Source organism: Ricinus communis, chromosome 2 (assembly GCF_019578655.1).
Source record: "Ricinus communis isolate WT05 ecotype wild-type chromosome 2, ASM1957865v1, whole genome shotgun sequence".
Lineage (NCBI taxonomy): Eukaryota > Viridiplantae > Streptophyta > Magnoliopsida > Malpighiales > Euphorbiaceae > Ricinus > Ricinus communis.
Window position 1 is genome coordinate 3,930,488 of NC_063257.1, and position 114,351 is coordinate 4,044,838.

General features: G+C 34.5%; 21 protein-coding genes, 2 non-coding genes and 1 pseudogene across 37 annotated transcripts; 11 read left to right on the forward strand and 13 right to left on the reverse strand.

Annotated features, from left to right (window-relative positions):
• Nucleotides 1-2,742: 2,742 nt before the first annotated feature.
• LOC8265304 (calcium-transporting ATPase 1) lies at nt 2,743-8,686 on the reverse strand. The gene is made up of 8 exons (XM_048371007.1): nt 8,445-8,686; nt 8,040-8,278; nt 6,990-7,044; nt 4,948-6,896; nt 4,496-4,654; nt 4,120-4,291; nt 3,710-4,008; nt 2,743-3,348 (listed from the first exon to the last, which is right to left on the reverse strand). Exons 2-8 carry the CDS (start codon nt 8,214-8,216, stop codon nt 3,100-3,102), a joined length of 3,060 nt encoding a protein of 1,019 aa, XP_048226964.1. The 5' UTR covers nt 8,217-8,278; nt 8,445-8,686; the 3' UTR covers nt 2,743-3,099.
• Nucleotides 8,687-18,710: 10,024 nt separating this feature from the next.
• On the forward strand, nt 18,711-20,196 carry LOC8265303 (probable strigolactone esterase DAD2). The gene is made up of 2 exons (XM_002510055.4): nt 18,711-19,237; nt 19,530-20,196. The coding sequence occupies exons 1-2, from the start codon at nt 18,867-18,869 to the stop codon at nt 19,957-19,959; spliced, it is 801 nt and encodes a 266-aa protein (XP_002510101.1). The 5' UTR covers nt 18,711-18,866; the 3' UTR covers nt 19,960-20,196.
• Nucleotides 20,197-27,901: 7,705 nt separating this feature from the next.
• Nucleotides 27,902-30,116, reverse strand: LOC8265301 (U-box domain-containing protein 4). Its single transcript, XM_002510053.4, has 2 exons — nt 28,822-30,116; nt 27,902-28,186 (listed from the first exon to the last, which is right to left on the reverse strand). Exons 1-2 carry the CDS (start codon nt 29,800-29,802, stop codon nt 28,109-28,111), a joined length of 1,059 nt encoding a protein of 352 aa, XP_002510099.1. The 5' UTR covers nt 29,803-30,116; the 3' UTR covers nt 27,902-28,108.
• Nucleotides 30,117-34,475: 4,359 nt separating this feature from the next.
• On the forward strand, nt 34,476-37,329 carry LOC8265300 (mitochondrial outer membrane protein porin 2). The gene is made up of 6 exons (XM_002510052.4): nt 34,476-34,671; nt 34,763-34,827; nt 35,865-35,975; nt 36,066-36,152; nt 36,245-36,453; nt 36,786-37,329. The coding sequence occupies exons 1-6, from the start codon at nt 34,623-34,625 to the stop codon at nt 37,090-37,092; spliced, it is 828 nt and encodes a 275-aa protein (XP_002510098.1). The 5' UTR covers nt 34,476-34,622; the 3' UTR covers nt 37,093-37,329.
• A 3,307-nt stretch (nt 37,330-40,636) lies between these two features.
• Nucleotides 40,637-43,207, reverse strand: LOC8265299 (F-box/kelch-repeat protein At5g43190). The gene has a single exon (XM_015720352.3). It carries the CDS (start codon nt 41,988-41,990, stop codon nt 40,809-40,811), a length of 1,182 nt encoding a protein of 393 aa, XP_015575838.1. The 5' UTR covers nt 41,991-43,207; the 3' UTR covers nt 40,637-40,808.
• On the reverse strand, nt 41,123-50,120 carry LOC8265297 (WD repeat-containing protein ATCSA-1). 4 transcript variants are annotated; one of them, XM_015720348.3, is made up of 10 exons: nt 49,737-50,119; nt 49,357-49,617; nt 49,108-49,267; nt 48,845-49,023; nt 48,179-48,419; nt 47,425-47,579; nt 47,232-47,321; nt 46,650-46,715; nt 46,444-46,513; nt 41,123-41,257 (listed from the first exon to the last, which is right to left on the reverse strand). In XM_015720348.3, the coding sequence occupies exons 1-9, from the start codon at nt 49,980-49,982 to the stop codon at nt 46,472-46,474; spliced, it is 1,440 nt and encodes a 479-aa protein (XP_015575834.1). In that variant the 5' UTR covers nt 49,983-50,119; the 3' UTR covers nt 41,123-41,257; nt 46,444-46,471. The 4 variants fall into 4 exon arrangements, with proteins under 4 accessions (XP_015575834.1, XP_048226876.1, XP_002510095.1 ...); XM_048370919.1 differs by lacking the exon at nt 41,123-41,257 and adding an exon at nt 45,800-46,259; XM_002510049.4 differs by lacking the exon at nt 41,123-41,257 and having other exon boundaries at nt 46,299-46,513.
• On the forward strand, nt 43,775-45,441 carry LOC8265298 (increased DNA methylation 1). The gene has a single exon (XM_015717438.3). The coding sequence runs from the start codon at nt 43,854-43,856 to the stop codon at nt 45,375-45,377; it is 1,524 nt and encodes a 507-aa protein (XP_015572924.2). The 5' UTR covers nt 43,775-43,853; the 3' UTR covers nt 45,378-45,441.
• Nucleotides 50,121-53,333: 3,213 nt separating the features above from the next.
• LOC8265296 (protein NPGR1) lies at nt 53,334-57,514 on the forward strand. Its single transcript, XM_015721877.3, has 6 exons — nt 53,334-53,550; nt 54,013-54,265; nt 54,347-54,605; nt 54,931-56,162; nt 56,632-56,779; nt 56,949-57,514. The coding sequence occupies exons 2-6, from the start codon at nt 54,071-54,073 to the stop codon at nt 57,251-57,253; spliced, it is 2,139 nt and encodes a 712-aa protein (XP_015577363.3). The 5' UTR covers nt 53,334-53,550; nt 54,013-54,070; the 3' UTR covers nt 57,254-57,514.
• Nucleotides 57,515-57,854: 340 nt separating this feature from the next.
• On the reverse strand, nt 57,855-61,189 carry LOC8265295 (probable metal-nicotianamine transporter YSL7). Its single transcript, XM_002510047.4, has 6 exons — nt 60,145-61,189; nt 59,903-60,066; nt 59,715-59,812; nt 59,497-59,634; nt 59,222-59,411; nt 57,855-59,135 (listed from the first exon to the last, which is right to left on the reverse strand). The coding sequence occupies exons 1-6, from the start codon at nt 60,569-60,571 to the stop codon at nt 58,023-58,025; spliced, it is 2,130 nt and encodes a 709-aa protein (XP_002510093.1). The 5' UTR covers nt 60,572-61,189; the 3' UTR covers nt 57,855-58,022.
• A 113-nt stretch (nt 61,190-61,302) lies between these two features.
• Nucleotides 61,303-63,421, reverse strand: LOC8265294. Of its 4 annotated transcripts, none has more exons than XR_007214904.1 (4): nt 63,281-63,421; nt 62,391-62,496; nt 62,025-62,098; nt 61,303-61,564 (listed from the first exon to the last, which is right to left on the reverse strand). XR_007214904.1 is itself a non-coding variant. In XM_048371424.1 (4 exons), the coding sequence occupies exons 1-3, from the start codon at nt 63,394-63,396 to the stop codon at nt 62,084-62,086; spliced, it is 237 nt and encodes a 78-aa protein (XP_048227381.1). In that variant the 5' UTR covers nt 63,397-63,421; the 3' UTR covers nt 61,303-61,529; nt 62,047-62,083. The 4 variants fall into 4 exon arrangements, 2 of the variants coding, with proteins under 2 accessions (XP_048227381.1, XP_002510092.1); XM_048371424.1 differs by having other exon boundaries at nt 61,303-61,529; nt 62,047-62,098; XM_002510046.4 differs by having other exon boundaries at nt 62,047-62,098.
• A 211-nt stretch (nt 63,422-63,632) lies between these two features.
• Nucleotides 63,633-66,578, forward strand: LOC8265293 (A-kinase anchor protein 17A). Of its 2 annotated transcripts, XM_015720816.3 has the most exons (4): nt 63,633-64,267; nt 64,956-65,109; nt 65,438-65,635; nt 66,263-66,578. In XM_015720816.3, the coding sequence occupies exons 1-4, from the start codon at nt 63,633-63,635 to the stop codon at nt 66,266-66,268; spliced, it is 993 nt and encodes a 330-aa protein (XP_015576302.1). In that variant the 3' UTR covers nt 66,269-66,578. The 2 variants fall into 2 exon arrangements, with proteins under 2 accessions (XP_015576302.1, XP_048227380.1); XM_048371423.1 differs by lacking the exon at nt 66,263-66,578 and having other exon boundaries at nt 65,360-65,565.
• A 1,487-nt stretch (nt 66,579-68,065) lies between these two features.
• On the reverse strand, nt 68,066-69,170 carry LOC8265292. The gene has a single exon (XM_002510044.4). The coding sequence runs from the start codon at nt 68,994-68,996 to the stop codon at nt 68,256-68,258; it is 741 nt and encodes a 246-aa protein (XP_002510090.1). The 5' UTR covers nt 68,997-69,170; the 3' UTR covers nt 68,066-68,255.
• A 3,500-nt stretch (nt 69,171-72,670) lies between these two features.
• On the reverse strand, nt 72,671-76,736 carry LOC8270004 (GPN-loop GTPase QQT1). Of its 2 annotated transcripts, none has more exons than XM_015716845.3 (11): nt 76,420-76,736; nt 76,282-76,326; nt 76,096-76,175; nt 75,918-75,992; nt 75,479-75,582; nt 75,189-75,345; nt 74,970-75,057; nt 73,625-73,697; nt 73,410-73,540; nt 73,065-73,143; nt 72,671-72,957 (listed from the first exon to the last, which is right to left on the reverse strand). In XM_015716845.3, exons 1-10 carry the CDS (start codon nt 76,509-76,511, stop codon nt 73,080-73,082), a joined length of 909 nt encoding a protein of 302 aa, XP_015572331.1. In that variant the 5' UTR covers nt 76,512-76,736; the 3' UTR covers nt 72,671-72,957; nt 73,065-73,079. The 2 variants fall into 2 exon arrangements, with proteins under 2 accessions (XP_015572331.1, XP_002510089.2); XM_002510043.4 differs by having other exon boundaries at nt 72,671-72,971; nt 76,420-76,734.
• Nucleotides 76,689-76,760, reverse strand: TRNAP-UGG. Its single transcript has one exon. It is a non-coding gene; the product is annotated as a tRNA-Pro (tRNA).
• A 2,335-nt stretch (nt 76,761-79,095) lies between these two features.
• On the forward strand, nt 79,096-81,190 carry LOC8265290 (LIM domain-containing protein WLIM1). Its single transcript, XM_002510042.4, has 5 exons — nt 79,096-79,500; nt 80,103-80,199; nt 80,290-80,333; nt 80,422-80,511; nt 80,651-81,190. The coding sequence occupies exons 1-5, from the start codon at nt 79,366-79,368 to the stop codon at nt 80,876-80,878; spliced, it is 594 nt and encodes a 197-aa protein (XP_002510088.1). The 5' UTR covers nt 79,096-79,365; the 3' UTR covers nt 80,879-81,190.
• Nucleotides 81,191-81,808: 618 nt separating this feature from the next.
• On the reverse strand, nt 81,809-84,461 carry LOC8265289 (F-box protein At3g12350). Of its 2 annotated transcripts, none has more exons than XM_002510041.4 (2): nt 83,235-84,445; nt 81,809-82,405 (listed from the first exon to the last, which is right to left on the reverse strand). In XM_002510041.4, the coding sequence occupies exons 1-2, from the start codon at nt 84,054-84,056 to the stop codon at nt 81,950-81,952; spliced, it is 1,278 nt and encodes a 425-aa protein (XP_002510087.1). In that variant the 5' UTR covers nt 84,057-84,445; the 3' UTR covers nt 81,809-81,949. The 2 variants fall into 2 exon arrangements, with proteins under 2 accessions (XP_002510087.1, XP_048226977.1); XM_048371020.1 differs by having other exon boundaries at nt 82,263-82,493; nt 83,235-84,461.
• A 557-nt stretch (nt 84,462-85,018) lies between these two features.
• On the reverse strand, nt 85,019-88,126 carry LOC8265288 (exocyst complex component EXO70I). Its single transcript, XM_002510040.3, has 2 exons — nt 87,206-88,126; nt 85,019-86,547 (listed from the first exon to the last, which is right to left on the reverse strand). Exons 1-2 carry the CDS (start codon nt 87,989-87,991, stop codon nt 85,189-85,191), a joined length of 2,145 nt encoding a protein of 714 aa, XP_002510086.2. The 5' UTR covers nt 87,992-88,126; the 3' UTR covers nt 85,019-85,188.
• Nucleotides 88,127-88,272: 146 nt separating this feature from the next.
• Nucleotides 88,273-90,721, forward strand: LOC125369201 (annotated as a pseudogene).
• LOC8265286 lies at nt 90,578-91,921 on the reverse strand. Its single transcript, XM_002510038.4, has one exon. It carries the CDS (start codon nt 91,806-91,808, stop codon nt 90,717-90,719), a length of 1,092 nt encoding a protein of 363 aa, XP_002510084.1. The 5' UTR covers nt 91,809-91,921; the 3' UTR covers nt 90,578-90,716.
• A 3,761-nt stretch (nt 91,922-95,682) lies between these two features.
• Nucleotides 95,683-98,754, forward strand: LOC107261161 (cilia- and flagella-associated protein 251). 3 transcript variants are annotated; one of them, XM_048370857.1, is made up of 2 exons: nt 95,683-96,880; nt 98,044-98,438. In XM_048370857.1, exon 1 carries the CDS (start codon nt 95,823-95,825, stop codon nt 96,855-96,857), a length of 1,035 nt encoding a protein of 344 aa, XP_048226814.1. In that variant the 5' UTR covers nt 95,683-95,822; the 3' UTR covers nt 96,858-96,880; nt 98,044-98,438. The 3 variants fall into 3 exon arrangements, with proteins under 3 accessions (XP_048226814.1, XP_048226815.1, XP_048226813.1); XM_048370858.1 differs by lacking the exon at nt 98,044-98,438 and adding an exon at nt 96,986-97,310; XM_048370856.1 differs by lacking the exon at nt 98,044-98,438 and adding an exon at nt 98,554-98,754 and having other exon boundaries at nt 95,684-96,880.
• Nucleotides 98,755-98,898: 144 nt separating this feature from the next.
• On the forward strand, nt 98,899-102,917 carry LOC8265283 (putative nucleobase-ascorbate transporter 10). 3 transcript variants are annotated; one of them, XR_007214765.1, is made up of 14 exons: nt 98,899-99,647; nt 99,889-99,986; nt 100,091-100,267; nt 100,365-100,465; nt 100,539-100,614; nt 100,727-100,786; nt 100,877-101,061; nt 101,178-101,274; nt 101,456-101,548; nt 101,635-101,693; nt 101,893-102,000; nt 102,075-102,152; nt 102,241-102,404; nt 102,562-102,669. XR_007214765.1 is itself a non-coding variant. In XM_048370854.1 (14 exons), the coding sequence occupies exons 1-14, from the start codon at nt 99,476-99,478 to the stop codon at nt 102,778-102,780; spliced, it is 1,671 nt and encodes a 556-aa protein (XP_048226811.1). In that variant the 5' UTR covers nt 98,899-99,475; the 3' UTR covers nt 102,781-102,917. The 3 variants fall into 3 exon arrangements, 2 of the variants coding, with proteins under 2 accessions (XP_048226811.1, XP_002510081.2); XM_048370854.1 differs by having other exon boundaries at nt 101,893-101,984; nt 102,562-102,917; XM_002510035.4 differs by having other exon boundaries at nt 101,456-101,542; nt 101,893-101,984; nt 102,562-102,917.
• Nucleotides 102,918-103,128: 211 nt separating this feature from the next.
• On the forward strand, nt 103,129-105,597 carry LOC8270005 (heptahelical transmembrane protein ADIPOR3). Of its 2 annotated transcripts, none has more exons than XM_002510034.4 (4): nt 103,129-103,400; nt 103,933-104,206; nt 104,310-104,634; nt 104,750-105,597. In XM_002510034.4, the coding sequence occupies exons 2-4, from the start codon at nt 103,935-103,937 to the stop codon at nt 105,401-105,403; spliced, it is 1,251 nt and encodes a 416-aa protein (XP_002510080.2). In that variant the 5' UTR covers nt 103,129-103,400; nt 103,933-103,934; the 3' UTR covers nt 105,404-105,597. The 2 variants fall into 2 exon arrangements, with proteins under 2 accessions (XP_002510080.2, XP_048226812.1); XM_048370855.1 differs by having other exon boundaries at nt 103,975-104,206.
• On the reverse strand, nt 105,560-105,633 carry TRNAT-AGU. The gene has a single exon. It is a non-coding gene; the product is annotated as a tRNA-Thr (tRNA).
• A 5,923-nt stretch (nt 105,634-111,556) lies between these two features.
• LOC8265281 (protein SOB FIVE-LIKE 5) lies at nt 111,557-112,946 on the forward strand. Its single transcript, XM_002510033.4, has 4 exons — nt 111,557-112,187; nt 112,310-112,390; nt 112,487-112,553; nt 112,671-112,946. The coding sequence occupies exons 1-4, from the start codon at nt 111,834-111,836 to the stop codon at nt 112,697-112,699; spliced, it is 531 nt and encodes a 176-aa protein (XP_002510079.1). The 5' UTR covers nt 111,557-111,833; the 3' UTR covers nt 112,700-112,946.
• Nucleotides 112,947-114,351: the final 1,405 nt, after the last annotated feature.

A 114,351-nucleotide genomic window follows, 5' to 3' on the forward strand; every position in this document is an offset into this window, starting at 1 on the left:
ACTCTACAGATTCAACAAGCTGGTACAATAATCAAAACAAATTTCTGAAGATGCTGATATAGACTTCCTTTCTTTTTTTTCTTGTATAAAAGACAAAACAGAGCTATTCCTTCACCAAATACAACACTAAAAATAAAAACCCAGTACCTCTCTCCTTGCATGATCGTGGACTGAAAATCTGAAACCGAAGATATGATGAGATTAGGTTGACGTAGTGAACACTGAAGATTTTAGTTGTTTTACAAAGGTCCAAGAGGAGAAAATAAAAGAACATATGATATTATTAGCCGTGCAGTCAAAACTGGGAGGCAAAAGAAGTACTTGGTACTTTTTGTCTGGCAATGAGTAGCCTAATCGTCTGCCAACTTTGCTAGGGCTCTCAGCTCTTGTATCCACACCTAAACTTAGCTAAACCCCTATCTTGGTTTGTTTTGCTTCGCCTATAGGCCTCGGTTACTTATTCATAATCTGGTCTTTGCAAGGGCGTAGAATTGTCCTTGATTTGTATCCAGTGATCGAAGATAAAAACAGTGCCCAGGTAACAGTTCGTCAGTGTTTCATCAAATCGAAAGTCCCAAATGCCTACTCCTTTTAGAACACTGAAACTCCTGTTCGAGTGCCTAAACATTTTTATAATTGTTATATTCAGCCCTAATTGATCTTTTTTCTCCTCATTTTTCATAAACAACCACCATTTTATAACTCCACTAATTCAATGTAGCAATTACATGCAAACATGATCCAAAAAATTTGCAGTGAGCGAATAACGCAACATAAAGGACCATAAACAGTATAATGTTATTAGAATCGAATACGTAAATATATAAATATACTATATTTTTGTATAGGCAAAAAGAGATTTTCAAGATCTAAAGTTGATTAGGTAAAAAGGAAAAATTCATAAAAGTTTATACTGTTGATTGACTAGTTTAAGGCTTATATCTATGCCCATATAGCTTTCGCAATTTTCCTTTTGTGGCATATAGACACTACAGTATAGTTTATATAAGATGACATTGACAACTAAGTCGCGAGGGTTAGATGTAAAAAGAAAACTGGTTTGTAGGCTCTGAACTAAAGGGAAGCCATTTTAGAAGCTTTTAAGACTTAATTGTTAAAACAAAAATCTTATAAATTTCAGCTGTAAAAATTGCAAGACTTTTAGGACTCCCAGAATTATTATCACTGACGTTTCCTGACTAGCAATACCATCAACTACGTAACATAATGTACTAATTTACCTAGGTCTAGGAGTTCTCCAATATCCGCTTGATGCAATTTTTCCTAATTAGATATTTGCCAAGGAAGTTATTATACACTCGGCGCAAATAACTTATCCTTCCTCAAGGCTTGCTAGTTTCCTGGCGATGAGGTTGAGGTATTGATGGCTTTGAATGAGGCCCTTATTATGAAAAGAAACCATTTCATTTTTGTTTTTACCTCAATCTAAAACCAGGTAACAAAGAGGACCAGTTAGTGAAAAGAAAATATAAATGCGAAAACACTAAGATTAAGCTAAAATTCTCAAGTATGCTGCTGGGGTTCCTGCTTTGGTACATATTATAAGTTAGTAAACTTTGTCCCTTGTAATTTATTTCAGAATTCAGGATTAAGCATAGGTGTAAGGTAGGGACGAATATTGAAGTCAGGTCAAGTCATTTATCAATATTGGAAAAAACTGAACATCTTTTATGGAATTGCAATTAAGGTGCCAAGCCACCACTGATGGTACTGGCCACCAATCAAAACTGTTAAATGCAATAGTCTAGCAATTCACACTCCACGTCCTCCGCCTGTTTCCACTTGCCACACTATTTGTTTTTTTGGAAAGATCCACACAGCTTACTGATCCGTATACAGTGATACAAAGTTGGTCAAGTGAAGAAGAAATTGAATGAACGTCCATAATTGCTCATAAATGTCCCAATTGGTATCAACATTGAAGGCCATTCCTTACCAAATCTCTGTCTTTTTTCCTTTGTTCCTTTTATTTTTGTGTTACATTTTATTTTATATTCTCACTAAGAATAGCAGGTTTAGGTCCTACCAAGTAACCAACACCTTATCACTTATCACCGTCTTACTACTCGAAAAAAGTTCTTAATCCTATCACCCAATGGCATTGTCTAAATTTTTTTAACTCAGAATTTACCATCCATTGGCCGATTGCATTTTCCAAGCAAGAGATAGTTCCAACTACTGCTGCAAATGAATGACATATAGCTTTACTTTCTATTCCGGATTGTTTCACCAAACTTCTACTTTCAGTTTTATCTTCCTTACGGAAAGTGACTCAACTGTTTTGAATTTCCTGCATGGGAATTATGAAGGATAGCCATATGGAAATTTCAAGCCATTTCGTCCTCCTTTCACGAGGCCATACAAGAATGACATGTTTAACCTTCTGCCCGTCAAAGATTTGTATAGGAAAAGGTTGATACTGAAGCTGAAAAAGAGTCTTATATTAGCCTATTAGGACCTTAATAAAGTCTTGCAGCCTTTTCGAAAGCCTTTCAGTTTTTTGTCATGGCGACGAATCCTTAGGGAAACAGATAAGGCGGTTGGAGCATCCTTGTAAATCTGCTTAGTGCAACTATGTGATCAAACATTTTACCTACCTTCATACATTTTTATGAAATTAATGATACAACCGGATACTTTCGTCAGGTTGATGCAGGAAATTCATTAAAGGGGTGGAGATGGAAGGGCTATCATTAAAAACTAGATGAGGGAACAAGAATATAATTTTAAGATCAATAAAAAGATTCAGTTTATATAATAATATTACAATTTCTCTCCTGTTCCTACAAGCTTACAAGTTAGTGTTGAATTTTTAGACCAAGTTTGTCATGTAGATCAGGTTTTGTACTTTTAAGTAACATCAAAGCTTTGCAGTCAAAACAATCTTGGCCTCAAATTTTGCTAGCCTTTCAAACTTTTAGGCTGTGAAAAAATACTACAGCTCCATTGATGCTACAGCTGTATAATGAGGTGATTCGAAAAATAATAAAGAATGGGCAACAAAAGGGGAAAAAAAAAACTCATTCGTGCATGAAAAGTTGGATGACTAAGGAAGTACCTAGTGCATTTCCTCAGATATCAGTTTGATCCCACTGGTATCATCTTTAAGATAGCAGCAATTGGCATGCCAAGGAATCCTAGCAAAATGGTAACAAACCATTGCTGCCAAGTGAGAGGAGAGGTGTTTGCAAATGTTCCCAGGAACTCGACAATTACAATTTGGAAGAGGGTAGTGCAACTGAGCACAGCCACAAAAACATAGTTTTTCAGTATGCCTCTAAAGACATTGATCTTTTCCATCTCTCTGGAGCTGATCTCATTGAAAACCTGAAGAAGAAAGACAACAGTCAGTAACTGACACAATTTTACAATTCAATAATGAAGTTGATTGATGCATAGTCATTCAGCCGCTGCTTGCATTTTAATCATATATGTGAGTAGAACAGAGCCTACAACTCATAAGTGAATTCTAAAAAACTAATTACTGTCATCCAAAACAAATATTCATTGCATATAAATGCATAAAGGAAATGAGTATGAACACGAGCAACCAAGTATGAACTACTACTATATAAATGCATGGCTCCCAATTGGGAGTTTTCAGGCTCAAGATTTGACAACTTGACAGTAACAATGGCCTTTTGGTCTCAACACACCACAAAAGCATGGCTCAGTTAGATGACATTACCTGGCAGAAAACAAATGAGTTAAAAATAAGAGTATTCAGTATCAAATCAGAATCTGGGCCATCAAGATGAAAAAATGTTTTTCCTCTCGTTTGCAGATACCATATCATCACAAACTGATACATTGACTGGCCCAAAATATTCCTCCACATTATGTTGCTGATGAAGTTTCCTTTCCTACCAACTGGTGATCTTGTCATCAAGTCATCATTAGGAGGCTCTGTTGCCAGTGCTAGTGCTCCTAGAGTATCCATGATCATATTGACCCAGAGAAGTTGAACAGCAGTTAGGGGAGCATTTCCTGCACGAACATCAAACCAAAAGAAGATGAATATAATTGCTAATGCATAAAGTACCTAGAGGAGCCAAATCTTCAAAGATTAAAAATTATGCAAAGACCAGGCTGATTAACCTGTCAAACAAGCTGAAGAAAAGTTGACAATCAGGGCAACAACATTGACTGTGAGTTGAAACTGAACAAACTTTTGAATGTTTATGTAAACTGAACGTCCCCATTTTGCCACAGTCACAATTGTGGAGAAGTTGTCATCTAGAATTATGACGTCAGCACTTTCCTTTGCTACCTGCAAAACAAGGGTACATTTTCAATTCACGTAAGAAAATGGCAAATCATAAAATCTCTTATTAGTATTTGTGATAGCAGAAATAAGTCGCACAGCATAAGAGCTTTTACAAGGTATAAATGTGAAAATTGATTTAAACTTTTGCTGAAGTAAAAGCCATTGCATACATAGAACATACATGGAGACAGATAAGACAGAACAAACCTCAGTTCCAGAGATGCCCATTGCTAGCCCAATGTCTGCTTCATGAAGTGCTGGAGCATCATTTGTACCATCACCAGTCACTGCGACAACTTCCTCAAAAGTTGTTCTTAGATGCTTCACAAGGGTATGTTTATCCATTGGTGAAGATCGGGCCATTACCTGTAAAAAGTTAAAAATTCCAAAATTTGTTTAGGAGAGTCTCACAATTTTCAGATAATATAGAGGTGCATAAAGCCATATCCAGAAAGAAATTTCGGTTATATCCAGAGACTGTAAATGCCAGAGAACATATATATCCACATATACGACTAAGAAGTGGCAGATAAAAAGAAAGGATAGAAGCAAGGAAGATTGCATTGCCATCTCATGCAAATTTAAAGCCAAAACCCTCTGGAGATTAAAAACATATTAGATGATTCCAAAGTAATGTAAGTGAAATCAAATGGATAAACCTGAATTTTTGGAATAAGTTCACGCAACTCCTCCTCACTCTTCTCTCTGAATTCTGGTCCTTCAATTGCTATGCCCTTATCAGTCAAAATTCCACATTCTCTAGCAATTGCCTTAGCAGTGGTTATGTTGTCTCCAGTGACCATCCGAACCACAATTCCAGCTGATCTGCAAATTGCAACAGACTCTCTAACACCAGGGCGCACTGGATCTTTGATACCCACAATACCTATGCAAGTGTACCCCTTAAGAGGGATAGGACTTTCAGCAGAGAACTCACTTCCAATATCTAAGTAAGCAAGGCAAAGAGTTCGAAGAGCTTCACTAGCAAATTGTTCAATTGTATTCTTCAAATGATCGATGGATTCTTCATTAAGGGAAACAACCACGCCATTTTTGTCAATAAATTTGTCACATGCAGCTAAAATTATTTCAGAAGCTCCCTTACAGTGTGCCCGAAAACCTCCTTCAGGAAGCTCTAAAACTACACTCATTCGCTTCTTTGTAGAGTTAAATGGTTCAACCTTCACGATTTTTGATTTCTCCCTTTCTACTTGGAAATTTCCAAGTAACAGCCCCAGTTCTAGAAGAGCAGTTTCAGTGGGTGATCCTAGTATCTCAGTTTTGTTGTCTTTGTTACTAACAACTTCTCCCCCAGTGTTATTAAATATAGATTCAAGTAGGATTCTCTTAGCAGAATCAAGCACTATAGAACCAAAATTATGAGTACTCTCAGAGCTGCCCACTTCGGTGATTTGCCCACAAATGCATGCTTTTACAACAGTCATATGGTTAGTTGTTAGTGTCCCAGTTTTGTCACTGCAGATAGTTGTACTAGACCCCATGGTCTCACAAGCAGCTAGATGGCGAACAAGTGCCTTATCATTCATCATCTTCTTCATGGCAAAAGCAAGACTTAATGTCACAGCTAAGGGAAGCCCCTCAGGAACTGCAACCACTACAATTGTAACAGCAACAGCAAAAAATTCCAACATTTCCATGGCATCATCACCAGACCAGTCCCAGTGGCTTTCTTCATGAAGCTTGCGCCTATATAATCCTTCCACCAGGACAGCAAATGTCACAACTGCAAAAAATAGGCCTATTTTACCAATGACAGTTGCTACTCCATTCAATTTGACCTGCAGTGGTGTCTCATCATCTCCTCCTTCACTGAGAGTAGCCATCAGTTTACCCCATTGCGTTCTCATTCCTACAGTAGTCACAAGCATTTTGCATGATCCATCCTGAACTTTGGTTCCAGAAAGGAGAAAAGGATTTGTAGTGTTCACATGAACAGGTTCACTCTCTCCTGTTAAACTGGATTCATTAATTAACAAAGAAAACCCTGAAATGAAGAGTCCATCAGCTGGGACCTGATCTCCAATGGAAAGATGAACAATGTCCCCAGGAAGTAAATCATATATTGAGAGTTTCTGCCTCAAGCCGTTTCTTGTTACATGAACTGATATCTTTTTCTTCTCCTTGTCCAAATCTTTGAACTGCAGAGATTGCCTATAATCACTGGTAGCAGTGACAAACACAACAAGTAGAATACTTGCAACAATTCCAAGTCCATCATGGGCACCCTTTGGCCACCCTTCCATAATTATGCCAACAACAAGAGAAACAAGGGCACAAATCCCAAGTATCATAAGAGTCATATCTTGAAGGGCTTCCCAAACAAAAACCCAGAAACCCCGCGCTGGGCTTTCAGTGAATTTATTTATTCCATAAATTTCTTTCCTTCTATTTAGTAAATCATCAGAAGTAGAGATACCATCAGCAACTGATGTGGAAAGCTTCCCAGCTAGGCCCTCAACTCCACCATGAATTGCTAGCTTCTTCACTTCATGGCCTTCAACAATCGATGCTAACTCATCAGCACAAATTTTAAAACCAGCAGCCTCAACCTCTTCAGGTACAGTGTAGTCACTGGACAAATTTAGACCTGTACGAATTCAGGGGAAAAGTCAACATGGAAGATAAAACCTACAACACCTAAAAACTTAAAAAGTTCATTGACAGAGCAAGAATATCTCACAATGGATAAACTGAAGAGCAGCTTTTGAAACCAAAACTGCAACTCTAAGCTTCTCCTGTGATGCAAAGATGGAAAACCGAAAAATTGAATGAAAAAGAGAGAAAATACTAAGGTACTATTTCACTTGAGCCTAAATCAGTGCATTCAATTATTTTTGAGGAACTTTGGTAAAGAACATTTTCCAAGGCTATGTAGAAACAGATAATAGGTTTCAATCCAGCATTTAATGAACAAAACCTGAGTTCAAAATTATGAAACAGATAGTTTTCTGGCTGAACAGCCTGTACAACAATTTAATGCAGAGCATTCGACAGGTTAACCCATTTCCAGAGACCAACTAATGTAATGCATAAAGGAATTATACTAGAAACCTGGCTTCTCCTCTTATCTTCATAACTAGATACACAATTAGCAAGCATAAGCTTTCCTGACCAAATTTTTTCTAGTGAAGCCTCATTGTTAAAATTGTACCCTAATAAATGGAAAGATTACAATGCTGATCCAGGAAGTGCAAAAATTACTACCGTACATACACCACAAGCTCATTGTATTCTACCTATATCCCAGCGGATCATAGCTGTATCCAAATATCCAATACATCCGTCCTATATTCAACTCATTTTATAAGTATGAGATCATAAGTAAATAATTAATGCTATGTTGCCACATTCTGCCTTAAGAAAGGCATTATAAGAACTGAGTACTGTTAGTAAGAACTAAACAGTTCCACAGGATAATCTCAATCTTTAAAAAACTCTTCAGTTTTCAGAAACATCTGCATAAGAAAATTATTAATTTTTATAAAGGAGATGGAAATTATAAAAAATAACAAAAAAGAATAAAAATCAAATCAGGAAGCAATCTGCCACTGGTCAACGACCAAAAAAAAACTGTAGGACTTTATTCTATAACTGAGTCCTAAAAAGGAAAAGCATAAATTCAGAAGAAAAAAAAAAGAGCACATGTGATTAATTAATTTTCTCTCCTGATCTTTCTTGGCAACTAAACAAGAGAAAAAACAGAGAGAGAGAGAGAGAGAGAAACTGATACCTGATTTGAGCGACGAATAGCGTCAGCTTCAAATCGTTTAGAGAGATTAGCAGTGAAACGAAATCGTCGTTTAGGATTCTTAACTAACCAACAAAGCTTTCTCCATCTCTGCAAAGCTTCTTCAGATGAGTTTTTAGGCTTTACATCGCCGAAGTTTTCATTCAAATAGTTCTCCATATCAGATATGCTACAACTAATTCTTCTTCTTCTTCTTCTTCTTCTTTAACTTATCTAATCTTCTACAGTTACAAAATAAGGAAAAGAAATTCAAAATGAAGCTAATTAAGGAATCTAAGATATTTTTGAAAGATATAATTCTCAAGCAATGCTTTTGCTGCTTTATTCTTTTAGCACCTAACGTTCTTTTTTCTAACAGAGAAAAAAGTAAAGACGACTAAACTTGACCTTATTGTACTGTAACCATAAACGGCAACTTGCACAGCATGAAAACGGCAGACGACTGAGTCGGATGTGTAGTGTAGATGTAGATCTTAGCTTTCCGTTTCAGAGTAGCAAGTCAAAAATTTTGGTGATCACCGGTTGACTGGCTTGACCGGTAGCATTCCCGCTTGGGCAAGAGTGAAGAGCAGAGAAATGTCGCTGCGTGAAACGGGGTTGTTACAGGGAATCGCATTTACGCGGTTTTAGGCATGTGGGTACCAATACGACAACTCTTTCCAATTGTTTAAAACTAATGGGCCGTTTTGATTGGACCTTTTGTTTTTGTTCTTTATTTTTCGTTTGCATTTGGGGCGTCCAAAGAGAAGAGAATTTTGATACGTTTTATCATAAAAGTGAAAGTAGGGTTAGTTGATATTCAGACATATATCATAAGATCTAATTTTTATCCTTTGCTCGAGGGTTTGGTAGCAGAAATCGGACAATGGTAGTCGCTTTTGTGAGGGTTAAGGAAATGTCCTGACTGATAACAGAGGTCCCATGGGACCAAAAGGCAAAGCAGTCACTTCCACACTGTGAGAAACGTTTGCTATTTTTATCCATTTGATCTGCATATTATTATTGTTTGACGGTTCGAAAAAAAAAAAGAAAAAAGAAGAGACAGTTTTGAGCATCTTAATTAATGATTATTATTACGGATAATTTGTTTCAAGTATGGTTTGTTTTTTATTTTTCTAATTTTTCCTGGTATAAAAGGATAAATAGTAAAATTGGTTACTATAAAACAGTGATAAACAATCAAACAAAAGGTCAACTTATTTTCCAGTCTGATTTGAAATAGAAGTTAGAATCTGAAGAGAATAAGAAAAAACAGCAAAAACTACTTGTGTAATTCTGGAGTCTGGATCAAGCCATACCGGTGTCCATAAAAACAGTGGTTGCAATTTCCAGATGGGGACATATGGTAATGGTATAATAGGCTAAAACTGAAGTGGGGCATTCTCAAAACGGATATGGATCTCATCTTTGTAATTAACTGTTAGCTTAGGAAAAGTAAGGGCCCAAAGTAAGTCTGCATTGAGAGACAAGATCCATGTAAGTTGGAGCTAAGAATAAGCAATCTTGCCATTTTACCATTAAAATTAGAAAAGCTAGTTATTTCAAAAATAAACAAGTGAGTAATTGTTGTAAACTTATGTTATAATAATTAAGTCCTATGATGTATATAAACTCTTTGCTCCAACTTTTTCTCTCCAACACTGCCCTTTTCAAAACTTAGCTCCCATGGCTGTCATTGGTGTCTGATGGCAGCCCCTCCCTTTTCATTTCTTCTTAAAAGCTTTCTTCCTTTTCGTCCTAGTGGTTGTTCTTTCTAGTTTTATGGAGGTTGTGTCCGCAAATAGATTTCATTTGTTCCACCCTTAGTTGGATTCATCATCTTTCGCTCATTCTTTTTAGTTTGGTTGCTAAAGGAGAAGCGTCGTACAATTTGTGCAAAGATCATACTCGACGAGTTGGGGTAACACAATCAAATCTGGATATCGGGTGAACAGAAGACCATAGGAACTAGTACGGTGCTTGGCTTTTCAGTGATGATCCTATATATAATGTTGCTGTCATAAACATTTTCATCTTTTTCTTTAACAGTATTTTTACAACCTAATCAGGTTTTTGTAATGCTGCTCTTGAATGTAATTAGTATGGTTTCGAATTCTAAACTTATTTTGTTCGTTGAAACTCCTAATTAATAAGGGGAGACCAGTATGTTCTTTGGCTGTTTATATGGAATTCAAGAAACATCGACGCCCCTTTTCTCACTAAGTTGGAGACCCAATACTAGAAATTGGTTTGCATTGATACTCAACCGTTGAGTAAAATTATGTTTATGTCCCATAGGAAACAGACTTACAACCACTTTGCATGACAGGCACCGTAAATATGATAACAAGAATATAACGTTTACAACACTCGGATGGGAAGTGAAAAGAAAAAACATGCGATTATGTAAGGGAATAGTCACTCACTTCTGCAAATCTAAAGAAATATGCGGAGTCATGTTAATGCACGAATGCAACAACGACTATCACGAATGGACTCCTTTATCTTCTTATTTCTTTGTTCTTTTCTTTTCACTTTCTTTCTGAAGCTAATTCGTCGGTCCAATTTTATAAGAATATATCAACTGGAATTTGCATCCGGAGGACAGAGGGATATAACTACATCAGAACAAACTTAAATATAATTTCTTTTCTTTTTTTTGGTTGCTCGCCTTAATATATATATTTAGTTGAACACAGAGGCAGCGTTTTAGAGAATATAGCTAGATCCGATCATCAGACGTGTAAGAAATATAATTATTTGTTAAGATTATAATATAATAAAAACATATTAACTAACTTAACCTCATACTAATAATTAGGCCTACTATGTCATTGACACTCTGTTCATACGCATACGGCAATCTATTGCAATCACAGTAGCAATTAATCATCTTTTAATTTTAATTTTTAAAGCGGTAGTAGCTTCCTGATTAATGGTTGAAAACATGCTAGAAAATGACAATAATAGTATTATTATCTTGTATAAGACTTCCAAGCTTTAGGGAAAGCCATGTGTTTCACGATAAAAAAGAAATTAGAAAAAGGTTGTAATCAAAGTCCAACAGCTCAACTAGTTAATATTCCACAACAAAATCAAAGGAATGATTAAACAAATATGTTGAATTGGTAGGGATCCTTGTAAAAAGAAAGTATAGTAAAGGTTATCCACTCTAGCCAGCCATCTTATCCTAACGCATCAAATCATTGGAAAATTGAAGGTAAAATGCAAAGTCACATTCTAGCTAGGGAAGTAACCCTTATTGGAGTGGCATCAACCACGCGTGCCAGAAAAGGGAAATTTTAGACTCTTTCTTTAATTTAATCCATTCTTTTTAGAAAGAAAAATAGGAGACAAGCGCTGCACAAGAAAGAAAGAATGATAAATTACAAGATATAGAGAGATATGATTATGTCGAAACTAATTCACTTTGTAATAATCTCCCAGGTAATGATCATCCAAGAGAATCACTTCAAAACCATATGCATCCTCCCCTTTTCCACTCACTTGGAATCCAATACAACATCCAAACATTCTTACAGCCCCGCATGAGATTGTATTTGTAAAAATGCTTTTCGAACAAATTATTGTTTTTTTCTTTTTCTTTTTTAGATTTTGAAAGCTATACTTTTCAAAACCATATGCAAGTTTGACCAAAGTAATTCATAAGAAAATTAAAAAACTGACCTACTCGATATAAAAATTCTAAATCTGCTTGTTTACCACGCAGCAACAACAACAATCTGCAACAAGCTCTATATATGTTGTCCTGCATAGGATCATGTCTTTGTTTGTTTTGATGTTTTGTTTCTACATGTTTAACTCAACTCTTTCTTGTCGTTCTTTTGATGAGACAAGGATGGAGACAATTGCTACTATTGTTATAATAAAAACATGATGGTGCTTAAAAGGAATGACGATTTCAATTGTTTGGAGGCACTTGCTAATATAAACCTTTCTTTTTAAGTTTTAAATATATTTTTTTTCAAAGAAAAATCTTGCATTACAAGGCTGCTGGCATCCGACTTGAACTCATAAATTTCATTCAGAGTCATTTAACTTAAATTAGTGGATGGTCAATTACTTTTTTCTTTTTTTCAACAGATCAGGAAAATTTCAAGAGACAGGATTATCCCCTTCTAATAAGGGCCGAGATTAAGAGCTGATAAGAGTAACCCTGGTGTTAAGACAAGACCACTTAGGTTAGCAGTCATTTTGTGAAGGCTCTAAGACAGCTTGGGTAGGGGAAACTGCTGATTGATTGTTATCGTATTGGAGTAGTATAGAGAGTGGTGACCCCTATTGGGCTATTTTATTCAGTATTGCTATACTCGAACAAACGGTGGCTCCATACGAATTTCTCAGTATACTTGCAGAAAGGAGATCCTGAAACATATACAACGCTTCTAGCTCTGCCACCAAAACAAGGGGTTCACTTTTTTTAGCCTTGAAATCTCCTAACAAGCAGCAACTACCCCACACAAGATCTCAAATCACTGAAGCTCACGACATCAGCTAAAAAAAAAAAGGAATCGAGACCATTTGCGTCCAAATTATGCATGCCCCAATCCATCTCAAAAGCAAGATTAGCTAGCCAATCGGCACTATTATTAGGCTCACGGTATACCGTGAATAATACAGGTTACTTCTTGCTTCCAACACAAGCAATGCCGAATATCATAAACTCGTAAGTTACGTAAAGGTAGACCTTCTCAAAGAAAATTTATACAAGGGTAGACCGTAAGACATAGAAAAACTAAAAATAGAAAGGAATATAGAGATGCTGCGTTTCCTTTTATACACTGCAATTTCCTTTTTGCTGTTCCAATTGCAATACATCAGCCGTCAGTTTTATGGGTTGTTTTGCCTATTCTTTTTATAGCATAGCCAATTCTTTTTTTTTTTACTAAATGTGCAATTGGTTGATTTTTAAAGCCTTTTAATTTTCATTTTGGTACAATTCAGCCTTTCAACTTTTAATTTTATTATTTTTATTTTCTTTCGCAATAGCCATTTGACATGGGTAGAATATATATTATATTTATGCTTTAATTACTTATTATAAACTTATTTAGTGCTGTTCTTTATTGTACTTTAGTCTTTGTCAGTTTAGTATAAATACTAATAGGATTACTATTGCAAAGTAGCTCTTTAATTGATGTATTTTTCTGTAATGGAAAAGATAGTTTTCTCTCAAAATTACTTTTTCGATTATACCATTTCACATGGCATTAGAGTTCTAGGATTTCAATTAAAATTAAAATAAATGAATAAATAAGCTACGTGAGTGTTTGCTCGTTATCTTTATTGATGTCCAAATTTATTTACTGAAGTCAAAAGAACCTCAAGAATAAAACCTATTCTAGTGCACTTGAATGTATTTTTAAAACTACCCAAGGAAAAAATAGTATCAAAAACACACTTTCAAGGTTACCTAAGAATAAAATGGTAATTAATTATCAATGTCTTGAAAGAAGAATAATAGATGGTTACTTTTGATGGGGCAATTTAAATTAAAAAAAAAAAAAAAAACAGCTTGATAATCAATAGCATAAAAAGGAACCAGAGGAGAGGGGGGGAAATCCGGATGAGATCGTGGTCTCACATCGAGTAGAATCGTTAAAGCCTAGTCATAATGATGTTTAGTTAATTTTGCGTACTTTATAATCATATGTAGAAAGTTAAGCATCCCTCTGTTCGCACTTTCCTGTTGAGCCATCCCATTCTAAGCTAGACAGTATCAGGAATATAGGTAGATGCTAAATTACAAAATAGAGAGAAAAGAAGAATGCGAAAGATAAACAAGATAAACCTAGTGACTCATCAAACCAACTAGAAGACTCCATTGAAACTTTCTTCCACAAGGTCGTACCAAAACCATAAAAATGAACCCATTGCTCTCTCTCTCTTTCTTTCATGTCATTGTTACACAATATGCCTATATAATGGGCACTGGGACCCAAACCCCCTATTTATAACTTATCCCCAAACTTTCCAAGTTTCTATCCTCATATGCTGCATCTCATTCGATAAAAACCTGCAATACTAGCTTGGGGCTACCTACGTGACAAGACAAAGTTGGGTTCTTGCTGGTTTGATGGTTACCCTGTCTGCTAATCATCTTGGTCCACCTTCTACTAAGACTTTTCTGTACCAGGGTTATAGACCAACTCCATAAACGAATATGTCATTCTGTGTATACTGCTTTTTAATAAATATACATGGCACCAGTGTTGGGTTCTGCTATATATACTAATACATAAACGACATTCACCTATTACACAGTGTTTCTCCCTTAAGTTTCTATGGCCAAAACAAATGAAGTGTATGCGAAACAGGGGCATAGGGCCAGATACATAATTGTTAACTGAACGAGTACATATTCTGCACCGTATCCATATCAGTAGTACTCATGTTTGTTTGACTTAATATGGAGATAAGATTATGAAAGCATGTGAAACAGGATGATATGATATGATCTCAGAGGAGTTCTTTAGTGGGTAATCCTATAGGACTTTCACATGGACTGGTGCTTGTTTGTGCCACGACTTGCTCTAATCTACCAATGAAATTTTTATATTATTTTTATTCATCAGTTGTGATGATACTTCCTTTCTCTTTTTCCATCTTAAGTAGTTGTCAGCAATAGTAGAAACCAAAAACCGTATTGGAGAATAAATCATGCACATAATGGTGGTAATGGCATTGCTAATTAATATTAGTAATCGCAAACCAAAAGCTAGCAATTCGCTCTGCTGGCTATGTCTGTAGAGTAGAGTTTTAACCTGGTGAGAAACTATGCAATTGTGGTGATAGATGGAGAGGCTGCTTTATGGCATTGCCAGTCCCTGTCAAAGGAGGAGGGGAAATGTTTTCAAGAGCAATGGGCATCAGTGGAGAAGTCAATTTAATTAGGGAGGAATGAGCTGGATGCGGCAACAAGAAAAAGATGGACCATATATGTATGCAGTATTTTTTCTTTCTTCTTCTTCTTCTTCTTCTTTTAGGGTGAACATAGGGCCAACCCCAATTGAATCAGATTCCTTTTTGTGACCCTACTACTGCATGCCCCCTTGTAATTCAAATCCAGATAGGGATTCTATTTCTATGGAATTTAAATTCACTGTCAGCTTCAGCTTCAGCTTCTAATAAAATATCGCCTACACAATCTCATCAACATCATAAATAGCAACAGATCTAAAAGAAAACGAAACAAGAAGAAGAACAATAATGATAATAATATTAATAAGGAAAGAAGAAAATGTTTATGTGATGATTGTCCCTGTCTCGGTCTGGTGATCCCAGTATTAGGAATGTAATTATGAAGCATCTTGCTTTTGAGATGTCTTTCCATACAATCTTCTCATTCTTTTGGCATCATCATTAATGTCTTGAATACTATGTTATCATCAACACTCAAGAATTCACACAATCCTTCTTCTTTTTTTCCTTATTTAGTGATCAAGCCAACTTTATCATAAAGTCTGCGCTCATTAATAATATAACACTTCGTGTTCATCGCAGCTTAATTTATGGGCTCATGTAGCTCACATGCATGACAACTGAAGCAGGAAACATCCATGTGTGAGCGTGTATAGGCAGAAGACAATACAAGAAAATTGGGGCCAATTATATGGTTTCTTTGCAGAAGATTTATATATGTAGCAGCATGCTCCACACCTGATTAATTAAATTGTCAACCTAAAAGAAACATACCAAATGAAGGAATGGAAATTGGGTTCTCAATGTCATCCACTATTTCATTTGCTGAAAAATAAAATAATTTCGAAAATACGTCTTTTCTTTCCCTAAAGGATAGGGTTCAAGTTTTTGACATGATAATATGCCATCACTATCTAGATGTTACCCTTGTATGCTTTTCACCAATTATATGGGTGTAGCCAACTTTCTTTTCTTTTATATATATATAGAAAGAGAGAACATCATGTTGTTTCTATAATTTTTCGATATGCCACTAACGCTGGCCGGTTCTGGCTTCTTAAAACGGAGCCATTTGTCTTTCATTCCACCAACAAAAACATGGAGGAACTCATAAATTACAATAACGTTTGCCATCTTTCCTCGACAAGTCCCATTTTTTTATGCAAATGAAAGATGCAATCCTATTAATTATTAGTGAAATTGAAATTCTTTTCAGATTTATATGTCTAATTTTATTTTATATTATTAATTTTACAGAAAAATAAAGTAAATTCTCTAGTTTGAGATCTCTAATTCCTGCACAAAACTGCTTACTGATTGGTTCAATATTTATTGAGTTGGATAAATATTAGAATATTTTGATGTAATCTTTTATTAAAAAAATAGCTCTTCAAGAAGGTATAAAATTGCCAAAAAAGAAAGTAGGGATAAAGGAGCATTAAGGATACTTTTCTTCTTTTGGGGGGTTTTGGGAGGGGCGTTAATAAGAAGAAGACATTGGTTTTGACGTAAGGCAGCTTAGAAGACAAAAAGTCAACAAACATGGAAATAGAAAAATAAGGTACTGAGAAAGAGAGAGGGTTACTATATTTACTGAACGGTGTCCTTTCAGTCTATGACTGTCCAATGGTATTATTATCACTGTTCAATACCGAACGTAGCACGTGATAGAGCCAGTGTTGACCTTATACACAATATACAATAACTGAGCAGCTGCGAGAATTTTCTTTTTATTTTATTTTAAAAAGAAACAGTTAACTGTGGATAATTTTAAAAATGGAAATCCATATATGAGAGCCAAACTCAATTAGATAATGTATTCTTACTCTCCTTATTGGTTAAATTCTTTTATTTTCCTGTGGTCAACCAGGGATATATGGACACTGATTTTTAAAGAGTTTGGTCCTTTTTTGTAATTAAATCCTAAAAGTTACGTATTTTACAGTTAATTTAATATTCTTCAAAAATATCTGCTTCTGTTGGTGAATTTTTGCATTTCGTTCTTTAGATTTAAAATGTACTTTTTCTATTGCATCTCAATCTCTATTCTTCTAAATTTTATATTTAATCTTTTTCATTTTGATTTTAACATCAAAATTTAATAAATTAATCAAGAGTGAAATCAAATTAATTATTATTTAGAAAATAACTCTTTAATTCAAATTCAATTGACAAAATAATTATATCCACAAAAATCACATAAGTGATCTGACTTGAATTATTCTAGTGTAATCTAATGATAATAACAGAAGCTATCAAATAACACGTGAAACACAGTAATTCATTTTAAGACTTTTTGTTCCAAGTTTCATTAAATTTGGATTATAATATTGCAAAATACTAAAATAAATAAATAAAATTTAGTTAACCATGTCTATGATATTGTAAATGCGATAATAATTGAGCCGTAATGATATAATTTTATTAATTAAGTTTCAATTGGAGGACAATTTATTTTTTATAAGTTCAAAATATAAATTGTGCATGATGATACTCATAACTAGAGTTATTAATTAGGTAACTATTTTCACGATAGGTCCAAATTATATATAGACATTTATGGTATTTTAGAGCTTTAATAATATGATTTTTATATATAATATGGTGAAAATATGCATTTTTACCTCACTTAAGTTTAATTGTCTATTTTCCTATAATATTAGCCAAAAAGAAAATATAGAGCTAAATACTCAAAAAGAAGTTTAATTGGATATATTCATATTAAGAGCCAAGATTAAGACGCACAGATTGCTATTTGCAAGGCCTGACCAAAAATTACAAAGCCCGATAGACATTTTAGTTATTTTGTATAATTATTAGAATTTATATTAAAAGTTATTTATGGGATAAGGGTTCTTATACTTTTATCTATCATTTAGACTTATATTGGTATACTTATCTCTAAGGAGACTTACTTAGAGAGGAGAACTCTTCTATATATAAATTCCTACAAACTTAGTTTTATGATAGGAGGACAATTCTCTCATTTCTACTCTCACATCTGCGCATCATTATTTTTTTATAATTCTTCCATAAACACTTTAGAAAGTGAGAACCAATCATCTTGCTACTTGAAGAAATTCTGAATGTAGATAGAAGTATATATTAGGCTAATTTTTATAAGTACTTAATTTAGTCTTTTTATTTTTATATAAATCTTGCTATTTATTTACTTAATGAATGATTTCTTTATCTTTGTATCTTTATTAGTTTCAGTTATTATTGTTAGTTAACCATCATATTAATTTAACAATAATAATTATTATGAACATATTTAGTTAAATATATTAGAGATACTAAATTTGCTTCACTCTATATTGGTAGAAGAAACTTTAGTTGCATCATTAGTTTCACTGACTAAAGGAAAAGACACATCATCATTTTATTCATTAGATATAGGCTTAAAGTAAAACAAATAGATTATTAAGTAAACAGCCAGACAAAATACTATTTTTAGCATATAGTGTTAAATCATAAGCATTTGTATTGCATATATATTTATTATTTGATTACTTTATTTATAAATATTATTCTCTCAAATATACTGATTTAAAGTATTTTTATTTATTTATTTTATATTAATAATTAATTTTTATAATAAGTGACATCATAATTTAAAAAAAAATCGATTTCGCAATAAATTTACTGTAACAACAGTTTGTCTAAGTTAGACACTGGCATTCTAGCATATGCTTTCTGGAAACAAATATAAATAGGGTGCGAGGGAACCATAGACTATAAAACTAGCACGCGCACGCGCACGCACACGCACCTACCCACCTAATCTCATTTATACAGACTCCTCTATTTCTTTCTTTCTTTCTTCAAAATACTCATTCGATCAGCCAAAAGGTCTCTGAAATCTCATTCTTCTCTACCTCTTCAAATATGGGCACTACCCTTTTAGAAGCTCTCAACGTCCGTGTTGTCGGTTCCGGCGACAAAATTCTTGTTCTAGCCCATGGATTCGGCACTGACCAATCAGCATGGCAACGCATTCTGCCCTTTTTCACTCAAAATTATAGCATAATCCTTTATGACCTTGTTTGTGCAGGCAGTGTTAATCCCGATTACTTTGATTTTAGAAGGTACACAACTCTCGACGCTTACGTTGATGACTTGCTCAACATTCTTGACGCTCTTCGTGTCGATCGCTGTGCTTATGTTGGTCACTCTGTTTCCGCCATGATTGGTATTTTAGCCTCCATTAGACGCCCTGAACTCTTCTCTAAACTCATCCTCATCGGTGCTTCTCCAAGGTAACACTCAAAACATTTATTTTTTAATTATTCTTAGTAAGCTTTGACTTAGCAGGACTGAAGTCATACCAGGATTGCCTGTGAGGTTTTGAATTTGAGTTTCAGTAGAGGGCTGTGAGATTTTTGAGTTCGAACATCAGTACGGGCCAATTAACAAAAGAGTTTATTACTTAATTAGAATACTTATATGTTAATTTCTTGTTTGACTGAAAATCTTGTGTTAAGAGTCTTGAATGATAAAGATTGCCATTATATAGTTACTGGTTTCTTGAAACCTTTTGTTATATATCAGATTCTTGAATGATAAAGATTACCATGGAGGATTCGAGCGACCTGATATAGAGAATGTTTTCACTGCAATGGAAGCGAATTATGAGGCATGGGTCAACGGTTTTGCACCGCTAGCCGTTGGGGCTGATGTGCCTGCTGCGGTTAGAGAATTTAGCAGGACCCTTTTCAATATGAGGCCAGATATTACTTTATTTGTGTCGAGAACAGTTTTTAATAGTGATCTAAGAGGTATACTAGGCTTAGTCAAGGTACCCTGTTGCATAATTCAGACAGCCAAGGATGTCTCGGTACCAGCATCGGTGGCAGAATATTTGAGAATCCATTTGGGTGGCCGGAACACGGTGGAAATATTAAGGACAGAGGGTCATTTGCCACATTTAAGTGCCCCGGCCTTGTTGGCTCAAGTGCTCCGGCGAGCCCTTTCAAGATAGAAAAAGAAGTTTTGTTCTTTTTCTTTTCTTTTTTTCTTATTGCTTTTTCAGGTGTGTGTTATGCAGTGAATGTTCGGAGCTAAAAAGTTGGGTCCAAGTAATTTAATAAGGGTGGAGATGTTGACACCTGGAAGATAATTTGTGGACATTAGTCCTTAGACTGGGGATTAATATGTGTCATTATATGATATTTTTCAAAAGGATAAGATACCCACGTGATAATCACGTGTCGGCGCATTCTCTTTTGTTCTTTTTCTCCGTCTCTTTCTTTCCTTGTCTATTTTTCTTAACAATGGACTCTATACTAGTACAAGCCTTAACCACAAGGATAAAGACAAATAATCAAAGCTAAATCATTAGCTAAATTTAAATAGAATGAGGCCGAATACCTAAAAAACAAAGGACAATCCTAAACAAAAGAAGTTACATATTGATGAAGAAATAGAGTAAAAATTCTTCTACCAATCCTGTTTTATTACATAATATTATAAATTTTCTATTATAATTATTGACAGGTTCACATTTTATGGGTAATATATTTACATTCATTGACTAATTATGATAAAAGAACCAACTAAGGTCAGTGTAATACAACATTCGTGTGAGGATTGAAGTTAGGTTAAGCATTTCTCTACACATTTGCCATAAAGTTTTCAAGTCATTCAAATTCTTCATGCATTTGGGCACTAAACAATTTTAATGCCTTCAAATCTAGCGCTTCGGTTATCTTTGCAATTAAAGGGACGACCCTTAAACAAGATGTTAAGGCAACCTTTGACACCCTCTATAAGACTATAACCATTATAGAGGCTTGTTTGTTATAGCTCTAGATATTAGATTTTTTGCATGTTCCTTTTTAGAAATTACGAGAGATTTATGTACCACTTTCAGTTTATTTTTAAAATTCTAAAAATAAGATATTGAAAATCAAAATACGCTTTATTAAAGTGTTAAATCGAAATGTCAAAAAAATCCATAATTTGGCACCGACACTTCTTAAGATAAAGAGAGATCCGACTTAAAACTAACTAAGAAAATAGGATCCATTATAACTAACTAAAACAATACCATTCATTATTGTGGTTGCACTTTGATTGAGAGATAAAAAAGAATAATAGAAAAATATTTTAACATTTTTAATTCTCCTGTTTACTGTTTGGTGAAAGGAAAACAAGTCATCCTTTTAATATAATGCAAAATAATATAGATATTCTTACAAATATACATATTTTATCCTCCTACTTTTTTTATTTGGAACAAACTCAAATTCAAAATCCATAAGGCTATGTAAATGATTTTATTTTTCTCTCCTGATTCCGAACACAATGGTAGAGTGAATCACAAATTTTTCATGGATCACATGGATTTATCTCTAAGGGGACCCCTTGTAGATAAGTCTGGATTAAACAAGGATTGGAACAATTGAAACTTCGTATCATATATTATGATGAAATCAGAGTAAGAAAAATATATAAAACTCACTATTTCCTTTTAAGGGTAAAAAGGAAAAAAAATTAAAAAAAAACAAACAAATTGGTTGACATTTATTCTGGAAGAAATGTTTGTTTATGGATGAGAGAATCTTATATAGTCCAGTCTATAAGAAAGATCCAAAATTGAAGTGGCCCACCACTTTATGGGCTTTATAGTCCGTCCATTGTCTATAAAGGAAAGGAGCACTCGATCCTTAATTGCAGAGTGGACGTCTCTTTCCCTTTTGTTTTTCTTTCTTGTTTGTTTAACAGAAAAAAGGAAAGAAATCAAATTTGTGTTGCTATCATACTTAATAATAATAATTGGATATTTGGAGGTGAAGATAACCTGATCCAAATATCAATTACTTGTTGTGACAAAGAAAAAGAAAACAGTAAAAGATTTTGAACTATTTCGATTTGGATGTAGACAATTACCGACGAGTATTTCGGCGCCATTTTTTTCTATTCACCAATTTTATTTTTTCCCTTTGCAATATTGATGAATGTTGCATAAGGCATACGAGTGTAAGTAATCATGAAATGGACTGCAATTTCATCAAAAAATATTGAATCTATTAAAAAAATTGGCAATTTGATCGAACATCATTCTTTCCTTATTTAAGCAGATATCTCAACTATAACTATAAGCAAATATTTAAAAGAAAAACCTTTGAATAAATAAAGATTAATTAGTCATTCATCTGTATATTATTCAAATTATTATCGTTATTTTAATTACGAATGGTATTTTAAAATAAATTATTGATTATAAACATTAATTAATTAGATTAGAGAACTGACTAAATTAATTAAAACTAATAATTGATGTTGGATTGAATTAGAAAAAAAAAAAAAAGAAACTCTGAGGTGATAATAAGACGGGTGCTAAATAATAATTAAATTTTATTAAGGAAAATACATATATGCCCTTTCATTTTTTTGTAATGCGAAGAACTCCCAAGTCAAAATGTACTATTAAGATAAGAGCTAACAGATGGCAGGAGTTTAAATGAGGGAAGTCTGAGGATATTCATGGTTGCCAAAGTCCATGTACTGTAATAACTTATGACTTCTGAGTGCTGGTGAATTGTTTGTTTGTTTGTGCTGCTTGCTCACGGATTTGAACTTCCTCCTGTCATCTACTTGTCCGATGCTAAGACTAAGAGATCCCAGCCCGATACGCGTCTATTAGGCCATTGCCTCAATAATATATTTTATTGTGTTTTTTCTATTATTGCTTACCTTAGGCCCAAACCACCCTAACACCCTTTTTCCTTTGATTTCACTTCATTTCATATGGAAAAGATTTTATTGTAATTTGGTCTGTTAGATAATAATAATAACTGTAGAATTTGTTTTAATCAAAATAATTTCTATATTTATTAATAACTTTAATATTTTATTTAATTAAGAGTATATATATATTATAACACCCGGAATTTTTTATATATGTAATAATGAGTTTTTATTTAGGTTAATTTTAGCTTTATTTTTATTCGGTTTATTTGGAATGATTTAAATACAAATTTTGAATTTTCATGTTAGATAAATAAATGAGTTATTTTCTATACCCAATTAGTTTGAAATTTTAAGAAATTATTCAAGTAGACTATTTGAGAAATGATTATATTTTGGTTATTCAATTTTTTTTTATAAATGCATATTTATATAAGTAAAATTTTATATTGGAAAATTATGATAGAAATTGTAAGGGATGTTTTTATAAAAGAATTTTGAAAAAATTGGTATTATAATTGATTAGTAGTATTAAATTTTAAGTTAGAAATTGATTATTTAATTTAATTGTGTGTAGGATTTAATTGAAAATTTATTTTGGAATAAGGATTGAAAGTATAATGTTATTTTTATGGGGTTTTAATGGAAATTTGTGAGCTTGGTATTTTTGTAAATAAATATGTCGGTCAGGGGTATTTTTGTAATTGTGTATTTTCAATAATTCGGTTTTGGCCCAAATTAATTAGTTAAGGGCTTAATTGAAAGGCTAAAGGAAAGTTTGGGGGTTAAATTGGAATTCTGCAGGATGAAATTGTAAGTAATTAAGAAAATTGAGGGACCAAATTGCAATAAGGAAAAGTTCGGGGGCCTAATGTCGATATTGAAAGGAAAGAAAATCGGGGGAAGAAGAAAGGAGGAGAGAGAGAGAGAGGGGAGAGAGAGAGAGGCGCAGTGGTGGCCGGAAGCTCTAGTGGGGGCGGGCGAAGAGCGGCGAGGGCGGTGGAGCCGAGCAGCGGCAAGGCGCCATTCCGGCCTTTTCCGGCCGATCTTGGTGGCGATCGACTCCCCTTGAAGAGAGCTTCCTTTTGGCGGTAGCGGCGTCGGTTTTGGTGGCCAGAGGAGAGAGTTCCGGCGATGTGGAGGCAGCCGAGGTTTTTGGGCTTTTCCGACGAGATCCGGCAGAGGATGGACGATTGGAGGGCGTATCCCGACTCTTTTCAGCTCAAGCTTCGCGATGGCACTGATTTTGTGGCGATCGGGCTTCGTTTGCAAATCGATGGTCGAGATCGTCCGTAAATCTCTCCGGATGATCCGGTGTCAGATCGGAAAATTGGAAGCGGGGATCGTCTTCAGCGCGTCGTTGTGAGTTCGGATCGTCGATCGGACTCCGGCAGCCGAAGGCGAGTCGACCGAGCGATCGAGCGTCTCGGTAATTTTCTTTGGCCCGTTAATTTTAGAAATTCTTGGTTTAATTGTGTCTATTGGATGGTATTGAGTATTTGATGATATTTGTGAGTCAAAAATAATTGTCTGTCAGTTTGCCTGCCTCGTATTTTGTGCTGTGTGGCGGAGTCGGGAAATAGTGAAGTTTGGGGACCCGACTCCTGTTGTTTAAATTGTTGGATATTTGAAGTGTTCTTGGCAGTCCCTGGACCCGTTTTTACGGGGGTAATGTTCGTGTTGTAGGGGAGGTTCTCACGGGATTTTTGGTAGAATTCTCCGAGTCGAGATTCTTAGACAGTCAGTCTAGGAGTCTAGACCTAGGATTAATGATCGATTGTTTCGGCTTTGATAAATTATTTTCCGTGATTAGATGATCTGTCTGTTCGGCTCGCTCCAACTGAGGCACCGGAGCAGAGCTAGGAGGTCGCCCAATTCTGTGAGTTAAAGTCATTTAATCATTGCACTATTGCTAAGTCTGATTTTAATATGATATTTTAAAAGTTTATGCATAATATGGTTATTAGTATCGCAACATAAATAATTTTACTGGATTAATAATTATTGAAGATAATATAAGTATTATTATAGTAATCTTATAATAATACAAACGTTATTATTTTTCCTCACGAGTTGCCTGATGTTTTACTCTTAATTGTTAATCATTAATTTGATATGGTTGAATGACTTCATTATACAATGATATTTATTAAATAGATGATCGTGTCTTGGGAAACGTGGCTTGTAGAACATGCCGCCTGATGGGTTACATCAGGACCGCGTGCGCACCGGTAATGATCATGGACATGTAATAAGATTTTCATGGGTTTGCCCTAGTCGAGCATTGCTCTCGGGGCGCCGGCTTATTTGGATACTTAAGTGACCAGACTGGAGGTAAGGTCCCTGGTCGAGCATTGCTCTCGGGGCGCCAGTCTTATTGGATTAAGAGAGCCGAATGGCTACTAGATTTCTTATTTGGATACTTAAGTGACCAGACTGGAAGTAAGGTCCTTGGTCGGGCATTGCTCTCGGGGCGCCAGTCTTATTGGATTAAGAGAGCCGAATGGCTACTAGATTTTTGGGTTTAGGGTTCTACCGAGCCACTCGTCCCGTAAAAGTAAAAATATATTTTTATTTATTTATTTATTAATTTATTATGGTATGATTATAATATGGATTGTATTTACGTGCATGGTTGACATTTTGATTCGAATGATTAATATTTTATGTGAAGGAAATAGTAGGGTATAATTATAGTATGGTTTGATATACTGATTTGAATAATCTATGTTTTCTGAGAAGAAGTAATAGTCTCTAGATTATTTGATTTTAACTCACTCTCGGCGGTATCCATTTATATTTTTTCGGATTCGACGTTAGTTCTCCCGCGACTCTTATTCAGTAACCCGACTCCTTCATCATCGGGTGATGTATTTGATTTGGTATGTAAATTGGTAAATCTTAGATCATCCGCAGTAGTAATAGTAGATGTATCAATTGTAAATTTTCTGAGTTTCAGGTCTCGCCTAGTTTTTCCGCATCAAGTATTTATGTAGAATGTAGTACGTTAAGATAAATTGTGGCTTTAATAATATTAATTTGAGATGAGATTTGTTTAAGTCGGTGAGTGTCGGGCTTACTACGGGTTTCGGTGGCCTTACGCCTACCCATTCCCTAGTGCCAGTCACGGGTCCACGGATGGGGTCGTGACATATATATATATATATATATATATATATATATATACACTCGTGATGGTAAGAGTTGATATGCTCATATACATGCTACTCATATATGTTTAAAGACATTAATGTTAATATTATTGGTGCCAGTTCCAAAAACTAATAACATTAGTGGATTAAATTTGATAGTGCATTTAGTTGCTGAGAGAGTATATATCTATTTACATATACACAAACATTTATTATTATTGAACATTTTGCTATACGGACTGTATTTTTTTTTTTATTGTAAAACTTTTAGTTCTGTGGATTGCATTTATTTTGTTTTATAATTGATTAGCTACGTAAATCTAAATTTTTTGAAGAATAATGTATTATTATTTCTTAATAATAGACTTTTCTACATTATCAAAATACAACAGAATAAATCGATTTGGACGATATATGAGTAGCTCGTAGATATTCAAAGATAGGACTTTGTAGGGTTTAAGATGGGAACAAATATCGTTAAACGATTTGAAATTAATGAGTATTTGACCTGCAAAATAACAGCAAATGGAAGGATGCTTGACCTGCAGCCATCCCTGCAAATGTAAACCAGGGAGGTTTCAACAAAACTCTCCAAACCCAAGTTATCAACCGACCACTTTTTATAATGTGTACATATATTGTCATCCACACTACACGGATCCTCATTTTTCATACAAATGTAGCACTTTTTTTTTATAAAAATAATTTAATTGAAATTGAATTTTACTTCTTAGATACTGTTTTTTCATTTTTAATAAATTGAGAAGCCAATGATATGAGATCACTAAGGAGGATAATGTTTTAATAATTTCACTTCACCTTTTTCTATTTTTATCCTGTCAATTGGATTTGGATACAAGGGGGTATTAGAATATGGAGTTATACTATTATTAGTTGAAACTGTCTCGAATGATAAATAATTAAAATAAAAGAATGAGGTCATTACAAGTTCAGGTAAACTTAAACCTAAGGAAGCAGGGTCCAACCCAAGTTATCCATTTCCAGAGAGTAGTTGCTGTACTAGTTGAAATTGACCTGTGACCCTGTATTCGAAACATAAATAAATAAAAGAAGAAGAAGAAGAAGAAGAATAGGTCAAATTTAACTTATGAAAAAGGTTACTAGTGATGCAACAATCCACGCACCGATCGACAGGAAATATGTAGTAGCTATTACTATTACCGCGTAAATAGATCGTGAAAAGGCCATGCAACTCTTCTTCTAAACGGCACTATAGAAGTAACAACGACATCGCTTAAGAAATGGGTAACTTCCAGACCCACTTTTCTCTCTCTCTGAGCATGAAAGTTGAACTGTCAATGTCTGCGAGAGAAAACTTGACACTGACCCAACAGACAATTTTGGAGATTGGCAAAAATAGATTAATTAGGACGTCGGATGACGGAGTTTGGCGCGTAATATTTTGAAATTTACTGAGAAATAGTTCATCAATCAATTTCAAATGCTGACTAGAATATATTTCGCTAGGATCAGTTTGACAAAGAAGTGAGAGGACTTTTGAGGGCCCTAAAAATTTGGAATCACCTCCATCACAAGTCATGGAGCGTAAAAACAGGGAACAACATGCTTTTGTAGAGTGGATGGATTTGAAGAAAAGGAAGGTTTTTTTTTTCTTTTTGCAGAAATATCTGAAAAAGAAACAACAAATAATGCAGAAAATCATGAGGAAGAATGGGACCCATATAAAGGCCGATGAGTGGACTGACTGACCCACTAACTATCAGTAACTGAATGTTGATCACGTGGCAAGCAAATGAACAAATTCTTCAATTAAAATCCCCAAAATCGATGGGTTTTATTTGAATGAAAGTGGGCTGATGACTTTGTCCGCAGCCTCGTTCTTGCACGGTCCTAATGCACGAGTTCCTCGTGAATTTTCCTTTTTTCTTTTATTTTATTTTATTTAAATAAAGCATTTTTCTTTATTCCTTTGGTCCCTAATCCCTTTGTTTAATCATTTCCCACCCTTCCTTCCCAATTATGCTAATCTATATAGTTAAGCTAAATTTTTAGAATGGACAATAAATTAGGTGAAATGAACTAAAAACAGTCTCAAAATTCAGAAAGGCAAACAGAGGCCTCATACCAAACTTAAACCACTTTAAAACTTTTACAAGCTCCGTAACACAGATATTTACAAGTTTTATCTCTTTCTTTTTTTCTTTTAGAAAAGAAAGGGAAAAAAAAAAAAAAAAAAAGAGAAAGCTATCAACAGTTTGTACGTATGATTACACATGGGCATGTGGTAGGGACATGGACACCAATTCATACAGACACGTCTGGTGTTCTGGCAGCGGCGTTCCCGGATCTTGGTTGCCGTAGAAGATCTATCAGTGTTTCCGCCTGTCCGCATAAAACGACACCAAAACATGCCCACTCTTCCATCAGATATAATTCATTAGACAAAGTAAACAAATTAACCAACCATAACAACTCCATTGGCAAAAGTAAAACCAAGAAAAACAAAAAAATCCCCAAGACCCTTCATTGGTTAAGACTTGGTACAATACATCATTTAATAAATTAAAAAAAGAATAAGAACGCTCTTACTCAAAATCCTTCATCTGTTAAGACCTGGTATAACATAATAATTACTATACGATGTGAGAAAACTGAAAAGGACTGCACTTGCCCATTTCAGATGAAAAAGGGAAAGTCCAAGTTAAATGGAACATTTATTTGCTTTCTCACTAAAAAGGAAAGTTAAAGAGTGGCCAATCAATGCATTCTTGCCGCTCTAAAACCACAAAAACATAAATAGAAAAAGGCAAACAAGAAAACATTGATTTCGAGATGAGAAGATGTCTCCTTCCTTAAAAGCAGATATAAATTAAGGAAATTTTCAATATTAAAAAAAAAAAGACCGGAAAAGCACAGTAATTATAAAATATAAGGTAAATTTTTTTCCCCTAGATACCCGTTCCACATCAGCAACTTTTAGACCCTTTTTATGACCGGAAATTAGACGTGGCATTTACCTTTTGTTTGGCGCGATTGGTACCGGACTGTGACAAAGCAATCAAAGGAGGAATCGCACCTTCACGAACCACCATAGCACGACGCATTAAATTATCCTCACAAATCTGCAATAAAATAGCAACAGCAATCTCTTTTTGCCTTTGAGAACCAACCTCGATTATCTCTACCAGAACCGGTATCCCTCCTTCCTCGACTAACGCCGTTCTCGCTTCCGTAACCGAAACCAGAAGACTCAAAACAAACGCTGACTTATCAACCATGTTTGACTCAAAATCAGCCATTAATTCCACTAATGGTTTCATGATCCCAGCTTGGACGGCCCTCATCTTATTTTCTTTCACCGAACATAACGAATATAAAGCTGTTGCTGCATCTTTTTTCCCGCGAAATCCTCCGGTCTCGAGTAAGTTCACTAAAAGCGGAATCGACCCTGATCGTCCGATTGCGACTTTGTTTTCTTCTACTTGTGAGAGACGTAGCAAAGCACATGCTGCGTTTTCTTTAGCAGTTGATGTCCCTGTTTTTAAAGCCCTAACTAATGGCTTAATCGCTCCTGACGAAGCAATCACTTCTTTATTCTCATCACATAAAGATAAATTCAAAATTGCTGTGACACCGTATTCTTGAAGCTGAGAATCCGAACAGGATATTAATGAAATCAAAGGCTTAAGCGCGCCTGCTTTAACAATTTTGAGACGATTCTCTGGTTTATTCTTGGCGAGGAGTCTAATCTCCATGGCCGCTTGTTTTTGCTCGTCGATAGAACATGATTCGAGATCCAATACAAGCTGGCGGATAAAATCGTCAGAATTCTCCGCTGCGCAAGCTATTAATAATCGCCTACTCTCAGACGACGCCGTAGGGAACTCTCCGGATCTGTCGCTGTTGCAATCGCTAAAAGCAGAAGAATCATCGTTAACACTCGTGTTGCCAAAGCTCCTTCCCATGTAAGTGAAACTTGCTCGAGTTTCCATCTCCATTATCACTGCATCTATTTTTCTTTTTTAAGAAAAAAGTATTTCGGATTTGGAATCGGGTAGGAAGATCCGAATTGGGAAAATTCAAGAGGGGAATAATAATAAGCTGAGTTTAGTTAAAGTGGAAGGGAAGAGAGAAGGCAGTGGTTTATGCTTTATAGAGAGGGATATAACGAGGCAGGGAAAGAGAACACCTGGACAAGAGTGCGTGAGTTTATTGGGAGATGGGCTGGCACGTGCAGGTTTTGACCGTACCAAATCCTAGTCGGGTGTGAGCACGTGCGAATGGTCTCTTTAAACGCGTGCGGGGAAGGTTCGCTATTCGATGAAAAGGGTTTTCGATGTTGAGAAGAACCTTTCTTATTTGCTCTTCTTCTTCTTAACTCCGCCCTACGTTGTGATTTGGGGGCTTCTTTTTCCGGTTTATTAAATATTTCTTTTCTTTAGTTAGAGGAATAATGGGTGGGTGTAATTCAGTGTTGTTGTATGGTATATTAGGTTGGTTTGCGTGCTTTATTTTGTGCCACGTCACTATTCTCTGAAGTTCTTTTTTTGCGTGGTGTTGACTGTGATAGTGTGATGCACATGCTTTTCATCAATCATAAGGCATCAAAACAGATCAGACCACGCCACTGATTTATTATTTAAAGTTCGTAACTTAATTGAGTGCGAATTTTCCAAGTCGCTATATATGAATACAAGTTAAGATTACATATACTTATTCCTTCTAACTCTTTTTTATTTTATTTTAAATTATAATCTATCTTTTTATTAGTACAATAGATTGTTGACAAAATTAATTAGTTTAGATATTATTACATACAAATATTATTTTCTGAAATTATAACTAAAAGTCCAATTAAAATATTATTAACAAATTTTCATAAAGATTCATAATGTTAATTAAAAATCTATATTTCTTAATTTGTATGTAATTAAAAAAGTACTATTATTTTAAGACAGATAAAATATATAGTTGAACTATATTTGGTCATTTGATCTATTTCTTTTAACACTTTAGAGCATAAAAAATAAAATAATTAAATATATATTATTTTATTTTTTTAACTAATACAAACTTACATGGAAAGCTAAACAGTTAGTTGTGCATAAAATAAATTATATATATAACACAAAATAATAAAATTTACTTTAAATTATCATTATACTATAAAATAAATAATAAAGAATTAGAAAAATATATTTGCTTAAAAATATTTTCCGTTTGATTCAAAAAAAATAAATTCTTCGGTTAATTTTTTAAAATCTGTATGTTCAACAACGAAAAAAAAAAAAGTTTGAATTAGTTGCCAAAAAAATATCATACTGCAAATAATAATAGAAGCTATTCAAAACTTACTACTTACATACATTTGTCGTAAGAAAGATATGTAAATTGTTTACATAATTATTTTATTCAACCTTTGAGAATTCCGGAAGCTTATAAATTAAAACGATTATACAACATTATTAATTGGTTGACAAATAAAGAGAAAGATATCATCAAACATCTAACAAAAAAAAAAAAAAAAAAGGAAAACCTTTTTATACAGAGAACTCAATAAACGTCAAAAGAATTACATTCATAAATCATATCAACTAAGTTTATTTGCACAAAAAAAGACATTCATGTGTTATTTATAGCATAGGAATAAAAGAAACATGCATATGGAGGGAGATAAAATAAATATAGTCAACTGATAAGACAAATAAATAATAAAACAACTCCAAATAATATGTAGTACAATTCATGTAATTTTAAACGACTTATAGTGCCACAAATAACTAATTAATATCATATATTAAAGCAAAATACTTATACCCGACAAAAAACCAACACAATATCTTAACCCAACTGATAAAGAATTATTATTAATAATAATGACACCATCGATTTGTATCATATTGAAATTCTTAAATGCTCTAAAGACATTATAAAATTAATACCCATTTGTGATGTAATCAAGTTAATCACTTTATATTTTTATTAATATTATATTTTTATGTGACTTATTAAATTTTTGTAAAGTTACCATTAATTAAATTTGACTCATATTAAATAATGAATTATGGTATTAGCTGTTAAATTAAAATAATCCTAACCGTATTAAATAAAATTAGTGCTGGAATTTAATTAATTAATTGGATATGAATCTTTTCTGCCGCGCTTATTGGCCAAGGCAGGCCAGCAGTAAGGGTTAGAAGCCTAGAGGCCCTACACGCCGTAGACCGACATGGAGTGGATCCAGGTTAGTTGGGCGGGCTACATCCCTGTGTTAAACAGTGCGTGTCTTGACAATTATTAGAATATTTTGGTGGCTATCTTTCTTTTCAAAAGAAGATTTATTCTTTTAGTTATTGTTTGTTATTCCAGGATTGATGATTGTCAAACTATAACAATTATTTAACTTTATTTAGAGAGAGAATAGAGTTTTGGAGAAGAAAAAAGAAAGGGCATAATTTCACTAATTGAACCGGTGGCCTAAAGATTGCAAAAGACAACAAAAAGATCCATAAAAGATTACAACAATTATGGCAGAGAATAATACAATTAGGACACATTTGACCCTAGTAAGAGGGGAAGATAAAATCGAAGTTGTCCCTTCATCATCTCTAAAGATTTATCTTGTTCACAACCAAACGATTCAAATCTAGCTTAAATATATTCAAACCACAACTATATATGCAGTTTTTAAATAATAAGCTAAGAAAAGAATAAACGAAATTTCTATTAAAATGATAGTTTGTAAGAAGTTGAAGCATTCTTAAAGTCTACCATAATCTATTAACTCAATACTTTAAATGAGAAAATAGGAAGAGAAAAAATATATAACCACTGGAGAAGAATGTGTCTAATTAAATCACTTATAATTGCACATAAGGAGGAGGAGATGAAGAATAAATCGAGAGGTATAGGGGAGATAATAAAACAGTCCCAATTTACAAGCAAATTGTAAAATAGAAGAGAAAGCATATGGGGGCCCGGCCAACCCAGAGACCAAAACCACCCCCAAGCATCTGGTTCCTTTTTTTCTTTTGTCTTTGTTTCTGTGAAAGTTTTGATGCAGTGTATGATCCTCTTAGGTTAAAAGAAAAAGAGACGAGGTAGAGCTTTTTGATGCGACATTGTAGCATATATATATATATATGGTCATTATGTTCATAGATCAGTAGATTGATGTAAATAAGTTAATTCACAATGTGGGATTTTGGTGTTGAGTATAATTGTGTATAGTTATGGTTACCAAAATCAGGATATCCCGTATCCAAGTGTTTTTTTATCCATGTCGTGAGCAACTTCTTGCTTTAGTAAATGAAGTTTGATTGAGTTTAGACAATGAAAGATTAGTAATTTATCGGTCTCTTTCCATTTCAGAGTAAAATAATTTATAGATATATAGTTAATTAGATGAAATAAATAAACAACAAATTGCGTTAACCAACAAGAGAAAAGTAATATATTTAAACACTTTCTTTTTGGTTGTTTTATGGAAATTTGATGATGTAGACGGTAGCAAAGAAATTGTATTGCGGACCACAATAATTTTATCCCACTGTATTTAAAACAAATGATTGCTGATATGGCTAGGTCAGATCCGGAGGTCATCTTTCATGTGGAAGTTGATATATCAATATACAAACAATTTGAACTTAATGTACCTAAATTTATTAGTAATGGACGTTTGGACTACCTCAATAAACGTCCCACTTCCCACATTTTATTTATTTATTTATTAACTCATTCAATAATAATAATAATCTTCAAGTAGTTTATGAATAATTTCAATCTGGGCATCCATCCTCTTGAAACAATATATCAAAATAACGAAGATTCTCTTGTTCTCCCGACTACGAAGCATGTGGGTTCCTGCATTGCTGACTAGTTCTCAAGCAATTGAAGCTTTAACTTAATGACTTTGGAGTATTAAATGGATTATAAGCTGCTGTTGTTCTTATTATTATTATTATTATTATTATTGGTGATGACGTGGAAACTCCTATCTCATTTGGTTGTTACAGTTATATAAGCTACAAATTCAACTCTGGAAATCATTTTTCAAGTTTATATAGACTTAGGTACTACTGAACAAATAAAAAATTCTGATAAATAAATGAGCTAAATAGAAAATATATTGAATTGGACACGCTTATCTCTTCTATAAATGCTAAATAACATTTTTTATGATAATAAAAATATGAGGTTTTTAACAAATTAGAAAATCTATTTTTTGTTATTATTTACTTTAATTATTTTATTTATTTAGATTATATCACCCTTACTAAAAATAATTAGTATTAAATCAATTTCATATAATTTATAATAAATAATTATTATTCTAAAATTAAAATCATATATCCAAAATATATATAACGTTTATGATTATAGATTTCTCATTTGTAGCATAAAAATATTTACAAAGGTTGTTTTTAATAATCAGTATAATCAAATTAAAGTAAATTAATAATAAAATTTCTAGCTACTTTTATATGCTACTATTATTAATGCATATATATATATATATATATATATATATATATATATACCACTAAAAATAATAATATAAATTATTATTTAAAAATAAATAATATTTTCAAATAGTTATTTAGACAATAATAACTAATAACATTTCACCACCACTCGGTTTACAAGCTATGAGTTGGATTGACCTGCCGAAGCCACCAGGCCCTTAATCTTTAAAGTGGTGAATAGCAGCAAGTCAAGACAGAAAGAGATATTAATAAACCTCTGCTAAAACCCCTAATCCTATTTCTGCGTTCTGCTACGGAGGCTCTCTCTCTCAGCAATCATACACTCGCACACCATGAGCAAAGGACCTGGATTATTCTCTGATTTCGGCAAGAAAGCAGGAGGTACAGCTTAATTTCACTGTCCATAATTATTCTTCTTTATCTGTATATCAAGTAGTCTCTTATATTGAACGCTTCTCTTTCAACTTTCCAGATTTACTAAACAAGGACTACAGTACCGATCATAAGATAGCCGTTTCTTCTTCCTTCGCTTCTGGAGTATGGTTCATTCTCTTTCCCTTTTTTATTCTTTTTTGTTACTGCTGTATATAAACTTTTTTAATAGCTGGAATTGATTTTTAAGAATAAGAACTGAACTCGACTTAAATAGTTAGATTGCTTGCTGTCGGACTTTGTTCTATTTAAGATTATTAACTTTCATGTCATAGACCTAGATCTGTGGATATGTAACTTCATTACATTTGTTGATCTAGCGTAAACCGAGAATTGCGGCAAAAGTAGGTGAGTTTATTTAAGAACTTATTGGGATGCGTTAGTGCTTAGCAACTAAATTACTTATTAGCACCAATTTACTGCTTCGTTTTGAATACTGGAGAAGATAATCCTGGAAATTTTGGTACTGAAGTATGAGTTTTCAGCAAATCGTAGCTTTGCAACGAATAAAATTGTCACGTTCCAAACTGATGAGTTTGAAATAGATGAAATAACATGGTCAGTCAAGATTTAGAACCTAGTACTTAGGACAACAGTGCGTTCCTTGTGCAAGTAAACATAAAGTATGAGAGGAAGATGACAGATAGTAAAAAAAATGCAAGTCGAAGATTAGAGAGGAGATATGTTGACTCTGTAATAGAGTGTAGCAGATTGGTAGAAAAGGGTGGTACTTAACAGAATTGGTGCTTCCAGGGATAAAATGGACAAATTATTCAGCAATTTACCACAATGTTGCAATGAAATTCTAGGAAATTGTTTATTTGGCTTCGATTGTATGATAATGTGAACAAGAGAAAAAGGATGCCCTTGCATTAGCTTTTGCAAAATACTAAACAGTATTTAGTCAAAGTCATTTGTGAATCATGTGTTAATAATAAATTCTCATTGGAGTTTCTTCTTTGGCCTAATAACATTTTTCTTAAGAGTACATTTTCCTTCTCACATTTTATTTATGTGTCTCAAAGGCATTGTTGCTACTTGCTAGGAAATGTGCAGTTGCCCTTAAGCTGCATGATCCTTGAGTATCTGGCCTTGCATTTTATATAAACTGAGGTTACTAAGGTCACATCTTTTCTCTTCAGGGTATCACATCAAGTTTGTACACAAAGGGAGGCCTGTCCTCTGGGGATGTGGCAACACAACTGAAATTCAAGAATGGCTCGCTTGACATCAAAATCAACACAGAATCAAATGTAACAACTCAGATTTTATTTCTTTTCCCAAAATCCAAAGCTGCCTGCCATCTGTTTTCTAACAAAAGTATGCTTATGAATTTTGAGCAGATCCTAGCTACCCTTACAGCAACAGAACTTCCATCATCCACAAAAGTTATAGCTTCTGTTAAACTGCCTGATTACAATTCTGGCAAGGTATGGAATGTCTCATTATTTAAGTTGGACATTTATCTGCTATACAACAAACTGTTAACAGTACTGATGTCTGTCTATTCTTTCTATCACAGTTGGAGGTACAATATTTCCATGAACACGCTGGTATCACTGCAGCTGCCGGATTGAACCATTCTCCTGTTGTTGATGTCTCTGCAACTATTGGCACTCCTACAATTGCCTTTGGTGCAGAGACATCCTATACAACAGCTACTGGCGAATTTCCAAAGTACAATGCTGGTGTGCGCTACTCAACAGCAGATTCTAATGCCTCAGTTATTCTGTAAGTCCCCATAATTTGCAGTCATTAATTTAGATGTGCTTGAAATGAGGAGAAAAGGAAGATAATATAGCTCAAAAGGTGGAATTCATGGTTGGGATGAGTTCTTGTCTTCAGATGTTGGATAAATTAGTAGAGATGGTTTTTTGTGGATGTTTCATATGCCTTTCTTTTACAGTGTTGTTTATAATGTGCGAATGCTTCTGCAGCAAGCAGAATGACATGTATATTTTTAAAGAATGAAATGGAAGCACCGTGAAACTAAATAGCATATGATATGCATGGTTCATGGTTAAAACAAGAAATCACTAATTGTTTTCTTTCATTTCCTTTAGGGCTGATAAAGGAGATTCAATTCAGGTATCGTATTTGCATCACCTGGATCTTTTGAATAAAGGCACTTTTGGGGGGATGATCAGTCGAAAGTTCTCAACAAATGAGAATACATTGACAGTTGCATGTTCCTATGTGGTTGATCCTCAAACAGTACTGAAGGCGAAGCTCAACAACCATGGCAATCTTGGAGCTCTTCTACAGCACGAGATCAACCCTAAGTCCTTACTGACACTTTCTGGTTCTTTCGACACCAAAAACTTGCAAAAGAATCCCAAATTTGGGTTAGCACTCTCTCTGAAGCCTTGATGGATAATACAGTTATACTTGAAAACCGACAGGAAAGATGCAACCAAATTTTTTGTTCTTTTTATAGCTTCTCTTGATGTTCTTATCTCAATAAGATTTAGGTATTTTGATATAAGACATTATTTCTCAAATTACTTTTGGATAGTACTTTCTTATTTTGATTTCTAGAAAATGTGCATTGACAGAATTGCTCTCGTCTTATTTATGAATTCAATCAAATGACTGTCAGATTTGACACATCCTTAGCTTTGTGGATCTCTATTTCATTTGCTCTGCGACTTATGGTTGTCAAGGTTGCTAATCATCTCTGACGTGAAAACAAATATTAATGACATTGACATTGCCAAAGCAAATAGTTAAATGACTTTTTTAAAATAGAAGATGTATATATTGATAAATAAAGCAACAGTTTATACCACAGGTAAAGCCATATGGCTAAGAGGATACAAACTACGGAAGCAAAATTAGGCATTAGCCTGTTTTGGGTATTGCAGGTGCCTGCTGGTTAAGGTTCCTAGGTACAAATACAAACGAAATGAAGATAAATATGGACTTAAAACAGCTTCATTCACCTTCAAATATTACCTGATTAGTGCCACCCATATTTTAATGCCCAAGACATACTTTCTCTTGATGCCAAAAAATCCTTCTCTAACACCAGGGGACCACTGCCAATAAATTCTTTTGTAAAAAGTTTATAGTGAGAGCCAAAAGAAACTTGGTGTGATGCTTCCCCCAGTAGCTTCCCTCAATTAAATATTTGAACTGTCATAAAAAACTTTCGTTGTTATCTTTTATTAATTGTTGTTATAATACAGGTATTAAAATTGTTACGCATACATTTTCTTCTTCTTTTTGTGTCTTACGAAAAATGTAAAAGAAATCACGTGATTTCATAAATTTTCAATTTTAATCGTGTAATATTTTCATTTGTAATAAATAGAAGTAATATATTTTATTTAATATTTTTTTCGTGCTAAATGAAGTTACATGTCTTTTTCTCTTGCTGAAATTTTGTGTATTACCTAAATAAAAACAAAAAGCGTAAATGCAATGATTCTTACTTTTCTTTTCATAGTTGCAATTCATGTTTACTTATTGATTTTTCCTAAGAAAATTATTTTAGCTCTTTTCTTGTTTATCTGTTCTACCACATCTTTGCTATTTAATTCTTTATCTAATCAAATTTTCAATGTTAGTAAATTATATAATGATTCTAAACTTTTAATTGAACTTGAGAAAAGATGAGAATGTAATACAGTATTGAAGGTGAAATGATAAATAAAATATTCGGTGGTTTAAGTTGGTAGTAAGGTGAGATTACATTTTAGAAGGAGATGATATAATTGAATTGTTACATTACAGAAGGAAATTCTAAAGAAAATCAAAATGTGGAGGAATTATTTGTGATTTAGCTGAGAGGCAATGCAGCCAGATGGCTCGTCTCTAAGTTTGCTTCAGAGAGTCTCCCCCTTGTATCGTCAACCAATCCTCCCCCTGAATTCTCTGCTATTGTAAGTTCTGTTCCTTAGAAGTGAATTTCCTTTGTCCCAGAAAAAGAAGAAGAAGAAGAAACATAACGCTGCCGTTAAGAAAGTGGCAGGTGGTACTGTTCCAACTTCCAAGAACGGTATCACACAATTCATGACGAGTCTTGGTGCTCAAATGTCCAACAAGCCCGTATCGTTAGGCATAAAGACAAATTATAAGTGTATTTCCTGGAAGGTTTGAATGTCCAATTTCAACACAATCTCATCACTCATTTCAATTTTAACTCTTTTCTAAATTTATAGATATTTTAATCTATTTATATCTAACTCAAATTAATTATATATTTTATAAAAAAATATACTAAATTAAATTATTTAAACTAAAATAAAATAAATAAATTTTGTGAGAAATTTCCTGCTTTACCAAATGTGAAGATTCTGAATCAGAAGTAAATTTAACTTAATTTGCTTGTGGATAATAATTGAAATAGGACCTTCAATTTGCCGAAGAGAATATATGATAATATGAAAAATCTCCCTTCGAAAATTACATTGATTTTACTTTAGTTGTTGACTTGCTGCAGGACTCTTTTACTAATATTTTATGGTAATTTTACGTGATAGTACTTCTATTTAAGCTGTCGTCGTCAAATGTAAATTCATTAGTCTTTTCTTTTTATTTTATTTATTTTATTTATTTTTTTTAGATTTATATATTTAAGAGATTATTATTTTTTTATACAGTAAAATTTTTTTATAATAATATTTCATATAAGTAATTTTACATAATTTAAAAAAGCTCAATTTTAATTTGAATGAATTATAAATAAAAATAAATTATATTTTATTTTGTTATTTTATTATTTTAATCTTATTTGTATATTGTAATAAGATATTGAGGTACTTTATTCCTAACTATTATTATTTTTTCAGAGAAATTAAATATTAAATAAAATCTAATACTCAAATATTTATTAAATTATAACATTTAAAACTTTAAAACAAAATAATCCCATTAGTTTTCTTTTAATTAATTTTATTTTTTCTAGAAAGACCAACCGCACAAGGTAATTTAAATAAAAAAGTGGATCATCAACTTTTTCTTCTCATAATGCCTTGTAAAGACGTTAACTTAGAGATTAGAAGAGTATGAAATGAATATTGCTTTCTTAAATGCATAAATCAATGCAACTTGCTGTTTGGAAGAAGTCATTGATTGGCCAACACAAGAAGAAAAAGATAAACAATTTCTTATCTAATATAGTCCTTTTCAAAACCAAAGTAGAAATCATTAATAAATTGTCATTAAAAAAAAAATGTTTTGAAGCTTCACCCAGAATACTCTGTTAGTGGTCTACCATTTTGAACGGTTGCACCAGTCCAAAAATAAAGGAGACTAGGACATTGCGTTTGATAATAAAGGAAAAATAAAAGAAATGTATCTTTGAATTTTCTTAATATCTAGATGCCTTCGAGTTTAGATATTTCCATGGCTGGACTGTACCAAAGAAACACCAAGATTATAATCATAATTCTTTTTTTTTTTTAAAAAAAAGAAGAAGAAGAAGGTATTTAAAAGAAGAAACACCATAGACATAACGTCTGAATTAGAAGTAGGGAACACCCAATTCAGTTTTCAAGGATTATTAAATTCTTATGGTATTGCCACATGTGATGTGAGTGCAAGAATGGAACTACCCACTTGTTCTGATATTGCAGAAAACGACCAAAGCATTATCTTTTATATTTTCTAGAATTATAAAGAAGAAAGGAAGCACAATTCCTCATTTGACTTTAAGCAACTTCATGGTGTGCAAGGTTTTAAGAGACACTGATATGTAAACTTTATCTTCTCAAGCTGGCAGTTGGAACTGTAAATCTACCGCTCTGGAGTAAGCTGATGATACAATATTTTATCAAGCAATGAAATTTCATGAGAATTGGTCAAAACTATTGCATTTTAGTTCTTTCTTTATACTACTTGGGTTTTCATGAACTTTGATAGTGTCGATAACAGCAAGTCATAGCAATACCGATCCAAAAAATTCTTAATATTTACGAACAAAAAGTAAATGCAAAGAAGGCATACTTTGATATGTATCTAAGCTGCTAACTTATTAGACATACAAAAGAAAAAGAGGAAGGAAAAAGAAAAAGACAATAAAAACAAGAAAGAAAAACTGAAAGATGCAGAATTAGACCAGAAGACTGGAAAAACAACATTCCTCAAACTAAAGCATACAACTCTGGAACAAGAGAAAACCACCTGAATCCACAGCTCCATTTATCAGGCAATGAAGGGGATTTAGGCAGCCAATGCCATGTCTTTCTTGATACCTTGTAATACAATATTTCTGGCCAGGTATAGCAGCAAATACAGATCATCCCTTGATGCCAAAAGCAATAAACATGCTCATAATTATGATAGCAAACTGACACAAATTTTCTACACATCATTTCCGGTAAACTCTCAACTTCCTTCCATATCCCTCCATCACCCAATTCCCATAATTTCATCGTCTTTGAAATCCCATTTCTTCCAATCCCACCAATTAGATACAATTTCCCTTCACCATCACTCACCAACCTAACAAAAGTAAGCTCTCCTGGCAATTCATTGCTAAATCTCTTCCACTTTCTGCTCTCCAAATCAAGGCACACTACTGAAAATGGCTCTGGAGTAGTAAAATACAATAACCCATTAAAGAAAACACCTTCTTGATGACAATTGTCACTTATAATTGGCTCAAGACCATCAAATGTTTGCCAAGAAAGGACTCTTGAATCATAAACAAAAGCTGAAATTGACGAAAACTTGGAGCAAAATACAAATATTTTGTAACCAGATGGTGTTGAAACAAAAGTGACGGACTCAAAAGAAAAAGGGTAACTTGGGAATTCAATAAGCCTTGAAGATTTAGCCAAGAAATTGCAAACAATAAAAGAACCTGAACTGGGAAGAGAAAAGCAAAATAGGCCATGGGAAGATGAGAGAAGAGTGCAAGATTGTGTAATAGTATTAACAGCAGAACAAGGTAGCAAAAAAGAGAGCGATAAAGTTAAGTTGCGCCAAGTGCCAAGCATAGAATCATAAATAGAGTAACGATGGTGAAACTGAGGATGAGAAAGTAAAAGAAACGAAGAGAAAGGAGAACCAGAAGAATTGTGTTTAGACATAAAAGGAGGAGAAAATATAAGAGAACTAAAGTGCTTACAAGTTGATCTGAGATTCAAGAATGTTTTAAGAGGCAAGAAAGATAGCACAAGATCAAGAATCTCCTCCGGGAGCCGGCTCCAGATCCGAGAATCCATCTCCGGGAAGCTGGCTGGGGAGTGGGGGCTGACAGATTGGTGAGAGCTACTGGTTGTTGCTTTGATATTAATGGTAAGTTTTTGCAAGTGAAACATTGTGTTGTGGATAGTATAGGTAGAAGAAGAGAAATAAATAAATGCAAGTAAGAGGCTTTTATCATTTTTTAGATGCAACTTACATTACATTACATGTGTGTTAACTAAATGAATAGAGCCACCCATATAAGATTGCATTGGCTCTCAGGAATACAAGAGCCCAAAAATCTGCATTGACTAATGAAAGAGTTTATTAGATATTTTACTGTTTCCTTGTTAGCTTCACATGGTCATATGAGTAAGTTAGAATCCTATATACATATATATTATTTATACCGCTCTATTATATTTTTTTGGGACATTTGCACCGACTGTTTTCTCTATGGCAAATCTTAAGAGTGCATACATTATATTGGCAATGGGTATTTAGAAATATATCTTGAAGTGTTCCTCAGAATGATCGAACCAACTAAAGACTGCCAATTGAAATAACCTTCTCGGATAGAACTAACCATTTTATATAAATCATGTTTATTTTGTAATAAAGTAATGAATTAGGACGTAGGAAATCTAAACATTAAATGACGACATATTTTGAATTTCTTTTAGCTGACTACAAGATAAATTTAAATAAAAATTCACATATTTTATTAAAAAAACTTATTGAAATTTCCCAATTTGAATTGTCTACCGCAATTTACTTCATTGCAAATTGATAGGGTTTGAATATTTATGACCATACTGCAAAAAAGGGTAATATTCCTCTCGTGAATCTTATAGTAAAGAGGTTGACAATTTATTGGCCCTGGGAAAATGAACTATTACAATGCATTGCAATTACAATACCAAACTTGATTGTGAAATAGGAAAAAATATAGGCAAAACAATTTTAGCATCTATCATTTACATCGTTTTAAGTTGTTAAACATGGGATCATTCTAGTTGTTTCTCTAATGAACACATGCGTAATATACCAAGAAACAAGATTAAAATATTTTATTTTTATAAAATCTTTTTCTGATCTTATTTTTAGTTTTTGTGAGAATTTATAGACTGTATATGGGGGTGTAATATATAATAATTTCTCACTATTTACAGTACTAAAAGGATATATTTTTAAAACTAGAGATATAAAATTAAGTTAATTTCTCATAATTAAGATTAACAACTAAATATTTTAGGATTCATTGGCTATTACTAACAATTGTAAGTTTTCTTTAGAATTAAACTGATATAAAAAAAATAATAGTATTTTTAATTAAAGATAAAAATTCCCACATCATCTCCAAAAATTAATTTTAAGAAAAATAAAAAAATATCTATATTTTTGTCAAAATACAGTATAAATTTATTTTTCATTTTTAATGTGTGAAAATATCAAAAGTATAATTTTTTAATACAGAATTAATTTTTTTTTTTTTAGTTTTTTTTTTTTAATTTTTTTGATAAAAAGGAATAAAAACAACCAAAAAATAACCACACCATATTTAAAAAAAAAACAGTATTCTAAAAAAGATTACAGAGTAAAAAAAAAAATATTTTTTTATTAATTTTAGGATGTTCCCTTAATTTTAAATTTACTTTTGGTTTGGGGTAAATTTCTTAGTTTAATTATTCTGAGGCTTCAAAGATGTGATGTTATGAACAGGCCCAATCCATTTTATTATTACATCGGTGACATTCAATAAAACTTAACTATCCTAATTTCTGTAGGAGGATTTTTTTTAATTTTTCTTTTTCTTTTCGGGTACAGTCCGAGTCAAACTAGGAAGTAACCGCCGCCTCCATTTATACTACACTCGTTAGGATTCCTCATTGTTATTTTTTCAGCAGCTTCTGCAGTGTTTACCTGGTTACTACTCCAGTCAGATCGTATAGCAGTTCGCAAGAAGACCCGTAAAGTGTCATTGATAAGGTGCAAATATGAGGAAAACTAAGAGAGTAATTTTCCAAAATTATCAAAGGGAAAACGATCACAATGTGAGCCCTGCAAAGCCGAAAAGGGGAAGACCAAAGAAATTAAGAGATGACCTGACAGGCAAGCAACCCACCTTAGTACAAGAACCGAGCAAAAGAGTTGAGAAGATGAGTTCTTCAAATCGCAATCCTAATAATACCATTTTGTCTTGTTTAATTGACAATAATGTAGTGGTAGAGGGAGCAAAAGTGTATTACCGTCCTGTCAAGATTCGTCCTAAATTGACAGAAGGGAGGATAACTCGTTATGGAATTGAATGCGATTGTTGTCAGAAGATTTTTGCCCTCTCAGAATTTGAAGTTCATGCTGGTAGCACAAGACACAGGCCATCTGCAAATATTATATTATATGATGGCAGAACATTGACTGATTGTCAGGAGGAACTGGCAGGTGAGGGTAAAAGGGGGAGAATCACAAGAATTCATAAGACGAAGAACCCTAAGGAGGAACTGCCAAGTGAGGGTAAAAGGGAGAGAATCACAGGAAATCCTGATAGTAAGACTACTAGGAGGAAGAAGGTAGGACACAGCAATAATGTTGATAGCGATAACATATGTTCGTTTTGCTATTATGGAGGTGATTTAGTTTTATGTGATCGATGTCCATCAGCCTTCCATAAAGATTGCCTTGGTCTGAAGGAAGTTCCTGATGGGGAATGGTTCTGCCCATTCTGCTGTTGCAACATTTGCGGCCAAAACAAATTACTAGACAATGATGTTCAGCAAGATGGTTTCATTCTCAGTTGTGACCAATGCCCACGTAAATTTCATGTTGCATGTGCAAGGAGTAGAGGACTAATCAAGTTAGAAAGGAAAAGTACCTGTTATAGTTGGTTTTGCAGTGATAAGTGCGAATATGTATTCTCAGGGCTCCAACATCTTTTGGGAAAATCAGTACCAGTTGGCACAGATAATCTCACTTGGACATTGCTGAAACGAGTGGAGCCTGATTGTTTTGATCTTGAGGTCTTATCAGCTAACAACAGCAAACTGAAGCTTGCTCTTGAAGTGATGCATGAGTGCTTTGAACCAGCTAAAGATGCCTTCACGGGTAAAGATCTTGTTGAAGATGTGATCTTTAGTAGTGGATCTAACCTAAATCGCTTGAACTTCCTAGGATTTTACACAGTTCTTCTAGAAAGGAATAATGAATTAACAACTGCTGCTAATGTGCGCGTCTTTGGAGATAAGGTGGCTGAGGTACCCTTTGTCGCTACCAAGTTTCAATATCGAAGACTGGGAATGTGCAGGGTGTTGATGAATGAGCTTGAGAGACAACTTCTGAACTTGGGTGTGGAGAAGTTAGTTCTGCCTGCTGCCTTCAGCACTCTTGAGACATGGATAAAAGGTTTCGGGTTCTCAGTCATGACAGATAGTGATAAAAAGGCACATTCAGATTATCCTATTTTGTTTTTTCAAGGTACAGTCCTGTGTCAGAAATTCTTAAAGAGATCCCTTCTGCAAGATTAAAGCCTGGGTGATCAAGAGTCATTGGTTATAACCAATCAACCCATCTAGGATGTAGCTGTCTGTAATCTATATTATCTGCTGCCTGAATTTATGTCAAAAGAAGAAAACTGATGATATATATATGCAGTTAAGAAAGCTAGAAATTGGATTTGTTTCTTTGTATTCTAGTCACCATCTAGAGTTGCTCTGAATCTATTCGGTTCTTTTGAAACAGAAAAATGAATGATCTGGTATTTTCTTAATGTTTACCAGTATTTGACACTGTATTTTCTTTTTTCTTTTTTCTTTTTCTTTTTTTTCTTTTTAAGCCTTCCCATATTTAAAATTTGACTATTAAATATACAAAGCTACTGCAGAAGAAAGGAAGTGGTGCCCCCCTTTTGTCAGCAGTTTCCTTTGAGAGATAAGAGAGATGTTAGAGCAGTCTCTCAATCTTTGGACGTTTGGATATCACTCCTACTTGCTACATTAATGAAAAAATGAGGACTGACAGAATTCCCTAGTCCACTTTGTCATATTCAGTCATTTTGGATTTTGCTGGACTTCCTAAATTCAATAATTGAACTAGATTGTGCATCTATATTTAATCCAAATGTAGTTGGTAGAATAGGTGTGGAATCTTATGGGCAATGTCATTTCAAGAAAAACTGTTTATTAGACACTGTAGGTCAGTTTGGAAGGGGATGATTTAGATTTAAGGAAGTTTCATCAATGCTCAACTATGGGACTGATTGAAACAAATCTGGAATAAGATTCTGCTCTGGTTTTATGTGCCCTGATAGGATTACCATTGTTGGATTTCCCATAGTTTGAGGATATCAAAGAGTTCCAGCGAACAGACCAACTGTGCAGTTGAAACTCAGTCACAGACAGGGAAGCAAACTGATAATTTCATGAATAAAATATAAGTTACAGTTGGCGTGAAGAAAAACTTATACATGATACAGGTAAGTATCAGATACTCTTGAAGCTAAAATAGATTAACCGAAATTAAAGAATAATAAACAGTAAGCGGAAAAGGATAGTACATGTTACAGTATGTCAAAAGAAAATATAGCTCAGATACCTGGGACAAACTGATATAGCAGAAGATGTCAATCACTCCAGTTATCCTGATCCTCAGCTGGCCCTGTTTCCTACATGTCCATATCCAAGTTCAATAAGAAAAGCAACCATCTGCAGCTACTAATGCTTAATTTCTATTTGCTCAGCACATACATACAAGTGAAATTTAAAAAAATAAAATGAAAATACATTAACAAAAGAGTCTACCATATCAATCAATCTGGGTGGACACCAGACTAGAATTTGTCTATCATTACCACCTGTGTATATTTCCTGTAACAAGAATCAGTCAGTCAAACAGTTGAGCAATGTAAACTTGGGAAATGGAGCAAACTTCTATCCAATATCCATTAAGATCATTATGCCAGAAATTGAACAGAAAATCCACCTCCCTCCCCCCCTCCCCTCCCGAAAAGGCTTACTTTGGGAACACAGTCCCATTTTTCCATATGGTTCTTTACTTTGTCAACGGCCATAAGGAAACAACTTCAATTTAGCTTTAAACATAAGTATCACTACAACCTTTTTTCTCTTTTTTCCCTATGTAGAAACCCAGAACCTAAAAAAGCCTTTTCTTTCTGCCTTCAAATGAACATTATTCAGATCTCAGGAACTGAATTTGAACTTGACTTCTTATCTGAGAAACATGAATTCTGTAAGGCAAGGGATTTAAAACTCCAATTGCATGATAGTGCCTAATTGACAATGTAATAATATGACATTCACCTTGTCTAATTCATATGAAATTCAGAAAACCTTGAAGAAAAATGTTGAGGAATGAGATTGAACCTGATCTTGTGAACTATACCAGCAGCAGTTCACATACTCATAATGGCCACGAAATGTCATGGAAGTCATACCCGACCAAAGATCAAACGCCTAGCAATCAACAGAAAAGGGTTAAGGTTTCAATAGAACTGTATCCTTGTTCGATTAACCACTAATAATAAATTCAAAAATTAAAGTGCAGAAAAGATCCTACTTTCACAGCTGTCATGCATGGAACAAAAACGAGGGATGAATCTTGGGTTGTGGCCAATTGAATTGCCTTGCTAGTTTGTAGGCGAACTGTTTCAAAGTTCACGAGTGTGTTGCAGCCAGATTCAAGATCCCACAGCCTCATTCTGGAATCTGATCCTGAATCCCAGAAGGGGAGACAGAGAGAGAGAATCAGTCAAGAAAGAAGAAAGAAGTCTTAAATCATTTCCAAAAACAATTGCTTCTCTAGAAATGGAAGAAACAATTGCTTCTCTGGAAATGGAAGAAATAATACTTATTGGCTGGAGCATTCAACAAAGAAGAAAGAAGTCTTAAATAATTTCCAAAAACTTCTGAAATCAGATCCATTGAGAAAAACATTCAGCTAATCTTTGGCACATGCTATGTAAGAGTGTAATAAAAAATAATCTTCACTACAAAGATTTGTATTCTAATATTTTAATTTGACTGCAAGAATTTTCAGGCAGATGCCTTCTGCATTTAAACAAAAATCTAAAAGTAATAACTTGTTTTTAGTGAGAACATTATTTCAACATTGCTCTCTGTATACTACCACCAAGAACATGCTTCTTGATTGGAATAACTTTTATAGCATCAATATATGACCTGCTGAATTGTCAAGCAGAAGCAGCCCAAAGCCACTTTATTTAAAAATGTTAGGCTTCCTTGGGCTCAAATTGGATATTGTCACATCACATGTACAATCTAAGTTTAGAAGCTAATGAAAAGAACTCAACCTGCACTTAGAAGATACATTCCATCTTCAGTTATTTTTAGACCAGTAACAGCACCATAATGAGCAGTGGCACGATCTTGAATAGACAACATTCCTGGATGTAATCTCTGCCTGACAGGTCCCTTGACTGGAGTCCGACCAAGGGGAGACTGCTTTTTTCCATTCCCAGTAGCTGATTTCTTCAGTGGTGCCCGTGATTTTGATGACAAATGTTGACCTGCCAATAAGCTTCTTGATGAAACCTGAATAAATTTCACAGATTAGGAAACGCACAGGAAATTGATATTCAACCCGTGCCTGGGGGGTGGGGATAATCAACAGCTAGAAGTTAAGCAAAAAGGATTAAGTGAACGTTGACAGCCCATAGTTATAATGACCATCAGAACATTATGTTTCAACTTTCAACTGCATGCTTGAAACATTTCTCACCTAAGAATATTACACCGATAGAGAAATTTGTAACTAAGCAATTTGATAAGTATGAAAAAATAGATTTAAGGAATCAAATCAGCTAAACTAAAATTTCAAAGAAAAAGAAAAAGCTGATGCATTACCAAGTCACTATGACATACAAATCTTAGTTCACAGTAACAGCCTCTGCATGAAATGCATTGCAATATGTGAAGTTCTACTTAGAAGAGAGAAAACAAGATCACAAGAAAGAGACCTTATTTGCAACAGAACGTGGGAGGACTGGGGGGCGTCTCCCAAGCTGAGATTGAGACTGATCTAAAACACGAAAACATCCAGCACGTCTAATATCCCAAAAACGTATAGCACCATCACATCCTCCTGTAACCAGAACCCACTCACTTGACGTAGACCATTCCACTGTCATAACACCATCTGCCATAAAGAAAATAACAATGTCCAATATCATTATCGATCTAAAGCAGCAATGGTTGCAGCAGAGATCGGCAACAAGCATACCACGGTGACCAGAGAGCGTGTGTGCAAAAGCACCAGAAGCAATATCACAAAGCCGAACTTGAACATCTTCAGTACCGGCAGCTATAAGCATGTGAGATGTCGCCAAAGGCGACATGGCGGTTCTATAAACCTTTCCGGGCAGTTTAAAATTCACCACTACCTAATCATATTTGTAAGAAAATAAATAAATAAACAAAACAAATATAATTATTATAAAAGGAGCACAAAAATGGAGTTGATAGTACATACTTGAGTGGTGTTAGTATCCCATACTTTAATATAATGATCATAAGAACCTGTAACAAACAGTCCTGTATCCACAGGATACCAGGTAGCAGATGAAACGGCATATTTATGTGCCGTTTCATGCTGCTTGTCAACTATAAATAAGCACTTGTGCTTAGCAATAACGCCTTCATCTTCAAAATCCGTAGCTCGTTGAACATCAAAAACAGCAGCTGATGCGTCTGACGCACCAGATATTAAATATCTTCCCTCTGTCAAATCAACCTGATTTTATCATCAGTCAAGCATTTCCTTTCTAAGTAATATAATGACTAAACACATAGACGAAGAGAGTTTAATTAATCCCTTCCTTTCTTTCTTTTTTTTTAACAATATTTATGTACCTGAAGAGAATTGATGGCTCCTCTGTGAGGAGATACGATTTCTTTGTAGTTAGAGAGTTGGAGATTTGCGATCCGGTTTGATTTAACCCGGTTTGTGAAGGAATTAGGGCGGGTTTTGCCCGATTCTCTGTCTCGTATTTCCCTCCACATTTTAGAGGCATCTTTAGCCTCAAAACAAAACTTGTTTGGTTCTGGTGCACGGATTTTTAGAATTGATTGGAGTAAAATGGATTCAGTTAGGAGCATAAGCTCTACGGATGCTCAAGAAAAGGACAGCGAATGCGATTAAGATAAAAATTCTACTAATTTGCTGCGTTTCTTTCAGCTGCTTCTTGTTTTCTCGCTGCTGTAAACGGTGGGTGAAAACTGGAACAAGTGGTCGAAGTCGGACTATACTATAAAACAACCTCGACCCAGTCCTAGTACATGGACCGGTTAATAGGCTAAGATATGGTTTGGGCCTTTATGTGAAATAATAGTCGGCCCACGCACTTCTGTATGTTTGCAAAGGTTGGAAGGAGAGGAGATGAGAAAACTTGGCTATCTGTTATATTTATTACTAGACAAAATATATATTTATATTTTCTATTTCTATATAAAATATTTAAAATACATATCCTACATTCAATGATTAAATAAAATATACATCATAAAATCCCACTGAATTATAAGGTACAAATAACATATAAAAATTGTGAGAGCAGACTTGCTAAAAACAAAAGTGGTTTCAATTGAGTTTGAGCTTATAAAATAAGATTAGCTATTAATATATTTTGATTCAATTAAAAATTAGGATAGGAATGAAGATTAGTGAAAATGTCATGATCATTAATTCCATATAATAAAAAGCATGAAGGAAGCTTGGATGTAAAATTCAAATATTATACTAGTAGCAGTAGTATTAAAAAGGGTATTAGTTTTGAAAGTAAAATGCATAGTAGAGAGAGGGGTGACATGATAAGTTGGTGAGGAGTGGGACTTGTCTCTAAAGCTGAAATGGGAAAGAGAGAGATTCTCAAAGCTCATCTCCAAATTGTCAGGCTAAGGCAGAAAAAAACATGAAGAAAAGGACAAGAAAAGTATAGCAGAAAAAACAGCACTGCTTCTTCTTCTGATGAGTCTTTTAGAATCTGTAATCTCTGTTGACACATGATGGAGAGCAAGCACGTGATCTGTTTGTTCTTTACTGAACTTTGTTTTTCTGAACAAGGTTCTTTTTTACTGAACTCGTAAACTTCTTTACACACCCTTTCCTCACCTCATAATTCAATCACCTAAAAGTGCTTTTTTTCAAGAAAAATAGAAAGAAAAGAAAATAAGATCCTTGTGTCTTGCAAATCTTAGCAGTTCAATTCTTAAGATCCACCACAACCTTGTCAATTATTTCCTTTTTCTTAATAAATCACACCCATCTTAATTCATTTTCATTTGTTATTTTAACCATTTTAGAATATTTAAATAAATAATAAAAATTAGAATTGTATCATATAGGATATTATTGGAAATGTTTTAATAAAATTCAAATGTAAATAACAAAAACTGCAAAGGGGATAAATTCCGCCAATCACGTTGCATGATGTTTGGATCTTTGGATTGCCCGCCAATTATTCTGGAGGGCTAAGGACGTATGGGTGTTTTTAGTTTGGAATTGGACATAGGGAGCATAAACCAGATTAATAATCCAATTATGTTGGGAATTTTATATGAGTAATGCTAGAAAGTTCCGATTTTTGCTCAGTTAATATATATAAAATATTTAATATTTTAAATTTTGCTTTTGATTAATATTATATAATTATACATAGGTGGACGAATATTGAGACAAATGAAGGGAGTGTGATGTTTAGCAGTTTTAATATTATATTAGCAAACTACCACTTAGTCAATTAATGTGAATGACGCTATGGATGGCTACTATGAACTTGATTAGTTGGAATATCATATCACATTCAAAAGCATATGTAACAAGGGAACCATTTAAGTTTGAAAAAACAAAAGGTGAGAACAGATCCTCATGCAATGCAAAAATGTCAAAACTTAGTGGGAATCTACTTTGAATTAGAAAAGGGCATTAAAATGATGTATTATTTAATTAATTCCTCCATTTATTTTTCACTGTTAGAAACTTTTTCTTTCCAACAGCTGCACTTAAAACACCCATGTAACTTTTTTCCTTCAATTTCTTAGTTTAGGATATGTTATGGTCTCTAATTTCAGTGCTATCTTTCTACTTTTTGTGTCTTAATTTTTCTTTTGAACTACATATTAATTTAATTTCTTTTGTTTTTTTGTTAGCTTGAATAACTTAGATTTAACCCTTTCTAAAGTTGGTTTAAAGTCCTTTGAAGATAAATTTGTTATAAAGATCAATGGTTAAACTTGGGTTCAAAGAATTATGCAGCTCTAGAATTTGTTAGTTGAGCTTTAAACACATTTTTTAGAGCCCTTCAAAGTAATAAATTTGTTGCAATAGGACCACTGCAACAAAAGTTTAAAGTGTTTTTTCCAACCTGCACAAATTACTACTTGTGGATCTACTGAAAAATCAAGTCAAGTTTTAGTTTTCTTTTTCAATTGACTTTTGTGTTTAAAATCTTATTTCTGCTCTCTGCCTCTTTTCTTAGTTTCCGAATGGCACGACCTATCCTTTCATGAATTGTAAATTAATGTGATTATATTCCTTTAAAGCTGTGCTGTGAGCATTTTCAAAATAATGAAAGGTTTTGATTCATGTTAAAAGAAAAAAGAGGCTCATACTCTATTTACCAGACTCAGGAAACTGGTAGAAAATTTCAAATTGTTGAAGAAGATCAGATAACACAGAGAAGAAAAACAACTCCTAGCTGCTGTGAAGTAAGTGTCAAAAATAGCTGTAGTTCTTGCAATCTGCTGACCGTTTTCAGAGAAAATGAAAGAGAACGTCAACTACACACCTGGGGTAATTTAGGGATTTTAGCAACCCAATTAAAAGAATAATTGTTAGAGTTGTTTTGTTATGCATCTAGTTTATAAATAAATTTTGATGTGTTTGAGTAACTATTAAATTGATTATTTTTTAATTTTGACCGTTAGATGAAGTAACTAGTTATTAACTAAATTGGCCATCTGCACTCAAATGTATTACTTTTGTGACTTAATTACACTGATAATCACCGGATTTCCTTAACGCCGCATTAGCTAACACTGAGTCTCTATCTTCTGGGCCCAATATCCATCGATACACAGCCTTTATATAAAATCAAACTTCATTAGTGTACTTGCAAAAGAAATTTCCAGGAAAGATCCCGAAAATATTATGATAATGACCTCGTAATCTCCACTGAGCTCAGATTCAAGACGCTTAACAAGTTCTTCCTGGTAAAGATCTTAATAAGCTTGCCTGATTTGCTTCCTTTGGGCTGCACTTTTAAGAACAAGAACTGTAATCACAGCCTTGGTACCCACTAGACACAACTAAGGTTAATAAGTTAAAAGTTTACCATCAGACTAAGAAATTAAATTTATAAACAAACCAGGCTCACTGTAGAAATAGACTAATTGTTAATTGTTATCCATTTCAAAACAAACCATGTCAAAAACAAACAAATACAAAATCATATTTTGAGATAAAAAAATATGTGCACCTGTACATTATTGACTGTATATTAGTATAGGTCCATTTGGCCCATACCTACACATGGAAATGCAAACTGTTTGGTAGAGTCTGCAATTATAAACCAGAAATTTGAAGAAAAAGAAAAGTAGCTTTCATGGGTTTTAAAATGGATGCTGCAAATGCAAGCCGTTTATTATCAGGGTTCTGGGTTTTTATTTGGTGAGTCCAAAGCTCTGGAATCTTGTTTGTCTCGCTCCTTTCATTTCCTGCAAATCATTAATTTGTTTTTCTTCATTTTATATTACATTTTGTCTCCTTCTTGCTCGTCTCTTTCAATACCTTCTCTATGTCCCTTTGGTTTTTGCTTCATATACTTTTATTTTTATCTTTAATTTTGTTTCTGTCTGAACTTGTTATTTTGTTTATATATGCTTTTAAACTTTGTTTTTTTCTTTTTTTTTTTTTGTTAATATGGGTCTCCGTTGTTCTTGTTGTTCTCTATGGATCTCCATTGTTGCATTCTGATCTAACTACTGCCACAAAATGGCATTTGTACTGTGACACAGAAGCTTTATAGCATTGGTTTAAGGTTCTCGAGTCTCATAATTAGAATTGGGTTGGTTCTGTTTTAACAGTTTGTAAATGAGTTGGTTTTTGACAAGTTTTTACATGTGTACCCAGATGAAATTTTCCATATAGGAATCCAAATAAGAAATCAAGTTTTTGTGCACTGGTGAAGATGTTGTGTGCTTGCTCAGGGGAGCAATTCAAGTTTGAAGAGGCACCCCAATCTCCAGAGTCATTGGCCACAAGGGATTTCTCAGCTAGTGGCCTTTCATCTAGAACCACCGGAGACTGGGAGTCTAGACTTGAGGATATTCAAGTTGATGAAGCTGAATCTACTCTTAAAGAAGCTCTGTCATTGAATTATGAGGTGGGTTTGCTTGATTGGCTCTTCTAATTTTGTATGTTTTAGTAGCTTCTAATCTGATAATTTTGGTTTAATGACTTATAGGAAGCCAGGGCATTGCTAGGGAGGCTTGAATATCAGAGGGGAAATTTTGATGCTGCACTTCAGGTGTTTCAGGGTATTGACATCAGAAGTTTAACTCCTAAAATGATAAGAGCTATTATTGAAAGAACTCGCCAAAGAAAGCCTCGTGCCAGGGGAGATATTGCGGTTTCTAGTGCTATGTCTATGCATTCAGTGAGTCTACTTGTTGAAGCAATCTTACTTAAAGCAAAATCGCTAGATGAACTGGGGCACTACGGAGGTATACATTTTCAACTCCAGTTACTTTGGACATTGATCTGTGTTGTACAGGCAGTATTTGCATTTGCCTTGGTGGAATTAAGAACTTTGAATTGCATTTCTTTTTCTTTTTTTACTTGTTTTCTTTCTGAATAACATGATTGATAACCTAAGCAGCTTAATGTATTCAATTTGTTCTCAATTTCTTAAAATGAAAAAAATTTAATACGTGGTATAATGCATAACTGGCTATAATGGGATTGTGCTTCTTATGTTTAAGAATTTCTTTTCTTTGATATTTAAAAAATTAAAACCCAAAGGATTCTGATGCTCATTCTATTTAACAGAGGCTGCTAAGGAGTGCAGAATTATTTTGGACATCGTTGAATCAGCATTACCTAATGGTATGCCTGAAGGAATTGGTGAGGACTGCAAACTAGAGGAAATGTTTCACAAAGCATTGGAGTTGCTACCCATTCTTTGGATAAAGGCAGGTTTACTTGATGAAGCTATCACTGCATATCGCCGGGCTCTAATCAAGCCATGGAATCTAGGTCCAGAAAGGTTGGCTGGAGTGCAAAAAGACTTGGCTTCTATTTTACTCTATGGTGCTGTTGAATCAAAACTTGCCCCTCAGTTACAAGAATGGGGTCCAGCTACTCCCAGCAGTAGTACAGAGGAAGCAATCCTTTTATTGTTAGTACTCATGAAAAAGGTAGCTTATGGGGAAATCAAGTGGGATGAAGAAATCATGAATCATCTGACTTATGCACTCTCAGTTATTGGGCAGTTTGAGTTATTAGCAGATCATGTGGAGCAAGCCCTTCCTGGTGTCTATAATCGAGCTGATAGGTGGTACTTTCTTGCTCTTTGTTACAGTGCTGCAGGCCAGAACGAAGCAGCTTTGAACTTGTTAAAAAAAGTTTCAGGATTCTCAGAATCAAAGCACAGACCTCATATTCCTTCCTTTTTATTGGGAGCAAAATTATGTTCCCAAGATCCAAAGAATTCTCATGAGGGCATTAAATTTGCTCATAAAGTGATAAACTTGGCTAATCAACAGAATCAACATTTCATGGGTGAAGCCCATAAGTTTCTCGGTGTTTGCTATGGGAATGCAGCAAGAATTTGCTTGTCTGACTCTGAAAGACATTTTCTGCAAAGAGAGTCTTTAAACTCTCTAAACCATGCTGCTCTGAATAGGCAGGAGGACCCAGAAATGATGTATAGCCTTGCACTTGAAAACACATTGCAAAGGAATATAGATGCGGCTTTTGACAATGCAATGACGTATGCTGAAACCATGGGTGGTTTCTCAGTTAAAGGCTGGAAGTTATTAGCCCTTGTTATTTCTGCCCAGCAGCGATTCCGGGATGCCGAAATAGTTGTTGAGTTTGCTTTGGATGAGGCTGAGAGAATGGATCAGTTTGAACTTCTTAGATTGAAGGCTGTGCTTCAAATTGCTCAGGAGCAGCCCAAGAAGGCAATAGAAACATACAGAATATTGCTGTCTTTTATTCAAGCACAGAGAGATGTTCAGGCCAAGAATACTGATCATGCACATATATTTGAGTCTGAGGTGTGTATTTACTAAACGTGTTATCATCTCTCATGTTTATGGATATCTTCAAGTTCAAAAGACGAGTGCAATGTAAGAACTACACATTGCTCAAAACTGGCTATTACGAACATTTTTGGTCCAGTGTCTTAGTTTATTTTTGTGGTATAAGAGTGATACTTTTTCACATTAATGAAATCATTGTGAGTTCTTCAGAAAAAGAGATTTCCAGGTGGACTTCTGTTTTGAACAAGAGCTAACTCACTAACAAGAGCACAGAGCCAGTAAAGCTAGATATCGATGCAATTCTCTATTATTTTATTCACACTAACTTCAGTTCTTCATAAGCTTTCCTTGTAGTTGAGCATATGATCTTCTGACCCATTAAAGCATATTTGCTCTATTGCTTTCTCAGGAAGTTGTCAATATGATCCATTCTATGTAGTTCAACAAGGTATGCTAAATTAGTAAATTTTCTTCTTCATTGCAGGCAGAAGCAGAAAGAAACCTGGAACTGGCAGTGTGGCAAGATTTGGCATCCATTTATACAAAACTTGGTCTGTGGACTGATGCCGAAATTTGCTTGGAGAAAGCCAAGTTGATGGACTTTCATTCTCCCAGAAGTTGGCATACCACAGGTGGGAATGCTGCCTTCATAAATTAGTCCTCAGAGCAAAAGATTTACTACTGTTTATACATGTCTGCAGTCTGCAGTCTGCAGTCTGCTAACTGATTGATGATCCAAAATGCAGTAGCTTAATAAAATAATTTTAAACTTTACGCTCACGTTCATAATGCTTTTTGCAGGAGCATTATTTGATGCTCGATCACTACACAAAGAAGCCCTTGTTGCTTTCTCGGTCTCGCTGTCAATAGAACCAGATTATGTTCCAAGTATCGTCTCAACTGCAAAAGTGTTGATGAAACTTGGAAGTCAGTTATTTCCCATTGCGAGGAGCTTTCTAATGAATGCTTTGCGCATAGAGTCCATGAATCATGAGGCGTGGTTGAATCTTGGTCTAATTTCAAAAATGGAAGGCTCATTACAACAGGCTGCAGACTTTTTCCAAGCTGCATATGAGCTCAAGCTGTCAGCTTCTGTGGAAAGTTAGCATGTTAATGGTTTTCCAACCACTTCAAAGCAAAAAATCGCCCAAATTTGGGATCTTCCTTGAATTATATTTATCATGAAATGGCCATTGGATTCAATCGTTAGCATCAACAGAAAAGAGAGTGCAATGGGTTGACACGTAGTGCTGATTCCACTCAACACCCCTGTAGCAATAGATTCCCATGATTCATTTGTATAGCAAAACCTGCTGTAGTTGTGAATTACTCTATTGATATTCAAATTTTTTAGCATAACAGTTTGATGGATCGGAGTTTTAATTTGTTCAGGCTCAAAATTTATTCCAATCTGAAAATGTATTGTTTCGTTTTCAACTTTGGCATTATTTTTTCCACTTATAAAAGTAACACGGGGAAAAATAAATCAACTACTCTGTTACTGTTACCATAAGTTAAAAGTTGCTTCTAAAGCCACTCTGAGTTGTTGTGCAGTACGTTTTAGTGTTGGCGTGTTATGATCGTGAGATTGACAGTTATAGTTTTCATTACAATAAAATTTTGAAGCCAGATTTGGTTTAAATGATGCAGACCAACTTTCACTTTTTTGTTGTCTTAATATCTTAATCTAAGCAATTACCTTTAGAATTGTGAATTTAGCACATTGATTTCAGGAAATCTCGGAGCTATTAGCTGTACAATATTCATTGAGATGACCTACCATTTGGAACACCAGCAGGAACCAGAAAACAAAAAGAAAAAGTAGTAAAAGGTAATGAAAGGTATTTCACTAGTACACGATCACTTAAAAACTTATTATTGAAGTCCTAGGAACTGATCAATCCTACTATTTGTTCCCCTGTTGAAAAACCTCATACAGATCGGAGCTTTAACCCCTGCAAGAGCCAGGATTGAGCTAGGCAAAACCCAAATGCCATCTCCACAAATTAAACCAGAAGCTACTGCTGGTGCAAAAGCATCTGCCTTGGTCTTATTAATCCTTTCCCAAATGAACAAAATCAAGCTTCCAACACACATATCAATGGCAAAATATGGCCCTAAATAGAAAGGTATGGCCATTGCCATTGGAAGCGGAATGAATCTTCTCCACTTCTTACCCGCTACATCCTTAATTATGTTTATGAGAACAGCTGCAACAAAGAAGCCATAGCAAAGGTACAGGCAGTTCTTTGGTAGAGATGAGAAGCCGTCTACACCAAGAATTGCCATGCCACGGTAAACAACAGCGAAGGGGACCGGATATGTGCTATCAGGTAGACCAAGGTCATCAAATGCCTTGTAGAATAGCCAAAAAACACAAGGAGAAATTACACAACCCATCGCGGTGCCAATTACTTGGCTCACAAACATGGACCTAGGTGAAGCCAGGGTCAAGTAACCAGTCTTGAAATCTTGCATCAGATCAGAAGCTGTAGAGACAATGTTCATCATTACGCCACATGCTGCTAACCCTGCTAAGACTCCACCATGGGAAGCTCCAGCCCATGCTCCAATGGTGAAAATGGCAAGTTTCCCATAGGTTGATGCAAGTGACCAGTCTGTTAGTCCACAACCGTATGCATTGCAGAAAGCCAAGGTTGGCGCAAAAACGTAGATGATTATTACATAATACCATTTAAGCTGAGTAAATATGAATGGGAGAACGATTGTAGAGATGGCTGCAGTGGTGATATAACCAGTAACTGCAAACCATGTCGGAATTTGATCTTTGAGAAAGAGTTGGGTTCTGCGCTGGTCATCAAAAGAAAGGTTGGGTATTTTTAAAGGGGGACTATCTGCAACAGGGAGATCAGTAGTTTTGTTGCCTTTGGACTTGAATTGATAATAAAGGCTTAAGATGGTTTGACTTAGCACCTTGCAGAAGTTGTATAAACCATCACCAAGGATCATGGCAATGGCGATAAATACCTGGAGAATCAGAGGATAAGATACTTAAATTTCAATAAAAGGGAGAAAGTGTTCAAGATATGGAGAATTGGTTATTAGAAACTGACCTTGTAACCCTGAAGCCCATGTAAGCTTTTTGGGCTTAGATCTGCTGGATACCAATCACCCTTTCTAGTATCTATTAGTGGCCACATTAGACCCCAAGAAAGAATTCCTCCAAGTAGAACTGATATGTTTATGATATAAGGGCAAATCATCCCTACTCCCACATAGGTCGCTGAGAAATCAAAGTAAAACCTACAGACATAGATACGGAGGAATCGGCCAAACAAAAACAAAGTTCCTGACTAGGAAAGAAGGAAGGGTAAGTGATATTGCATACATGTTGTCTTTAGCTTTGAGTCCAAATGTAGGGAAGTTGGAAAATCCACAGTAATCTTCTTCGGCTTCGAAGAACCATTGGAAGAAAGCCCACAAGAAGCTGAAGGAGAAGAACTTGCCAAGTTCTCTAACTTGTTTCCTACAAAAGTAGAACAGGTATGAATGTCAAAAATTATTTTATGTTTACTTATTACTAAGTGAAAAGTGTTGATGTCTTACTTAGCCAGCTTCGCTCCTTGAGGAGTGTGGAAGCTATTGATCAAATGAGCAGTCGCCGTACCACTTGGGTAAGTCAACTTGAAGTCTATGATCATGATCTAAAATCCATTACAAAATATATGAGACATATAACCATCCAGGTATGGTGGCATTAAACTCGTTTCAATAAGCAGAGTACACGCAATTACCTTCCGCAGAGGCACCACAGAGAAGAGGCCAAGAAAACTGACAACAAAAAGAAAGCCAATCATCCATCCCAAGTGCGGGTTTTTAATACTTGTTGCTCCATTATCTTCTGATGATTGTTGAGCAGCGCGTTCACTCATTCCAAAGAGGTAACTCCCAAAACCTCCTGAAAATAATCAAATGACAACTTCAGATTCTAATGCAAGTTCATACGGAGAGAGAAGAGAAAGAAGAAAATTAGTACCGCTAAAGGCAATGCCAGAAGAGGCGACAATGCATGTTTGAATAACAGTATTCTCTTGTCTTGTAAAGGGCTGCTTCAAAAGGCCAGGTTTTTCAAGAATCTTAGTCCAAGTTCTTACAAAGAAGAATCCCAAGAGACCAGCAGAGACGTTGAGAGAAGGGATGATTCCTGTTGTGAGGTTGAGCTTCATCACTATAAAACTGAAGAGTATGCTCAAAACAAAGCTCACCCCAAAAGCTCTCCATGTCAGCTGTTCTCTCCATGATGGCACTCCTTGTCTCTCAAAAATCTGCTCTACTGACAACTCTCCTCCCTCTGTTTCTCCTTCTTCTGGCCTCTTGTACCTGGAGCAGTTGTTATTGGATTCTACATGTTCCATATCTAAACTGCACTCTACTTCGTCTTCTCTCCCATTATTATGGCTCATTTTTTTTCTCTTCTTGCTCTCCAAAGAAAAATGTAGTTTGGAATCTTAGGATGTGAATCCTTTCAGGGTGCACGGATTTATATTGGTGCTTGACTGATTCAAGTTATGATCATTTCCAGAGTAATTAAAAAAACTTCAGGAAGTTGCTATCGATCATCACATCAAGGAGGAGGAAGAGTGAGAGAGTATGAACAATATGTCAAAACGACGAACTAATGATCCAAATGCCAACGTAGTTGGCCCGTTAAGTACAGCCGCTAGCGGTTGGAGAGTTCATTTAAAAATTTTATCAGGCAATTTGTCTCCTTCATGTAGTCACTATAACTTCCCTAGTGATTTTTCTGAATTATACTGGGTTTGAACCCATCTTCCCCAGAGGTCACCCTCTGTTTAGAGACAAAACAAAACGATTGGTACGTCTAATACTTTTTGGATTTTTGAGGCCCTGAAAGTGTGAGAAGATGAGGGCCCCGGAAAATGTGAATTTTGTTGCCAAACAGAGAGTGATCTTGGAGAAAAGGTAGGTTCAAACCAAGTATAGTTCAGAAAAATCACTAGCTAGCAAAGTTATAGTGACTATATAAAATCCTTTCATTTCGTATCATGTTTTGCACTGGAAAATGTGATTTTGTTCAATTATCAATTCACCTCGTATGCTTTTATTTTCTAATTGGAATATATATCCTGCGCTGAGCACTAGCATTTCAGTTTCTGATCATGCTCCTGGTATGTTAATTCGTAACATGATATTTATTAAATCATACAAGTGCTAGCAGAAAACAAAAATTTCAGGTACACCGTGAACATATGGTTTGATCATTCTTTCTGTACTCTAAAACGTTACAGCAAATTTTACCAAACCAAAAGAAGTTACAGCAAATCTGTGAAAGATATTTACAGCTCCAAATGGAGCAGCTTTTACAAAAATATGAACAATTGGCCTTCAGAATGACAGAACCTGGTACGCAATGCAGAAAGTTAAGTGGTGGAATCCTGTCATAAATACAGCACAGAAAGTTAAGTGGCTCAAAAGTTAACTGCTATTGTATAACTGAAACTAGTAATTAATCGAAATCTTAGTTTAGGAATTATATGAATGGAGCATTTCATGAAACTGGAAGTTTGAACATAATTTTCCCAAACACAAATTTTTCCTAGACGTGAAACTGATCTCATCAGATGCAAATATCAAATAAGTCAGAAACCACTAGAATCTGATTCCTAATGTATGGGGCATCTTATGACCATTTAATCTCATGCAAATAACAGATCCTGAGAATTTTTAGGTTAAAGTGGCATAATCAGGGCTAATATACGTTTATGAATTATGATGCATGCTGCAGAAAATAGAGCTCTAATTCACGTTTTCTTTAGAATAGAAATAGAGCTCTATTAATCTAAGAGAAAAATGGAACATATCAAGCAATCGTCATAAATAGTTTCAATTCTATACCAATAGATTTTCTCCAACTTACAATAACACATTCTGCTGCACTGATAACAGGCTTAACCTCAACCGACTTGCCACTGCATCAACAACCAAAACTAAGGGTCAAACTTTCAGCTTATTTTCTTTTTTCTCCCATAATCATAAGCAACAGGACAAGAACTGATATAAAGCTTCCATATCAAACTACATGCTGAGTCTGGATTGAATTACTAGGAAAACAGGATGGCATAACAAAGATACCATCACAATCCTCAATCAAGGGATTGAAGCCTAGTTGAAATTTTTCAAGATATAGCAGCTACTGAATAACGTCAATTATGCAAGTAACTGTGTGTAGGGGTGAAGAAAAAAATTAGGAACAGAAGAAACCTTCAGAACTGGTTCGCCTTTATTAGAATTTGCAGATTGTTTTGCCATGCCCTGTAGTTGTGCCCGTGCAGCTCTGCCAGCAGCAGATTTTTCAAATTCCTCTTGCCTGAAAAATACGACACAGAATACTACAGAAACTCATCCAAAGGTATCTAAATTGGTTTAATATAGTTGAATCCTTAGCAAGATCTAGTGTTATAAAAACTTGTTTATGCCAACTAGGATGAACTGCAGCATGCAATGCCCTAAAGTGAACAGGAATGAAGTTATTGAATAGAGTATGGGACTCACATACGCCAAAGTTTAGTACATGTTCTGGTCACAAGAACATGAAACTGAAAGATAGTTGAACTTTTGTAGTTAACAACATTCAGAAAAATTATACATGGGATTCTATACATAACAGATAGATTTATACTACCAGATTTTACTAGATAATTAGAAAAAACTATTTAATTTGGTATCAAAAAAATACTAGGAACATATATAATCCCTTGAATAAACGCCAGAATAATCTTCATTCGGCATTAACAGCACATTTTGATGCAAATAGAAAATTGGATCAAAATCAAAATTGTGTTTCAGAAAAAAAATAGCTAATAAATGATGCCCTTTACGAATACCAGTGGGCAATAGAATCCAATCTTTGAAACTCATATCTATATAATCCCCGTAATAAATTCCATCCAATTCAAAAAGCTGCCATCTATAGATGGACTGCCAAAGAAAATTGAGAAGTAAGAGAGGACATTGTTTTGACTTCAATTGAAGATTAGAGTCAAAACAATAAAATCACAAAGTATCCACCTTTCGTGATTAGATTTTGAAAAAAGAATGTATAAAGTATAAGCTCCGATGATTAGTTGATGTACAGAGAAAGGAAAATCCACCTTTTCTGTGCAGCTTCGGCGGCTTTGGCACGAGCTTCTGCAGCAGCCAATCTATCTTCTTCCTGTCTCTGTCGCTTGCTGCCTCCATCAAAGCAAGCTAAGCACGATAACCCCATTCTCTCTCGCACCTCTCTGTTTTCTCGCTTTGACTTTATTGTTCTTAGCAGTTAACTGTATATCTATCTGTACACGCGCTTTCCCACCGCGTTATAAAATAGGGGCAGCCTTGTCTTTAATTTTGAAGTTACCGTATCAAGACTACGCCGTTTTAACTCTACGCTGCTGCTAAAGCGGGGCGCGTTGTGCAGTCATTAATAATCATTCTTCCCGATCATCTGAAGAAGCAGGAGCGATGAGTGTTAAACCGTTAGAGGCGCTCCCGCCAACAGAAACCCTAGAAATCGAAAACGGTCTCTCACTAGTCCCGCGGATCAAGCTAATCCTTACCGTCCATCCTTCACTCTCCACCTCCGCCACTAAACCAATCGACGAATGGAAGCTAAAGCGCGCACTTATAGACTTCCTAAAAACTTCACTTTCCCTCACCGTACCTGAAGAAGACCTCGGAATCAAACGTTATAAAGATCTCAAAAAACGCAAGCGCGACGATCCAGTAGCGCATGGAACTCTCTGTATCCGTGACTTGGGGTTTCTCAATAAAGAAAAAGATGAGGATTCGAAAGTTATAGAAGAGAAGTTTCTAGATTGGAGAAAGTACATTGTTGAAAAAATGGACGGGATTGAACTTAACCTAGAAGGATATAAGTACAAGCTTAGTGTTACTCTGCCGGAGAGTGATGATTTTCAAGGAATGAAAAAAGCGTGGGAGGAGTTTTCTGTGTTTGGAAATAGAGGAGGGAGACAAGAACCGGATACGATTGTAATGAGAGGGGTCCCGTCTAGGTGGTTTGCGGAGCCTAGGGTTTCTTCTTCGAAGCCTTCCATGTTAGTTACGCATACTGTTTTCTCCACTTTTGGGAGGATAAGGTATTTGCAAATAGCAGCTTGTTTTACTTTAGTTATATTCTATCTATGAAGTCTTCTTCTTGATAATTTTTTTTTTTTCAAGTAATTAAGTGAATTGTCAAGGTGATGGCTCGAGGCAAAACCAGGCTAGCATATGCATCATAGTCTATTATTTGCTTCTTGATATTTGATTTGCTTTCACGCACACACGGGGAAAAAATAAATGGCAAAGTCCTGCTGTCCACTGAATGAGAAAATTCATGTAAGTAACGTTCCCCAAAGCAGAACGTCGCATAGCCTCTTTTGATCAAGGTTTTTTCTTTTTCCTAACTTTAAGAAGTAACTCTCAAGGTAAAGGCTCTGGCTAGCTAGGTAATATGGTATATGAAATAGTCAGTAAATGGCTGGCTCAGTGCAGGTTTTTTTCTCCTTTTTTTTTAAGTAGTCTGAAGAGAAGACAGTGGAAGCTCAGAGAGCTTCTAACTTAGATTTGAGAACTGCAAATTTTGCATGCGATTTATATTTCCACAGTGGTCCTTTGCAGGTTTTGAATTTACATGTAACCATTGCATCTTTGATGAATTATGTTGGTTTTATTATTATTTTTAGATGCTATGACAAAACCTGATTGTGCAATATTCTTGTTCTTATCTGTCATGTATTTCCTTATCTTAGTTGCCTGTAACATTATACTTTAACACTCAAATAGGAATCTTAATGTCACTGAGGATGATGATCATGGTAAGGATGCAGATGAGGATGACATAATTTCAGGTCTCTACTGCAAGATTGTGGTCCAGTTTGAGAAGCATGGAGACTTCTATAATGCTCTTAAAGTCTTATGTGGCCGCTCATTGCAGAAGGTTGGTGCTTGGTTCTTTCTTAATCATAATGCTTTATGCCCACTCACGGTATCTTGCAGCATGACTTTGTTTATCCAATTTGAAGTTTCTTACAAATGATTTCTTTTGTGCATTGCCCCTGATATTTGTTCAAACATTTTATTCTCTAGATTTGAACCACTTTGACTTGTTACTATCAGTGTACAATCATGATATCAAAGATATCATTTTGAATAAGTAATTTCTGTTATCATTTCAACCTAAATGTCAGGTGCTGCGAGCTTGAGATTATTAATTAAGCAATTAGTTTATTTCTTGATGATGATCGTCATGGCTAACTTTTGAGCAGCAAGGAACTTGGTTAAAGGCTGATTATGAGGTTACCTGGACCAAGGATAGATTGTTCCGAAACTCAAGTAGTCAAGTGAAAGAAAAGAATGATAGGATGCCAGTAGTGGCAGGAGGGCACTACAGAAATGAAGCTCCTAGACGGGAACGATACATTTCTCAGCTCACTTCAGATGACACAAGTCGGAAGAGGTTCAAGGTTAGAAAACCCGTGACTCAATGTTGCTTATAGAGACTTTTAGTGCTCTAGATGCTTTCCAATTTCCCTAAGCCTATTTGGCATTAGTATATTTAGCTTGATTGAATAAACACTTGAATGGACTCCATGTATTAAATTTGTATATGATCATGAACTCCAATTTTATGCATGATCACAGTCTCAAGGATCTGTCCAGCCTGCAATATTGCTGGGTTAGGGCAAGGGAATTACTTTGACCTTTTTCCTGCCTATTCACGTAATCTTACCCAAGTCCAGTCAGTACTTGGGCTAGCTTGGGAACTTCAGGGTGTGGCATGACCTACCTTATTTATATGTTCTTGTTCGAGACTATAGGCTTGAGTTCTTGTTCGGTTGGGTAGCTTGAAAGCTGATACCGGCCTGGTCTCTGATTAAGTTTATGAAGTATTTTTATTGCTAGACCTATTGACAAGCACTGGATCCCACCATTTTGCTGGTCTTGTGCATGGACCTACTGCACTGAAGACATCATGTGGTGCTTGGAAATAGCATTTCCCCAATCTTAAATGCCTATCTAATGTGTACATCTTAACCGCTTATTGAAGTGGATTTACAACGGTTGATGCATGTCCTTTTCTTTAAATGCAGGAATAGGAGTAGTGATGAGCATGCGGAAGAAATATCTTCAGGTAGGACTTTAGAACAGAGAAGAAGCCAATTCTTTCAGGTTCAACAACCTAATATTTAATATTTGTTGCCTTCTAGAATTCTCTCTGTACCGATTAACCTCGTGGAAAATAATGGGAGAGTTTAGTCCACTGTACTGTAAAATAATTTACAATTGATGTTGGCTTTTATAGCGACAGGTATTTAACTTGCAACATAAGTCAAACTGACTTTTATGCCGAATTGATTATAATTGATAGCAACATGACAATGTAACCTCGTGAGCTTGTTTCTGGCATCTCTTTTCTTATGGAGATTCATACAATAGGCCGTTACTATGTTCGAAATGGTTATGAATTCCTGTTTCTTTCAAACAATTTGTCATTCTCTCTTCCCAGATGCATTGGAAATTGTGCGGCTCGATCGCTCTCAATATTCTGATTGCTTAGGCCATTTGTTTTGGGTTATTATTTAAGCCAATGGTAACCAATAGATCATAACTTATAAGGTGCAACCGTGCAAGACGGTGAAAGAATGTAGAATACGATGCTATTTGGCTGCTCAGTCCTCGCATTTATGATAAGTGGGTCCTCAGATATTATAATGTAAATGGATATCCATGGCATGTTAACATTATATCAGAGTTGGTTACATGTGTCTATTAATTGGGAGTAAATATCAATATAAACTGCAGATTAGGAAGGTTTCTAGAAGCAAAGTGCCAAGGGGAAATAGAGGGAATAAAAAATGGAAATGGAAGTGCATCTCATAGGTGACCTCCACGCCATTCCCGAATTTATGTAGAAGGCACGTTGGCAAAGCATAACGGACTCGTGGAGATTAGCTCATGACGCATAAAATTAAATAAACGACTTTCCCCTGAAAAAGAAATACTTAGCCTACAAGCATTTTCCTCTGCCCTCTTATCTACTGTCTAGAAGAATTAAAGGGTGTTCTTATTTCTTTTATCCTATCTGCAACTTCAACCAATGGAATTTCAGTCTACGATTTACTCATTTGAATAGTTAATGTGACCCTTATTTTCCGGGTCAAATGTTCCTAATTGTCTTGCCCAAAATTCAAGACAAAACTCAAATTTAAACCAGCAGTAAATATAGTCTCGTTTTCTATTAGCCTGTTTACCTCATAACAAAGAAGACAAAAATTTAAATTCCTGACAGTCTATTATACCTTAAAATAATTCTCCATGTATAATAATAATAATAATAAAGGAAAGGAAAGAATCAACTTACGACTGTAGATGTTGAACTCCGAAGGATTTCAGATTCTAAATTTTTAAAATTTGTAATCGAAGTGGGTTTTTCCTTGTAGCTAAGGAACCTTTAACATAGTTATGCTTCTAGTTATTGAAGGATAAACATTTAAGTCTAACTTTTAGAAACAAAATATCAAAGGTCACTCCAGTACACAATAAACTTATTGTGTTTGAACGTAATGTCATCAAATCTGGTGGATGGCGAGGATACTACTTGGGTTATTTAGCAACACCAGCAGGACTAACTAAATTTTGAAACCATCGTCTGTAATTCATTGCTTTATCAATAAGGTCCAACAGCTCATTTATGAAGCTTTTATCTAGAAGGTCAAATTGGCAATGAAATCTTGATGAATCTCTTAAATCATCAGCATTAGCATATGCTTGAATATTATGTTATACTTTTAGAAAATACAGAACATATCAAACCATTTTAATCTTGACATCTCCAATATCACTATGCCGTTTGCCATAAATAAAAAAGCAAAAGGGATATGACATGGGCACACTGATAAAATCTAATTCATTCCATAATTTACACTTGTGAACATGTCAAGGGGAAGAGGTTGAAATTTCAACTCCATCCGAACATGGGAAACTGAAAATTCCTTTTACATCTGTCAACAAAAGAAATAAAAATCCTAAATCCCAAAAAGACAAAAAACAAAAAAATTGAAGAAACAAGAAATCAAGCCATCTTCAGAAGCTATTTTGACGACCATGAGGTGATTTACCCTTTGGATCATCAATATTCCTGGTCCTAGGAGAAATTTCACTGAGTCTTCTCACGAGTTGCTTCTTCTTTGCTAGTTTTGGAGATGGTCTTTTTGAACTCAATGTAGGGACTATATACCACCCAATAGATGTGCATAATATTGCCACTGATCTTCCAAAGAAAGCCAAGAACAACAAAATCAATATTATAAAGATTGGCATATAGAAAGAAGGCCTCCTCCATTTATTCAACTTCAAGTTCCATGTCACCTTCTTCTTGTCTTCTGTCTTTTTATCTATTTGTACTCTTGGTTGCTCATTGGTTTGTTGGTCATCAGCAGCTGTTGATGCCTCAACCGGGAGTTTATCCGAAGTTTCTGAAGCACTACTAGTTCTTGGCTTGTCTTTAATCTCATCCTTGGCCTTGTTTTGATCTTTTAACTTAACAACTATAGGTACAACTTCATTGGAGCTGGAATACACGAAACGAACAAAAGATATGTCTTGAGAGCCAACTTGGGAATATATTTTTTGCCTTTTTTCTTCAAGTTCAGCTAGAAGTGCAGAGAACTTGTCTAGGCCGCGAGTTGAATATGGGTTCTTGCTATCTTTGTTGCTCTTTCTTGATTTTCTTGGAGTCGAACAGGGGCTGTTACTACTCAAAGAATCACGATCATCCTCTTCTTGTTGATGATTAAAACTGCCACAGATCAATGGACTCAACATCTCATCACAGAGCTATTATCTTCTTCTTCTGCACTTTGAGGTATTTTCTTGAACCGGTTTTTGTGTACGTGAGTTTTCTTTCTTTTGTGGTGGATTGGAATGTAGAGAGGAAGAGAGCAACAGGCACTTATTTAAGGGATGGCTAAAGAAGACCAGATCCAAAGCTGTACCTTAATTAGTCAAAATAAAAGGTTTGAAAAATAAAAATTATAATTCGTAGAAGCTTCTATGTATATTTGCGGTGTCGTTTGACTTGTTGGAGAGGAGGTAACTGATGGCAGATAAATGATATTTCTTTATTAGTTTTTTCCAAATCAAGATGGGGAAGATTTTGTACCTTAAATAATATTTCTACTACTATTAATCAATGAATACTGGGGATAAATGGGCTTCGATTAGGTGAATGACGCCTTAATTAAACAGAAGATGACGCATTATATTATGATTATAAAATTAAGCAATTTCTCTTCAACATATCGTTAGTTGAGCAGCTAGGGTTAGTTGGCAAGGTGAAAACTTTTAAATGGTCAATTATATTATCTCCTTAACTTTTAGGTGTGGTTTTTGGTTAAATTTCTTAATGAGCGTATAAATTATTGTAATAACAACTATGTTTGGTTCTTAATTTTTTTATTAATAAAAATGATTTTAAGTTTAGGTTATTGTACAATATTGAACAGTTAAACTTGAAATTATAGTGATTTAAAATAGAAATTCAACTTATATTCAAAATGATTAAATGACACATTGAATGCCAAGGAGCTCAATTTGAATTACCCAAAATTAAAACTAAACATGTATAAAAAAAAAAAATTCAACCTCATGTAGGTTAATTGATTATGTGTACCTTACTTGTATAGGGTTTTTATTTGTTAGATATTTTCATCAATATATATCACATTTATCTAATAATAGTCAATATTGATGACGCCTTAATTTCTTATTTTTCTTGTGTTGTCATGTTAATTAGATAAAGATGGATGCAATTATTGCAATCATCTAGAGAGGAGAGAGGGAGGTGGCAATCTGACTGTTAAAAGAAAATATTGAAAAAAAGAACCCATGAATAGAAACCCGTGAATTATTTACAACGTATGCTTCTTTACAGATATATTTAGGGTCAGATCTTAACATAATCTTCTGGAAGAGAAATAGAAGAAAGGTTTACTTTTTTTTTTTTTTTTTTTTTAAATTATTTATTATTGTTTGATAGAGAAGAAAGGTTTACTTGAGAGACAAGGAGGGATAAGAGAACATGCCTTGGAATTTCTGACATCAAAAACCTCCTTAGTTAATTATGATTTTGGTGTAATCACCAAATTGGACTCAGCTTCTTTCTTTGTTAATTTTTCATTTTTCAAACAACCAAATCCTCTATACATAGCCTGTGAAATTTTCAAAGTTCTATCCAATATTTAAATAATTACGTAAGCAGTGCTGATAAAGATAGCAAGAAGCTTGGTCAATAAGTGATGTTTATTTTATATGTTGATTTTTGTACTAAATTGAACTAAATCATAATTAATTAGATGTTTTTTCTTTTATTTTATTATAACCTCATTGATGGGTACCATTGGCACAGAACCAGAAAGAAATTCAAGGCAACCAAATCCTAATCTTGGAATACACAATGAGAAACGTTTGAAGCTTTCATATTAATGCTAGTGTGTATCTCCAATTAAGCCTCTCTCAAATAAAAATAAATAAATTTATATGGGAGAAGGTTATCTCTTACCATATTATTGAACACATTTTTAAGCTAATACTTTGATTTCACCTAATTTAACATAATATAATCAATTATATAATAAAATCAAAAAGTGTAACTAGTTTCATTAAGGAATAATGTAATGTGTTTTTCTTGGGATATATATTCATTTACGCATAATATGTAACAAGAATTATGATGAATATGTTTAATTAAAACTTTTTGAAAAATCTAAACAGAAATACTTTGTATCAATTAAGGTCACATATAATGTATAATGTAAGAGAATTTTATTTCTAATATTTACATATATGTATAAATGGTAATTAGTTATTAAATAAAATATTGCAATAGTTTTATAATTAAATTATTGAGAGAAAAGGACCAAAAAAAAAAAAAAAGATTTTTGAGACATATATATTTAAGAAAAAATACAATTCCTATGAAATATCATTCAATTCGGTATATAGACACAAGCAAAATAGAAGTGACGTAATTATAGGAAAGATTAGGAATGAAATCACAAAAATTGATGGGTTGGAAAGGGAAGACCCTTTTAAAGTTAGTTGGAGAAGGCAGGTAGGGTTGAAGTTGGATTAGATATGCAAGTTTAGGCTCCATAATCTAGCATCTGTTGAGCATTTCTGTCTTGACCATGCCGCTTCACCAAAAGTGTATGTCAGCTTAGAGACGGCTTCATCACCCTGTTTTACTCCAATAATACGTTATTTGTAACCTGTTTCATTAGTTTTCCTTCAATACCAATATTGGGATTAAATAAAATTTAAAATCACTAATCTCTCTCTAATACTAAATAAATACACGCACCTGCAAGTTTCTATTTCGTGTGAAACTCTCTTTTATGGCATTTTGTTTACTTTTCTTCAAATAGAGATATGAGACAGCCAAAACCAATGTCTTTCTTTCTAATGAAAGTGCTTCTTTTTCTTTTCTTTTACACAATCACATATTTGTTTTTGTTTTGTAATTTTTTATTTTTTTTATTTTCCATTTTCAAGCACCCTCACATTTCTTTAGTCCGGAGACTGGTGTGTTTCACTTTTTAATGTAATATAAATTAGGTGAATGGGCAGAAAATAGCAAATGCCTTGCGAGTTTATTAATATAGTAGACGCGTTCAAACTTACAAAAGCAAATCATACAATTTCCAGTCTTGTGTCTTTGGAAGAAACGGTTCGACTATTTTCAAGAGAAAGGAATTTCCAAGAAAACAAATCCACGCGCTTTGATAGACCCGCAACAAATTGTAAATGGACAATCATATTAAACCCTAATGGACAAAGCATATATGCCAAGTGCCGATTGGAATTTTTTGCAACTTTCAAATATGAGAAGTTAATGAATTGTTTGTTTGAATATAAAATTACATGCAGCAGACGTCTGCTTATGCTGATGGGTTTTTTCTAAAATAATCCTCGTCAAGAAATTTCACTCTCAATCATTACTAAAAGAAGATTTTGCACCTTCAAGGAAAAAAAAAACATATTGAGAATTCGTTGTAATTAGACTTTCTGTATCATGGGCCTAAATTACATTATACAAACGCCATTAATCCATTCCATATCAAGTTTGCTATGATTATTTCTGAGAGATGGTCATATTTATTAAGTTTCCCAATTTCCAAGCTTGCTATGAATGAATGAATCTATATCACTTTCATGTGGAAGAAGAATTGACTGTGTATCAGTTACGGTGCGCCACCGCAACTGACCTTGCTTGTCTAATGCAAGAGTGAACATTTGAGAACCGTAGCAAATGGTTTGGCCGTACATAGAATAATGATTCCTGCAATCCCAATCTTGTTTCTTTGGTTTCTTTGGCAATAGTCCATCACGTGCCAGACTAAAACCAGATTGCAGTCATTTTTGGGCACTTGAAACATGGCAGCGAAGTCGTAGTATTCTCTAAGAAGAAGAAGAAAAAGGAAAACCAACTAAGACTTCAATAGAACAGAACCAAATGTCTTCATTCAAGTATCTAGAACTCGTATTCTAAACAATGTTGGCAAAAACAAATAAATCGAAATTGCCGGCATTAAACCAGTATTCCTAAATTGAAAATTCTAACTTTACAACCTACAAAAAGATGAATTCCCTGCTTTGAGATTATACATATTCTTCAGGAAGGCAAGTGGAGGAAAGAAGTGAACTCCTTTGATCAGTGTTCTCCGTATCTTTTACAGGTAAGCGACACGATCTAGCTGACCGGTTTAATACAATAACAGACACACTCCTGCATTAAAAGTCCTATAAACAGAGACTTATAAACTTGATATGCATGTATGATGTGATCATACAAAGGATCACAGACAAGAAACATGAAAAATATAAACGCACTACCTCAACTAATTAGGTTTATGAAATGTCATGATCAAAATTTTCATCATCTTTCATATACTTCTCTTGCACTGCTGCAGCTGTGGACTGCTTTGTTAAGGAAAATACATCACCACCAACTTATCAGTTATCGACATCTAAAAGTGGCACATCTCCAGAAAAAAACTGTGACAATGTAATGTCAAAACTAATATATTATGTAAGATCAGTTGTACGAATTCGGGACATGTGGTGCAAGTTCCAAAAGAAAAAGAAAAAGCAATTCAATGTAATGTCAATTTCGTAGGATTTCCAACATGCATTCAGGAGAACTGATAAAGAGAACATATCAAAACACAAAAAGGATATCTGTAGTAATCCCAATCGACAGGACGAACTGCGAGCTTGCTGAATTCGACTGCACTGGCTTCTACACCAGCAAATATATACCCATTGGTCTTGTCTATCAATTTCACTAAATTTCCTACACTCTCTTTGTCCTGAAAAGAAACATTTGACTAAGAACATCATCCAGAATCATTTGGTATAAACTTCAAGAAAGTAGCATATGGAAATTGGTATGCCTGGATATCTAAGGTCGTAAAATCAACAAGACTGTAATCTTCTATCACCTCGCACAGCTCCTTTGTAAGCTTTCTGCAATGACAATTACAGGCACCTTAAATACAAGAATTTGGAAATGAGAGATTACATGTTACAAATCTAAAAGAAACTAAACCTGAATGAACTTCATTGCTTGAGGAAAGAGGCCAGCAATAAAAATCTCATTATATGCAATAACATTCTCCTTACAGACTGATGCATCAGTAGCAATAGAACATCTAAAGACATTGAAAATTTAAAAAAAAGCTAGATATAGAGTTATGATTTCCCAGATCAAGCCCAAGACCAGAGAACATAATTCCTAATGATTATCTTATCCTTCCATGCCTCCATGCCTCTAATATATGGCTGCATGTTGACTCACATTAAAAAAGTGTTATCTAATATTCAATTTAACACAATTAACAGAATCACACTGTTGTCCAGAATGGAGCATGATGACATTCTGTTTTCAATCATCATAGTCTGGCAAACACGCTCTTAAGGAACATGCATGCCACTTTATAAATTCTTGTTGTATCTAAACCTGAACTGAACTAGGTAGACAACAGCATCATCAACAACAACAACCACAACAACAATAATAATAATTTAAGGTAAAACAGAAATTACAATAGATAGTGCTATGGTAAAAGAAAAAAAACAATGACCTGACTTTCTATGTGATACAGGTAGATATCGAGTCCCTCTTCAAATAGAAAAGGGATCCAACAAGCAACATATGTAAATAAACTGTGGATACATCTGATTGCACAAGCCTAATTAAAATAAGAAGCCATGTCAGAATCTCAGTATCCGCATTGGTATTGGCAACGTATAGCACTGAAGCACTATTGAGAAAGTGCATCAGAGACTGTACATGGTTGCCTTAGTCAAAACAATTTCTGGGATAAAGTTCAAATTTGAGCAGGTAATATATTTTATAAAAGATAATGCATGGTTTGGATACTTAAACAAAAACTTCAGAGAAAAATTTGTTATTTTCAAAATTCACACTGTAGTTACCGCTACTAAATTTCCAAGGAAGTAAGTTGATAACTTCAATCTTCTGAAAAGTCAGAACAGACTATCTGTGAAGATAGAAATGCAGCTCCACTAGGTCTTTCAATCCCTAGCACAGGTGTAAGATTCATCTGAATCCATCTTGTACTTTAGATTATTTTTCTTATTGGATACTATGCATCAAGAAGTAATCATATAGCACTATAACTAACATGTATATATATGTATAAACACTCGCATAACATGCATGCTATACAGAGACTAACACTCAGAGTTCAAATAATAAATATTACTAATAAAGACCTGTACTTAGCAGAACGAGGATCCTGATCAAGATGGTGCTGCAAATACGATAAGTCTTGCACATCCGTGAAAAAATCAAGGTTAAACGCTGCAAAAGAATAGAAATACATACATAATTAGCAAGATGCTGCCCTTAAAAATTTTGGTAAAGTGAAATCTGATAGTTCATAGCTTATAGCTCACAGACTAAATGTAAGATAAAGAGAAAAGAAGTCACACCTAGTTTTCCATAGCTTTCAATTAGATCAATCTTAGATAAAACATTGATATGTGGGAGTTCTAAATGAAGCATAGTTGATAATGAAAGAAGCAGTGCACTAACATACTTCGCAGGGTCACTGCATAAATGGGCATCAACTAAATGCACAGCAGTCAACTGCATGATACAAAGAACCCGATGATATAATCAGCAACAAAATCAGAAACAAAAACCTAAAGTCACCACAACCGTTCAAGGTAGTAATGAGGGTTAGAAAGGTAAGTTATCAATACTAAAGCTGTAATCATACCCTGAGATTTAACTTCTTAATGAGTTTCATTATAACATTCTTGGCATTTGAGTGGAGGAAAAATAATTCCACTTGACCAGGAAAATCAAAAAGTAGGTAGTGATCTGCAAAGTAGTACTAAGTAATTAGAAAGAATAAACATCATCTACTTCAACAAATTATAACGAGCAATAAATTGAGCCGGCAACAGCACAGAGGTGGAAAGACATAGAGGGTGTTTAAAAATCAATACATTAACATAGTATTTGGGAAGTAGAAAGATACAAGAAAATTAAATTCTTCACGAAAGGAAAAAAAAAAAAAAAAAGGAAATGAATTCTTGCACATGATTTGTTCCAAAGAAAGCCTAAGGTCACATACAGAATAATGACCTTAAATTACAAAAAAAAAAAAAAAAAAAAAAAAAAAAAAAAGAAAAGGGCAGGCATAAAGTACTAACCTTTCAACAAAGGTTCCAATTTAGATTGCAACCAGTCAATGTTCTTCTCCAAATAATCCATGCAATATATAAGACCTAGTTCAACACAATTGTTTAAAAAGAAGAAAGAAACTCTTTTAGAACATGTTGATAATAAAACTAATTAACAGTTTTTGAACAAATAACAAAACAGACTGACCTCCATTAGGACCAAGAGAATGCTCCACCATTACATCACTTAATTTAATAAGATCCTCAATATTCACAGCACAATCATACCTATAAATTCAAATAAAGAAAACTTCAAATTTGACAATGTTTTATTTACCTCAAGCAAACAGACAATTAAATCAATAAGAAGAAGAAGAAAAAGGAGAAATGATACGGTAAAGAATCATTTGCAGGATCCAAATTGATCACAGCAACTTTCCTGCATTGAATTGAAGAAAAATATTGGTGAATGTTTTCAATTATTAGTGGAGTTGAAACTGTTGAGACTCTTTGCTAACTTTTTTTTTTTTACCTTCCGATGAGACTAAGAAACTGAGACATGCCGTTACAATAAGTGGTTTTTCCTGATCCAGGCGGACCTATTACCACTTGCCCAAACACCATCCTTAATTTCAAAGAGTTCAGATTAGGTTAAAGTACGAACAGAGATGAAAAGGAGAAGGTGGATTCTAGTTTCATTAAATTTTGCGTTCTTAGTTCTTGGGGCTTTAGAGGTTTTACCTAAAAAGAAAATGTGCAGTGTCGAAATCTCCAGATACAGTGAGCAAAAATATAAATTAAGGGGCGTTCCGAGAATCGAACTCGGGACCTCTCGCACCCAAAGCGAGAATCATACCACTAGACCAAACGCCCTTTTTGTTGATGCTCTTCATTATCTAACCATTAAAGGTGGAGTTAGTTGAACATGAAAAGCGAACAATTGAATTGGACTAATTAGCTGGTATCAACGAAATCCAGTACTAACTTCCATTTTTTCACTTTTACTGAATTAATCATCAAATCCCAATTCTTTCTCTTCTTTTTTTTTTTTTTTTAATTTAAAGAAAATACTAAGAGGTAATCTAATTTTTTTTTCTTCTTTCTATTTTTAAATTTAAAAAAATATAAAAAATTAGAACGTTTTCAAGTTAAGTTTTTTTTTTCGTTCATTCTCAATGCACTCGTTCATGACGGTTTTTTTACTTTTATGTTCAGTAAAAGAAGTGTCGAAGAGGTCATCCTGGCTTACTAAAAAGTCGTCCGATTGTTTAGTGACTGAATTAGAAAGATTTTTACTGTTTTCTACATTCATCATTTATTCTATATAATTTCTCTCTCATAACGTGAGAAAAAAAAAATAATAAAATTTCTCAAATGAATTGAGATTTATTTAAAAAAAAAAAAAGAAAAAAAATCGTCGAAGCAAGGAAATATTTCATTTGGGCATTAAAAGTTTTGAATTGTGATAGCCAGCTGGGGGAGGGCACATGTTGTGGTTAGGGATTATGATTAAAACAAGCCATATGCTTACTTTAGATGTATAGCACATGAAGTGATGGAAATGATTTGCATTTCCAGAGGACCCAAAGCTTAAGAGGACCATCATGATTCATGATTCATGAATCATGAATCCATGTGAGTTGCACTCAAGCGCTGTACTGTATTTGTGAGTTAGCTGTTCCAGGATAACTTTTGTACTTGGACCCTGGTTCTGGCCCTAGCCCACTTTACCTCACCTATAAGCAAAACTTATAGAGCTACATTTTGGGCAAGGTGCAATGTAATTCTCATGTGGGACATGTTGAGATCAAATTTCCATTTAAGACTCTTTATGTTTGTTTCCTTTTCTTACAAGAGTTGGTATTTTCATTTATTAGATGATCTTAAGTTATTTTGCAAAATCACTAGCCATGTGATTTTTGATTGCCCATATGTTTTGAGCTCTGCCTTGTTGTACCCTAAACATTCTCATTTCTTACACGAGATTGAAAACTGGAAGACAATATAATAATATAACTATACAAGGCATATGAAGTTAGATGCAAGCAAAGCCCAGCTGGGTACTGGGTGATAAAGTGATGGAATGTGTGACATGGGGCCTCAACTCTAGACTTTCTTCTTTAAGAAAAACACATGGGTTTTACCTCAATCGGTCTTATTAAACCTTGATTAAGGAATCCTTTGCTTTTTACACCACTTCTCCATCATTCTCTTTTGTCCATTTCTTCTTAAACTTACCCTATAATGTAAATTATGTTTTGATATTAGTGATCCTGATTTGACTCTGCACATTCTATTTTATTGAATAGAAAGAGAAACTTAAGATGGCATGTGAAGATTTAGTTCATACTACTATTATTATCGCTAAAACATAAACAAATTTATGCTTTGGATTAAAAGTGGATGGACTTCCATTTTACAAAATGGGTTTAGCTTGTCCATGGTCGTGATAGAAGCATCAAGAGTCTTTTGAAACTCTTTACTCATGGCCGTGCTTGAATACGAAAATGGTCACATCTCCTTGCGTCTTCTTCCTTTTATGGAGCTATCGGCCTTGATACCACTTACTGCGTCTGGGAAAATCCAATTCAATCAGAAAATCTTCATGGGCGGGACACACACAGCGTCTTCAGTTAAAACCTTAAAAGACATTAGGTTAATGGAGAAATCCTGACACATTTCTTAACTTGTAATTTTCTGATGTGGAATATCGCTCATACTTGCCTTCCCAACAAATATCAGCCAAGCAGGAGTGATGCAGGACTAGATAGCTCTTCTCACGGTCCCCGCCTTTTCCTTTTCAAATTCGTAAACCATACAAATTTCTTATGTGGCTCATATTTCTGTGACTATGATATTGAAGATATTTGCTAGATAAAATAAGATAAAGAAGAGAGATGGCCAGCTAGCTAAGTGGGTTCCCATATGTAAGACGTGCCTAGTTGATTTGCATATAGAAATTCTTTAATGCAAGAAAAGCAATGTGATTGAACACTTTTACAGTAAGCTATATTCCCATTAATTTACAGTTTCATTATGTGGGTTAAGATTCTTTCAAGTTAGTAGTAACGGGATCAGTCACGTTACTACTGTTTGTTCAGCTATATTAAGCTATTCGAGGACAAGACATTTCACCAAAAAGGTCCTATTCAGATTACCTTAAGGAAGTTTAAAAATTATATATAATTTCATTAGCGATTACATGACAGGTAAAAAAGCAGAAAAATATCTCTAGCCACAGGTAGTTAGGTGCTTGAAAGTTGGACAATATGATTGCCAATTGCCACTAACTTCAATTATACAAGCTCTGCTTTTGGTCTCAGCAATACCCTGCAACTCACATTTCTCTATCATCTCTCTTCCCCTTATCTCTCCCCCTAATTCCTTCTCTTCCCATTTGCCCTTGTACCCATATAACACAAAAGGAAGAGAGAAAAAGAGAATAGTTGCAGTTGCTAAGGTTAGAGAATTTCAAGCCATGGCATTTGCAGGAACAACACAGAAGTGCATGGCATGTGACAAGACTGTCTATCTTGTGGACAAGTTAACAGCTGATAACCGCATCTACCATAAGGCCTGCTTTCGATGCCATCACTGCAAAGGAACCCTTAAGGTATACACTATTTAAGCATTTTCCTTATTGATATATGGATCTTGACAGGACAAGATCTTTAACAACTTGTTAGATCCATTTATGGTACCTGTTGCCCTGCATGTGTAGGCTTTCATTTATCACAAGTCAAGTGCAAATTCAAAATCTTACATATTATGATCTGAAATGATATTATGCAGTATCTATATGAATAATGTAAAATCTGGCTCCTACAAGAAGATTTCGTAAGAGATTGGCAAGTGGTGTTTTCTCATGCTCGAGTGAAAATATATGTAATTGCCAAGGAATATAGATGACTTTCATCTTTTTGTAGACTTTTAAGGTTACCTAAATATACTAATCAGTTCCCGTCTGCTGGTGAAATCTAGATCTTTCCTTACTTGATCTGTGCAAGAATGGTTCATCTAACCAATTGACTCAAGCTGATTTACATGAGATATATCATGTCCCTCCATGAGATTGCCATTTCATGTATGCATAGAATGAGAAGTGTAGTGTTGAGACTTGTTCGCCGATTTGTCTCCTTGAACTGATAATGGAGGATAGTTACCAAGGTTACAGTTTTCATATGCAACTCAATTGAAAGATGTATCTAATTGCAGCTTAGCAACTACAATTCCTTTGAAGGAGTGCTCTACTGCAGACCACATTTTGATCAACTCTTCAAAAGAACTGGCAGTCTCGACAAAAGCTTTGAAGGTGTGGAATTCATGAACCCAGAAATCATTTTAATTTTCATTTCCTTCATGAATCAAAACTGATTTACTTCCATTTGAAAATTCTTTCCAGGGACACCAAAAATAGTAAAAACTGATAAACCTGCTGATGGTGAGGTAATTTTCTGAAGTTTACATCCTTGCTTATGTCTTGAAGATATCAAGTGCAACTAAATTACTCCTGACTATAAATTGCTTTCAACAGAAACCTAATGCAGCTAAAGTCTCGAGCATGTTTGGTGGAACCAGAGATAAATGTTTTGGCTGTAAAAACACTGTATATCCGACTGAGAAGGTAAAGACTTTGCTGCAACTCCCGCTAACCAAATGCCAATTGACACACAATTTACCATTTAAAATCTTAAAAACTCTCAAAAGCTGTGTACTGTAGGTTCACTAGGCAATGACTGAGTTTATATTTTCTTTATTAAAAGGTTACAGTGAATGGAACTCCATACCACAAGAGCTGCTTCAAATGCATTCATGGAGGATGCGTGATTAGCCCATCCAATTACATAGCACACGAGGGCCGGCTCTACTGTAAACACCATCACAACCAACTCATTAAGGAAAAGGGAAACTTAAGCCAACTTGAGGGTGATGTTGAGAAGGAGTCCACAACTCAGAATGCTAATGGAAGAGAAGTTGCTGCTGAATCATAATCTGCTGAATGATACGTCTTCATTCTTCTGTCATCCTCCTCTTTACCATGCTATCGCAACTCTTCATGGTTTGCTATTCCCTGCAGTCCAAATGTCTTTGTGCTTATAAGTAGATGAGAATCTTGATATTTCTAATTGAAGTGTGGGATTTTGTTTGTTGTATTTGTTTCTTTCTTCTACTATGGGGGCTCAAGTGAGATGCAATGCAAAGACCTATTTGAATCTCAGCATATGATGTGGTGAACTCCAACTGGTGTAATTTGTGAACTTCTATTGACTATTGAGTACATGCTGATCATTGGCATTGCTTCACTCCTGTTAGTCTTGATTTCAGATTGGTTCTTGCCTCAAATATGAAAGCTTCCTGATCTATTTTGGATGATTATAATACGGTGAGATGCATTTGAATCTACAATGTAACAGCCATTTCCAAAGAGAATTTTCCCGCTAAAATTACTATGGGAGCAAGATCAGCTATTTATCTTACTTCCCTCCCTCTAACAACATTTAACTTAATTGCCTATGCTTCTAACACAGTGATATCTCATATAGTTGCTGGGATTGAAGGAACATACATACTACCAAGTACCAACTCAAACTGTCAATGCTCATAAAGGTTATTCATGAAGAAACTACGCTCCACAGCCATAAACAACCCCGTCTAAAGCAATTCCACTGCTCTTCACATATTATTGTTTATATCAACACATCTGATCTGGGAACAGGGCAATGCCCAATCTTTAATTAAGAAATATGTTCAGCATGCTTGGATTGAATAAAATCATCGAAACCGCAAAACAGAATTTATCTAGGCTGAACAATGATTTGGTGAACATTCTCTCCAGGCTTGTTGCGACTACATAAATATACAATTTTTGTGCCATTGGGCCCAAAAAGGAGGGAACCAAGGTGGAAAAGAAATCAACACCATTGAAAGTAAAACATTATTATTTCCACAACATACAGAGTACAGAATGCCATTGAGCATTATGGCTTCCGAGCTACGACTCCGTTTGCATACAAAAGATCCCATGCAAGAATATTAACCGATAATCAATCACTAGAAAGCTCCTACATTGTATCAAGCAGACAACCATTCTCGGCAATATGCTTCAGGTCAATAATAAAATTGTCCCGCAGAAACCCAAATCCAAATGTCCCATTCTTGTAGTGCCAAATTCTTCCCTCAACACGCCAAGGATTTGCAGAAGTTTCTGCCAAGCCTGGGATGACTAAATCATAACTTGAGTTGATATACATAATGCGGGATACTACCTCATTATCTATCAGAGGGCATTGCCAATGTATGTCCTTTGACATTACAGGCGGCTGAAGATGAATCCGACTATTATATAAATAGTCTTCTTCAGGTGAAAATGGAGACTCAATACATGCAGGATTTGATGTCCAAAAAACTGGTGTAGAACTAGAAAGCCGTCCTGATAAGTCCCCAACCCTTCGGCAGGAGATGCCCACTCCATCATATGCAACAAGATAAAATTCCAACTTCATGCCATCACAAATTCCCTGCATCAATAGGCAGGAAAGAGTGTGAATATGACAAAAAGCATCTGTATCTTGTTGACCATCTCCCAACTAATATGCCAAACACAAACTGAAGCAATGAAAAGAAAGGAAACAATTGATTATGCCAAAACTAGAATATCCACTTAAGGAATCAAAATTAGCTAACCAGTTTCAGCAGCAAATTGGATCAAATCTTCCAACTAAAGAGCTCTGCCCATAGAACTCAAACTAAAATCACGATTACAAATCCTACTTTTATCTAAATGCATTATATAATTTTTATCTGATTCTACTATTTGTAACAGGTTTGCACTGCAATATATCATACTCCTCGATGACATAGACATTTACGCTTTATACCAGCTAGCTATCTCTTCCAAGTTCCAACCATAAACCATTGCCTCAGAAATTGAGCTGAAATCCTGATTACAAAATCCTAAGCTTACATAAATCGCCTTTCATAATTTTAAATTGATTCCACAATGTATAAAAGGTAGCACTTCAATAGATCATACTCCTCAATGAGCCATGGACATTCTCACTGTGGACCAACTGGCTGCAGCAATCTATTTTGTTCCAAGTCCTAATGTCAAATTAAACATAAACAGAGAGTAGGCCCAATTATTCAATATTTAAAACAGCATGCAAGATTATGATCAATAAAATGCAAAACTGAACAAGAAAAAAAATGAGATTTCCCTCAAAACGAAGAAACAAATCCATTCCATGTACAACACTAGATTAAAACTATTACAATTTAGACCTCCGCAAAGCAAAGTATCAAACTTTGAATCACTAGAAGCAAAAAAAAAAAAAAACAAGCACACACCTTCCATAAGCCTTGCAAAGGGCGAGCTGGAGTAGGAGAGGAATCAACAATCTTCAAGAAATGCTCAGTCTCCCACTTCCTCTTCCCTTGCTTCTTTACCTTCTCTCTCCTCCTCTGTTTCCTCCACGCCTTATCAGCGCCAGGACTCATTCTATTCGCATAATACTCATAAATATCCGAAGTTTCAGGTAAGCTCCCAGGAGACCCATTTTCAATATCCTCACTACAGCACTCTCCTGTAGAACTTGAATAAACAAAACCCATATTCTCTTCCAAACTAAAATGCATATCCCCAATAAAATTAATATTAACAGCAACCAAATCCACCTCCATTTCCAAGAACTCCGATGGATCAAGATAATTCACAATTTGACCATCTGGTGATATGCTCATAGAAAGAAACGGTCTTTTAGTTACGCCATAAGTACCGTTTTGACACGGAGAAACTTTATACCCAGAGAGAAAAGAAGGACCCCACTCAAAGAAAACTAATCCCGGACCAGTGGTGGTGGTTTGTTTCTGTTGAGTCTGACCGCAGCGGCGCCAAAACCCAATTAAATTGTCCCATTTATTAAGCGTTTTGTAGAGGAGTTTGTAGGAGATTTGACCATTTCCCCATTTCTTGATTTGCGTCTTCGAACCCCACCGCCTATCGCAAATTGAGTACCAGAGTTTGCTGTCGGTTTGGCAAAGCGGAGAGAATTTTCGTGATGTACAAGCGAAATTAGCAATCTCAGTTGGCGTTAAGAAAGAGAGGACGCACAACTGCACATCCTCAGGGAAATCACCGAAAGAATATGAATTCGAATATGTGTCTGCCATGTTGTAACTTTCTTCGTATAAAACTGTCAGTTATGTTTGTTTTGATTTGAGGTGTGTGAGAAAGGGTAATGTGTATATAAAGAGAAATTAGGGAAATGGCAGTGGAGATTCTGGAGGAGTTAGGAATTATTCTTTCGATCTGCTTGCTTGAGGTAAATTAAAATTGGGTATTGAATTGACTTTGTGATTGTAGAGGAGGAAAATGGTAACGGTTTGTGTGCCGTACAAGCTTTCAACTTAAATTACCACTTTCAGATTCAGATGTTTGTCGTGTTGGGGTTGGCCACCGCAGAGCAGCAACCTGGTCCGTCGGCCCACTATATTTCGGAAATCAGCTTTTGGGCTAGCTCGCGCATCTTCTACTGGTAAATATCTTTCTTACTTTTTGCTTATATATCATTTTGGAGAAACAAATTTCATGAAATCCAAGAACTGCTTTTGCTTTTCCTTTTTTATTGTGCTTTTTCTTGCTAAATGAAATATTTTTTTATAAAAAGAAACATTCAGTAGCAATGAATCAAAAGTAATTGATTGAAATATAAATTGTAATAGAACTGTATAATAATGTCAGCTATTTTTCTCTAAGCTATTTGTGGTTAGCATATACAAAAGAATTAAGAAATGTCAGGTTTTTATTAGCTGTATTCAGCCGAGTAGTTCATGAATTAAAAGAATAAGAATTTGAATTTTTTGAGATTATTGGAAAAACAGATTTGGAGCTTTTATTTAATATATTAATTTTAATTTTTTTTATAAATTATTTGTTCTTTTAAATTTATATTTAGAAAAAACACCAATTCATTTATTTTTACAAAATTAATTTTTAAAATTAAAAAAAATGATATAAAATAAAAGTACCAAACAGACCCTAACCTTTATTTCAATAAACTAACCTACAATTTATGAATTAATTTTTTTTTAGAATATAATTATTGATATAGAAGACATTTTTAAAAAATAAATCAGACAGTAATAATAATCATATTACCATTACTTAAAGGTTAAGTCCAAGACACTGCACTCTCTCTAAATATGGAATTATATATGTACTTTTCTTTAACCAGAAAATATAAAATATGGTGGAAAGAAATAAGAAGGGGTCTCTCAAAAATAAAAAGGCGGGGAAGAACTTCTACAAATCGCTAGTATTTGATATGGACCGTCGAAAATCCTTGGTCTCACCATCAACGGACATTGAGGATCCTCCAAGTCCAAGTGTCCGGTCACGGCGCTTCAACTTCCTATCACCAACTCGATCCCTACCGCTGAAAATATTGGCCAACAATTCTTTGATGGATTCAGGACCAAGGCATTCCACACCTTCAAATTCCAACAAACTTCCATACAATTCCAAGAACTTAGCATAAGCAGGAACCACTAACTTCACAGTCGCTTCTCCAATCTGCTCTCTCAAATCAGCATCTGGTATAGCATAATTATTATGCCTCTGTGAAATATCATCAAAACCCTTGAGAAAAGACTCCATTTTACCTCTCACCAAAGCCACATTACTGATCACCTCATAATTATCATGCATACTGCCTTGTCTTTTTATATCTCGATCCTTTTCAAGTAATCTTACAATAGGTCCCCAAGCCTGTCTTTGATACATGTAAGCTGATTCCTCAGCTACAACTTTGTACTTCTGTTTTATGTACTGCTCCCCTAATAGCGTTCCAAGCTCAGTGTTTCTTGTTCTCATATAAATATACCAATATGTATTCATGGCAAATACATGAGGCAGAACCTTGTCCGTGTAACGCGATCTTTTCGATTCAACGTTTCTTTTAAGTGCTTCCATTATGTTGGTAATGGCATCATTGAGCAGGTTCTCGTCAGTTTCGGGTTTTGAGAGGTTGCCAGCTTTCCATATCTGTTCTGTGCGAAGAACTTTGGCCATTGGTGCACTGTAACTTTTGGTGGCCAAGTATTTGAGGTAATTAATTGCGTACCTTACCAGTTTTGGTACTGAACCATCTTGTGGTGGTGGTAAACCATCTGAATTGCCTTCAATTTGGAGACCAAACTCCCAAAAGACTTTAGTTGATGCATGGACTAGAAGCTTTTCCAGCTCTCTGAATCTTGTGCATATACCAGCTCCAGCTTCACCTTCAAAGATTTCTGAGAATTCTTTTTTAAGCTTCTCTAAAGAATCGAACATGTCAAGGAGCTTGAATAGCTTTTGGGGCTCTTTGTTACTTCTTGCTACGCCTTCTCCGAATCGGAAGAAGACTGCCATGATTTTGTCCGCAATCTTGACAAAGCATTCTAGCCAGACAACTCCGTCCATTATCCCTCCGAGAATTTGATTGCTAAGTTTCTTTTCTGAGAGAAAAACTATCCTGACTGCAAGTTCAAAGTGTTGGATCCAGAAGGTTATTGCTGTCTCTAAATTCTCCCACTCCATTTCATCGATTTCTTCAGGATTGTATGTTCTCAAATAATCTGGGTTCAGCCGCATTAATGTTTTGGCCGCTCTTCTATATCTCACCTACAAATGTGAACAAGAAGAAATGAAGTATGCCATATATCTTATAGTACATATCTCAGTCGGAGAACTATATATAACTAAACTCTAAAAGTGCACTGTTAAAATTTTGATAGGAATAACTTATAGTTCTAAAGGATCGTAAACACTTTTTAACATCTTTATATATGTTTACTTAAAAAAAAAACTTATAAAATTTTAATCAAATTTATGTAAGATATAATTTATATATAAAATTATATATTTAAGTATTTTTATATAATTTTTTTTATATAAATTAATAAACTTCTATAATATTTATTCAAGAAATACATAACAATAATATGAAAGTCTTTATAAACTATGGAAATTTAGAATTTACCCAACTTATATTATTAATATATATCAACTTTACTGATCCATAATAAAATTAATTTCATATATGATTTCTAAAAGACACATATTTATAATATTTTATATTAAGTTATGTAAATACAATCAATATGTTAATAAGAAGTTAATTTCTAATTAATAAAATTTCTTATGTTTACTGGCAAAAGCATGTAACTATAAATTTGTTTTATACACAAAATAATATCTACAAAAATATATTTATTTCTAATATTATATAAATATAATCAGTATACTGTTATTGACAAAATTATAAGATTATATAACATACCTTGACGAAAATATCAATGCATATATCCAAACAATCATTAGAAGCCAATGTTTCTGAAATACGTCTAAGAATTACAATCTCCATCCCCGAACCCAGATGAGAATTATCAGCCTTTCCATCATCATCATCTTCATCATCCCCGACCGACTCGCCAATATTTCGGTGGTTTAATTGCTGCAAAATACCCTCATACTGATCTTGCAAAATGAGTAAAGCCTCATCAAGCAATCCATCAAATTTCATAGCATCAACCTCAGTCTCATAAAGAGACTTGAGAGTAACAAGAGTCTCTCTCAACCTGCGCGCCCTATACTGATCGGTGGCTTTAGTCCTGCTCAGGAACTCCACCACTTCTTGTAGCTTCTGAATCACTGGCTCACCATCTTGACTAATAGTGTTTATAGCTGCATTTAGCTTATCTACACAATCGACGTACTTAAGCAAGAGCTTAAGCCTTTTCTTTGGCTTTTCCCCAGCGGATAATTTAGAGGAAACTTCAAGAATCTTGGTTTGAAGAGACTGAGAAGTCCTGAAAGTATCAAGAAGAACAAGAGCAGAAGAGACAGCTCTGTTGATTCTCGTTTCCAGAGCTTTGGCAGCGACAGCTAAAGAGTGCAAAGGAGCTACTCTTTTTGAAGTGGTCGAAAGACGTTCATCAATAAGAGCAAACCTTTTATCCATCTTTTCTAAGCTATCTTCCATCTTGATCGCGGCCTGAAGGACAGATATCAAGCCCGAGCATGCTGACTCCAGCTTGGATAGCGACAAGTCATCTTCCTGTGACATCTTCAACTTTTTGGCAAACCGGGTGGTGAAAAGAAAAGGCAATGGGAGGAACTGTAACTTGATATGTGAGTTTTATTGTTATAAATGACGGACCAAGTCTAGCGATTGGCACTAAGAACAAAAGGCATTGACATCTGGGAAGCTGCCAAATGTCCAGAGAGTGTAACTAAGAAGCGAAAAGCACGTATGCAGCCGTTTGGGATTCCAGTTCCTCCAAAATATACACATATGCCAAACACTAAACGCTGCACGACCTGGCTGCTGCCTTATTAGTAGTGGCCTGTCATTACTGGGCTTTCAAAAGTGATCCATAGAAATTGCATTTTCGGCCCTCTTAAGGATTTGGGACAATAACGCATGGGCTTGACTAATCTGATCCATAATTTGTCATCGTAAAGGAAACTCGATAAGTCGACATTAATGCCCACGCGCGAAACCTAGTTTTCGCGGCAACAAATTTATAAATCTCTCACACAGTCCACAGCACTCCTCAACAACAGATTAATAAGTGAAGAAAACAATCAACGGAAAAAATTCAATGACAAGAATAAATAATCAAATGAAAATGGCAAGCTCTCTACAACGAGCAATTCTGAGTCTCGCTCGAGCCAATAGTGCCGTTCTTGCATGCTCGCGCAGATGCTTCTCTTCGGAATCAGACGCCTTGGTCGAGGTTAAACCTGGCGAGATTGGGCTTCTCTCCGGAATCCCCGGGCAACACCTTCGGCGAAGGGTAATTAAGTCTTTTTTCATTTGACATATGCTTCATGCCTTTGTTGTATAATTGAGTCAGTTTTCATATGATAGAGATGGTAAGGTTGAGTACTTTGGTTTTTAGGGTGTCTATTAATAGTGTAGACTTGAGGAATTGAGAATTGGGAAATTAATTTTAATAAATTTGAATGAATGGAATATTTTAATGAAAGAATTATTTTTGTGATTTCTTAGTAATTAAATTATCCTACAGGTTTGATGATCTGTATATTGTTTCCCATTTCTGCCATTCCACAGGTAGTTATTTACTCAACTGCTCGAACTGCAACGCAACAGGGCTCAGGGAAAGTTGGGAGATGGAAAATTAATTTTTTGTCCACTCAAAAGTATGCTTTAGTCACAATTGAATGCTTTAATCTTTTCTGATAAGTTGTAAGAATGAGAATTAGGGTGCCTACTGCAACATTTTGTTTGTTTGTTTGTTTATTGTTGATGATGAAGCAGCGACAATTAAGCATTCTCAAGATCCAGACATGTGTTTAATTATATGAATTTGTTTAATTAAATTAGCAACATCAGAAATTGAGAGATATATACACACGGATCAGTGGTGTTTAATGAAAACCCTGGGGACATTGATGTTTTGTTTGGTATTTGATTCAGGTGGGAAAATCCATTGATGGGTTGGACATCCACAGGAAACCATGCCAATGTTGGTGAGGCCTGACTTAGCTTCGATAGTGAAGGAGGTGCAAAGGCATTTGCGGAAAGACATGGTTGGGAATATACAGTACGCTCTACTTTGCAATAAGTTGCTTATGACTTCCGTCTCTCTTTGCAATTTAGCACCATTACATGCCTTAGCTAAAATATGAGTGATGTTTATGTTATTTTTTGCTGACTTGTTCTTATCTAAGTTTTAAGATCGGATCAAATTGCAACTCCTGGTATTTTAATTCTTTTAATTAACCTGATCATTTTATTCTATAGCGTTGTTCTATGAAAACAGGATCTGTATGTTATAAGTTCTAATCATAACTTGTTCTTTGCAAAAACCAATATGACAGCAAACATTTCCTTCTTACATGTATTTTCTTGAACAGTAAACCATGGATGTTTTTCAGTTTATTGATCTCATGTTGCACAATAATTGAAACAACTATTTTTGTGCAGGGCAAGAAGCGCCATACACCTCTTCTGAAGGTTTGAGCCTTTCCGACGCTTTATTTTCTTTAAAAATCTTAGCTTGCTTAATTATGGAATTAGGATAATTTCTGTAGCACTAAATGTTGTAGGGTCCACAAACTGCCCCATTTTATCCAGAAGCAAAAGTATTACCTCTAATGGGGAAAGTCTGATAAATTTCAGATATAATCATGTCGGATTTATTATCATCCGTACACTTTAATCACAGCTTACAGAAGTTTTTGGTATAATGCATGAATTTAAAAATTCAACTAAACAAACAATAGTGGGCTAAGATTACTTTTTTCTTGTTGTGTCACTATCAAATGTAATTGTGAATTGTTCTTTTGTTGTCTATATATCTTTTATCTTAAATTCAAGATTTCTTTTTCCTTTTTAAATGCAGCCTAAATCTTATGCTGATAACCTTCAAGTGGAAGGGCTCGGCGGACAATAATCAGTAAGCTTTACCTTATATGTCCGAGCTTATCTTATTTGTATTAGACTATTTAGTTATGAATTTTATCCCTCAATAAAAGCAACAAACTTCCTTCTGGAAATTGACAGGGAGTATGTGCCGATGTGTGTGTAAAATTCTCTGTCGTTTTGAGATTTCCGACATCGATAGTCAACAGTCAACAGCCATTAGCAACCCGCCGCAAGCTTGAAACAAAAAGAAGAACAAAGTATCCTCTAAACATATTGATTTTAACTGAAAAGCTACCAAAAACTATACATATACTTGATGTCTTCCTATGTATACGCGGTAGGTAAGATGCCTTTTATAGTAATATACTAACATTTAAAAGTATTCGGAAACCAATGTTTAGGCCTTGGTACTGGACTGAGAACCCTCCCTAGAATGGGTGTGGAACCTCCAAGCGAAGAGGTAATCCTTGGACTCGCAGGACAATCTGATAACATCACAGAAAGCAGTGGCTGCTGTTTTCTTCCCCTCATGCCCCCATTCTATATTCACCCAGCAAGAAAACTTATTTGATGAAGATGGCACTCTTGAATCAGCAAGATGAAGTATCACCTCTCCGCATATTCTCTTGCATGAGTTGCCCCCAAATCTGCCATCACCTGCCACCATCGAGTCGAGCCAAGGGCATTCTGGCTGGCCCACCATTTCTTTATAGGCAGAATTTGCCAGCCTCACTTTGTAGTTGGAATCACATATCACTGTTGGCAGGGCCTCACACTCGATCTCTTCCTCAACTTCCTCTGGCTTCTTTGGAACTTGCACTTGTGGGGTTGAGTTTGTGTCCTCACTAACGCACCCAACGCTTATGCTTGAGCCAACTGGTCGAATTGGCTGAGGTGCTATGACGTTATTGGTTGGTGGTTCTTGTAGTTGCTGCAAGAAATCCTTCTCTTCCGGGATCTCAGCCACAGTGTTCAAATCTATGATCACCTGTCTACGTGCCTCCATGCAACTGATTTCAGGTGCTGTTACTTGGTTATCAACAACTGGAACCGGTGGTTGACATGGAAGAAGAGAGAGTGTAACCAAATCTGAATTGGTTGTGACTGGATTATTCAAGCTGCTACTAACACCAACAAGGCTTGGAACAGAAAGCTGAGAAAGCCCGTGAGCAAAACCCTGTAAAGACAGATGCCTGGCGGGGGATATTACATGACTGGTAGAGGAAAGACCAAGAACATGCGTTCTCGGTCTTTTGATGGTGGGTGGAGATATGGCAGCTCTACCTCTCTTCCTGGTTCTGGTAGGCCTGGCTTGCAATTGTGGCCAGAGATTCCTGAGGTAAGGAGATTGGCTGATCTTCTGAGACATAGATGAGCTCTCGCCAAAGGAGTTAGAAGGACCTTCAGGCTTAGGCGCTATGGGCCTGTACCTAGACATAATTTCAGCAGTTTTTGCTGTGGTAGAGTAAGGACTGAGTGTCTTGATCATGGTGGGTGGGTGGCGAGACTGATCTCAAAATGGGGAGAGATCAAGAGCTGGGTCAAGCAAAGCAGGAGAAGGAAGCAGTGAAGGGGTTTTGCAATTGGTAGAGGAGAAGAAATAGGGGTGGTTAGAAAGGGTTGATTTGTTGAGTTGGGGATTGTGAGGGCCAATGAGAGAAAGGCAGCAAGAAGCAAGGAGGCAGGAGAAAATGACACTTGGGAAGAGAACGATGGGTACGTGTTTGAGAGGCTTAGGGATAGGGACATGTGGAATTTGGGCATGGTAGTGGGTCCATGCATGCTTACACATATCGGATGGATAGACAATAGTTTTGACAACTGAGCCTAGTCAGTTTTGAGCTCCTTTCTCTCTCTATATATGGTGCCTGTGTCACCCAGCCAATCAAAAATGCCCTCCCTTTATAACGCGTGTGGACTTGGCTCCCATGCGTGGATACACCTATCAGGATTTGTGGTCTGGTCTTTGTTCTTACCAGAATGCCCCTTCTGCTCGATCGGTTATGTTTGGCTGTTTACACGTGTAAGCTGGTGAATAATCTTTGTAGTGCATGCAAAGGGATGGGTTGGAATCTGATTGGTTGGTTTAGTGAGCCTCCGCCAGTTCAAAACTTTACATGAAACAGTAACAACAAATTACACGTGGTTTTTCTGCAAGGAGCCTACTGAAACGTGGTGTTTGCCTTTGTCAAGTGTACTGCTTTCGCCGTTGCGCTGATTGCCAGGTCATCAAATTCAATTAAATTTCGCTCGAAGGCCCACACTTTATTTGGGACCAAGCCTTAAAGAAACCCAATATTGGATTGGGACTGCGTACTAACCTGTTCTTGGAAAATTTCCAATTCACGGTTCGCGAGTTGTTGGAGAATTCGCATTAACCAATTACTTGCAAAAACAACGTTGAACACTGTTAAAAAGAATTGCATTTGAAGTTTATCCAATTCAAATGCTTAATCTTTTTTAAGTAGAAACGTCAATAGAAGGCATGTAACTGATATGGTCATCGGTATTATATTGGTAGTTTTAAATAGTCCATGTATATAATATTTGAATCCTAACCTAATCTTGCAGATGGGCTGCGGAATAGAGAATGATATTCCCAAATGCAGGTCGTGTTTGGGAGCCAAAATAAACATACTAATGTAATCAAGTTAAATTAGTTCATTTAGAAATGCTAAAGTTCAATGCAGTTGATATCGTTTTCGTCCTGGTAGTAATGGAAACTAATTGAACATTTGAAGGAGTAGTAGAGAGTTATTGACTCTGTCAATTTTCATAATGTCAAAATGGCCCCATCTTGATTGTGCTCACAATCAATTTGATCAAATATGAGCAACTTACTTATATTTCATTTTTAAATAAACTCACATTGAAAAACAAAAATTAGATGGCAATGTTAATTTAATGATATCTATCCTTGTAGCATTATGGAAAAAGAATGCTCAAAAAGGTTTTTATCGACTAATTTCTTTCCAAGAGCAATAGCGATGGTGATTAAATTTGTATTTGCATGATGCTTCACGTACTTTATATGTTTAATTGACAACATTCATTTGTTGTGGTATCAGATTAATTCAATTATCAAGTCATGCCAATTAGCCCATATCATTCTTAAGCCCAGTTGGATCCATTCATTCAACCAGTGGTGCCAGACTTTAGCCCGTTACCCCACATGTAAAAGTAATAACAAAATTTCATCATTTATTGTCCTAATAATTAGAAGAATAATGTACTCAATGTATTCTCGAAATTCACAAATGATAATGCGTACTTTTCGTATTTATCGTATTTTTAAGATTAACTTATTAAATTTTAATTAATTATAATAAAGTAATGATTTTAGTCATTATTAAATACATTTAATATTTTTTAAAATTAATAACTTATTGAGAACTAGTGTTTTACTACATACCGACATGTGTTGTATTTTAGCTTTAGACCAAACTAAAAGGCACGTTCGCACTGAAAAGAAAATAAAACCTATTAAATTTTAAATTATTTTATGCAATTTATGAACCAGTTCAAAATCTCAAAGAATGAGATTATGTTACTGGATTAGTTTTGAATTGGAATGGTTCAACTCGGTTAATTGAATCTTTTTAAATTACATATAAATTATTAATTTAAAAAATAATTAAATTTTAAAGTTTATGCCTAACTTTGGTCGATTTATGACTAATAGAAAAATATTAAATTTATGACTAATATAAATATGTTAAATTTATACAAATATGTCTGTTAATATTATTTAAATAATACTTAAATTTAAATTTAGTTAACACTTAAAAGTAATTGAATTAAATTATGATTCTTAATTATCATAAAACATATAATTATAGTGTAAAATAACAAAATTTAAAAAGTGACGAATTAATATATTTAAGATTAGAGTTTTTATAATTATAAAATTTGTAACTTCAACTTGTTTTACTCTTAAACTATGATCGAACTACAGTCTAATTGAAATCAAAATCTTAATGAATCAATACCGTAAATCAGTTTTGAATCTTAAATCGTTATTTGGTAATATATATTTTGAGTAGTAAAAATTAAATAATTATTCTTTATTTAATTTTCATAAGCTATTTTCTTGTTTATTAAAAAATTATAATTTTTTATTTTTATTATTAATTTTATAATTAAAAATCAAAAAAATATTATTTATTAATTAATATAAATATCAATATTTATAATTACCTTTACTTTCTTGATTTTGAAATCATATTTTATCATAATTCTTTTTTGGTTTCAACATATTAAATGTTAGAAGTTATAGTTAAGTTAGCAAATCCATTAGAACTATTTAAAAATATATTCTTTTCATCAACTTCAATAGATAATCTTTAATTTGCATAAATATTAAAAAATTAAAAAATTTCATTTAATATTACTATTTTAACTATTTTTTTTTTAGTAAATATTATGGTTAGATTTAAAAGAAATATATGGGATTCAAAACGATTTTGTATAGCAATCACAATTTAAAATACCTAAAAATTAATTGTAGATGTTAACTAATGATGAGTATTTTAGATTTGTAATTATTAAACTAACAATAGAAAAAAGTGGTCTATATCTTTTTGACGGATTAAAATAGAAAAATGGCCTATAAAGTCGGTGGAGGAAGGTAGTAGTTACAAATAATGATGTTAATTGTAAAACATTGAATATTTTTACTCTTACTTGTTAAAATCGGACGAAGGGTGCGGTAATTAAGGAACTACCTTTTTTGTTGTACAGTAATAAAAGACTTTGATTTAAAAATGAAAATATATAAAAAATGGACAAAAAATTAATTTGCATTCTTTATATTAAGAATTAAATATATTTAGTTTAAATATTGTCAGTAAATAATTTTTTAAAAATATATATTTAAAAGTTCAAATATATTCTATATATTTTTTTTAATAAATAGATTTTTATATTCAAAAATTTAATATATTTAATATTTTTTTAGAAAGTAAGTTAATATTAGAATTTTAACTTTTGTTAAAATATAAAATTTAAAAATAATATTTATTTATATAATATTTAATGACGTGATATATAAAAATATATTCAATAAATTAGAATTGAAATTTAATTAATTAGAAATAAATATTAAATAAATTAAATTTTAATTTTATAAAAATTAAATAGATTAAATTATATTTTTATAAATTAGATAAATTAAATTTTAATTATTTTAATAAATAGATAAATAATTTATTATTTTAAATCAATTAATGTAAATTTCTAGTTTTTTAAATATATTTTTATATAATAAATCATTAATTATATAATTAAATTAATAAAATAAATAATATTTTTACATTTGATATTATTTAATCATGCATACAAATAGCAATGGTTATCTAAGTTGCAACTTCAAAGAAGCTATTTGCTAAAAAGCTTCCACATCAAGCGAAGCACAGTTATTCCCTCTCTTCGCTTCTTATGGCTTGAAAAAAGAAGCAACAGAAAAAAAAAAAAAAAAGGAAAAGTAGAGTGTGCTTCTTGTCAAATGGAGAAGCAGAAAAATACCCAAAATCTGCCATCAAATTACATAACTCTCTTTGAACTTCAAAAACGCTGGAAAAAACAGCAAGAGGATCGAAAACAGCAAAATGAGAAAAAACAACAACAAGAAGAAGATCATGCATCTAATGACATGATCCATGTACAAGCACAAGAACGAAAGCAAAAGAAGAAGAAGAAGAAGAAGAAGCAGCAGGAACAAGAACAAAATGACCGAAATCGACAGAATTACCCCAAGAAACATCCGAATTTCACAGAAAGCAGTTGCGAAGCTTGTCACGACGAAAAGCAAAACGACGCCGTGGATGTGGTGGTTTCTGTCGTTGAAGGAAATGAAAGTGAGATTAATCTGAAAGAGGAGGCGAAGGGCAATGATCTGGGACTTAGAAAGAAAAACAAGTGGAATCAGAAGAAGAGGGGAAAAGTAACAGCACGTGAAGCACACGCGCCCCTAAAGGAGTATATTTCGGCGAAGACGAATGGAAATATTTCGGTGAAGAGGTATGAAAAAGGAAAGGAGACGAGTCCGAAATCTACTACTGATGAGGCTGCGGTGAAGAGGTATGAGAAAGAAAAGGAAAAGAGTCCGAAATCTACTACTCAAGAGGCTGCGGTGCACAGGTATGAGAAAAGAAAGGAAACGAGTCCGACGCCTACTACTGAAGAAGCTGTGTTGAAGATGTATGAGAAAAGAAAAGAAACTAGTCCGAAACCTACTACTGAAGAGGTTGTGGAAGTGAAAATTCGGGCAAAGGTTGAGAAGCCTTCAAAAGAAGAAGAGAAAAACAAAGAGAAAACGCGAAGTAAGATTGTTAATGGTCGCAATGGAGTGTATGAACGTTATAATGGGATTGTTAATCGCAGAAATTTTGAATACCTAGGTTATCATGGGCCCTATAGCAGGAATTCTGAATACAGAGATTATTATGGGTCCTATAGAGCAGGAGGTCCTGGAAAGGTTAATGGCAGATACATGGTTTGGGTTAAGAAAGGAGAGGTTGCTGATGACACCAGAGACTGAAGGATTTGGAGTGATTGTCACTGGTAATCGTCGTTCTTTTTTTCCTTTTTTGTGTCTTTTCCTGTTGCAATGTCTTTGTTTTGTTGATATGTGATCATTAATTGTTCTGGAGTTTTCATGATTGTTAGGTTACTTCCGTAAGACTACTGCAACTGTGGAAGAATTGAGTTCTTGATTTGATCAATAAATGTTATGGGTATGCAATGAGTATTAGCACTTAGCTTCAGGGTTGAAATGAAGTGTTTGATTGATTAATGCTGAGAGAAACGGTATTATCAAGAGTCTGTTATTTGTGCTTTAGGGCCCAATTTGACTTTTACCAAGTCACTAGTCTAACCATGTAGCTGGATTGCTATACTTCTCTGCTTCAATACCATTCTTTATGGGAATTTGTAGCATAATGATGTTTATACCTTCTAATTTGAAAAATAAAGCGTTATAGGAGTTCTTTTATGCACTGCAATGCAATGAAGTTAGATGATTTAGTTATCTTCGTTACCTTTTTTTTCCTTTATATTACTGTGTTGGGATTTGTTTCTTCTTTTCCGTGTATATCAGTTTTAAGTTTGACTCGTATCTTAAGTTATATTTGTGAGTTAGCACTTTGAATGAAGCTGAGGCAAATCAAACTTAAGTGCTTTATATGGTGTAGTTCTGGGAAATATGATCACCCTAAGATGATCATCTCATGGCTATTGAGAACGAATCAAATCAGATGGTTCTATTTCTCAATCTTTCTGACTTGCTCCTACGGAACCAAGAGGTCGAAAAGATTGAGAAAAATTGGTCATTCACAACCACTGATGAAGGATTCCTCGAAAAGTTAAGGATTAGTAATCCTTTTTAGAAATCGAATGGATTCGGTCTTGTACATACGCGAGGAAAGTAATCAAAAAAGAAAGAAGAACACATCTTCTTTCTTTTATCACTTAGGAGCCGACTAGGTGAAAGTGAAACAAGAAGATAGTTGATCTTCATACTTCTTGAGAAGGGTGTTGGTGTTTTGGCTGGTGAATGCATTTTTAGTAGAACATAAAGGAAACTTTGGTCTTTAGCCACTGCAGTCGTCAAATTTCAGGGATTTTAGTTGCAAGTATATTTCAGTATAGTAGCATATTTGTTCTGAATCATTGAAGCACAGAATGCCGAATCCATCTATTTGACATGGATTTTTTTAATTTTATAGCTCAGATTGGTTTTAGAGCATTGTGAATACAAGTCTCTCGGATGGATGCTTTGGAATTTTAGGTAGTCTTCAAGAGCTCTGGTTTCTTGGAAGTCTCTCCTAAGTCAGAAGTGCTGTTAATTTATATTCTGTGGTTGAATCTGCCAAGTTTGCATTCTTGGAGACTATCAGTGCTAATGGAACTATAATGTAGTTGAAGAAATTTGAATCTGTAAGGTGAATAGTTCATAAACACTGCATGGTTTATTGTTACAAAGATGGAAGGTTGTATATATTTGCAGCCGATACAGAGATTTAGATGGTTAATGTACGTATAAGTGATTCTTTGAGAATGTTTTGATGATGGTGGTTGCTTAAAGAAAATGAAAGTTTACTTCTTGGGTTAGCAAGATGCATCACGACTTTATTCATAAGATGCTGTTTCATACTTGCACCTAATTACATCTCTTATTGAACTGCATCCAGTATATTAAAAATTGGAAATTAAATGGATTTTGTGTTTGAGTGCAGGTCTTGTGGTCATGGCTACAGGAGAGTGAAACAAAGATTCATTCTAGAACAGTGGAAGCAATTGAAATGTCTTGAGAAACAGTTGAAATATATAGAGAAACTGTGACAGAAATGTAAATCTTAATACTACTGATTTCAGTCATTTCAAAGTAACTAGAAATGTTAAAGACTTCTATAATATATATTGACAAGTTTGCTATCTGTCTGAATTCTGCTGCTTTAATTCTTATGGGTGATATATGCACGAGGAGATGGCAATTTTTGCCAATGGCTATCTGGTAAAAGCTATCATAATATTTTAGGTGCTTTATGGCACTGCAAAAGAATAGACTCAAGAACAAGTATTAATGTGGGGATTTCCCTTTCTTGACCTTGTGCTCATCGGTCGACACAAGCAAGCATTTAAGAATTACTTGCTTCAAAACTGAAGCTGGTATGTCCAAAAGAATTAATGTAACCGTTAAAAGTACCATTAAGAGTTAAAGATAAAAAAGCAGACAATCAAGCTTTGCAAACAAGGAAGATGAACTTTGATATTTGCAAACCTTGGTTTGCTGGCATTTTCTTTTCCCAGCAGAGCCAGAGAAGAGCCCACCACGGCACCACCTATGCCATTTTTTTCTCGGAGATAACAGAAATTGGATGATAATAGTTAATTTATTCGTTTTACCAAGAAGGGCAACTGAATTAGTCGGACATGGATAACAAAAAAGAAAGAAAAGAGAATGAGAAAAATTGTATTCAAAACCGAACCATGAATATTCTAATTAAGAAGATTATACTCTTTCCTTAATTATGGTCAATAGCAACTGAAATATAGATTCAAATTTCCAAATATTTCACATTCATTACGTTATTAATTTAGTCAATTATTTTACACTAATTAGGTTATAATTAGCTTTATTATCTTGGTTTTATATACATGTACATTATATTAGAGTTTTCTTTGCCTACAAGCAAGACTATGGCCCAATCCGGCAACGGCGGCGGCGGAGGAGGTGGTGGTAATAAGAAGGCTGAAGAGTTCCAACCACATCCAGTGAAAGAGCAGTTACCCGGAGTTCAGTATTGTATCAACAGTCCTCCGCCATGGCGTACGTACTCTCTCTTCTGTCATGCTTTTTTCTTTTGGTTCCTTTCTTTTCTCATAGAAGTATGTCACGAGGAGTTCTTGTGTTCAGCAATGTCTTAAACTTGCATTTCCTTGTTCTTCTTGAGAGGTCTTAGTTTTATATACATGCAAGTCCATTACTTTTTTTTTCTTTTTTTTATTCACTTTTTCTTGAGTGGATCAGTTCATGGATTTAAAAAAGGTTTTGTGTTTTCTGTGTGCAGCTGAAGCTATTGGATTGGGGTTCCAGCACTATCTTCTGACTCTTGGTATTACTGTTATGATACCAAGTATACTCGTGCCTCAAATGGGCGGCACAGATGTAAGAATTCGGTATCAGTTTTGCTCTTTTCTTCTCTGTATTTTAATGATATGCACTTGCCCTGCAATTTTAACTTTATGGATATCCATGCATATTTGTGACAGGCAGAGAAGGCTAGAGTGATACAGACCTTACTCTTTGTTTCAGGATTTAGCACTCTCTTTCAGACTTTATTTGGTACTCGGCTTCCATCCGTAGCAGTGGGTTCATATGCATATGTAATACCCGCTACATCAATTCTTCTAGCTAGTAGAAATAGTATGATCGTTGATCCCCATGAGGTGAAGCTTTTTTTACTTGCTCTTTCTCTTTCCTTGCTTCTTCCTGTTAACTCAATCGATGGATTTACTTCACTTTAGCCTTTTGGTTGATCTTCAGAGATTTCTACAAACAATGAGAGCAATTCAAGGGACTTTAATTATCAGTGGCTGTTTCCAAATGGTTATGGGTTTCTTAGGCCTGTGGAGAAATATAGTGAGGTGAGCTTCTAATATTTTAGATGATATTACTGATTACTCAAACTTCTTCTAAATTATCATTTTTCTTTTCCAGGTTTCTTAGCCCTCTCTCAGTTGTACCTTATGTAACTTTTACAGGACTAGGGCTCTATTATCTTGGTTTCCCTACAGTAAGCAGTTCCATTCACTAGTAGCTATGTGAAATATTAATAACATTATATAAGATTTTAAAATGCTGGACGAATATCGTAAGATGAATTTACTTCTTTTTTTTTCTTGTAGCTAGCGAAGTGTGTTGAAGTTGGGCTTCCAGAAATAATCACAATGGTTTTTGTCTCGCAGGTAAGCATCATATGCTAAACTTTCTATATGGTATAACGAGAGTCTAAACAGATGGCTGATTAATGCCCTTCTAAATTGTTTTTTCTGTAGTATCTTCCTCATTATGTAAAATCAAAGAGACCAATATTCGATCGTTTTGGGGTTCTGTTCTCAGTTATAATTGCATGGCTATTGGCACTAATTCTGACTTCAAGTGGTTTGTATGATAACAAACCTGTAAAAATTCAGATGAGTTGCAGAACTGATCGCGCCGGACTTATTAGTGCATCTCCTTGGTAAGCTTATTATTATCATAACTACTGTATATTGCAGCCGAATATTTATTCAAACTTATCTTATTATTTGATCCTTTGATGGACCTTGTCATCTCATATCACGTAATTGAATGTAGGATACGTATTCCTTATCCATTTCAGTGGGGCAGCCCAACTTTTAATGCTGGAGAGATTTTTGCAATGATGGCTGTTGCTTTTGTTTCTTTATTTGAGGTATTCTTCTTGACTCAGCTTCCATGATTCTCAAATTCATATTTTAAAGTTGAATGATTATTTTTAAATCTATGGTGTCATAAGTAAGAAAGATTTATCAACAGCCAAAGATATATGTCTTACAAAAGAAGTCAAACAGCTTTTTACTTAAATCTTGCTATCATGCTCTCTTGAATTGCAGTCCACGGGTACATTTTTTGCAACAGCAAGATATGGAAGTGCCACTCCTGTTCCACCTTCGGTTATCAGCCGTGGAATTGGCTGGCTGGTAGATGTGATTGAGATTCTTTTTCTTGTTAATTCTATACCTATAACTTATTTTTCATTGTCAGTCAATGCCAATCTTTTTGAATTTCTCAGGGAATTGGGGTCTTATTCAGTGGTTTTTTTGGCTGCAGTACTGGATTGACTGCATCAGTGTAATAAACTCGTACCTTCAAAAGTGAATTACGACACTCAAAATTTTCCTTCCCGCGACAGGGTCTTATAGCTTCGTATCTTCTAGTCTTCGAACTTGGATTTTCGTGATTTCATCTACGGTTCAGATAATTCTTGAATTAATACAATACAGCCTCTTGCTACGCTATCTCTGAATAGAACTACTTGTTCTTTGTATAGGGAAAATGCAGGTCTGTTGGCATTGACAAAAGTTGGAAGCCGAAGAGTAATTCAAATAGCAGCTGGGTTTATGATTTTGTTCTCTATATTCGGTAAAAGCCTTGATTGGTAATAGATGAGGTCAAACTTTTATATTTCTTTTTATGGTTTTTGCGGTAGATGATATCTTTGCTCTGAATCAGGAAAATTTGGAGCAGTATTTGCATCTATACCTCTGCCAATTGTAGCAGCTATCTATTGTGTCTTATTTGGCTATGTTTGTAAGTAAACCTTTCTTTTTCATCTTTTCTTTATCAAGACCATATTTACAAATCTGACTAATTAACAGTTGCAAATAAATTTGCACAGCTTCTGCAGGCCTTGGTTTCCTTCAGTTCTGTAACCTGAATAGTTTCAGGACAAAGTTCATACTTGGGTTCTCTTTCTTCGCGGGCATTTCTGTGCCCCAATACTTCAGAGAGTACTATCAAATGGGATCAAAATGTGGTCACGTTTACACTGGTTCTAGATGGGTAAGATTTCAAGAACTGGACCAATTCTTTCCATTTTGTTTCCTAATTTTTTATTTATCTTATTAGTTATTCTTTCATTTAGTTTCTTTGTTATTCATTCAATATTTTATTTTGACCATTTATCACTCTGGTTTCTATTTTGTTCAATGAATTGCAGTTTCATGATGTAGTTTCTGTCATCTTCACTTCCCATGCAACTGTAGCTTCTCTGGTTGCCCTTTTCTTGGATTGCACACTTTCGCGCCAAACTGATGAAACAAGAAAAGACAGTGGCTTGAAGTGGTGGGAGAAGTTCAACTTATATAATTCAGATGTTAGAAATGATGAATTCTATTCACTACCTTGGAGCCTTAATAAACTTTTTCCAGCCCTTTAATCTTTTATTTATTACCATCTATTCTGCTTTAAAGAAAACAATGACAGAAAAACTCTACAGAAGATGTTTTTCTTTTTCTGTAGCCATTTTTCTGAAGCTCTGGTAAAGTGTTGTTGAATTAATTCTTTTTTTTTTTTAGTACATTTATCTTGTTTGCTTCAATTTTTTGAATGTAATTGTGACATCTTTGGAAAATTAGTAATAGCATTTAGCTTAAACTCTTGATGCCTAATGTCAAATATATCTTGTTTATAACTTTGACAATGTAAACTAAGCGCACAAAGGTCTTTCTTAGAACACATGATTGCCATCCAAATCTTAACAGCATAAAAATGAGCACAGATTGACAATGCCATTTGTCCATTCTAAAGATAGCTGCTCTACTTTAGATTCTGTTTCATAAACAGCCAATATCACTAACTCATCACCTCGGGATCCTGGATTTTCTCTTCTTTTTAGGGTTCATCAAAGATTTTCTAATTGCAGAAAAATTTGGTCCATTATTGGCTTATTATTAGTTGCCTGTACCATTTAACTAAAATAAGCTATCCTTTCAGCACAAAACAATCTGCTCTTGGTTTTCTTCAACCTTCGGATTCCTGTTCCTCAGCAAGTTTCAGGTACATTTCTCTAAATATTTAAATTTATTTAACCCTCTTTTTATTGGATACTATATTTCATTTTTCTGGCATTGGTGGTGGTTGGGACTCTCTCTCTCTACGTGTGTGTGTGTGTGTGTATTTATATACACAATGGTGGTGGTTGGGAGGCTCTCTCTCCTATATGGGCTAAATTGCTTATGTGCTTATGAATTGAATGTGTTCAAGAAATGATTGAACCAGACAAAACGCCAACATCATAATCATCTCAGAATGTTTATTCCCTTTGTGATTGCATTGTTGTAGAGAAACAAGTGATGTAATATCACCTTAATGGAATTAACTTTTCAAAAACTTTAATCCCAATTTATCACCTTAATGCTATTAGTATATCTATATGCGTGTGGAAAAGAGACGGACTATAATATCACCCTCTATTTGTAGATCAATTGCTACTGTAATGCAATTATCAAATTTAGAGTTAAACACTATGGCTTCTTTTGGGTTCTAATTTTCTATTGCTTAATGATTTCTTTTTGTTTTTGGGTAATAGAGATGAATCTTGGTCGTTACAAAAAATTGTTTCCTTCATCAGAAAAGATTGATAATCCATTGGGATGTGAGGATGGGAATGAAGTTGGTCCAAAGGAAAGAAAGGGGCATATGCTATGGAAGAAAGTGAAACATCAACTAGTTGACTACCATTCATTGCCAGGATATTTAAAGGACAATGAGTTTATCCGTGGCTACTACCGGGTAGAATGGCCATTGAAGCAAGTTCTCCTGAGTATCTTCAAGATTCATAATGAGACTCTTAATTTCTGGACGTAAGTATTAATACTGTTCAAGTAAATGGCGGTTTTCTTTTTCATTTGCAAATTGCTTAATCCCAGTGTAATTTTGGCTCTGAAATTGCTGGATTTGTTGCAGGCATTTGATCGGGTTCTTTCTATTTCTCTTTCTGACCGTATATACATCAATGCAAGTTCCAGATGTCGCAGATATTAGTTCTCTGCAACGTTTGCCTGACATGCTCCAAAAAGCTGATTTCCACAATATTCATTTAGACCTCTTGAATTGTCTCCCTTCCTTACCTAACATGCCAGATCTTCACAATTTCAAAGTGGATTTAAAGTCATATTTGCTTCCAATGGAATTCCTGTCATCACTTTCAGAAAATTTTCTGGAACTTCTCATCAATTGCTTGCCTGAGCGATATGCTAGAATGTATCATGAGGCCAATGACAATGCTTTGGTAAACACCACGCCCTCGACCTTGTTCAGTTTCAAAATGGAACATTTCTGTTCTATATTCTATTCTCTGCTATTATGCGAAAAATTCTGACAAAAGAACATTTCACGAATTGCAGCAAAGCCTTACAAACGATTTCTCGAACATGACAACTCCACCAACTTTTCATCCTGTCACAAGATGGCCATTCTTCGCCTTCATGGGCGGGGCAATGTTCTGCTTGCTGGCAAGCAGTACATGCCATCTCCTTTCTTGCCATTCGGAGCGAATGTCTTACATTGTGCATAGAGTAGACTATGCAGGAATTGCTGCTCTCATAGCGACCTCCTTTTACCCTCCTGTTTACTACTCCTTTCTGTGCAACCCCTTTTTCTGCAACATTTATCTCGGATTCATAACAGTATTAGGCATTTCCACCATCATATTCTCTATCCTCCCAACGTTCCAGAAGCCGGAATTTAGGGGATTCCGCGCTGGTCTCTTCTTCGGGATGGGCCTGTCAGGTATAGCGCCTATTCTTCATAAGCTAATACTTTACAGGAATCAACCTGAAGCCCTCCAAACCACGAGTTATGAGATTTTGATGGGGATCTTATATGGGCTTGGAGCATTGATTTATGCTACAAGGATTCCTGAGAGATGGAAGCCAGGTATGTTTGACATTGCTGGGCAGAGTCATCAGCTTTTCCACGTGTTGGTAGTAGCAGGTGCCTATACACACTACCGAGCTGGGCTAGTTTATCTAAGATGGCGGGACTTGCAAGGTTGCTAGAGTTCCAGAATTCTAACAGATGCATTGCGTTCTTGAAAAATGCAGAGGGTTTTGTTTTAGTAGCTGAGTGTTTTCAGGTTGCAGATAGTTTAATTTTATAACGAGGCACTTCTTTGTACTTTAGTTGAAAAAGTCAAAAGTCAAAAAGAATAACAATGCTTTCATTGAGAGTCGAACTCAAGACCTCCCGCTTACTAAACGGGTGCTCTAACCAACTGAGCTATGAAAGCTGCACATTTCAGAATCGAACACAAAATAAACTAAATCAGGACGTATAGAAAGCATCTCGACTGCATAATGAACATTTTGTTTTATTCAAAATATGAACTTTTGATAGTGCCGCGAAAAAAGTGCACATATGGTGTATACATTTCTTTCCATCTTTTACCGTAAGACATCTATGGTTAGAATTTAACGATAATATATATTGTCAGATTAATTTGAATTTAACAACAATATTTTTCTATTTATTTTATATTTATTTAGCTTGTGATGTCAGTAGTGAAATTATATTTCAAATAAATTATGAAAATGACTTTTTATCAAGCAATTGAGAATTTTAAATAGTGTCAACGAAAAAATCTCAAATTCAGAAATTCTGTCATTTGTCTGTTTTTAATCAATTAAAAGTTAACTTACATTTATTAAGAAAATAAGAAATTAAGGTAATATTTTGAAATATAGGTACTAAATTAGTATATGTGGTAAAAGTGGGGCGGGTTATCTAATGCGAATCTTAATACAAATTGTACTAAATGTCTAAACCCATTAAAATTTGTAATGGATGGGAAATGTTTTATCCCCTAGAAAAGAAAAGTATATCTTGACGAAACACACTCAAATTAAAATAGATCCGACCCACAGATTTTGAGAATGTAAAGATTATTTGCAAAACCCCACAAGCAAAACTTAAAAAAAAATAAAATAAGAAATTGGTTTATATATAATTTCATAGAAGAAATATACCCAAAACAAAACTCAAGTAATTACAAATCAGCACGTAAGTAAAATTGCAACCACCCAAATACCAGCAATTCTTTTACGGTGTTCGGACTCCGGACAACCCGAAATCTAAATAGGACCCAATAATTCTTTTTTGTTTTTGAGGTCACATGAACATACACGTAAGTGGCAAAACCAAATCAGTGGACAGTGATCAAGCAAATCATAACCCTAGATGTGGACTTTGTGTGGGTCATAGTCAATCCGAAGAAATGATACGATGACATATGTCCCCCTTTTGCTGAACTGTAAGTGCCTTGTTTGGATGCTCTAAAATTGTCCTCCCAGAAAACGTGACGAGTTGCACCCGGATCACCTCTTCCTTTATGTGGCAGTCACTCCTTTTGGGTATGCTTTACTGTATGATATTCTTGCCTGTAGTTATCAGATTTCACTGCCTTCCAAAGATTTTACACAACCTTTACTATATGATCAATTATTATTTTTGCTTACTTTTTAATCTTTTCCTTTTCTAGTTTGGAAAAGTAATTTCCAGTAGGAGAATCGGAGTGCATGCCATAGAAATCTCTGCTCAAAGTCAAAAGTTATGTGTTCCCAGGTGCGGTGGTACACAAGTAGCTAGGCTGTTATTCATTATCAATATCTTCTTGATAAGGTTTAGTTTTGTTAAGATACAAAGACTGATTCTCCTAATATTTAGGGCGGGGAGATATTGGCGGTCTACACTGTTATGTGATCTGAAAATAATGGTAACTAGGAGACCTAGCTAGCCTCAACAACCATGCTAGCTTAATCTCCATATGGGACCAACATTTTTCAACAGGGGTTGAATTGAGCTGGTCTCCACTCCTACTTTGTTAATTTACATTATTAAGAAAATTAAAACTAAAACTCAGTTCAACAGAAGAAAATTTTATATTTGGTTTAAGCGTGAAATTAATATAATCCAATATTTCATTTTCTTAAAATGCTTTTCATTTATTGATATTATGTAACAAGTAAAGTGCTTTCCTTAAAAATAAAATAGTCCAAATGAGGGATGGAAAAGAATAGAAGAAAGAATAAAACAATTACTAAATTTAAATCTAAAATTTTATAAAGAAAATTCATTTATGTCAAACATAACGTGAGTTGTTAATTATTAAATTAAAAAGAAGAAGATATATGTCACCCAAAAAAAGGCTATTAAATAATTAAACAAGTATAATTAGGTCAGAGATTAATGTAAATGTCAGTCTGAAACCGACCAAGATGTGGGAGCTTCTATGGGGAAATGGACGGCTAGCATGACAATGACATTTAATTTTGAAGTTTGTTAGGTCCACTGCAATGGTTTTTATTTTATTTTTCTTCTTTGTACGTTTGCCTGCATTATTGGCTGGCTCGTCTAAGACTTCACAAATTGATAGGAAGGACTAAAGCTAGGCACCAATCGAAGAAATTTACTTTTGGTGATAATGACTCTGAATTTTGGCATCCTTAATATTATTATTTACATTCTTTAGGACACTCTTGACACAATTTATTCAGACATATTCTAGTCAATTTTGTTGGGTCCAGAATCCTACTTTGCGTACTTTCGACCAAAAATATAAAACAGATTTTGCATATCCGTCTCCATAACACGAGAGAGTTTGGAGATTTTTGGTGGAAATCTTGGACTTCTTTTTCTTTTTTTTTTTTTTTTTCATTATCTACAGTTGTATTATATATATGTATATAAAGCATACGTGCGTATCCATTAATTAACAATCATTGGAGATACTCCCTCTCACCCAAAAGAAAGAAAAGAAATAAAAGACGTATAATATATAAATGATGTAAAAAAGTTGGCTACTGGGTTAGGGGTGCCCATTATCTATAATAACAAAGGATGAACTGATCATTCTCTGTGAAAGAAAAACTTAAAAAAGAAAGGGAAGGAGATTTGACTTTGGTTTCTGATGACAGGGACTTTGTGTTCGTTTGCTCTGTGCATGAAAACGAAAGTGGAGACTTTGTTCTTGGAAGGTAAGGGAAGAAAAAGCAGTGTTGGTGTAGGAGTGCGAAATGTTGGTCGCAATTCGAGATCATACACTGTAGCAGCTGGCAAGGTCTTGACATTTCCACTACTGTTGGGGACCATCTATATGTATATGTTAGCCAAAAGATCATGCTATCATCCAAGCATAAATTGCCCATGCTGCAGTTTTTTCTCTGTGTGTGGGTTTGGAGTAGATATACAGGTTGAGGCTGTTTGAGTGAAATAATTAATTAGGTCGAAATCCATTAACTATAGCCAGCCTGAGCTAACCTTACATACACAGTGCTTTCAAGGGTTTTTCTTTTCTTTCTAAAATTATTATTAATAATTTCCCTCTTAAATTAAAGCAAACTCCCAAATGGGATTTTTTGATTATAATATGTTACACATCATTATATTTTTGTTGTCCACTTTCTGTTAGTCCATCTCTCTATTTTATCAAAAATAATTTTGACCACCCAAAATTCTAATGAATGTAATAGAAAAAAATAAATTGCCAAATGACCAGTTAGGTTATATCTCGACTCGAGTCTTAGAAGCCCACGTTACATTATAAATGTTAGAGTGAGCAATGTTTGTTGGATATTATCCATATAACAAAAAACTTTAAGATTGATTGACATGATAGAGTTTCCATTTTTCTTTTTCTTTTTTCTTTTTTGGAAAATAAACCAGTACAGATAGATTCAGGAAATGGAAGAGAAAAGCTAGGAGAACCAGGAATTGGATTAACCAACCCAGTCCTTTAGAGCAGGAATTACGGATCATGGACTGGCAAAGGGCCACAAGCTAACAAAGGGCATGTGCACATATTGTGAAAATATTAGTGTCTGGGACCATATTGATTCAGACGAAGATCCTAAACTGGACCCATTATCGATCTTTTCTATTAGTCACACTTGATAATCATTGTATCAGTAGCCACCTCCTTCAGCTTTTCCCTTATTTTAAGGGTCACATATACTTATTTTTTTCCATTATCATCACCTGTCGTTTTTATTATCACTAGCTAATCACAAGCACACCTCCGTAAGATATTTTCCTTAAAGGCCATTTAATTTCATACCATTCCAAGCATTAATGTGGTTGTTCAATACCATTCATTTGCAATAATGCACGAAACTTAAATCTCTGGGGATAAAGGGCCTACTTCTATGTGTTCTATGGTAGATCCAGAAAAGACTTACCTTATTATATGACTATGTTTTAAGCATTAAAAACAATCTACTTAGTTCTTGCATACTGATGAGTTAATATAACATAACAACGATCGACCAATGGTTTAGTAATGCAGTTTGCTCATATTATCATGTCAGCTGAAAGATCTTCATACCCATTAGAGGGTCTTCGAGCAAACTGCATTATAAAATTGTTGTTCGTTGTTACGTACAGTAATTAAAGCGTAAGTTAATGTAAAACAAATTGTTGGACCAACCTATGCAAGTAGCAGATCTTACTAGGAAATGTGAACAAAAAAATGTAATGTAAAACCTATTTATTTCCCAAATGCAAAGAATCTCAACAGAAGTTTATATGTCTTTAATAAAAAGACTGGATAAAAGAGTGGTGTTAAAAAAAAGAGGGTACGGTTTAGTTTGACATTATTTACATTAGTATGGCAGTATTAATAAAAGATTCACCAACATTATTGGAAGGGGACCCAGAAACAGCTATTTTGGACGTACGAGGGTGGGATTTCTACCTTAAAATAGGAAACTCGTTTGTCACTAAGCAAATTGCACATATTAGCCATACAAATCTCATCGTGCATCAGTTATATGTTTTTCTATTTTAACACAAACAACTTCATAATTGTTTTTTATTGTTCATGTCATGCAGGATTTTCGTGTTAGCTAGCTAATACAACTGGAATATGGGGTTTCTTTGCTTACTTAAATAGAGATTATAACAAATCAAATCTATGAAGGGTGCATGGATGGTCAAAAGGAATATTATATATCATAATGTTCAAATGCAAAAGAGTCTCAATTTTATACACCTAGTAAGACCCAAGTCTCCAAATTATAGAAATAAACACCAAGAAGAGTCAAAAAAAGAGTTAGTGATCGATGAAAACAAACATACATTTAATGGAGTGGGGCAGTAGGAAAAGGAAATTAAGAAAAAGAAAAGAATTTTTTGTGTGTACTCATTGAATACTAGGAAGTATGAAACATGAATCAATAATTCTTGTCAAAAATCGAACCAATGAGAGCTGTAAACCCTTATTATTTTAAAGTGTCTTAATAGTCTACTGGAGGTGACTTTTGATATTCAAAGAGTTTCTTATATATGTACCAACTGCATGCTCAGAATTGGAGATAATGCCATCAAGCATTTCAAGCCAATGCAAGAAAAAGAAAAATAAAAGGACTTAAAGATGTAAATAAAACCAAATTATCCAATTCAAGAGAACGCGGTTAGGAACTATCTATTGGAAAAAATTACATAACATCTAACTTGTAGCTTAATTAAAAGGTAGAATAAAAGTTTCATCACAGGAACGAAAAAAATCAAGTCCTTAGAGTAGTCATTTCATGCAAAAGGCCTAACGATGAGAATCTTTGCTTGTTGGCAACCCATAATTACATAGCTAATCACAATTAATAAGAAAATGATTGATGTGATATTTCATTATATGAATAATATTGTAATTATTAACACTAAATATTTACAAAATGAAAATTGAAGTGACTGACATGTAATTATTTTAATTAATTATTATACCTATCATTACTCTAAATAGTATTTCAATATCCCTTTCTCACGTGTATATAAATCTCCATCTACCAAGGTTTATTAACTAATATATATAGTTACTCTTAAATTCGGAAGGATTCAGTATAATACCAAATGAACAAAGCTTTGTGTAGGTGATTATCCCTCTTAAAACTCCAATTACAGCATCTGAGGAAAAAAAGAAGACAAGAATAAAAAAGAAGCCATTGTTAAAAATGGATCTCATAGAAGCGAGATTTTCAAAGAGCTAGGTGATACTAGAATAGTAAGAAGGATGTTGCCACAATTATACAAGAAATGATATCAATAATGGTTAACTATTGTTGTTGTTCCTTTTTCTTTCTCTCTCTCTATAAACATATACATATATTATACACACTCAAAGCCAACTGGCAACTTTGATTGATTCCATATACAGATAAAATAAGAGGGGGGCGAAAGGATAGGGCAAAGGACAAAAGTAGTCTAGGATTTGAATGTGATTCGTTTGGTTTTTTCCTTCTTTCTCATCTACTTATATAGAGAAGAACATCAAGTGAGTAATAATTCATACTCATTGGCGTTCCTCATTTTTCTTTCTCTCTCACTGTTTCTTGTTAGTAATAACAAGATACTTTATTTGATTACTCCACTTTGATTATTCATATATATATATATATAAAATAAACCAACCCTTTTGGAGTTCTGGGTTCAAGATTTTAACGAATGAATATGTCAGCTTCTCAATGTAGTAGCAGTGGGTGTGAGTCTGGTTGGACATTGTACTTAGATCAATCCTCCCTCTCAAAAAATCAGTATCAGAATTTTGGTGGGTTTGTTGATGGTAATGAGTATGCAAGAGCTGAGAATGATGATGATGATTATGAAGAAGAGGATTTATCCATGGTTTCAGATGCATCTTCTGGACCTCCACATTATTGTGAAGATGATGAAGATCAGTATTGCTATGATAGCAGCAAGAAGAACAAAAACAAACAGAAGTGCAAGGAATATAGGAGAAGTCAGCAGCAGCAATATTCATATCTTGATGATACTGCAAGTTCTCCTGTTTTGAGCAAGGTGAGTTAATTCTCAAAAGACATTTTTTATGATTTTCATATTGTATTATATAATCAATGATTCTTTTTTTTTTTTCCACTGGGATTAGTGTATCTCACGAGTTTTTGATGTTTATGACACAGAAAGCAGCAGGTAAGAATAATGAAGCTTCAGTGGACCATGTCCTGGAATTTTCACAAGGTTTTTCGGCAACACATTTCAAGGTACTTGTCAATGTTTCTTTTTTCATTACTGTATTATTATATAGTTCTTGTATATTAAAATAAAATGCCAATGCCTCTTTTTTCTTGTTGTTACAGGGGAAATATTCACTCAAGAAGCACTTTGGATTCTTTCAATCAGAAAAATCAGCTTCAAAAGAACCAGGTTTGCCTTTATGTTTATTCCTGATTAGCAGTTTTTTAAAAAATATATATTTTTTAATGGAATTATATAATGTTTAAACATTCCAGAGCTATAATTTTATGTTTATTAATATGGCAGGTGGGTTTCAAGGAAGAAAATGGAAGTGACAAATACTAGTGATTGGCATCTTTTGTCTCTGCCACTGCAGTTGCTGTGGAGAGAGAAATGGAAGAAGGGATGAAAAAGAGAAAAAAGAAAGAAAAGGCAATAGATCTCAAAGGGATTTTGTTCCTTTCTATTTATTTTGTTTTCTTCTAAATTTCTACTCTTTTTTATTTGTTCCTGTCAATGCAGTGGGAAACAACCTGAAAACATAAAAAAAATTAAATTAATTAATTAAATTCTGTCTTTTAACTCTCTGACTCTTTTTCTCTTCTACTTTTCTTTGCCTTTTTGTCACAAGTAGTGTTCGCATTAGGAAAACTAATTACTAGTTCTCTTTTTCAGTCATTCCACCTCCAAATCTTACTACTGCAGAATCCAAAATAATCAGAACAGGAACAAGTTACCATATTGGAAAGATAAAAGAAAAACAGAAAACATCTCTAACATAACATTATGGATTGAAAGCTCAAGCTTTTCGCCAAGATCCATATCTTGTAAATAAAAGTGAAAAGGGTACTCAGTAATTCAGGTAAAAGTGGCAAGGAAGAAATGAAAGACTGATAGTACATAAAGATTTGTGAATTGTGGTCCATTAAAGAACAGAGTGGCTTAGCATTTGGTACTGATAAGAGGAAAGGGTATCCAATCCATGCGCCCCCACCCAACCACACACATGAAACAGAGTGCAAGGACTGTTATGAGAGAGAGAGAGAGAGAGAGAGAGAGAGAGGGCCATAAAACTACTACTAGCTAGGCAATACCAATCCTGGAGGCTAATTAAGTGACCCACCTTTTTTTCCACAATTGCAGATGCCAGGCTAGCTTGAACGCTAGACGGAGTTGGTAAATTTGGTATTGTATGCCTTTTAATGGTCTAGACAGAGAATTTTTCAGATGGAAGGAACCAAAAAGGTAAGCCTCATTTTCCACCAAAAGGGTCCAGAAGCAACTCATCCCCCCACCACCCTTGCTAGCTATCTACTAAGAATGTGATCCATACATGATATTGCTGCAATTATTGATTTTTCTTGTTTTTGTTTTTGTTTTCTGTTTTGGTGGGTTTCCTTCAAAATCTTATATTGAAAGGTTTCCCAATCCCATCATCAAAATTAGCACCCATATCTTGGAAAAGGACTTAGATTTTAGGAAAAAGACACGACCTCCACTTCTGTCCTATCAATCTCTCCTTTTCTTCTCTGTTTTACTTCATGAAATTGTGAGTTATTTGGAATAATCCCCGAGTCTGCTTCCCAATTTATTTGTATAGATTTAATTTTTTTAATTTATTCCCACTATAATGTGATTCTCAAATTTATCGAGTGAGTACGCTTATAACTCTAAACTCTCTTTTCTTGTCTTGGAATAGTATTGGACCATATTTCGGAAAAACAAGAAGTCACTCAATTAATGGAAATGCATGGAAAATTAACCTAACACCATCGAATCTTCATTTAACAAAGAAACAAAAACCTTCACAGCAGCAAAGGACATGCAATATAATAAGGGTATTGCCAACTGTAGGATAATCCACTTCATCATTGATCAATATAAATTATATGAAAGGACGTAAACACTACAACAGGAGAGGAACTTGGGTAGGTGGTTATGCTTTGGCAAATCAGAACTATCGGTAACACTTCGGTTGCTACTGATA

Bases quoted from the DNA above. Each gene is read 5' to 3' on its own strand.
- LOC8265304 (XM_048371007.1), bottom strand. From the start codon at position 8,216: ATGGAGAACTATTTGAATGAAAACTTCGGCGATGTAAAGCCTAAAAAC. The intron at 4,655-4,947 runs GTTTATCCATTT...AACTTTTTACAG, and splicing joins AACTTATTCCAAAAATTCAG to GTAATGGCCCGATCTTCACC. The intron at 4,009-4,119 runs GTTAATCAGCCT...ATGTTCGTGCAG, and splicing joins TTCTTCAGCTTGTTTGACAG to GAAATGCTCCCCTAACTGCT.
- LOC8265303 (XM_002510055.4), top strand. From the start codon at position 18,867: ATGGGCACTACCCTTTTAGAAGCTCTCAACGTCCGTGTTGTCGGTTCC. The intron at 19,238-19,529 runs GTAACACTCAAA...GTTATATATCAG, and splicing joins CTCATCGGTGCTTCTCCAAG to ATTCTTGAATGATAAAGATT.
- LOC8265301 (XM_002510053.4), bottom strand. From the start codon at position 29,802: ATGGAGATGGAAACTCGAGCAAGTTTCACTTACATGGGAAGGAGCTTT. The intron at 28,187-28,821 runs GTAAATGCCACG...TTATGCGGACAG, and splicing joins CCAATCGCGCCAAACAAAAG to GCGGAAACACTGATAGATCT.
- LOC8265300 (XM_002510052.4), top strand. From the start codon at position 34,623: ATGAGCAAAGGACCTGGATTATTCTCTGATTTCGGCAAGAAAGCAGGA. The intron at 34,672-34,762 runs GTACAGCTTAAT...TCAACTTTCCAG, and splicing joins TTTCGGCAAGAAAGCAGGAG to ATTTACTAAACAAGGACTAC. The intron at 36,454-36,785 runs GTAAGTCCCCAT...CATTTCCTTTAG, and splicing joins TCTAATGCCTCAGTTATTCT to GGCTGATAAAGGAGATTCAA.
- LOC8265299 (XM_015720352.3), bottom strand. From the start codon at position 41,990: ATGTTTCACTTGCAAAAACTTACCATTAATATCAAAGCAACAACCAGT.
- LOC8265298 (XM_015717438.3), top strand. From the start codon at position 43,854: ATGAGGAAAACTAAGAGAGTAATTTTCCAAAATTATCAAAGGGAAAAC.
- LOC8265297 (XM_015720348.3), bottom strand. From the start codon at position 49,982: ATGCTCCTAACTGAATCCATTTTACTCCAATCAATTCTAAAAATCCGT. The intron at 48,420-48,844 runs GTCTCTTTCTTG...AAATTTATTCAG, and splicing joins CACGTTCTGTTGCAAATAAG to GTTTCATCAAGAAGCTTATT. The intron at 46,514-46,649 runs GTAGACTCTTTT...ATGGACATGTAG, and splicing joins CACCCAGATTGATTGATATG to GAAACAGGGCCAGCTGAGGA.
- LOC8265296 (XM_015721877.3), top strand. From the start codon at position 54,071: ATGTTGTGTGCTTGCTCAGGGGAGCAATTCAAGTTTGAAGAGGCACCC. The intron at 54,606-54,930 runs GTATACATTTTC...TCTATTTAACAG, and splicing joins TGAACTGGGGCACTACGGAG to AGGCTGCTAAGGAGTGCAGA. The intron at 56,780-56,948 runs GTGGGAATGCTG...TGCTTTTTGCAG, and splicing joins CAGAAGTTGGCATACCACAG to GAGCATTATTTGATGCTCGA.
- LOC8265295 (XM_002510047.4), bottom strand. From the start codon at position 60,571: ATGAGCCATAATAATGGGAGAGAAGACGAAGTAGAGTGCAGTTTAGAT. The intron at 59,813-59,902 runs GTAATTGCGTGT...AATGGATTTTAG, and splicing joins CTGTGGTGCCTCTGCGGAAG to ATCATGATCATAGACTTCAA. The intron at 59,635-59,714 runs GTAAGACATCAA...CTACTTTTGTAG, and splicing joins CAAGGAGCGAAGCTGGCTAA to GAAACAAGTTAGAGAACTTG.
- LOC8265294 (XM_048371424.1), bottom strand. From the start codon at position 63,396: ATGGGGTTATCGTGCTTAGCTTGCTTTGATGGAGGCAGCAAGCGACAG. The intron at 62,497-63,280 runs GTGGATTTTCCT...CGTATTTTTCAG, and splicing joins GCCGAAGCTGCACAGAAAAG to GCAAGAGGAATTTGAAAAAT.
- LOC8265293 (XM_015720816.3), top strand. From the start codon at position 63,633: ATGAGTGTTAAACCGTTAGAGGCGCTCCCGCCAACAGAAACCCTAGAA. The intron at 64,268-64,955 runs GTATTTGCAAAT...ACACTCAAATAG, and splicing joins TCCACTTTTGGGAGGATAAG to GAATCTTAATGTCACTGAGG. The intron at 65,110-65,437 runs GTTGGTGCTTGG...ACTTTTGAGCAG, and splicing joins GTGGCCGCTCATTGCAGAAG to CAAGGAACTTGGTTAAAGGC.
- LOC8265292 (XM_002510044.4), bottom strand. From the start codon at position 68,996: ATGTTGAGTCCATTGATCTGTGGCAGTTTTAATCATCAACAAGAAGAG.
- LOC8270004 (XM_015716845.3), bottom strand. From the start codon at position 76,511: ATGGTGTTTGGGCAAGTGGTAATAGGTCCGCCTGGATCAGGAAAAACC. The intron at 75,058-75,188 runs GTGTGACTTCTT...ATTCTTTTGCAG, and splicing joins TGAAAGCTATGGAAAACTAG to CGTTTAACCTTGATTTTTTC. The intron at 73,144-73,409 runs ATATCCTTTTTG...AAAGCAGTCCAC, and splicing joins GTCGATTGGGATTACTACAG to AGCTGCAGCAGTGCAAGAGA.
- LOC8265290 (XM_002510042.4), top strand. From the start codon at position 79,366: ATGGCATTTGCAGGAACAACACAGAAGTGCATGGCATGTGACAAGACT. The intron at 80,200-80,289 runs GTGTGGAATTCA...AATTCTTTCCAG, and splicing joins TCTCGACAAAAGCTTTGAAG to GGACACCAAAAATAGTAAAA. The intron at 80,512-80,650 runs GTAAAGACTTTG...CTTTATTAAAAG, and splicing joins CTGTATATCCGACTGAGAAG to GTTACAGTGAATGGAACTCC.
- LOC8265289 (XM_002510041.4), bottom strand. From the start codon at position 84,056: ATGGCAGACACATATTCGAATTCATATTCTTTCGGTGATTTCCCTGAG. The intron at 82,406-83,234 runs GTGTGTGCTTGT...CTATTGATGCAG, and splicing joins CTTTGCAAGGCTTATGGAAG to GGAATTTGTGATGGCATGAA.
- LOC8265288 (XM_002510040.3), bottom strand. From the start codon at position 87,991: ATGTCACAGGAAGATGACTTGTCGCTATCCAAGCTGGAGTCAGCATGC. The intron at 86,548-87,205 runs GTATGTTATATA...TCACATTTGTAG, and splicing joins GCATTGATATTTTCGTCAAG to GTGAGATATAGAAGAGCGGC.
- LOC8265286 (XM_002510038.4), bottom strand. From the start codon at position 91,808: ATGATCAAGACACTCAGTCCTTACTCTACCACAGCAAAAACTGCTGAA.
- LOC107261161 (XM_048370857.1), top strand. From the start codon at position 95,823: ATGGAGAAGCAGAAAAATACCCAAAATCTGCCATCAAATTACATAACT.
- LOC8265283 (XM_048370854.1), top strand. From the start codon at position 99,476: ATGTACATTATATTAGAGTTTTCTTTGCCTACAAGCAAGACTATGGCC. The intron at 100,615-100,726 runs GTAAGCAGTTCC...TTTTTCTTGTAG, and splicing joins ATTATCTTGGTTTCCCTACA to CTAGCGAAGTGTGTTGAAGT. The intron at 101,694-101,892 runs GTAATAAACTCG...TTCTTTGTATAG, and splicing joins ACTGGATTGACTGCATCAGT to GGAAAATGCAGGTCTGTTGG.
- LOC8270005 (XM_002510034.4), top strand. From the start codon at position 103,935: ATGAATCTTGGTCGTTACAAAAAATTGTTTCCTTCATCAGAAAAGATT. The intron at 104,207-104,309 runs GTAAGTATTAAT...GATTTGTTGCAG, and splicing joins GAGACTCTTAATTTCTGGAC to GCATTTGATCGGGTTCTTTC. The intron at 104,635-104,749 runs GTAAACACCACG...CACGAATTGCAG, and splicing joins AGGCCAATGACAATGCTTTG to CAAAGCCTTACAAACGATTT.
- LOC8265281 (XM_002510033.4), top strand. From the start codon at position 111,834: ATGAATATGTCAGCTTCTCAATGTAGTAGCAGTGGGTGTGAGTCTGGT. The intron at 112,391-112,486 runs GTACTTGTCAAT...TTGTTGTTACAG, and splicing joins TTTCGGCAACACATTTCAAG to GGGAAATATTCACTCAAGAA. The intron at 112,554-112,670 runs GTTTGCCTTTAT...TTAATATGGCAG, and splicing joins ATCAGCTTCAAAAGAACCAG to GTGGGTTTCAAGGAAGAAAA.